Source organism: Dromiciops gliroides, chromosome 3 (genome assembly GCF_019393635.1).
Source record: "Dromiciops gliroides isolate mDroGli1 chromosome 3, mDroGli1.pri, whole genome shotgun sequence".
NCBI classification, from domain to species: Eukaryota; Metazoa; Chordata; class Mammalia; order Microbiotheria; family Microbiotheriidae; genus Dromiciops; species Dromiciops gliroides.
Window position 1 is genome coordinate 605,347,280 of NC_057863.1, and position 143,538 is coordinate 605,490,817.

The window sequence follows — 143,538 nt, forward strand, 5'->3', positions numbered from 1 at the left end:
TTTATTTTCCCCTAATTACCCCACTTAATTTCTTACACTGACCTGCACTATAACAAAACCATGCCAGGGAAAGTCGAGATGTAGAAGGGATAACTGTAAATCCTTTAACTGGCTAGTAATTGTATGGGGAACTCATGAGCTACAGTTTTGTGTTGGGGCTGACCCATAGAATGCCTCAAACCTGGGGCAGTGACTGAAGGCCTATGTGTGAAGAAACTCTGGTTTTTACCCCCAAGAGGCAGTTTTCTTTTTCTTTTTCTTCTTCTTCTTCTTCTTTTTTTTTGGTGAGGTCATTGGGATTGACTTGCCCAGGATCACACAGCTAGTAAGTGCCAAATGCCTGAGGCCAGATTTGAACTCAGGGTCTCCTGAATCCAGGGCCGGTGCTCTATCCACTGTACCACCTAGCTGTCCCCAAGAGGCAGTTTTCTTACTTTCTCTCCATTTTTAGTGTAAAGTCCCCTTGTTCATATTTAGAAGATTTCAGGCATGATGAGCAGGCAGATTTCAGAAAAACCTGGAAAGATTTACATGAACTGATGCTGAGTGATGTCAGCAGAACCAGGAGAACATTGTCCACAATAACAGCAACATTGTGCAATGATCAGCTGTGATAGATTTAGCTCTTCTCAGCAATACAATGATCAAAGATGATTCCAAAGGACTCATGATGGAAAATGTTCTCCAAATCCAGAAAAAGAACTGTGGAATCTGAATGCAGATCAAACCATACGATTTTCACTTTTTCTTTCTTAAAGTTTTTCCCTTTTGTTCTGATTCTTCTTTCACAACATGACTAATGTGGAAATATGTTTAACATTATTGTACATATACAATACGTACAAATTGGTTGCTGTCTTGGGTGGGGAGGGAGAAATATTTGCAACTTGAAATCTTATAAAAATGAATTTTGAAAATAATCTTGACATGTAACTGGAAAAAATTAAAATACTATTAAGATTGAAAGAAAAAAAGAGATTTCAGATAAATACATTTTTACCCATTCTCCTTAGGTGCACTCCATTCTCAACATTGGGTATACAGAGTTCAGCTCACGAAATTCCGCTGTCAAGCACGATGCACTTAGCCAGCCAGCTGCTTGCTTCTCAAACCAGCCTTTCACTTTTGAAGATTCTATCTTTAAGAGGAAGTAATGGTGAAAGCCTGGCTTGGGCCCAGGGGATTCCTTTTCTTGACCAGGACTTCACCATCCCTGCTAATACTTGCTGGATTCCTTCTGATTGTATCATCTGTCCCCACATGAATTATTAGTAAAGGTCTTCCAGCTTGACATTGTCTTGGGAGGCTTGCTGTCATGTCTGGATCCTGGAGGAAGTCAGCAGCCTTCATTATTGTTCGTATCAGATCCCAAGGGAGGAAGGAAAGACCTTTTCACCCTCCCTCTGTCTAGGGAGAAGCTAATCGTTTTAGTCCAAAGAGCAGTAGGGGGCTAGGAATTAGGGGACCTGGCTTCTGTTTCTGGCTCTGCTGGTAACTTGATAGATGACTCTGAGCAAGCTACTTTTTCTTTGGGTTTCATACTCATGTGATAAATGAAGATCTTAGGTTAGATTATCTCTTAAGGCTTCTCCCAGCTCTGACATTCTGTGTTCTAGGGCCCTCCCAGCTCTGACATTCTGTGTTCTAGGGCCCTCCCAGCTTTGGCATTCTGTGTTCTAGGGCTCTCTAAGCTCTGATATTCTGTGTTCTAAGGCCCCTTCCAGCTCTGACATTCTGTGTTCTAAGACCCCCTCCCAGTTCTGACATTCTGTGTTCTAGGGCCCTCCCAGATTTAGCATTCTGTGTTCTAGGGCTCTCTAAGCTCTGATGTTCTGTGTTCTAAGGCCCCTTCCAGCTCTGACATTCTGTGTTCTAAGACCCCCTCCCAACTCTGACTTTCTGTGTTCTAAGGGCCCTCCCAGCTCTGAAATCCTCTGTTTTAGCCCCCCCTTTCCCCCTCTCCCCTTACCCCCTCTCCCCTGGCTCTGACATACTATCTGTAGCCAGGGACATTTATGCCTTGCCATTTATCTCTTTGAATCCTTTTCCTTGGGGCCTGAGGAGATGATGCACAGAGAGAGTGATTGGCAGAGCAATTTCTGATGATCTTGGCACACAAAAAGAATCGTGTCTCCCTCTGGGAGAATGCTGCTGCTCTCTCTTGTGACAGAAGCTGGCAGACCAGGATTACAAGGGCAGTGGCTGTACTTGGCTTCTCTCCTCTTTGTCCTTCTGTCTCTGAGACTGTAGCAGTGAAGCCTGAGACAGACATAACAGAGGCACGTGCAGAGAGAGCAAGCAGGACCTCAGAGCACTCAGGTGGCTTGCTCAGACAGCATTAAAGCCATGATTAATACCACATAGTATCAATTGGGGCCTGGCACCCACAGTGCCCCCTGTGCATCTGCAGCATGGTGAGCTGGGGAAACACCTCCTTCCAGGGGCAGCTGAGTGGTACAGTGGACAGAGCCTGGGGCCTGGAGTCAGGAAGACCAGAGGGCAAATCTGGCCACAGACATCTATTAGCTGTGAGTCCTTGGGCAAGTCATTTCTCCTCTGTCTGCCTTAGTTTCCTCATCTGTAAAATGGGGATAATAATAGCACTTACCTCCTAAGGTTGTTGTGAGGGTCACATGATATATTTGTAAAGCACTGTGCACAATGCCTGGCACATAGTAGAGGCTATAAAAGTGATTCTTGGGGCAGCTAGGTGGCGCAATGGATAGGGCACCAGCCCTGGATTCAGGAGGACCTGAGTTCAAATCCGGCCCCAGACACTTGACACTTACTAGCAAGTCACTTAACCCTCACCATAATTGCCTCACCAAAAAAAAAAAAAAGTGATTCTTCCCTTTCTTCCCCATGTAATCTATGAGCCTACACAGGGGGAATGAATGCCCCTCTTTTGTCCCCTTCATTTCTATAAGCTGCTGGGGAAGTGCCCTCAGGAGTTTCCTCATTTGCCTCAAACAACCTGGAAGGATGTTGTGAAGGAGTGTATATATTTCTTTTGCATTTTAATATATGTCATTAAAAATCTGCATGATCACAACATACCAAGGGCCTGATTCTATGAGAGCTGTGAGAAATGATCTGTGAGAGGAGGATACTCCCAAGGAGTAACATGAGGCGAGAGCCAAGATAGCTGCCTGCCTGGGGGGCCCCTGAGACCTGATTCCCACACACCTACTCCAACAAAACCCTGAAGTTCATGCTGGATGGAACAAGGATCAAGAACCCCAATGAGAAACTACAGCAAGTGACAAGCTCTAGCCCACAACTACACAAAAAGTTATCCAGAAGCCCATGGGCAATAGGAAAAAGAGCCAGGGGACAGCTAGGTGGCACAGTGGATAAAACACCGGCCCTGGATTCAGGAGGCCCTGAGTTCAAATCCAACCTCAGACACTTGACATTACTAGCTGTGTGACCCTGGGCAAGTCACTTAATCCTCATTGCCCCACAAAAAAAAAAAATTAAATTAAATTAAAATAATACCAAAATAAAAGCCCTTGGAGGAAAGGAAAAGGAGCCAGTCTCCTTAGCAAGCCAGAAAAGTAGGAAGTATAGCCTTAAAAATGCTCAGGGTACAGAGCTAGCAAGAGTTGAAAGTTCCCTCAAGAATGGCCCAAGGAGAGGGGGCACTAGGTGGCACAGTGGATTAAGCACCAGCCCTGGGTTCAGGAGGACCTGAGTTCAAATTTGGGCCTCAGACACTTGACACTTACTGGCTGTGTGACCCTGGGCAAGTCACTTAACCCTCATTGCCCTACCAAAAAAAAAAATGGCCCAAGGTGGGAGCCTTTGAAGGCATTGAGCAGCCATATATCAAGCAGAACTGAGCTGATGGATAATTCATCAGTTCTTAGATGAGGTCAAGGCCCAGGGGCTCTGGGGTCCCTAACACACTGTGCTGAGATGCCAGAGAAAGCCTTAAGATCCAGCCCGCTAAACCTCAAAGATTAGAGGGGAAGGGAAGTAACTGAATGCCAGTCACACATGACTAAAAACAACTGAACAACAAACAACAAAACAGAATATAGAAGCAAGGCCAAATAATAGAATATGAACGTGAAGATAATACAATTCCCCCCTCCCAGTCCCCGGGAGACTCAGACAGGGACTAAGAAGAACCTATCACACACCCCCTCCCCCCCGACCCAAAGTACAAGGAACAGACTCTGGCACAAAGTCCCATTTCAGGCTTAAACTACATGATGAAGCAGTCATCCTCAAAACAATTTGGGACTGGTTAGAAAATGGAGGTTGATCAGTGGAATATGAATAGTTTTTAAAGGAAGAAACTTCAGCTATCAACAGCCATGTTTTAAAAAATGTTCTAAATCACTAAAAATTAGGGAAATGCAAATTAAAGCAAGTTTGAGGTTCTATGACACACCCATCATATAGGCGAAGATGATAAAGAAGGAAAATGATGACAGTTGGAAGGGCTATATGAAAAGAGGCCCACTAATACACTGTTGATGGAACTATTTATTGGCCCAGCCATTCTGGAAAGCAATTTGGAACTATATCCCCCCAAACTCACTAAACTGTACATACCTTTTGATATAACAATACCATTATTATTCCTTCCTTCCTTTTCCCCTCTTTCCTTCTTTCCTTCTTTCTTTCTTTCTTTCTTTTCTTCCTTCATGCCTTTCTCTCCTCTTCCTTTTTTCTTTTTTTTACAGTTCTATTGTTGGGGGATGGGGGAGAGGAGAAAATGAGAGAGATAATAAATGCTTATTAGTTGGGAAAAAATAATCGATGGAAACAAACAAATTCCAAAGTCCCAATTCAGAATCTAAAGCTGAAGACATGGATCTTGAATGGAATAGAAGACTTTCAAGAATACCTGATGAAAAGACTATAGCTAAATAAGGATTATGAAACATAAACATGTTTTCAGAGAAACCTAGAAAGGCAAATTTATCTGAGCAATTGGAAGAAGCTATATGATAATGATGTGGTAACATTTTTTTTTTTGCAGGACAATGAGGGTTAAGTGACTTGCCCAGGGTCACACAGCTAGTGTCAAGTATCTGAGGCCAGATCTGAACTCTGGTCCTCCTGAATCCAGGGCCGGTGCTTTATCCACTGTGCCACCTAGCTGCCCACTCGTGCTAACATTTTAATAAGGGGAGAAGAAATATGTCCCTTCAGAACCTTAATGCCTTTAAATGTTATTGAGGAAGTTAAAAAAAACAGAGGACCTAGGGGTGACCTTGTTTCTGTTCTGAGGGTTTGAGAAGGAGAAAGAGAAGAGAGGGGAGAGGGAGGTATACACTAGTGTAGAAAAGAGGAAGAAGGGGTAGAGCATACTACTTCTCATAAATGGGGTGTGTCAGAAGAATTGTTTGTCCTTCATTCTTTTTTTTTTTTTTTGCGTGGGACTATGGGGGTTAAATGACTTGTCCAGGGTCACACAGCTAGTACATGTCAAGTGTCTGAGGCCAGATTTGAACTCAGGTACTCCTGACTCCAAGGCTGGTGCTTTATCTACTTCACCACCTAGCTGCCCCTTGTCCTTCATTCTTGAAGAGGACCATGACATCGGGATGATGTCATGACTTGCAGTGAATTTGATTTAAGTGAGGGAGAACTGTGCAAGGTCACTAGCCTCACTCTCTCCTCCAGAGCCATCTGGGTCCAGTAGCAAGATATACGTCAGGATGACTGGAAATGGCTTTGGATGTTTGAGGCAATTGGATTTAAGTGACTTGCCCAAGGTCACACAGCTAGTAAGTGACTGAGATGTGAGAAGAATACTCAAACATGGAGGAAGGGGTGAGGGGTATGGCATCAGATTAACCTCACTCTTAACTGGACTGGAGAGTTGAACACACACACTGTTTAGTAGAGAAATAATGAAACAACAGAGAAACAAACTCTTGAGGGGTGGGGTTAAGAGGGAGGATAATTCTGGAAAGGGAATTAAAATCTATGGGGGTGCCTTAGATTGCCTCTTAGACAGGGAATGGCTGAAAAAATTGTGGTCTATGAATATAATGAAATAGTATTGTGACATAAGAAATGATGAGATGATCACAGAGAATCTTAGATTGTATGAATTGACAGATGGAAGCAGAACCAGCAGAAAAATTTATCCAAGGGCAATAATGTGATAGAGACAAAAAACAGCTTAGACAAACTTAAGAACACTGATCAAAACAATGGCCATTCCTGTTACTGAAACAGCTAGGTGGCACAACTAGGATAGAGTGCTGGACTTTGTTTGGGTCAGGAACACCTGAGTTCCAGTCTGGTCTCAGATACTCACTGGCTGTGTGACCCTGGGGAAGTCACTTCAAAACAAAACGAAACAAACACAAACCCCCTCTATCTGCCTCAGTTTCCCCATTCCCGGGTTGTGAGGATGAAATTAGATAACCTTTGTAACTCTGCAAAGCTTAAATTGCCATATGAATGCTAGCTATTATTATTATTATGGCTCTGGAGGATAGATGATATAACATGTTACTTACCTCTTGAGAATGAGGTAATGAGCATAAGCAGTAGAGACTTACATTTTTTAACATGATGCTGTGTGGATTTTTAAAAACTTGATTACGTTTACTTGTTATAAGATATTTCTCCCCCACCCCCACCCTTTCTTTCTTCTTAATTAAAGAGGAGGGTTGGTGAGAAAGGGGTTAGTAATAGTAATGAGAGAGAAAGAGAGAGAGAGAGAGAGAGAGAGAGAGAGAGAGAGAGAGAGAGAGAGAGAGAGAGACATTGAGAGAGACATTGAAAACATTGCACTCAGGGTAGCTAGTTGGCACAGTGGATAGAGCACTGGCCCTGGAGTCAGGAGGACCTGAGTTCAAATCCAGCCTCAGACACTTGACACTTACTGGCTGTGTGACCCTGGGCAAGTCACTTAACCCCAATTGCCTCACCAAAAACCCCCAAAAAACAAAAAATGAAAAAATTGCATTCACAGCACAAAAGGGATCTATGGTCTCTATATTATGAAAAACCTCAGCAAACAGTGACATTAGCTTCAGGAAAGGAAGACTTCCTAACAATTGATGGTAGAAGTTCAAAGTGGAACCCCTTTTGGACGTAATGGGTTCTCCATGACTGGAGATGTTTGAGTGGAAGCTGGGTGACCTCTTGTGGGAAGGGCAGGAGAGGGGATTCTAGGCATAGGCTAGAGTAGATCAAAGCTTCTTAAACTGTGGGTTAAGACCCCATATGGGATCAAGTAACTGAATGTGGGGTCGTGAAAAGTTTGGCAACAGTAGAAGGTTATGTATAGCTGTGCCATGTACCTATGTACCCAAGGTCTCATCAAAATTTCTCAGGTGATAAGAAACCCTGGATTAGCTGACCTCTACATTCATCCCAACTCTGAGGTTCTCAGAGTCTCTAAAGGGATCCTGGCTGGTCAGAGTCTACTGAATTATGCTTTTGTTGCTTCCAGCCTCATAGCAAAGGACTACATCCGTTCTAGCTTTCTGGGCTGGTCATTTTGGAGCTAATCCTAATTTTGTCAAGGGCAGGAGACCTCTCCTCTCATCGAGTTAGCAGACTTTTCCTGATGGGATGGAATAGGAAACTGGACCCCTGACAAGAGGAGGTACCAGAGCCAAATTGGAGCACCCTCATTCAGTACCCCTACTTGGGCACTGATTTGAGGATAGGTGCTAATGGGCAGCTTTGTTGCCCACTACCCAGTTCCATTTCACAGCTTCAGATAAGACTGAGGAGATCAGCTGCAGGGGAGTGGCATTTTGGCTAGGGAAGCTCTGGATGGTATATTGAGAAGAGAGAAGTTCAGAAGTCAGCAGCCACAGCAGCAGCAGTGATGTGGCTCAGATCTCAGGCCCAGAGCATGGTCCAACTTCTAGCATTTAACAAAGTCCGCAGAGGAATAACCAAGGCAGGAATCCCAGACCAAAGGGAAGCCTACAATTTTGCCATTCTGAATCAACATAGCTTTCTAGTTAGATGATAGTGCCAAAGTATAGCAATTTACTCTTTTTGTTTGTTTGTTTGTTTTGTGGGACAATGAGGGTTAAGTGACTTGCCCAGGGTCACACAGTTAGTAAGTGTCAAGTGTCTGAGGCTAGATTTGAACTCAGGTCCTCCTGAATCCAGGGCTGGTGCTTTATCCACTGCACCACCTAGCTGCCCCCTAGCAATTTACTCTTTTTTTTTTTTTTTTAGTGAGGCAATTGGGGTTAAGTGACTTGCCCAGGGTCACACAGCTAGTAAGTGTTAAGTGTCTGAGGCTGGATTTGAACTCAGGTCCTCCTGAATCCAGGGCTGCCCGCAATTTACTCTTGTGCAGACCCAAACCCAGGTCAAGAACTTGCTGAGCTCAGACCAGGGAGGAAGCAATCAGACTTTTCCCTGAATTAGTCCCTTTGGGAGCACTGAAAGCTTATAGGTCCCCAACCTGTCCCTGAGATCCTGGAATGACATAACACCCAATAGCTCAAGAAAGCAGCAACAGGACCAGCCCCAGACCTTTTCTCCAGAAGTACTATAGAGCTCAGACCCAATAATAAATCAAAAGTCAGGAAGGAAGATAGAAGAAAGGGAAAACAACAAAAAATGAGCTATTGTGGTGGCAGGGATGTTCAAGACAGAAGAGAATGATTCCAAAACATCTATAAGCATTGCCTCAGAGAAAAATGCAGCTTGGGGCACAAACTCAACTAGAATTCCCAGAAGAGATGAAGCATGAGTTTATAAAAAGACTTAAAAATGTTTTTACAAATGGAATGACAGTGTGTGAAGAAAAAAAATTGGAAAAGCAAGGGCAATGGATTAAAGAATGGGGAAGGGAATTAACAGCTTGGCACAAGAGATACAAAACTTAGGTCAAGCATCAAATTCCCTGAAAATTCAAAGGAACCAAATAGAAGCTAATAACTCCTCGGTGTGACAAAAAATATTAAAACAAAGTCAAAAGACTGAAAAAATAGAAGAAAATATAAGGTATTTAATTAAACAACTGAACTTGAAATTCTTTTGAGTAGGAAAAAATGTAAGACTCATTGGATTATCTGAATTCCAGGACTGAAAAAAGAACCTAGATATCATATCTCAAAAAATCTTAAAAGAAACCTACCCAGGACTCATAGGACCACCGAGCAAAGTGGAAATAGAAAAAAACTTACTGGTCACCTTCTGAAGGAAACCCCAAAATGAAAACCCCCAGAAATATCAGCCAAAATCCAGAGCTACCGCATCAAAGAAAAAAATACCATAAGCAGTCAGAAAGAAAGAATTCAAATAGTGAGGACTCAGAGGCAGGATCACACATGATTAAGCAATTACCAATATAAAGGAGCAGAGAACTTGGAATATGCTATTCCAGAAGGCAAAGGCTATGGGATGCCAGCCAAAAATAACTTAACCAGCAAAACCTACTATAATGATCAGGAGAAGAAATGGACCTTTAATGAAAGAGAGGACTTCTAGGTATTCCCGATGATGAAAAGACCATAGCTTCAGAGAAACTTTGAAGTTCAAATACAGGAGGGAAGAGAAACATAAAAAGGTAAACATGAATAAACAATGATAAGGAGCTAAAAACAAACATTCAAATATAGGGAAATGAAGCACACATCCCCTCTGATGCTTACCAGCATCAGCACTTATAGAGGGTGTCTAGTTAGACAGGGCCTCCTAGTATTCTTGTTATATTGTGACAATCTTAAGAATGAAAGGAAAGGGGGAAGAGGAAAACACTGGGGGTGAGAATTATCTCAAAGAATCAGGTTGTGTCAGTACCTCCATCCAAAAAAGGAAGAGGAGGTAGAAGGACTTGCTGACACTTGAACTTCACTTTCATCTAAATTGTTCAAAAGAAGGAAGAACGCGCACATACACACACACACACACACACACACACGCACACAGAACTAAGTACAGGAATACATTTCACTCAACAGGGAAATAGGAGGGAAGGGAGAGAAGCAGGGAAGGAAAATTCGAGGGAGGATTTATTAAGGGAGAGATTAGTTGATCAGTCAATAAATATTTATTAGGTGCCTATGTGCCAGGCGCTGTGCTAAATGCTGGAGATCCAAAAAGAGGCAAAAGCGAATCTCTGCCCTCAAGGGGCTTACAACCTAACGAGGGAGACAACAAACTGATATGCACAAAGCTTATATATCTATCTATATCTATATCTATATCTATATCTATATCTATATCTATATCTATATCTATATCTATATCTATATCTATATCTATATCTATATCTATATCTATATCTATATCTATATCTATATCTATACCTATACCTATACCTATACCTATACCTATACCTATACCTATACCTATACCTATACCTATACCTATACCTATACCTATACCTATACCTATACCTATACCTATACCTATACCTATACCTATATCTATATCTATACCTATACCTATACCTATACCTATACCTATATCTATATCTATATCTATATCTATATCTATATCTATATCTATATCTATATCTATATCTATATCTATATCTATATCTATATCTATATCTATCTATATATGTATATCTGAGATAAATAGGAAATAATTAACAGAGGAAAGGCACTAGAATTAAGAAAGGTTAAGAAAGGCTTCTTATAGAAGACTGGATTTTAGTTGGGATTTGAAGGAAACCAGGGAAGTCAGGAGGTGGGGATGAGGAGGGAGAGCCAGAGAAAATACCTAGAACCAGGAGATGGGGTGTTTTGTTCATGGACCGACATGGAGGCCAGTGCCGCTGGATCAGAGAGTATGCAGCAGGGAATAATAAGGTTTAAGAAGACTGGAAAATAGTGGCAGGGGGGTTAAGTTACGTAGGTATTTGAATGCCAAACAGAGGATTTTGTATTTGTTGCTGTAGCCAATAGGAAGCCACTGGAATTTGTTGAGTAGGGGGTGGGGGTAACATGGTCGAGCATACCTGAGCTTTAGGAGAATTACTTTAGTGGCTGAACGGAGGATGGATTGAGTGGGGAAAGACTTGAGGCAGGCAGACCCACCAGCAGGTTATTGCAATAGTCCAGACATGAGGTGATGAAAGCTCGCCCCAGAGCAGTATCATAGGAGAGAAGGGGTGATACTTGAATGATGGTGGAAAGGTGAAATTGACAGTCCTTGGCAACAGCTCGGTTATGGGGGGTAAGAGATGGTGAAGAGGATGGTGTTCTCCTCTACAGTAATAGGGAAGGTAGTAGTAGGAAGGGAGGGCTTAGGGGTAAGATTTTGGATAAGGTTCCATTTTGGACATATTGATTTTATGATTCTCCTAAACATTCAGTATGGAATGTCTGAAAAGGAGCTGGAGATGTGAGATTGGAAGTCAGCACAGAGTCAGGATGGTAGATTTGAAAATCATAAGCACAGAGATAATTAAATGCATGGGAGCCGATGAGATCACCAAGTGAAGCAATATAAAAGGAAGGGAAGAGGGCCCAGGACAAAAGCCTGTGGGAAATTCCATGGTTAGCGGGTGTGACCCCGATGAAGGTCCGGCAAAGAAGACCAAGAAGCAGTCTGAGAGGCAGGAGGAGAACCAGGAGAGAGTGGTGTCCTAAAAACCTAGAGGCAAGAGAGTATCAAGGAGGAGAAGGTGATTGGCAGTGTCAAAGACTGCAGAAGTGTCAATAAGCATGAAAACTGAGAAAAAACCACTGGATTTGGCAATTAAAAGATCATTGATAACTCTGGAGTTACCAATGAATAGTATGGAATAGTTGGAATCCTTTTGGTGGAATGTTGAGATCAGAAGCCAGATTATAAGGGGTCAGGTGAGAGGAGAGGCATGTATTGTGAATGGCCTCAGCAAAACAAATTCTAAGGATGTATGAAAATGTTTACACCTTTTTGTGAGGTGGTAAACAATGGAAATCTGAGGGGATTCCCATAAATTGGAGAATGAACGAAGAAGTCATGGTATACAAAAATGATGGAATACTATTGTGCCGAACTCATGATCATAATAAGCAACCAAGATTATAGAGGACTAATGATGAATCATGCCACCCACCTCCTGAAAGAGAGGTGAAGGACTCAGATGCAGAAACAAATTTTTTTTCCAGGGCAATGAGGGTTAAGGGACTTGCCCAGGGTCACACGGCTAGTAAGTGTCAAGTGTCTGGGGCTGGATTTGAACTCAGGTCCTCCTGAATCCAGGGCCGGTGCTTTATCCACTGTGCCACCTAGCTGCCCCCTACAAATAATTTTTAGGACATGGCCAATGTGGAATTTTCTTTTGGTTGGTATTTGTAATGGATTTTGTTTTTCTTGTCTTCTCAAATGGGGACGGGGTAGAAGGGTGAGAAGGTGGATCTTGGCTGATTAAAACAAAAGATATTTTTTAAAATAGAAAACTTGGAGTTTTGATCAACCCAATGACCAACTACAATGCCTTATGATGAAACATGCTACCTACCTCCAGATATAAATACCAGATATAAGTATATAACTACTTCTGAATAAATGACTTAGAATCCAGGATGAAACATTTATTTAAACACAGCCAATGGGGGGGGGGGGCAGCTAGGTGGCACAGTGGGTAAAGCACTGGCCCTGGATTCAGGAGGACCTGAGTTCAGATCCGGCCTCAGACACATGACACACTTACTAGCTACGTGACCCTGGGCAAGTCACTTAACCCTCATTGCCTCAGAAAAAACCAAAACAAATGAACACAGCCAATGGGGGGAAAATGTGTTTTGCTTGTCACTCTCTCTCTTTCTCTCTATGTGTGTGTGTTTGTAACAGGGATTTTATTTTATTTTTTGCTTTGTTTTGCTTGCTTTCACAATAGGGGGCAGGCATAGGGAAGGCGGGAGAGAAGGCTGATTTTTTGTTTGAAAATAAAAATTTAATTAAATAATAAATTGTAATCCTAATTCTTTTCAAGTACGGAAATGCATTTCCTTTTATTGGAGAGAGAAGGGATTCCAGAACATGGCATGTACTTTTAGATGTGGTTGGCATGTTGGCTGGTTTTACTTACCTTTTGTTGTTGTTGTTATAAGGGAAAGTTGACTGGGATGGAGTTTCTGGGAGTGAATATAACTACAAACAAGTATGATATAAAAACAAAAGGTATTAATAAAACTTTAAAAAGAAAAGGGATGGAGGCACTTTAAACACTTTACAAAAATTATGGGATGAAAGCCAGACTTGGCAACTGATTGGATGTGAAGATTTTGCCCTTCACAGAAGGGAGCAAGAATCAAAAAATGTTTCAAAGGTTAAGAGCCTGGGTGAGTGAGAGGATGGCGGTGCCCACAACAGAAATAGAGAAATTGCAGGAAAAGGATGACTTCAATTCTGGACAAGTTGGTTGTGAGGTGTGATTGTCCTGGCTATGGTCTGAAGCTGGGAAATTAGCATAGAGCCAGGGAAAACACCCTCAGTAGAGGGATGACTTGTCCCATGCAATTTCTCTGTCTGTCTTAGCCCTTCCCCCTTCTCCTATCCAGCACCCCATCTCTCTTCTGGAATCTGCTGGGACATTTTCCAAAACAAATTTCTATCTGTACTCAACCTCTATGTCTCATCTCAACTTGTAACAGCAGGGGATCATGCCTGGAGGGTGATTCTCATGTGTCCATTGATTCTGTTATGGTCTTAGTCATCTTACCCAAGGCCCAACCCATCCTGCTCTCCCTGGCACATGTCTTTGCCCTTTTGGAGATCCAGTTCAATCAATCATTTGGTCATTTTCCTCTCAATGCATCCAGTGAGAGATCATGTAGTAAGGCCAAAGGCCTTCAGGCTTTCTGTCTCTCTCCAACGTCATATGGCACCTGAGACATGGGACTTAGTCTTTGACCTTTTAATTCACTTTCCCACCCCCATTCCAAGTGAAGAGAGTGAAGTCTTCAACTTCAGTTGGAAGAGCAAACCATAAGACTTTGGGAGGTGGAATCCAGCAAATGCTGCATTTATGCCCTACGGAGTAAGGCACATGCTTTAGGAATGACCCTAGCCCAGAGGAAGGAACCACCCAGCATTCATGCTCCATCTAGATATGAGCCTGGTGAAATGAATTCTTTGTAGGAACTGAACTAAGTTCTAAGCTTTCTTCTCCTGAGACCAAGGTAGCATAGGAGAGACATATGGTGAGCATAGGAAAACATGTACTCTAGAGGCAATGGGGTGAAAACTCGTACATTTGTTTTTGTTTAAGTTTTGGTTTTTTTTTTTGCAGAGCAATGAGGGTTAAGTGACTTGCCCAAGGTCACACAGCTAGTAAGTAAGTGTCAAGTGTCTGTGGCTGGATTTGAACTCAGGTCCTTCTGAATCCAGGGTCAGTGCTTTATCCACTGTGCCACCTAGCTGCCCCCCATTTGTTTTTACTATATATTGGATATAAATATGCCCTTGTAAAAATTACCTGATATTAAGTGGTTAGATGGAAATGGGATGCTGGTCAATGGTCCCTAACAATGTAGGAGATGGGATGGGAGGAAGGGAACACAACCAGTGGGAGCTCAGGTTAATGGCATTAAAGAAGCAACACCAAAGAGCCTCTCAGCACTGTCCTTTGGAGTCCTAAGGGAAGATGTAGCGAGCTTGATTCTGGTGGAGAAAGCCAGAGCATACAAACTATGTGAAGATGGCATCACAGTATAGTGAAAAGAAACCACCTGGTGCAATGGGAGAAAGTGTTGGATGTGAGATCAAAAGATCTGAGTCAAATCCTAGCTTTGACAATCAATAGCTCTGGGTATCTGGATAAATCATTCACTTCTCTGGGCATAATTTTTCTTATCTATAAGATGGAGATAATAACCACTTAACTACCTACCTCATACACTGATGTAAATCTAAAGGGGAAGGGCATGTCCCTTGCTTTGGGATGAGGGTGGGGGAAACTATATCATTCAGAAGTCTGTGCTTTTGGGGCGGCTAGGTGGTGCAGTGGATAAAGCACCGGCCCTGGATTCAGGAGTACCTGAGTTCAAATCCGGCCTCAGACACTTGACACTTACTAGCTGTGTGACCCTGGGCAAGTCACTTAACCCCCATTGCCCTGCAAAAAAAAAAAAAGATTAAAAAAAAAAAAGAAGTCTGTGCTTTGGTGCTCAGCAACTTTTAGCATCCCTAATCTGAAAGGACAAGAATCATACAGGTGAATGGAGCTGGAGTGAGAGGAAGAAGAAAAATTGAAAGCTTTCCCCTTGTTTGTATTTAGACTATCCTGGTGGGAATATTATTAAAAGGAAGGAACAAAGTTCTACATAGTCTTTTGTGGTTCCCAAGCCAAGAAGCCACTCCTGCACAATGACGCTTTAGATTTGTCCAAGTGGCATATCTCTAACAACCTTTCTGTCCCTCAGTTTGCAGTACTGTGAGTGCTGAGAAGCCAGCATGGGGAATAGAGATGAGAGAGAAATATTAATCCAGTGGAGCTGCTAGTCGTTGCCAAATTTAATAAGCCAGTACATAAATGAAATTGCCTGTGCCCCTCTCCCATTGTGCTGAAGATAAAAGATGAAGAGTAGACTCTCAGCCTCCATCCCCTGACAGCTTAGGAAGTGAGTTTTAGGAAGTAGGTGATAGCTTTTGCTACTTGATTTGACTCCTGCCTTCTATTTTTCAATAAATGTCCTTTGTTTTAATTTGACAGCATGAGATTTATTCTGGCTTGGTTAGAGAGAATCAATGGAAATAGGGACTTGTGAGGTGAGTCTTGAGATAGACAATTAAGACTTGAGTACCATAGGTTTGGGAGGAGACAACAGGAGGTCATGTTGGGGAGCAGCCAGGGAAAAGTGCTATGAAAACTGTTAAGTACTATAAATATGTGAGCTATTATTTTCTAAAATTTTTGGTAGTATTTTATTTTATTTTTCAATTACATGTAAAGATTGTTTTCAACTTTCTTTTTTTTTTTAAGATTTTGAGTTCCAAATTTTTCTCCCTCCCTCCTTTTTCCCCCCTCCCCAAGACAGCAATCAGATATATGTTTATGTGTATGTTTTATATATATATATATATATATATATACACACACACACACAATCATGTTTTACATATTTCCTTATTAGTCATGTTGCATTTCCTATCATGTCTTTTGGAATTGCCCTGGATCCTTGTATTGCTGAGAAGAGCTGTCTTTCACAGTTGATCATCACACAATGTTGTTGTTACTGTGTACAGTGTTCTCCTGGTTCTGCTCACTTCACTCAGCATAAGTTCCTGTAAGTCTTTCCAGGTTTTTCTGAAATCTGCCTGCTTATCACTTATTACAGCTCAATAGTATTCCATCACATTCATATACTGCAACTTGTTCAGCCATTCCCCAATTGATGGGCATTCCCTCAATTTCCAATTCTTTGCCATCACAAAGAATGGTGCTAGGGCAGCTAGGTGGCGAAGTGGATAGAGCAGAGGCCCTGGCTTCAGGAGGACCTGAATTTAAATCCAGCCTCAGACACTTGACACTTAACTAGCTGTGTGACCTTGGGCAAATCACTTAACCCCAATTGCCTCACCCCAAAACCCAAACAAAACTAAACAAAGAATGGTGCTAGAAATGTTTTTGTACACTTGGGTCCTTTTCCCTTTTTTATGATGTCTTTGGGATATAGACCTAATAGTGGTAGGGGTATACACAATTTTTTAGCCCTTCGGGCAGAGTTCCAAACTGCTTTCCAGAATGGTTGGATCAGTTATGTGAGCTATTACCATTCTTGGAATTCTTCTTTTCTGACCACAACCTCCTTACCTGCTGTCCTTCCTGTGTTCTTTGAACTCAAACTCTCTGACCTCTTCTGGAGCCTTGCTCCATCACGTTCTTATCTTCCACTATCTCCTGCATGTTGGCCACTCCCTTTCCACCAGCTCCTTCCTTTCTGCCTTTGACACTTCAATGGATCTGTGATTTTGTTTGATGTGTGTCTCCTTCACAATGGTGCATACCACAACTTATCAGGGCCTTGTTACCCTAAGCAGTTCTTGTCCATGTTCTCCTATAAATTCTTCACTGCAACCCCCAAGGTCTCTTTCTGTCCCTTAAAATAATAGCAACTCCCTTTGTCTTCATTATTACCTTAAGCTGGTTTTCTCTCTCACTTTGTGTGTCTCTGTCTCTCTGTCTCTCTGTCTGTCTCTCTCTGCCTCTTTCTGTGTCTGTCTCTTTGTTTCTCTCTGCCTCTTTCTGTGTCTGTCTCTTTGTCCCTCTGTGTTTGTGCCCATCTTTCTGTCTGTCTCTCTTTCCTTCTGTTCCTTCCAAACTTTGATACGATCACTCTACTACCTTGTCATCCTTGTTAACCTTTTACTGTTTGCCTTCAGCTTCATCCTCCCTCCCAAATCTTTCTGCAGCTTTCAACAGTATTAACCACCCCCATCCTTCTGGAAATTCTTTTTCTTTGATTTTTGTACCATACAATTCTGCTGATTTTCTTCTATTCTCTTTGACTCCCGACCCTGAGAAATAAAGGCATTCTTCAAGAATCCGTCTTCAGTCCATTTCTTTCTGCACCACTTTCTTGGCAATCTCATCCACTCCCACAGTTTCAACCATTGTCTCTACATGAATGGACTCCGGAGCTAGATCTCTAGCGCTGATCTTTCTTCTGAGCTCCAGAATCATCTGTTGTCTGGACATCTCTACTTCATTGTCCTGACATTCCTAATCAACATGGCCAAAGATGAACTCAGCTTCTTTCCTTTGAATCCAGTTTCCCCTCCTGACTTCTCCATTTCTTTTGATGTCACCATCCTCTCAGTTGCCAGACCCAAAATCTTGGAGACATTCTTGGCTCTTCTCTCTCCTTCTCACCCACCACATTCAATCAGTTGCCAAATCCTGCTAATTTTTCCATCATGATGTCTTTTGCATCTGACTCCTCTTCTCTCCCCACTGTCACTGCTAAGCAGCTTAATTGAAATCTTATTGTCTCTAATAGCTCTCCCAAATTCATTCCCTTGCCTATAGTCTCTCCCTGTCCAATCCATTTTGCATGAGGTACTAAAGACATTTTACTAAAATACGGCTCTGATCATGACATTCCCTGTTTTCAAGCCCTCAATGACTCCCAATTAATTATGGGATAGAAAGGGAACTAAGCTACTTCCAGAACTGAGTCACAAGATGGAGTCACTGTGGTTTGCTCAAGTCCCAAAATTAACCATTGGCTGTCCTGATCCCCTCTATTCCCTCAGTTCCCCTTTTTCATTGATCAGAATTATGTCAGGTTATAGATTCCACTACTTAGAGGGCTCACAATGGGATGAGAAGACATATAAAGTACTTTATAAATTTTAAAGTATTAAATAAATGCTAGCTATTATTATGATTATAATTTCTTACTCAGAGCTTTCTTCCCAACAATGCTGGGAAGTACAGGTTTGTTGGTTTCTTCCCATTTTACTGATTAGGAAAGTGTGATACAAATAGGGTTCCAAAGTCACACAGCTATAAGTGCCAGAGGTGGGGCATGAATCCAGGTCTCCTAACTCCAAGTCTAGTGATTTTCACTCAAAAGAAATGGGGGAGGGGCAGCTAGGTGGTGCGGTGGATAAAGCACTGGCCCTGGATTCAGGAGGAACCGAGTTCAAATTGGGCCTCAGACACTTGACACTTACTAGCTGTGTGACCTTGGGCAAGTCACTTAACCCTCATTGCTCCACCCCACCCCCAAATGGGAGATACGAAGATTTAGAGAATCCACCCCTAATGTTCACATGGACTATTTGTGTCCCACCTGTGGTTGAGCATTCCAAGGTCCCATTGGTCTGATAAGCTATCAGATTCTAACATAGAGATGTCATTTTGGTCCTCTTTGAGAATGAAGGACAACAACTAGCCAACCAACCAACCAATGTAAGATCATAGGATTCAGTTGTGGATAAGAATTCAGAAACCATCTAGTTCAACTCCATCATTTTAATGATGAAGAAAACAATACAGGAAAGTGAAATGGTTCATCCAAGATTGCATGGGTAGTAATGGAGCTGAAATTTGTACCTATGTTCTCTATCTCTAGATTTAGGTCTTTTTCTGGAGCTATCACTAGGAGTTCTGGTGCCCAGGGCAAGCTAAGACAACCCATGCCACCAACTTACTATTTTTTTAATCATAAAAGTATTTTATTATTTTCCAGTTATATGTAAAGATAGTTTTCAACATTTGTTTTCACAAGAAAATTTTTCTCCCTCCCTCCCTTCCCTCCCCCCAAGACAGCAAACAATCTGATATAGGTTATATATGTACAATCACATTAAACGTATTTCTGCATTAGTCATGTTGTGAAAGAAGAATCAGAATAAAAGGGAAAAACCTCAAAAAAAAAAAAACCCCAAAGTGGAAACAGTATGGTTCATTTTGCATTCAGAATCCACTGTTCTTTTTTCTGTGTGTGGAGAACATTTTCCATCATGAGTTCTTTGGAGTTGTCTTGGATCATTGTATTGCTGAGAAGAATTAAGTCTATCCCAGTTGATCATCACACAGTGTTTTCCTGGTTCTGCTCACTTCACTCAGCATCAGTCCACTTAAGTCTTTCCTGGTTTTTCTGAAATCTACTTGCCCATCATTTCTTATAGCACAATAGTATTTTATTACATTCATATACCATAACTTGTTCAGCCATTCCCCAATCGATGGGCATTCCCTTGATTTCTAATTCTTTGCTGCTATAAATATTTTTGTACATGTGAGTCCTTTTCCCATTTTTGTGATTTCTTTGGGATGTAGACATAATAGTGGTATTGCTGGGTTAAAGGTTATGGACAGTTTTATAGCCCTTTGGGTATAGTTCCAAATCGCTTTCCAGAATGGTTGGATCAGCTCACAACTCCCCCAACAATGCATTAGTGTTCCAGTTTTTCCACAGTTTCTCTAACATTTATTATTTTCCTTTTTTGTAATATTAGCCAATCTGATAGGTGTGAGGTGGTACCTCAGAGTTCTTTTAATTTTCATTTCTCTTATCAATCACCAACTCAATATTTTAAGATAAATTCAGTTGAGAAGTAAGGGAAAGACTGCCCCATGGTGAGACTTCCCCTTGGGGTTGGGAGTGAGGGGGAGACCAAGCTCCTATGACACTGAAGTCAATTATGCTGAGTGGGTTGTTCAAAAGGCAAAACTGGACCAGGGAGGAGCCAACTTAGGGTATGACTTCAGTAGTGGGGAGGGAGGAAGTGGCCATCTGTTAGTTTTTCATTTTAGCTAATTATTCTTGTTAACTAGATGCTAAGATCAGTTGCTGCTAAAGGAACATAAGTGATATCAGTGCCTTCTATATTTCATTGCCTTGGGTTAAAGTCCTGGTCATATTATTCTTTTGCAGCTCTGATTCTTTCCACTACATTATGATACCATCAACAATACCAGGCTAGCTAAATTAGTGCTGCCAGGTTTTGTTGGAGGTAAAGATCAGAATGGGGCTGGGGTGGTCTGGAAAGGCTTCTCCTAAGTGGCACTTGAATTGGTGATGGCCACCTATAATTCCTGCTGCTGGGAGGGCTGAGGATGGCAGATTGCTTGAACTTGGATGGGCCATGCCAATGGGGAGCCTGAACTAAGTTTGGCATCAGTGTGGTGAGCCAATGTGTTGCCTGGAACAATTAGCCAAGATCAGAAACCAAGCAAGTTAAAGCTCCCTGTGGTGGTGTTGGGCCTATGAGTGGCCATTGAACTTCTGGCCTGCAGAGGGCCAGCCTTTAAAAAAAAGAAAGAGGCACTTGAGCTAGGCCTTGAAGGATGGTTAAGACTTAGATGATTGGAGAGAAGGTGGGAAGGCATTCCAAAAAAGGAAGGCCCATTGATAGGGGGATCATTTGCACATTGGAGCCTGTGACATGTTACTCCACTGATCACCAGGGTTGACTTTGAAGATCTTGCTGAAAGGTACCCACTCCCCTGGGAAGTCTTCTCTGGTCACACAGAAAATTGTATGAAAATTTTCTTAGGTCATTTTGTTTGGAACTCTCCCTTTCCCTCATCATTTCAACAGATGTGCTCTATCCAGCTGTCCTTCTGAGCAATCTGGCTGCCTGTCCAGATCCTACCTTCTGGTCTTCTCTCCACCTGAATATGCACCCTCCAGATGGAAACTGTAGAAATTTTGGCCCCAAGTTCTAGGACAGTCAATCCACTCAGCTTTGGAACTTCTGCCCTGTGACTGAGCTGTCTTGATTGCTGAAGGAGCCAGTATGGATTCACCCAGTCAACTATACTTAATCTGCCCCCATAGCAGGTCCAACTTCAAATCGCACCTCACCACCTTCCCTGCCACTGTATGGAGTGTGGTACTTCTCCTTGCTCCCCTCTTTCCCTCCCTCCCTCCTTCCTTTCTTCCTGGCTGTGGGAAATAGGAGACCAAATAAGAGCAATTTTCTATCTCCCATTGCCAAAGACAGTCCGGTGTAGTGGATAGAGTACCTGGATTCAAATCTTATCTTGGACACTTTCTAGCTGTGTTACCCTGGGCAGGTCACTTAACATTTCTAGCCTCGTTTCCTCATCTGTAAATAGGGACAAGAATAGTGCCTATCTGAAAAAAACATATATAAAGTACTTTGCAAACCTGAGAGTGCTATATAAATGTCAGCTGTTATTATCCACTCACAGGCACAGAAATTCCCTTTATTATGTCACGGACTCACAGGATCTCAGGGTGGAAAGGCCATCCCCAGTGACCATGTAGTCCAGCCTTTACTTGAACAGGAATCCCCACTGTCAGAGAGGCCTTCAAGCCCCTACTTGAAGATCTCTTTATGGCTTAAAAACGGCTTTCTTCACATCAACCCTACAGGGTTAGCAGCTAACTCTCTGGCAGGTAGGCGGTACAGTGGATGGAGCACCTTGACTGAGGAGAAGATCTGAGTTCAAATCCCACTTCAGACACTTAAGCTGTGTGATCCTAAGCAAATCACTTCATCTCTTCCTCAGTTTCCCCAATTATAAAATGGGCATCATAACAGCTCCTACCTGCTTTCCAGGGTTCCTGTGAGAATCAAATGAGATAATATAGTAGGTGCTATATAAATGCTTGTTTCCTTCTTTACCACCACACTTCAGCTGCCTTCTTAGCTTGGAAAATCACTGGGGTGAGTTCCTCCCTGGAATTTACATTTGAGGAACCATCCATGCCAACCCCAGGCTCACTTCAAACCCCACCCTGCCCAAGCACGGCTTTTCCCCCTCCACCCCCTTCCCTTTTTAGCTCTCTTTTGTTCTTGTCTTTTCCCCATTAGAATAAATTTTCCTTGAGGGCAGTAACTATGTTTCTGCTTGTATTTATTTTCTTAGTACTTTGCCCAGTGCCTGGCACATTTGTTGTTGTTTAGACCCCATTTGGGGTTTTCTTGACAGAGATATTGGAGCAGCTGGCCATTTCCTTCTCCAGCTCGTTTTACAGATGAGGAAACTGAGGCAAACAGGGTGAAGGGACTTGCCCAGGGTGACCCAGCTGGGAAGTGTCTGAGGCCGGCTTTGAGGCCTGGCACACGGGATTCAATTAACCAAGGCTCATTGACTTGAGTCATATGGTACAAGTATCCTCCTCATTTTGTGGGAATTGAAGTCCCAGAGAAAGGAAAGGACTTAGTAGGATTGTTGATGTCGAGCTCAGAAGAACCTTAGGGGCTGTCTAGTTGTTTCATAGATGAGGAAACCAAGGCTGATAGCGATTAGTGACGTGCCCAGGGTCACAGGGCTGGCAAGCATCTTGGGCAGAGTTAAAGCTTCTGACTCCAAATCCGGTGCTCTAACCACTGTACCTTCTGGCTGTCTCTAGGAAATGAGGATTTAGTGAGACTATGTGATTTGACCCAATTCACCCAGCTAGCAAGTAGCAGAGCCAGAATTGGAGCCAAGGGCAATGTTCTCTTGGCTGCCTCGTGGCATGGCTGTTCCTGGTATAGACTTTCCCCCTTGCCCACACATATAGTGGGCACATCGGTGTTTTTGCCAGGTGTGGCTAACCCTGGTGGTGCCTCCTGGCCTTCCTTTCATTGCACTGTTATCATAACCTTCTCAGCATCTCCTGGCATTTCCTGGTCCCAGTGCCTCAGGGATGGGAGGGCTGCCACAAAGGTTGGGGTTTGGTTCCTTCCCTGGATGGTACCCAAAGGATGGAGGAGGAGGGGTCAAAACAGGGAATACCCTTAGGAGATCAGCTTAAGGTACCAGGCAAGATGATCTGGAACCTGAGAAAGAATGGTAGTTTTTCCTGTTGTTCCCCTTATCCCAGCTCCCAGAAAATTCTTCCCTGGGATCTCCTGCTCCACTGCTTCTTGCTCTGGATCCTGAACATGGGCCCCCTCATCAGTTACTGCCACCTCCTACCCATGGACGACTCATAGATTTCATAGACATAAGCACAGTGGATTTGGGATTCTTTTTTTTTTTTTTGCCAGGAAATGGGGGTTAAGTGACTTGCCCAAGGTCACACAGCTAGTAAGTGTCAAGTGTCTGAGGCTGGATTTGAACTCAGGTTCTCCTGAATCCAGGGCTGGTGCTTTATCCACTGTGCCCCTAGCCATCCCAGCACAGTGGATTTGGAATTGGAAGACCTGAGTTTGAATCCCAGCTTTGACATTTATTAGGTGGGAAACTGTATACACATAATTACCCTTCTTTGGCCTCAATTTCCTCATCTGTAAAATGAAGAGGTCAAACCTGATGGTCTCTAGTTGGTTTTAGATCATCACTGAGGGACTCTGTATTTCCTACCAGCTGTGTCCTTGGACTAGACTCTACAATTCACTATCCTGCCTTTGAGACTGCATCAGCTTTGGTACTTACACATAGTAGGTGCTTAATAAATACTTGTTGATTGATTCAGTGCCAAAACCCCACCCCTCAGTCACCCAGGCTCTTTGTGCCAGCCTTGATTCTGCTACTTCACTCAATCTCACATATCTACTCACTTGCCAAATCTTCTCAAGATTGTTCTCTACCACTCAATCGCTTCCCACCTGGACTGTTGTGATAATCTCCTAATTGGTCTTCCTGATACCAATGTCTGTCTACTCCAATTCATCCTCCACTCAGCTGCCAAGATGATTTTCTTAAAGTATCCCATGTCTGACATTCAGTGGCTCCCTAGTCCCTCCAGGATCAAATCTTCTGTTTGGCATTTAAACACTTTATGTCCCCAGACCTTCCGATTTTACCAGTTTTCTCACATTATACTCCCATCATAATGGCCTGCCTGCTTGCTGCTCCTTATCTATGACTCTCTATCCCATGGCTTTGTACTCACTGATTATCTGCATGCCTGGGATGCTCTCTCTCCTCCCCTCTGCCTCTTATCTACTCTGGTTTCCTTTAGGATTCAGCTTCAATTCTATCTTCTGCCCAAGAAAGTGCCTTTGCCTCTGAGAATACCTTCCACATAACTCCATAGATATAGATAGATAGATAGATAGATAGATAGATAGATAGATAGATAGATAGATAGATAGATAGATAGACTCTCCATATAGATGTATCTCTTGCTTGTCTCCCGATATAGATATAGATGATATCAATATAGATAGATACTATCTCTATATAGCTACATTTCTTGTCTCCCCCATTAGACTGTGAGTTCCCTGAGGGCAGGCAGGGATTGTTTTTGCCTTTCTTTGTGTTATAGGCCCCGGGAGTATCTCAGAAGTTTTCTGGGGGTGAATCAAAGAACCTTCTCCTTGAGAAACTAAACCAAAGGACAGACACACCTAAAGAGATAAACAGCACAGGATCAGGACTGAGTTAGCTCCAAGACCACCACCCTTCATTCCAGTCTCCTTCACCCCTCTGGGAGATAAGATTAGGTATGGTTGCTGCCTTTGTGGAGTGAGAGGGATCCGGAGCTGCCCCTCACCCAACTTCCTCCAGCCACCACCAGTGGGGGATGGTCCTCTCCCAATAAGGGAATTTTCCAGTCAGATGATCGCCCCTTTGCTTGAGGAGAAAGGTATCTCAGAGAGCCATGCCTCTGGGCCATGCCTTCTCCCCAAGAATCCAAGGACTTTTCTCTTGGTTTCCTTTCTCTAGCGCCTAAATAAACTATTATTTTTATTCTAATTGGATTTGTGTGCAAGAGAGTGTCATTCTTTAAAGAGGAATTCCTAAGAACTCCTACCTCAAACCCCCATCAATTTCGCCATAACATTTGTATTCCTAGTGTTTAGCACAGTGCGGGTATGTAGTAAGTGCTCAATAAATGCATGGAGACAGCCAGGCCAGTAACCCCTACTTCCTTGCCCTTGACCCTTCGGGGATTCTCCCTACCCCTTCCATCTAATTTCCCGGGCGTTTCCCTGGAGAAACTGAGGCACAGAGCAGTATAGATGAGCTCTAGGGTTAGCATGTCTTGGTCCTGTTGTCCTGAGTCCAGACTTACACTGGAACCGCCAAGAGCAAGCTTGGTCAGGTGGGGTGGCTGCCCCGTGCACACCTCCCCCGAAGCGCCGCTAAGAGGCGCTGTAGCGCAGTGGGCTCTGTTCGTGTTTCTCTAGCCCGCTGCGCCGGCAGCTCTGTGGTACGTATAAAAGGCGGTGCCGGGTTGACGGTGGGCTCAGTTCGCTGCTGCCGGAGCCAGATCCTATAAACTACGGGGGATCAGCAGGTGCTGTAGGGCCGGGGGCGCCGAGCTGGGGCCACGAAGCTGGCTACCGGCTGCCGCGGGCTCTCTCGGCCTTCCGGAGCCGCCCCCAGCGGCCAGAGCCCCTTCCCCGCCCCGGGCCGCCCCCGCACCCCGCCCTTTCTCGGGGAACCTCACCCCGGCACGCCCGGCCACCGGCCTTTTCCCCGTCCCCGGTGCTGCCTTCCCGTGCCCGGAGTCCCGGCCTCCTCCCTTTCTTAGCCGCGGAGTCCCAGCCTCTTCTCCCCTTCCCCAACTGCGGGGTCCCAGCCTCCTCTCCCTCTCTCCAGTTACTAGGTCCCAACCTCCCCTCCCTTCCTTCCCCCAGCTGCGGGGGTCCAGCCTCTTCTCCTCCGTCCCCTTCCCCAAGCTGCATCCTCTAGTCTTCTCTGCCTCCTTCCCCAGCTGTGGGGTGCCAGCCTCCCTCTCCTCTGTCCATCTCCCCAATCTCCCTTCTCCCTCCTACCAATCTGGGCTACCTCCTCCTTCCCAGCTGGCCTCCTGACTTCCCTTCCCTTCTCCCTCCCTCCCTCCCTCCCTCCTTACCAGCTTCCTTCTGCTCTTCCCGCCAGTCTCCTCCTCAGTCGAGGGGAGACCTAGCTCCCTCTTCTTGCCCACAGCTGGGAATCCCAGCCCTCCCCCTTCATCCCTCTCCTCTCCTCAGCCCTGGGATTCCCAGACTGCTCAGCTTTCTTTTCCTTTCCTCCCTCATATGGAAATCCTGGTCTCCTCTCCCCTGCTCCCCCCCCTAGTCTGAGCACATCCTTTCCCACCTGACCCTATAACTCTCTTCCCTCTAGGAAGAGTAGTTCCTTATTCTTTTAAAACATGAGCTTTTCTTAGTAATTCTTGTTTTATTTTGTCTTTATTTCACTGCTCCCCACCCCCGAAAGAGTTTATTTCCTTTCTTTGGGCTGTTTGATTTTCATCCCTTCCCCTAGACTCATTGCTGCCTATGTCCCAGACTTTGCTTTTCCCTTGTTGAGGTTGGAGGGAGCCTCCCCTCAAAGAGCAGCCCAAGAAGATGCCAGGGCCTGGCTTCTGTGGTCTCTCCCCACTCCGGGTATTCCCCTCCGTGTTTGTGGTGGCTGCCTTGCTGGGCCTGCTTCCAGTCCTCAGGAGCCATGGGCTGCAGAATACAGTGACACCAAAGGTCTCCACCATGGGCTTGTACATAGGCCCTGGGGACGGGGATGTCACCTCGGCTCCACCAGAGGTCAGCCACGAAGTCCATCCTATGACCAACTATTCGGGGAACTTTCATGGGAAGCCACGCAAGGCTTTCCCTGTTCTGGGCATCGACTATGATCATGTGCAGACCCCCTTCGAGATCTCCCTCTGGATCCTGTTAGCCTGCCTTATGAAGCTGGGTATGTTGTGTGACTCCTGTCTGGGCTGGGCGGTGGGGATTGGGGGATGGATGTACTGTGTGACAGAATCACCTCAGTGGGTTGGGGAGAGCTCTCCACTCCCCCTTGCCAGGGGTTTTTGAGGCCAACTATCAGAGACCCATAGTCCAAATTCTTTCAGCAGGGTTGTTTTCTCCAGAGTCTCTGACATTACTAGGGAGTCCAGGATCTCTTGACAGTACTGGGAAAATGTTGCCTTTCTTCCCTGCATGGGCAGGCCTAAGGGACAGATTTGGTTGTGCCTTCTGTGTGTGTGTGTTAAGGCTAATGAAGAGGGAGCTTTCACTGGGGTCCACATTGCCAGGCAGTTATTTGGTGGTAAAGAATGTTTGCTTTTTTGAGTCTTTGTTTTTGTTTTTATTTGCTGTGGACATCTTCCATTTTGTTCCCATATCAGTGATCTGTGGAACTGAGGCCTGGGGTGGGTGGTAGATCTTTTCTGGCTTGCTTGAGACCCCAGTGGACTCCATGTTTAGGTGGGCGCAGATTCTTCCTAGGAGTTTATTTGCCCCTTCTCGGTAATCCTCTGCCCACTTTGGGAACTCTGAGATATCTCAGCTGCTGGGACTTTAGGAATTCAAAGGTTCATTCAGTAATGCAGATGTTTCTGTGGCCCTGATCCATTTCCAAAGCTCTAGCAGTCAGCTTTGCATCCTGGCCAGTTTGGGAAGAGACTGAAGTTGATTTGTGTGTCTGTAATGCTGTCCTCTGTTCAGCTTTTGGGGCTGGGTAGACCTTGGGAATCTCTGAGCTGGACCTGTGCTTGGGGAGGAGCCTGTCTGATCTTGGCTGGATGCCAGATGGGTCCCAACTGTGTATTTGGCTGTTTCTTAAAGCCCAGCCTTGCCTGGCCATGGTACTGGCTTGGGAGCTGCCGGAGCAGGAGGGATGGGTGAAGGTCTTTGGTGCTATGTGCGAATGGGGCATCCTGGTTTGAGAAGTGATTGTGTTGACTCGGGGGAGGGTTGGCGGCTGAAAAGTGGCTTCTCCCTGGAGAGCCCCAGGTGGACCGAGTCGGTGTCACACGGGTGATTGATGGACCAGCCTGTCTGGACCCTGCGATGCCCAGCAGTCCCAGTAACCTGACTGGTTTTGTGTCGGGGAAGCCTTTTAAGCTGGTTTGGCCCCTGGCCAGCTGTGGGAGTTGGGTGACCTGGGTGTTCCAGTAGCTCAGTGGGGAACCTTACAACCTTCCCAAGGACATGCAGGAGTGATGTCAGAATGTTAGGTTTTGGAAAGGAAGTGCTGTCCTCTCTGATTCACTGTATGGCTTATTTGGGATAGGGATGTGATGCAACCAGGCAAGGTGGGCAGAGGTCATCTTGCATGGGGCCCTGGTTCCAGCTTACCCTTCTGGTGCCCTGACTGCAGGCAGCAGGACCTCCTTACCAGGCTGTAGTCTGGAGGCAGACAGCATCCTCTTCTGGTCCGGACCATCCTGTGACCTTGGCAGGATGTCGCTTCTCTCTGCCCCAGCCTTACCTTCTGTAAAATGGGAATGGTTCTCAAGGTGGGGACCACGCCCGTTGTCTTCTAAACCAGTTTGGTGCCTGAGGTGAAAGGTGAGGTGATGCCACTGACCCACACTGGCTGAGTGACCCTGAACAAGTCCTTGACCTTTCCATTTTTTCAGCATCTCACTTAAGACTAAGGTATCCAGCAGTTGTCTGGCATTTTCTCACCAGGACTTCTAAGTGTCAATGGAATCCCAAGGCTGGACCAACAAAAAATGATCATGGCAGCATGATATGGAGAGGAAGACTAAATGAAGACCAGCTGCCTTCCAGTAGCTTCCATTTGGCACTATGTAAATGTCATTTCAGAAGGAGGAAAGGATAAGCAGCTAAGGCCTCCCTTTGGAATTGTGGTGTGTGGGTCCACACTTGAGGGGAACCAGGGCTTCCAAGAGGCCTACACTAGGAGGAAGCACATTGCATTGCAGTAAAGGGCAGCTGGTACAAAGGAATGGAGGTGGGCATTAAGGTGCTGGCTTTAGGGCACCTTGATGTGGCTATGATGTGTCAACCTTTTTGAGTTCATGAAAAGAGACTTCAGCCACATTTAAGTAAATATAAGTAAAAAAAGCCCCACCCCCTCCTCCCACTGATAAATCTGGGCAGGGCCCGTGTGTGTGTGTGTGTGTGTGTGTGTGTGTGTGTGTGTATTTTGGGGGTGGGGGTGCTAAGCACTCACTACCACTCCTGCAGGTGGAACTGATTGAAAAATAGCCTAGGGGCAGCTAGGTGGTGCAGTGGATAGAGCACTGGCCCTGGATTCAGGAGGACCTGAGTTCAAATCTGGCCTCAGTCATTTAACACTTACTAGCTGTGTGACCCTAGGCAAGTCACTTAACCCCAATTGCCTCACTAAAAAAATAAAATTAAATTAAAAAAAAAAAAATAGCCTAGGATGTGAGTCGGCCTTCGGCTCTCAGGCCATCTGCAGTAGTTCCTCCAGGCTTAGTTTCTAATACCACTGAATCTCAAAGTTAGAAGGATCCCCATGCTGTTGTTCAGTAGTGTCTGACTTTTTGTGACCTCATTTGGGGGTTTTCTTGGCAAAGATACTGGAGGGATTTGCCATTTCCTTCTCTAGGTCATTTTACACATGAGGAAACTGAGGCAAACAGGGTGAAGTGACTTGCCCAGGGTTACCCAGTTGGGAAGTGTCTGAGGCTGGATTTGAACTCAAGAAGATGAGTCTTCCTGTCTCCAGGCCTGGCACTCTCTCCACTGTGCCACCTTGATGCCGCTTGGTCCTCATATTCCAACCTATACCTGTCCAGGAATGAATTCCCTTCATAGCATTCCAGATGAATGGTCAGCCAGCCCCTGGTTGGAGAACCTCCCAGGAGGGACTGGGTGCTAACCTCTAAGGTGGCCCATTCTGCTTGGACATCCTTCTAATTGTAGGAAGTTACTCCCTCTCTGCTACTTTAACCCTTCCTCGTAGATCTGCCCTCTGATTCTTGCAGACCATTTTTCAAATGCTTAATGAATGCTGTCATATCCCACTAAGTCTTCTCTGGTGTAAATGTGCCCAGTCCCACCCTAAGAGGGTGACAGCTTCCCTAGCAGACCAGTCTGCAGTGAGGAGGGGAGTCCCTGGGATGCTGGAGACTCCTCCCACAGGCTTGTAGTGCACCGTTGCCAACCACACTGAAAAGGTCCCCTGGGGCCTAGCATCACTGAGGTGTGTGATTTAGGGTTGGAAGGGGACTCTAGACTCCCCAACCCTCTGAATTCTACAGAGGCAGCACCTGGGCCCCAGAGGGAAGTGAGGTGCCCAGGGGCACGCAGGCTCAGAGATGAGACCAGAACCGAGCTGGTGTTTTTATGCTGTCATAAGTGGGGAGATGAGTAGCCTATAGATTTAGGGGACCCTCCTGAGATTGTAGCATATGAGAGAGCTCTCCATTTCTACCTTCCCTTGCTTCCTGTTTGAAACACTTATATATTCACAGATAGTCACAGATAGTCCCCCCTAACCCATGACAGCTGAAGTGTTACTTAGGATTTTAAAGCTCTCAGGGGCGGGGGGATGTCAAGGCATCTGATCTGGGTGGGTATAGTTTATGGACTTTGTCCCTTTCTGTGGAGCTGATTTCAGGCTGGCTCTCTGGGGAGCTCATAAGCCAGAGGTGAGGTGAGGTGCCCCTGGGGCTGCTAAGGCTGGCTCCCCTAACCCTACGAGTGGATACCCAGGAGACCTAGCGGGCTATTTTGGGGCCTCGCCTTTTCTCTCGCCTCCCTAACGTAGGCAGGAACTGTGCCCTGAGCCCTGATTCTGTCATCTGAGGCAGCTGTTTCCCTGGCAAGGCCCCCTTCCTTTAAGAATAGAAAGTGCTGTGTGTGATGCTCCTTTTTATTCCAAAGCTTCAAATCAGCAAACCACACCTTGGGTGGTTATTGTAGGAGGAGGTGGTTGGAATCATCCGATGTTAGAAGTGAAAGGGATCCTAGAACAGAGGATGGCAGAGCTGGAAGGGGCTCCAGAACAGAGCCCAGGATCAGATGCAGGATGGACCTCACCTGGGTGTTAGTGCACACTTCAAATGTGACATCTAGAAGGGACCTTAGAGGGGCAGCTAGGTGGTGCAGTGGATAAAGCACTGGCCCTGGATTCAGGAGGCCCTGAGTTCAAATCCAGCCTCAGACACTTGACACTTGCCAACTGTGTGACCCTGGGTAAGTCACTTAACCCTCATTGCCCCACAAAAAAATTAAAAAAACAAATAGGAGGGACCTTAGAAGCCATCTAATCCAAGCCCCTCGTTTTCTGTAGCTTCCTGGATGGAGAAAAAAGGGCTCTCGAGTTCTTTCCCAGATATACTGTTGACTCACTATGTGGAACTGAAAAAGTTATCTCCCTTCTGTCAGCCTTATTTTCTCTATCCAAGAAGGAAGGAAAGGGAGGAAACGGGTATTCATTAAGCCCTTGCTACATGCCAGTCATTGTGCTAAGTGCCTTACAAATTTTATCTCATTTGGTCTTTGCAAAGCCCCTGGGAGGTAGGTGCTATTATTGTCTCCATTTTACTGTTGAGGAAACTGAGGCAAACAGGTTAAGTGACTTGGCCAGGATCATACAGTTAGTAAGTATCTGAGGCTGGGTTTGAACTCAGGTCTTCCTGACTTCATCCACTGTGCCACCTAGTTGCCTGTAGAGATAGGAATATCTGCCTTGTCCTTTGGAGGTCGCAGGTTACATACATGAAAATTGTGTAGAGTTCAGAGACCTCAGATGCGTGGGCAGAGCTGTTCCTCTCTCTGGTACTGGCTTCCACTTGTATAAAAGGATGGGATTGGGCATGTTGGTCTCCAAGGTCTCTTCCAACTGACATTCAAAGATTCTGTAGACCTGAGAGAAACTAGACTTGGGGTAAGTAGTTTATTAAGCCTCAGAAATATAGTTTGCAGTATTAGTATTGAACTTTAGGCCCGTGCAGTTCCCCTTGTCCCTTGGTCGGCCCTGGGCATGCAGCCTTTGCTCGGGGATCTTGCTGGCTGGTTGAAAATATGCTCCTGGAAGTCCCGGATTGATATATTAGCCAGTACTGTTGAGCAGTGAGAGACTTGGAGGCACTGGATCTAGTGAAGGCAGTTGGCTGTGAATGAATTGGGGAACTCTAAGAATAGATTATAATTGTTGGCATGTCCGAGCTGGTGGGGGCCTCCAGAGAGAGGATGTTGGAGGTGGAGTGGCCCTTAGAGCAAAGAATGGCAAGAGTAGGCAGGGACCTTAGTGTCCAAAAGTGTCCAAAGTGGACGGGGTCTTAGAAGGCAAAATATCTGGACTGGAATAGGCCTTAGAGCAGGAAACGGCTGATGGACAGGGCCTCAGTATTGAGAATTTCAGGGTCAGAAGGGGGCTTGGAATAGGGGATGTTGGAGTGGGAAGGCACTGTAGAACAGCTAGGCGTGTTAGATTTTGGGAAGGCCCTTGAAAGTAGTCCATTGGTACAAATAGACCTTGTTAGACCAAATGATGTCAGAGCTGGGAGGGCCCTTAGAACACTGTAGCAGGTCAGAACTGGAAGAACCCTATAGAGATTACCTAGCCATGATAGATCCCCTGGCCATGTCAGCGAATGAGTGACAGAGCCAGAACAGAACCCGTCTCCCAGCTGGCAGCCCATTTTTCTTCCTCATACCTGAGGGCGAACAGCTTGGGTTTATCATCCATGACACTCTCGGGTTCGAAGCCTAATGGATAATGAAGCTACTCTGCTTATTCCCTGACCAGTGCTCCAAAGCTTCCATTGTACCTTGCATTCTGCAAACCTCCCTCCCTTCCTCCCTATATGTTGGGGGTTTGTCTTTTGGTCTTTTTGAGGTTCATTTGCACATCACCTCATTGCATTTGTAGAACAGTCCCTTGAGGACTGTCCAGGTTCATAGTATCGTTCTACTGGTATAGAAACTGAGGGCTAGATGCTGTCTCTACTCGACTTGCCTCAAGTCCTGCAGACCCTGGGCAAGCACCCTGGTCTCTCACTGTGATTATCAGATGCCCCCCTCTGAAGTCCTGGAAACAGACTTTTTTTTTGTACCCCCGAATTGTTGCCTCTCCCTATTGGAAGAACACATGCTTCTCAGTCAGGCTGTGGAGGGGTGTGGGGCTCGGCAGGGTGACAGAGGAGAAGGGGTGTAGGCTGATTTAGAACTAAGATGAAGATCTGTAATTGGCAGGGGAGACAGGGGTGGAGGAAGATATTTAAAAGCTTGGCAAGGCAGCTAGGTGGCGCAGTGGATGAAGCATCAGCCCTGGATTTAGGAGGACCTGAGTTCAAATCTAGCCTCAGACACTTGCCACTTGCTAGCTGTGTGACCCTGGGCAAGTCACTTAACCCTTATTGCCCCACAAAAACAACAACAAAAAACAACAAAAGCTTGGCAATGGAGCCAGGAACCCCCTCTCTCTCTCCTTACCTTTGCTGTCTATCCAAAGACCCAGCTCCAAATGTTCACCTTACAGGAAGCCTTCCCTGACCAACCTTGGGGAGAGTGTATGTGTGTGTGTGTGTATGTGTGGGGGTGGGTTCTGTCTCTTTTTGTCTCTTAGAACAGCTGGGAGGAACCTCAGAGGCCATTGATCTAAACCTTCATTTTATATGAAAGGAAGCTGAGGCTCAGAGAACCTAAATGACTTGCCCAGGCCCACTCAGCTAATTAAGTTTCTGAGATAGGATTTGAACCCAGGTCCTCCTGATTCCCAAGTCCATTGCTCTTTCCACACTACACTACCCTGCCTTCTTCCTTTTTTTTTTTTTTTTGGTGGGGCAATGGGGGTTAAGTGACTTGCCCAGGGTCACACAGCTGGTAAGTGTCAAGTGTCTGAAGCTGGATTTGAACTCAGGTCCTCCTGAATCCAGGGCTGATGCTTTATCTACTGCGCCACCTAGCTGCTCCCCCTGCCTTCTTTAAAGATGAGAAAACCTGGGTGATTGGCCTACTGTTGCAAAGGAAGGAAGGAAGGAAGGACTAGAGCCCGGATTCGCACTGGGATCTGATTCCAAATCTAGTGCTCTTTCTGCCCTTATTATGCTTTCTCGGAGCAGCTAGGTGGCACAATGGATAAAGTTTGGGCCCTGGATTCAGGAGGACCTGAATTCAAATCCGGCTTCAGACACTTGATACTTTTACTGGCTGTGTGACCCTGGGCAAGTCACTTAACCTTCATTGCTCTGCCAAAAAAAAAAAAAAAAAGATCTCTGAATGATGCTTTGTAATGTACCTGAGAAACACACTGTTAAGGCTATTATACTTTCTCACATTTCTTCTTCCATTGTACTGTATGCAGCTTTTCCCTGGTCTGTGTCCTCCCTCTCCTAATAAATTGTATGTTGCTGGAGTCCAGGGAGCATGCATTATGCAGGACTTACTACCTGACCTGCCAAAGTCACTTCTGAGCCTCAATTATCTTATCTGTAAAATGGGGATAATGGCTGCCTCACCTACCTCACAAAGATCTAATAACAGATGGAAAAGTCCTCTGGAGACTATAAAGGGCTTTATGAGTGGAAGGTGGTGGTATCATTTTTCTCTCCGGAAATCCATGCAGGGGGCTTTGTGCAAGACTCTGCATGGAGGTGGTCATTAAGCACTTGCTTGATTGGTGGTGGCCTGTTGGCTCCTCACTGCACCAGCTGTGGGGAATTATAGGTGGATAGGATGGCAGGTCGTTTATAGTTCTTAAAAAAGGCAGTGCTAAAATGTAGACATGTTAAACCTGGGTGGAACCCAGGAACCTAGAATTCTCAAAACTGGAAGGGGTTTTGAGGCAGAAAATATTAGAACTGAGAGGAACCCTAGAACATAGACTCTGTGGGGTGGAAGGAATCTTAGAGATGCTTGTGTTCAACCTCCCTCATGAGAAATGAAGCAACTTGCCCAATGTTACACAGCTGACAAGTAGAAGAACTCAGACTTGAACCCTGACCTTGTGGCTGTAAGTCTAGTACTCTTTCCACTATTCCAGACCAGGAAGATTTGGACTGGCTGAGCATGGTACCCCTCTCCAGAGGAATTCCAAGTGGGCCGACCTAGGAGAGCCTAAGGACAGTTTCAGGTTTTGTCTGCTTTGTGTCAGTCCCTAGGATGGCAGCACTAGACTCCCCAGCAGCTGGTCCCTGTTCCGAAATGGTGACTCCCCCTGTCCCACCTAGCTCCCTGCCAAGGCCATTTCTGAGAACTCTGAGTCAAAGTTTGGACCTCCAAAGAAGGGGGATAAAAACAATTCAGTACCAAAGACACAAACATGAAAAACACAAACCTGACTTTCATAACTTAAAGAAACTATGAGCCAATATCAATGTTCAATACCTATGCACTAAATGATATAAATCTACATTTAAAGAGGAAAAAGGAACTTAATAATATGGGACTTCAACGTTCCTCTCTCAGAGTTGAATATGTTTAACAAATAAGTAAACAAAAATAAACTGAACTGTTGGAAAACTTGGGCCAAAAAGATTCATGGCGTCTTCTGAATGAGACCACTAAAGAGTATACATGTTGGGAGCAGCTAGGTGGCACAGTGGATACAGCACTGGCCCTGGATTTAGGAAGACCTGAGTTCAAATCTGACCTCAGACACTTGACACTTACTAGCTCTGTGACCCTGGGCAAGTCACTTAACCCTCACTGACCCACCAAAAACAAACAAACAAAAATCTGACCTCAGACACTTGACACTTAACAAGCTGTGTGACCCTGGGCAAGTCACTTAATCCTCTTTGCCCCACCAAAAAAGAAAAAAAGAATATACATGTTTCTCAAAGCACCACGTGGCACTTTTACAAAAATAGACCACATGTTAGAGCCCAGAGAAATTGCAAATAGGTTTATCAAACACATCCTTTTTAGGCCACAAAACAATATAAAAAATAATCAATACTGAGAGTAGCAGCAAAGGACACAGACCCCAAAGGAAGCTGGCTAATGAAATCCTGCTCAACAAGTGTGTCAAAGAAGAAATTTTTAAAAAGCTGTAACTATGTGAAGGATGATAACAACGCTGAGACAACATGCCAGCATTTCTGGGATACAGTGAAAGTGATCCTCAAAGGAGAAATTATGCCACATACATTATTAGCAAAATAGAAAAAGGGAGGATCCGTGCATTAAAAAACAACAACAACCAGCTAGCACACCTGAAAATAAGCACAACAGAGGAAATGATATAAATTAGAGAGATTGAGAAATTGGAAATCAAGAAGACTATAGAACTAAAATCAAAACCCTAGGCCCTCCAAGGACATTCCTTTGGCCTAGGGATAGTTGGGGATTCAGTAGTTGAAAAGTCACTACTGGCAGGAGAGCACCTTTATACAGTGGCCCATGTTATTGGCCTTTAGAAAAGGAAGTTTGGGGTTGGGTTACCTTCTTTTATCCTGGGGCTGGAGAACCCCCAGGATTCCCTGAGATTGGAAGCAGCTGGCACAGGTGAATTACTAGGACCAGAAAAACAATCTACCTTCCCCTGAGGGCAAGGAAGAAATACACTTGGGGCTTTCCAGGTGATGCCCTTGGTTTTAGAAGGTAGGAGTTTTTAGCTGTCTGCTTAAATCTTTGAGAGTGTGGTTATTACTATTGGGATTCTAGGGTGGGGAGGAGCTGTTTGGATAGATACCACTGCAATTTGTGATGTGGCCAAAGGCAAGTCTGAAGCCCTGTGCTGCTAGGCCTGGGCTGATTTTTGGTAGAAATGCCACTTCCTTTGTGAAAGGGGGTGGAAAGGGGTAGGAGGAAGGGGGATGTGTCTTCTCAGATAGATGGTGCTGGAGGAGATGGGGTAGTAGTAATGGAAGGGAACCTGTGGGGGAAGGGCCAACCCTGAATCAGAGCGCAGCCTGGCTAAGGTGGCTTAATTATTTCATTCTCTCTCTCCCCTCCTCCTTCATGATTTAGTCCATAAAAAGCACCTGTAATGAAGAGGGGAGGGAGGAAGGGGGAATAGTGGTTGAAGCCCTGTTGGGCCTGGGTCCCTCAGGCTGGGACTAAAGAATGAAAACACTTCCCTCCAGCTAATGCCAAGGAGCTCTTGGGTTAAGAAGAAGCTGGCTCTGTGCCACGACCTTGTTGTGTGACCTTAGACAAGTCATTCTCACTTTCTGGCTCTCCATTTCCTCCTTTGCACAATGAAAAGGCTGAACTAGATCATCTCTAAAGCCAGCTTCAGCTGTGACACCCTACATTTGAAGGCCTTTACCTAGCTCTGACATTGTCTTCTGAGGTTTCTCTTTTAGCTCTGACACTTTGTGTTGTAACATCTGTGTTAGAAAGTCACTTCCAGCTGTGACATTTCACAATTTTGTGTTCAAGTTTGGAGCTGGGAAGTTTTCTTTCTTTCTCTTTTTTAAAGGCTTTTGTATTTCAAAGCTTCCTTGGCTTTTGGCAGAAATTGAGATCGTTTTCTACATCCCAAAGGTGCCCTTCAGAAACGTAAGGCCCGAAGCTGCCACCCCAGGGGTGGCTTCATTTCAGAAGACAGAAATATCACCATAGGAAGTGAAGGTGGGCCTCTCGCTCCCCCTCCGGATGACTTCCTCCCATCCCAGCCATGGCCTGAAGCTGGCTGGGCATAGTGGAGCAAGCCTGGAGCCAGGGTTCTTACTGAGTCATCTCCCATTTGTGTCTCCCCGTGCAGTGCTCCTCCCTGCAAATGTCTGAGTCAGGCCTGTCTAAGCAAGGTTGTCTGCACAGGCTATGCTGGGCCAAACCACCTCTTTAGATGCTGATGAGCATCAAGCAATCCTTTCAGATAGCCCCAGATTAGGTTTAGCTATATTTTTAATGTTGTAGCTCTGATTTTAGCTGAGCTAACCCACCTGAGCGGCACCTGCAACTGTTGGCTTCCCCCTTCCCCTAGTCTAGCATCAAGTTGTTTGCTCTTATCCTTTAGACCTTGCCCAGCAAGTCATGAACTGGGTTTTTAAGGCAAAGACAGTTTCTGGGGTCCATCGGACCAGCCTGGGGCCTGAGTTATTTTAATACTTACTTCCTTGCTTGCTGGAATTGAGCGGGCTTGTTTCCCAAATTATAGCAGTAGTCTATTTCCTGGGAAATTGCTTCCTTCAGCAGGGTCAAGGGGAGAAACTATAATCAGCCACTGCCCAGGATTTGGGAGAAAAATAGCACCCTCCACTTTTTTTTTTTTTTGCAGGGCAATGAGGATTAAGTGACTTGCCCAGGGTCACACAGCTAGTAAGTGTCAAGTGTCTGAGGCTGGATTTGAACTCGGGTACTCCTGAATCCAAGGCCAGTGCTTTATCCACTGCACCACCTAACCGCCACCTTGTCTTTTTTTTTTTCCTCCACTTCTTTTACCATCAGTGCCACCCTACCTATTCCCTGACTGTCCCTTGGGGAATATGCAGATGAGAAGGGGAAGGTGATGTGCTAGCATGGTGATCTGTCTGTCCCTGACATCATTGGTGATAATGGGTAGAGACCACAGTGTTGCCCTGGCTTTGTTTGTTCAATTGTGTGTGCTTGTCAGGGGGTCACCTGGGTGGAGTGTGAAGGCTCAGGGAGATTGGTCAGTCAGCTTTTCTTCAAACCAGGGTCAAGAGGACACCTCTGGGGCAGCTAGGTGGCACAGTGTATAGAGCACTGACCCTAGAGTCAGAAGGACCTGAGTTCAAATCCAGCCTCAGATACTTGACACTTACTAGCTGTGTGACCCTGGGCAAGTCACTTAAGCCCAATTGCCTCACCAAAAAAAAAAAGTGGATACCTTGGTTGAAATCAGTCAGTGTTTGTTGACCACCTACTATGTGCTGTTCCATATGCCAGACACTAGAGAGGCAAAGGAATATAAGACCTGACTCCTTGCCCTCTAGGAAACCGTAAGTGGATTTGACCTCCAGAGTCCTTTCTGGTTTTCCCGGGCTGAGTTGGTTGAAGGCAGAAGAACATAGACATATGAAAGTGCAGTCTGTTAAGGACTACAAAAATTAAGTGCCCCTGGAAATTCAGAGGAGAGGCGGGGTTCATTCTGGGTTGTCCTAGTGAGGCTTCCTGGAAAAGATGGGCCTGGAGCTGAGCACTGAAGATGTTATCTTTAAAATTGAATGTTACATTAAAAACAAACAAACCTCAGTGTTGGATATTCATTCAAATAATTGACTATTTCAGTTAATTCTGATCCATCAAATATCACACCACCTTTTCATCCTCCCTGTCCCCACCAAATCCCTATCAAAATCCTTGGCCCATTCATTCTCATTCCCAAATTTCCCTGCTCAGGTTTTTGTGTGATTGTAGTGTGCCATTCTTCTGCTTCAACCTTTTTTTGCTTTGCATTGTTTCCTAAAAGGTCTTTCCACATTTGCTTTCATCATACTTGTTCCCCATAATTGCTGTATAGTATTTCATTACATGAGTGTAGCACAGTCTGTCTAGCCATTCTCCTTGCTGTTGAACATTTAGGTCGTTTCCAGTTTTTTCAGTTATATATCATGTTGTCCTGAAAAGAATCTTCAAGCAGATCAGCCTTTTAGACTTGAAATAAACAGAGAGCTAGAGGAGAGGGTAGCCCTGGCCTCTCTTGTTTTTGTTTTTGTTTTTTGTTTTTGTGAGGCAGTTGGGGTTAAGTGACTTGCCGGATTTGAACTCAGTTACTCCTGATTCCAGGGCCAGTGTTCTATCCACTGCACCACCTAGCTGCCTCCTTGCTATCTCTTAATCCAGATACTCTGTCTCTAAACTCCAGGCATTTTCCCTCTCTGTCCCTTATGCCTGAAACACTTCTCCTTGCTCACATCCACCTCCTGGCTTCCCCAACTTCCTTCAAGTCCCAGATAAAATCCCACTTTGTACCAGAAGCCTTTCCCAACCCCTCCTCACTCTGCCGCCTTCCCTCTATGGATTATTTCTTATTTATCCTTTATGTCACTTGTTTGTGCAGATTTATTTGCATGTTGTCTCCTCCGTTAGACTTTGAGCTCCTCAAGGACAGGGACCATCTTTTGCCTTTCTTTATAACCCTAACACACAGTAGGCACTTAATGAATGCTTCTTGACTGACTGACTGACTGATTGACTGACTGACTGACCAAGGATATTCCAAGTATTCTGAGATGGGATGGGATGTGTTTTCTTGGAGGGAAGTATTGTCCCCATCTGTAACATGGGGGAAGGTGTACTTGCATGCTCTATGTTACAGAGATTTTATGAAGAAACTGATGTACAGAGAGATGTAGAAAATGTTCGCTGTTATTATCATCTGATTGGAGCAGAGGGTTAATACAGAAATGTAGTGAGGAGATGAATGTGGCACCAAGCAGTGGAGGGCCTTGAATGCTGAGAACCATTGGAAGTTTCTTAGCTCAGGAGGACTAATTACTCTGCCCAAAGCCGTGGCAGTCATTGGAGCAGCTCTGTGAGGCCCTGAGGTAGGAACTGGAGAGTTTTACAGAAAAGGTCCCTTCTGTTGTGACCTGAGGAAGAACAGAAGCTTCTTATAAACTTCCTTCTTTCTTCATCAATAAAAGTGTATGGAGTCATCATAAAGGCTGACATTTTTTAGCTCTTAAGATTATAAACAGTCCTGTGAGTTTGGTACGTCCAGTGGTATTATCCTGATTTTATAGATGAGCAAATAAAGCCAGGTGTAGGGAAGTTGCTGTTTGGCCAAAGTCACGAAGCTAATAAAGTTTTTGGAGTGGGGATTTGAACCCAGCTCTTCCTAATTCTAAGCCCATTGTGCTTTTGCTGGGCTCTGCTGCTTCTCTGTGAGCCCAGCATTGTGTCCTGTGTGGGATATGGAAAAAACAGGAGACACACATTGCTTATGACGCCACATCTTCTTTAGGGAGATGCGACGGATCCATGAAACAACTAGGGAATAGTTACAGTACAGCAGAGAAATGTCTCTGGAGGCCTGTGTGCAGAGAACCAGCCACAGATACATGACCCGGTTATAGGGGCAGAGATTTGTAGCTGGAAAGGGACCTACATCCCCCTGCAGGTTAAGCAGTTTGCCCAAGGTCATAGGTCATAGTAGTAGTAAGTTAGTATTGGGACCAGGTCCTTGGCTCCAGAGCCAGTGGTTCTTCCACTCTAGCAAGAGGCAGCATCAGGTAAGCACCAAAGTCCTGGGTTCTAGTCTTATCTGTGCCACTACTTCTTTTGTGAAATCTTGGGCAGTCATTTCCCTTCTTGGGTCCTCATTTCCCCCCCCTACCTGAGGTTTGGGCCAGATAATTCCCAAGGTACTGTCTCAGGATCAGCCCTGAGAGTGTCTGAGGCTGTGGCGATTGCTGAAATGACGACTCATCGGGGCTAGTGCCTCTCTTGCCCTGCTGTTCTCCCATCCTGCAGCACTTGGCCAGACACTGCTGATGTGAAGTGAGCTGTGGCCCCCTCTCTTTGCTCAGTGGGCTGGGCCTGAGAATGCACATCCTTGTTTGGCCTGCCTTCTCCCTCTGTCCGTCAAAACAAGGAACCGGAGCTTCCCCCGAGAGCTGTTGAAAAGGGGCCCTAATGGAATTCAACTCTTCTTTTTTTTTTTTCTTCCCCTTTTTAAATGTTTTATTGATGCTCTTTTCTTTTCTTACATCATGGTTTCTTTCCAGTTACTCCTTCCCTTGGAACAGATCAGTACAATCTTGCAAACCAGATCAGCACATTGGCCGGCTTGTTGTCAGGCCTTGGAAGTCCCACTTGGCCGCAGTGTTGATCATGGTTCTGGTCTTTCAGTGTTATTTTCCTTTTCATCATCATGACTGTTGTGCAAATGGTTTTCCAGGATTTCATTGGTTCACTTTAGTTCATAGCAGCCTTCACCAGTGTCCCAGAATCCTTCAACAGTGTCATTTCTTGTGGCCTGGCAACATTCTGTTATATCCCTTGTACCACAGTTTGTTGGCCCCTCCCTGATCAGCCGACCTCTGGCTTTCCTTCCACTTCTTTGCTGCTGCAGATACTTGTGCATATGTGGGGCCTTTCCCTCTGTGCCTGGTGCTGATGCCACCATCAGGCCCTTCTCCAGTGGTCAATGCCATTTACCCTTAGGACTTGATGCTCAACACCATACAGATTGATGTATATATTGGGAGGGCTAAGGGGAGGTGAGATTCTAGCTCAGACAACTTTAGTTTCAAATGATTCCCAGCATGTGTAATGGGAACAGCACCGGACCTGGAGCTCAGCCCACTCAATGAGGAAAACCCTCTGTGCCTGCATAGAATGGAATAAGCACTTATGTAGTGCCTACTGTGTGCCAGGCACTGTGCTTTACAGCTATCTCATTTGATCCCCACAACAGCCTTGGGAGGCAGGTGCTGTTTTTAACCTTATTTTACAGTTGAGGAAATGGAGGCAAATGAAGTTTGGTGACTTGTCTGGTGTCTCACAACTAGTAAGTGTCTGAGGCTAGATTTGATCTTCAGTCTTTCTGACTCTAGGCCTAAAGTCCTTTAAAAATATGTATATGTATGTATGTCTGTGTATATGTGTGTATGTATGTATATGTATATTTACTTATTTTGTTAAATATTCCCCAATTGCATGTATAAAATTTTTCAAGAATCTTTTTGTAGATTTTAGTGTTCCAAATTCTCTACCCCCTCTCCACTGTCCTTGAGAAGGCAAGCAATTTAATATGGATTATACACATGAAGTCAAGCAAAATATTTCAATATTAGCCATGTTGCAAAAGAAAACACACAAAAAATAAAACAATAAAAGTAAAGAATTTTTTTAAAAGTCTGCTTTAATCTGCATTGAGAGTTCATCAGTTCTGTCTCTGAAGGTAGAGAGCATCTTTCATCATGGGTCCTTTGGACTTATTTTGTTTGGATCACTGTCTTGAACGCAGTAGCTAAATCTTTCATAGTTGATTATCCTTATAATATTGCTATTATTTTGTACAGTGTTCTTCTGGTTCTGCTCACTTCACTTTACATGAGTTCATATAAATCTACCCAGATTTTCATGAAACCATCTTCCTCGTCATTTCCTATAGCATAATAGTATTCCATCGTAATCATATATTATAACTTGTCCAATCATTCCCCAATTGATGGTCATCCCCATAATTTCCAATTCTTTGTCACCACAAAAGAGCTATAAATATTTTTATACGTATGTCATTTTTCCTTTTCTTTGATCTTTTTGTGCTACAGACCTAGTAGTTGTATTGCTGGGTCAAAGGGTGTGCACAGTTTTATAGCCCTTTGGGCATAGTTCCAAATTGTTCTCCAGAATGGTTGGACTAGTTCACAACACCAACAGTGCACTAGCATTCCAATTTTTCTACCTCCCCTCCAGCATTTGTCATTTTTCTTTTCTGTCATGTTGACCAATGTAAAAGGTGTGAGGTGGTATCCCAGAGTTGTTTCAGTTTGCATTTCTCTAATTGGCAGTGATTTTAAAGCTTTTTTTCATGTGACTGTAGATAATTTAAATTTCTTCTTCTGAAAACTGCCTGTTTATAGACTTTGACCATTTGTCAACTGGGTAATGGCTCTTATGTTGACAAATTTGGCTCAATTCCCCATCTATTTGAGAAATGAAGCCCTTGTCAGGAAAACTTGCTGTAAATTTTTTTCCATTTCCTGTTTTCCTTCTAATTTTGGCTGCATTTGTTTATTTGTGGAAAGTCTTTTAATTTCATTTAATCAGAATTCTCTATTGTACTCTCCACTATTTTTTCTGTCTCTTGTTTGATCATGAACTCTTCTCTTATCCATAGATCTGACAGGAACATTTTCCCTTGCTCCTCTAATTTATCCATGAGTTACTTTATATCCAAATCATATGGTATACAGTGTTAGATGTTGGTCTGTACCTTGTTTCTGCCAAACTGCTTTCTAGTTTTCCCAGCAATTTTTTTTCCCCAAATGTTGAGTTCTTACCCCTAAAGCTTGGATCATTGCATTTATCAAACACTAAATTGCTGTAGTCATTTACCACTATGTATTGTGAACCTAATCTCTTCCACTTATTCTCCACTTTATTTCCAAGCCAGTACTAGATTGTTCTGATGATTACTGCTTTGTAACTAGGTCTCCTTCCTTAACATTTTTTTTTTACTGATTCCTTCGATATTCTTGACCTTGAATTTCATCATTTTTTTCTAGCTCTGTAAAATAATTCTCTGGTGGTTTGATGGTATGGCACTAAACAAGTAAATTAACTTAGCTAAAATTGTCATTTTTCTTATATTGGCTGGGCCTACTCATGAACAATTAGTGTTTCTCCAGTCTGTCTAGATTTTTGTGAAAAGTGTTTTGTAATTGTGTTCATATAATACTCTGGTTTGTCATGGCAGTAGACTCTCAGGTATTTTATATTGTCTACAGTGATTTTAAATGGGATTTCTCTATCTCTTCCTGATGGGCTTTGTTGGTAGTATATAGAAATGCTAATGATTTATGTGGGTTTATTTTATATCCTGCAACTTTGCTGAAGTTGTTCATTGTTTCAACTAGTTTTTTAGTTGATTATCTAGGGTTATCTAGGGGCAGCTAGATGGCACAGTGTATAGAACACAGGGCTTGGAATCAGGAACATGTATCATCATAAGTTCAAATCTGGCTTCAGTCAGTTACTTAGCAGTGTGAGCCTGCACAAGTCATTTCACCCTCTTTAGTTCAGTTTCCTCATCTGTAAAATGAGCTGGAGAAGGAAATGGCAAACCACTCCAGTATCTCTGCCAAGAAAACCCTAAATGGGGTCATGAAGAGTCAGACACGACTGAAATAACCAAACAACTAGGGTTCTCTAAGTATATCTCTAAATATATATATATGCGAAGAGTGATAGTTTTGTTTTCTCATTGACTATTTTCATTCCTCCAATTCCTTTTTCTTATTTTATTACTATAGCTAGCATTTATAGTACAATATTGAATAATAGTAGTGATAATGAACATCCTTGCTTCACTCCTGATCTTACTTCAAAGGCTTCAAGTTTATTCCCTTTACAAATATTGCTTGCTCTTGGTTTTGGATAGATACTACTTGCCATTTTAAGAAATGCTTCACTGATACCTATGCTTTCTACTGGTTTTGTTTTTGTTTTTGTTTTGTTTTGTTTTTTTAGTGAGGCAATTGGGTTTAAGTGACTTGCCCAAGGTCACACAGCTAGTAAGTGTTAAGTGTCTGAGGCTGGATTTGAACTCAGGTACTCCTGACTCCAGGGCTGGTGCTTTATCCACTGCGCCACCTAGCTGCCCCCTCTACTGTTTTTAATAGGAATGTATGCAGTATTTTGTTAAAAGTTTTTTCTGCAGTAATATAATCATGATTTTTGTTTTTTTGTTATTGATGTGATTGATTATGCTGATATTCCTCATATTGAACCAGCTCTGCATTTCTGGTATAAACCCCACCTGGTCACAGTGTTTGATCTTTGTGATAATATTGCTGTAATCTCCTTGTTAGTATTTTATTTAAGATTTTTGCATAGATATTCATTAAGGAAATTGGTCTAGAGTTTTCTTTCTTTGTTTTTGTTCTCCCTGGTTTAGGTATCACAACTATCTTGGTGTCATAAAAGGAATTTAGTAGGACTCCTCCTTTACCTATTTTTTTTTCAAGTAGTTTATATAGTATTGGGATTAATTGTTCCTTAAATGTTTGGCAAAATTCACTTGTAAATCCATCTAATCTGGGGAATTTTTCTTTAAAAATTTTTTTAAATTTTCAAAATTTAAAACAAATACAAAATGAGAAAAGGGGAAAAAAAGTTGCATGTACACAGCAGAACATAGGAAATGATCAATTAGAAAAAATAAATTTCCATTTCAAGAAAACCTATATGATAAATACTACACACGGTTTTCAAATCTTCCTAACTTTTCTTTGCTTCCTTGTTGGTTTTCTTTTGTTGTCTGCTGTGTACTTTTTACTTGATTATTTCCCCCCTTCCTGCCCCCCACCCTAAAGAAGACTGCAATTAAGCATGGACACACACACACACACACACACACACACACACACACACACATATACACACATACATAGATAGCTATATACATGTACATATATACTCATATACATGTATGTAAGACCATATTATGCTTATTTCCACTTATCATCTGTTTCTCTGAAGGTCAAAAGTCCAAGTTTTTTCATTTCTTTCTAAATCAACTAGCTTATCATCACAGTAATATTCCAACCCAGTCACATCCTATTTGAGAGATTGTCCATTAAGGTTTTTCCCCAATTTTCTGTCTTCCTTCTATTCTTGACTATTTTTTATACAATAAAAATTTAATTCAAAATAATTGAAAGTAGGCATTTTACACTCATCTTCATTGGTGGGCATTCACCCTTTTCTTTTTCATCCAATTAGCTACTGGTTTATCTTTTTTCTTGTTATTTCATAAAACCAACTTCTAGTTTTATTTATTAGTTCAGTGGTTTTTTAATTTTCATTTTTTATCAGTCTCTCTAATTTTCAGGGTTTCTATTTTGAGGTTTAACTAGGGGTTTTAATTTTTTTCTTTTTCTGTTTTTTTTTTTTTAGTTGTGTGCCCAATTCATTGATCTGTTCTTTCTCTCTTTTATAGCTGTATGCATTTAGAGATATAAAATTTCCCCTAAGTACTGCTTTGGCTGCATCCCGCAAATACTAGAATGTTGTCTCATTGTTGTCATTCTCTTTAATGAAATTATTGTTTCTATGGTATATTCTTTGATCCACTCATGCTTTAGGATTAGATTGTTTAGTTTCCAACTAACTTTTAATCTATGCTTCCACAACTCTTTATTAAATGTAATTTTTATTGCATTATGATCTGAAAAGGGTGAGTTTAATGTTTCTGCTTTTCTGCATTTGGTTATGAGGTTTTTATGCCTTAATACATGGTCAGTTTTTGTGAAGGTGCCATGTAGAGCTGAGAGCCATGTAGTTTTCTACATTGTTTTCTCCAGAGGTCTATCATATCTAACTTTTCTAAGCTTCTATTCATCTCCTTAACTTTTGTCTTATTTATTTTTAGCAAGATGTAGTTTTCCTGCTTATCCCTTTTAATTAGGAAACTTCATCTGAAAAGTAGAAAAATAGATTTTACTCTAGCCCATTATTTTAACTCTGTGTGTGTCTCTCTGTTTCAAGTACATCTCTTGTAAACAGCACATTGTTGAATTAGGAAAACTACATCTTGCTAAAATGCATAGACAATGAAGTAATAGCAATATTAAACATATATGCACCAAATGGCATAGCATCCAAAATCTTAAAGGAAAAGTTAAATAAATTACAGAATGAAATAGACAGTGAAACTATACTAGTGAGGGACCTTAACTTTCTCCTCTGAGAGCTAGATAAATCTAATCCATTCTGCTATCCACTTCCATTTTACAGGTGAGTTCATTCCATTCATATTCACAGTTATGATTACTAACAGTGCATTTCCCTATTTTCTTCTATTTGTCCTTCTCTCTCCTTTTATCCTGTGCCTCCTCTAAAGTTAGTTTTGCTTTTGACCACCATGTTTTATTCATTTTCCCTTTTATCCTCACCCCCTCTACTCTCTTTTATCCCTTTCCATTCCTTCTTCCCTGTTGGGTAAGATAAAATTCTATTACATATTGAGTCTGTATATATGTATTTTCCCTCCTTGAATCAATTTAGAAGTGAGATTCAATTGTTGCCCATCCCTGCCAATTTTCTCTTCTACTGTAAAACTTCTTCCTTACATACCTCTTTTATGTGAAATAATTTTTCCCACTTTTTCCCTCCTCCCTTATCCCAGGGCATCCCTGTTTCTCACCTATCTATTTTTTTACATTATCCCAAGGTAATCCATTCACTCCTGTACCCTCTTTCTATATAGAATCCTTCTGCCTTAATAAAGATGAAAGTTCTTAGAAGACACATGTATCATTTTCCCATATAGAGTGGTAAACAGTTTAACCTTATTCTGTTTACCTTTTATGCTTCTCATATTTGAAAGTTAGATTTTCTATTCACCTCTGGTCATTTTCTTCAGGAATGCTTGAATGATTACATTTTGCTGGTTATGTTATTCTTGGCTATAATCCCAGCTCTTTTGCCTTCTGCAATATCATATTCCAAGCTCTCCACTTCTTTCATGTGGTAACTGCTAAGTCTTGTGTGACTGTGGTTCTACAGTATTTCAGTGGTTTCTTTCTGCAGGCTTAGAGCTCTTTATCTGCTTTGCTACATAGAAAATAATGGTTATGGGAACTTCATTTTTATTGAACCACAGAATTTCAAAGCTGGGAAGGCCTACTTAGAACACAGAATGTCAGAGCTGGGAGAGTTGTTGAATTGTTTCATTCATGTTCAACTCTTCATTTGCGGTTTTCTTGGCAAAAGTACTGGAGTAGTTTGCCCTTTCCTTCTCTAGCTCATTTTACAGATGAAGAATTGAAGAAAACAGGGTTAAGTGACTTGCTCAGGGTCAAAAAGCTAGTGTCAAATTGCCAGATTTGAACTCAGGAAGATGGGTTTTCCTGACTCAAGGTCCAGTGTTTTATCCACTGAACCATCTAGCTGCCACCTAGCTGGGAGATACCTTAGAACATAGAATGTTAAAGCTGAAAGAATTTTTAGAACATAGAATATTATAGTTAAAAGGGCCTTAAACTGTGGGAAAATTGGAACATTAATGCATTGTTGGTGGAGCTGTGAACTGATCCAACCATTCTGGAGAGCAATTTGGAATTATGCCCAAAGGGCTATAAAGCTGTGCATACCCTTTGACCCAGCAATACCACTTTTGGGTGTTTTTCCCAAAGAGATCATAAAAAATGGAAAAGGACCCACATGTACAAAAATATTTATAGCTGCTCTTTTTGTGGTGGGAAGGAATTGGAAATTGAGGGGATGCCCATCAATTGGGGAATGGCTGAACAAGTTGTGGCATATGCATGTAATGGAATTCTATTGTGCTGTAAGAAACAATGAACAGGAGGAGTTCAGAGAAACCTGGAAGGACTTGCATGAACTGATGATGAGTGAGATGAGCAGAACCAGGAGAACATTATACACAGTATCATCAACATTATGTGTTGATCAACTGTGATAGACTAGATTCTTCTCACCAATCCAATGGTACAAGAAAGTTCCAGAGGACTCATGATGGAAAAGGCTCTCCAAATCCAGGAAAAAAAAAAAGGAACTGTGGAATATGGATGCTGATTGGACCATACTATTTCTTTTGTTTTTCTTTTTTGAGGTTTTTCCTTTTTGCTCTGATTCTTCTCTTATAACATGACTAATGCAGAAATGTGTTTAATGTTATTTTACACACACACACACACACACACACACACACACACACACACACATATATATATATATATATATATATATATATGTATATATATGTATATAAAACCTATATCAGATTACCTGCTATCTAGGGGTGGGGGGAGGGAGGGCGAAAAATTTGAAATTGGAAATCTTATCTAAACAAATGTTGAAAGCTAAAATAAATTTAAAAAAATTTTAAGGGCCTTAAAAACAGTGTCAGAGGTAGAAGGGGCCTTCAAACATAGAATGTCAGAGCTGGGAGAGCCCTTAGAACACAAGTGTCAGAACTGAAAGGGGCCTTAAAAATATCTATTCCAGTCTTCTTATACAGAGGAGGAATCTGAGTCCTAAAGAAATGATTGGACCAGGCCCACCCTGCTACCTAGCACCAAACTGGGACTAGACCCCCTCCACCCCATCTTCTGACTTCACATTTGTAGTGCTCTTTATGCATTGGCCCATTTCTTTAATCCATTTAGGGCTTCTCTTGTCTTGGGAGCCTAGTTGCAAAACTATAGTCTTTTTTTTTTTTTAGATTCTTTTTGTTTGTTTGTTTGTTTTTTTGGCGGGGCAATTGGGGTTAAGTGACTTGCCCAGGGTCACACAGCTAGTAAGTGTTAAGTGTCTGAGGCCATATTTGAACTAAGGTACTCCTGAATCCAGGGCCGGTGCTCTATCCACTGCACCACCTAGCTGCCCCAGCTGTAGTCTTTATTGTTTATATCAAAGCTTCTTAAACTGTGGGTCATAACCCTGTATGGGGTCACATAACTGGATGTGGGTATGAAAAATTTGGCAGTAAATGTTTGATTTGTATACCTATTTTATATACCTGTATACCTGGGGTCATGTAAAAATGTCTTGAGTGAAAAGGAGTCGCCAGTAGAAAAAAGTTTTAAGAAGCCCTGGCCTATATTTAAATAGCACTTTCTTCTGTAAAGCCTAAAATTCTAGCTGTGACCCCAGTGTGGAGGAGAAACTGGCTAAGATTTACTGATCAATTCAGCAAGAGTTTAGACTTTTAAGTATTCTTTTTTTTTTTTTTTTCGGTGAGGCAGTTGGGCTTAAGTGACTTGCCCAGGGTCACACAGCTAGTAAGTGTCAAGTGTCTGAGGCTGGATTTGAACTCAGGTCCTCCTGACTCCAGGGCTGGTGCTCTATCCACTGCGCCACCTAGCTGCCCCCTCTTCACTAACTTCTAATACACTTTACAGTTTGTGGCAGGGATGTTGACCCTTCCCATTGGGCTTTCATGCCTGAGGTACAACATCTGCTGGAACTTTTGCAAACTTCCTGTTGCCCTACTGGGTTGCCTGTGAGCCCCTCCCTAGAAGGAAATCTAGGGAATTTTCAGGGTGGACCTTTCCAGAGGGTTGTCAGGTTGACCACCCACTGACTCCCAGTAGGACCTTTCAGACCTCAGCCTCTGAATTTCTGGGGCTTTAAAGCACTTTTGAAAACAAATGTTGAATCAGATACTGAGTTTTTACAGCATCTTTTATCCTCTGAGAGGGTGTGTGTGTGTGTGTGTGTGTGTGTGTGTGTGTGTACTTGCTTGCGTGCGTATGTCCCGGGACCAACTTTGCAGGAATTTGGGTCCCTCACTGGGATAGGCTTCCTGCCAGCGTGAAGAGGCGCCATTACCTTGAGTGAGCACAGTCATAACTGGGTGGACCCTTTACTCAAGTTACATGCAGCTTTTTGTTATTTTAGGAGATAGATGGGCGTACCTCACTGTGCTCTAGGTATCTTGAAGCCATCTTCCTTATTTTGTCGGACGAAAGTTGCTACCCTGATGCCAGGGCCCAGGAGGGCCAGGCTATGCCAGCTTGGCACCTGGCCTCTGGGCATGGAAGAGCATTCTACCAGGCAGTTCTGAGCTGATGCAGTGCCCTCCTGGTGGCTTGTGTCACCATCTGGGAACACCCTGGATTTCTATTTTGGACATATTTCTGTTGCTCCCATACCCATCGGCAGTGTGCTGGGGGTTTACAGTTGCTCACATCGTCTAACCCTTTCCTGTTTTCAAAGTGTATTCCTAATACATCTCTCTGTATGTGATGTTAAGCCTTAAACTCTTATCCTCATTTAACAGAGGAGGAAACAGCCCTAGAGACGTGAGTCGCTTTGATAGCTAGTGAGTATTGGAGCTGGGACTAGAACCTAGGTCTCAGTGTTTCCAAGTTTGGTTCTCTTTCCACAGTACCTTGCGTGACTGTTCCTATTTTACAAATTATCCATCGATGTCTCTCTGCTTTGCCCTGATGTGAAGGTGACCCTGCCTTCTTGAGGTTGTGTCCATAGAATATAAGCTCTGGCAGGGCCTGCTGATAGACTGTTCAGGGGACCAGCCAACATCTTGGGAGACCCAGTCAAGGGCTTGGTCGGCAAAAGAAGTTTTTGTTGCCCCGGGGGTGGGATGATAGGATGGGGCAGGTAAGGAAGATATACAACCACAACAGCTCATGAAGGTCAGCCCATATATTAGTAATCTCTACCACTGGGTGAGAATCTTGCTTTGAGAATTCACATCTTTTAAAGAAATTGAAATATTTGACAAATGAGGAAACTAAGGCTCAGCATTTCTATGACAACACTGAATAAGAGGAAGGGTTGAGACTCAGAACCAGATCTTCTGACTCTGTGTCCATCATTCTTTCCACCATATGGTGCTTCCAGCAATCATCCTTCACATCAGTTTATGGGTAGTCAGGTTTGAAGAAATTCACAGGGAGGGAAGAAGGGGGGACCATGGTTTGTGGTTCCTGGACACTGGGCAGAGGGAGTGGACAGGGCTTTGGGGCTGAGTCACCTGAGCACTAGGGCCTCCTGTAAGAATGGAGAAGGAACAGGGAGAAAGCTGTCTCTGAACAGTCAGCTTCTAACACCATTACCCACAATGCTTGGCTCTGCCCACAGATTGCCTGTGGCCCTTGGGAAATCATGAGGCCTGTCCTGGAAATCCTTGGGTTCTGGTGCTTCCAGCTCCACCATGTGCCCATCCATTACAGGACCCAGACTTAGCTCCAGGGTACTTCCTCCTGTACTCCTCAGTTGGATACAGTGCTCCGATAGAAAAAGTGCTCCATAAATGTCATAGTCGAATCGAATCTTAGAGCTAAAGGGAACACAAACGAACCCTCTGACACACTTGGGGGATTATCTTCAATTCTGGGCACCATGTTTAGGACCCACCTTGATAAGCTAGAGAGTAGCCAGAGGGGGATACCCCTAGCAGAGAAAGGGCAGAGGGGGCCATCTGGGGTTCATGGAAGAATGGAAAGACTTGGGGACATGATCACATCTTTGAGTGAAGGCTTCCAGTAGAAAAAGAATTGCCTTGTTCTGCAGAGCCCAAGAGCAGAACTAGGAGCTTTGGGTGGAAGTCTTATTAAAGCAGATTTAAATTTGATTTAAGGGAAAAACCCCTGCCCCAAACTCAGCCATGAGAAGGGGAATGGGCTGTGCTAGCATTTAATGGCTTCCTCCTCACGAAGACCAGGCTTGCTGAGTGTGCTACTGAGAGGCTTCTGGGTCAGGTGTCCGTTGGACTCAGTGCCTTTGGAGATCCTTCCCAGTCCTTAGTTCTGCGTGTGTGTCTGCACACATGTGCATGTATATGCTTCTCTGTAGTTTTGTTTTGACATGAGATGTTTTCCAATAAGCATCCAAGCTAATCCTTTTTTACAAAGTACATTCCTGAGAAAGATTATTTCTTATTTATGGAAAGGGGCGGTGGGTCCTTGAACTCTGGCAATAAGGTACTGACATTGACTTCAGTATTGGAGGTCTTTCTGTTGCCTGTCTCTGTGACTTTATTTACCTCATCTCCCTTACTGTGTACTGTTGTCTCTGCCCTACATCCCTGGGTCATCCTTTGGTTCAGCCTCATTTACAAAGAAAGGAATTGAGTCCCAAGAGGGGCTATGAAAAACACTTTACAAATATTATCTTGTTTGAGCCTCACAACAACCCTGGGAGGGAGGTGCTTTTTTCAATCCCGTTTACAGGTGAGGAAATTGCGGCTGAGAGAGATTTAGGGACCTGCTCAGAATCACACAGCTAGTAAGTGTCTGAGGAAGGATTTGAACTCGGGTTTTGCTGACACCAGGATGAAGTCCAGCACTCCCTCCAGTGTGCCACTTAGCTTAGTGCCATCTGCTAATAGGGACATAGAGATATGGAACAACATAATTCCTCACCTTGTGGAACTAACCATCTAGTAAGAAAGTGATACAAAAACAAAGAATGAAACAATTCTTAGTGTAACTTGTTTCTTTACCACTTTGTGGATGATCCTCCAGCGTTACTGTGGCCAAAAATTTCATCATTTTGTAGCCAGCCTGGGAAGATGCCTCTCCAAACGCTGCTAGGTGGGGCCTTGGCAACAGACATGGCCCATCCTGAGGCCACCCTGAGCCCTTCTGGCCTAATAAGACATATGGGTGATTCTGAGAACCCACAGTCAATGGGTTCTCCAATTAGAATATCACCAGGCATTTATATGTGTGAGGAAGACAAAAATAAAAACCATCCCAGCCTCAAAGGAGCTTGCATTGGGCGTTGAGAGAGACACAGCTTGTCTACACCATGATGGAGGAGCATTCAGATACCTTGAATGCCCAGTGATGACACCTTGCCAGGTTGGCTGAAGGGCAATGGCTTTTTTGCCCATATCTCTTGAAGACCATTTTATAATCATTCATAGTTTAGAGAGTGATCCCACTGAGGAAATTATAGATATTTCAAGTATTAGTGTGCAGTATGCCAATAACTCTTGAGAAGGGAATACAGGTGATTTCGAGGTTGAAGTATGAAGAAGGTTATTACTGACTTGGGATAGGGGCAATCTGAGAAGGCTTCCTGGAAGAGGCAGAGATTCAGTCATTTACACTGGTGAGTAGAAGCATGAATAATCCCCAAACTTCTGACCTTTGACTTTAGGAATATGGCCACAGGCAGAAGGAAAAGAGGCCTGTTCAGGCATTATCTTCCCTCCTTCATTACCTTGGTTCAACTGCTTGTCCAGACAAGATAGTTTGAAGACAGCTGGAAGTCATTAGACATTTCTGAACAAAGGAATAATACAAGGAAAGCCTTACTGTATGTTAATAGCACACCTCTGTGTGGCCCCGAGGTGTGGATTATAACTACTTCAGCAAGGGCACAGCATATGCCTATAAAGATATGTACAGCATAAATATAAATGCAATTGATTCAAGGTTGTTTGGGAGAGCACTAACAGTTGGGGGAATCCGGAAAGGCTTTACGTAGAAGCTGGTCCTTGAGCTGTTTCTTTTTTTTAATTTTTAATTTTTGTGGGGCAATGAGGGTTAAGTGACTGGCCCAAGGTCACACAGCTAGTGTCAAGTGTCTGAGGCTGGATTTGAACTCAGGTCCTCCCGAATCCAAGACCAGTGCTTTATCCACTGAGCCACCTAGGTTCCCCCCCAACCCCCAAGCTGTTTCTTTAAGGAAGAGAGGGACTTTAGGACCTGAGGTCAGAAGGGAGGCCTTTGCAGGGAAATTTGGAAGCAGGAATGTGGTGAATACAGTTTACCTACATTTCAGCAAAGCTTTTCATGAAATCTCACCTGCTTTATTGTAGACAAGACAAACGTGGGCTTTTTTGTTGTGCCCAACTCTTTGTGACCCTGTGGACCTTCCTGTTTTCTTGGCAAAGACATTGGAGTGGTTTGCTATTGTCTTCTCCAGTGTGTTACCATTTTGCAGATGAGGAACTAAGGCAAATAGGGGTTAAGTGACTTGCCCAGGGTCACACCACTAAGTAAGTATCTGAGGACAGATTTTTTTAACTCCTGTCAATAGTGCACTGTCGCAGCCAAAAAAGCCAATGGAATATCAGGCTGCATTACAAGATGGAAAGTGTCCAAAGGGAAGGGGAAGGTGCTAGCATTTTGGACCCTGCCCCTAGTTGGTTATATCTGTCGTGTTGTGTTCCAGGATGGGCATCATGAACTGGAGAGCAGCTAGAAGGGGAGGGGCCTCCTGAGCATGCTTCCCATTAGAGGAACCAGGGACATGTAGCCTCGAGGAAGACAAACTTGGGGCATGGCCATCTTCAGGTATCTGAACAACTATCCATGTTCTGCTAGGCCATAATGGGGCAAAAGTAGGAACTGGGTATAAGCAGCAAAAGGGAAGGCCCGGACCCTTTGGAAGGAAGAATGTTTTAACAGTCATAGCTGTCATAAAATGGAACCTCCTGCCCTAAGCAGGGTGGGGGCGGGGTTCTCTATTGCTGGCAGAGGCTGGATGACTGTTCTTGAGGGGATCTTTAGTCAGGGAGAGTGGAACATCAGCCCTTAATTAGTCAAATGAATACAGGTCACTGTAGGAGGGGGCTCCTAGCCCACCTCTGTCTGTCCAGAATGGGCACCGATCCCTTGTTGATTGAAGGCACCTCTCCGGTACTAGCATTGTTGCATCATGGGATAGTAAAGAGGAGCCTTGGGCTGGGAATCTACTGTCCTGGTGCGTGTTTTGGTGCTGCCATTAAACTTGCCAAGAGAACTTGAGCAAGTCCTTATCAGTGTACTCCAGTGAAGAGAGATCTCTGAATCCCGACCTTGCTACTTAACTGTGTGGCTTTTAGAAATCATTTACAGGGCAGCTAGGTGGCGTAGTGGATAGAGCCCTGGCCCTGGATTCAGGAAGACCTGAGTTCAAATCCTGCCTCAGACACTTGACATTTACTAGCTGTGTGACCCTGGGCAAGTCACTTAACCCCAATTGCCTCACCCCCCCCCCCCAAAAAAAGAAATCATTTACCTGTCTGGGCCTTAGTTTCCTCATCTGAAATGTCTGTCTGTGGTTCCTGGGGGGTCTTAAGTACACAGCTGAGGCTACCTCCACCTTGTTGGGGAATCCTTCCTCACCTCCCTGTTAAGTGTCCATCTCATTCCCCATCTCTCCCCCCAAAGGAGGAAGAGAGAATGTGTTGGAGACTTGGCTTGATCTGACCTGGAGAGGGATATGTGAAATGATGGCTAACCTCCTCCAGCAGAGAGACTACCTAAGGCCTCTCCAGGCAGCTCTGGACCATTTAACCAGCCAGAAGATCTTAGGAAGCCACAAGGAGGCTGGAATGAGGCAGTCAGTCATGACCTGTGTTTGGGGAAGAGCCAGAGAAGAAGAGGGGGTCCACTCAGCCTAGATGCCAGAGCCACAGAGCCTTGGATCTGCCAGTACATAAGACAGATCCAGGACCCCCAGGGAATCAGGGGCTGCTGTCCTTAGCCAGAGCAGGACACCAAGCCAGGTCCAAGGCCTGGGAGATAGATCCTCGGGGAAGGGAGGCTTGCTTTCCACCACTACTTTGGTGCCCCTCCAAGCGAACAGTCAGTCATCAGATGGGTCATGTGGGGGGTGTGGCAGGGAGGCCTGGGCATTGCCACATGAACCCTTGTGCTACTGGCCTGAAAGAGAAAAGTCAGGCAGAGAATCCTCAGGAAGGGACCCTTCACAACCTAGGCCAGCCCCTTCTTTTTACAAGCTGGAGAACTGAGGCCTAGAAAGATGAAATGACTCTACCTGAGGCCACAGTTAGTGGTTAATAATTCAGATTCACACAGCCTCTGACCTTTCCCAAACTCCCCCTTCACAGCCTTATCAGGAAGATATATGAGCATCCCCACTTTTTCATTTTTAGAAATACATTTTTATTGATATCTTTTTTCCATCACCTACATTTCCTAGTGTCTCCCTCCCTCTCCCAGAGAAGCATCTTTTATAAGAAATCATTTTTTAAAAGGCAAAGAAGCCAGTTCAGCAAGATTCACTAGGACACCACAAAGATCTGGCGTTAACTTGGTGTTCCTTGCCCATGTCACCCGTATCTGGGAAAAAGGGCTAAGGGAGGGGCAGTGCCTTCACTTCTTCTGTGAATTCCAAGCATGCTCATAACAATTCCACAGCATTCCATGTGGATTTTTCTGTCAATTTTTTCATTTGATTATTGTAGTCAAACCTAAATTGCTGTAGTCATTTACCACTATGTATGTATATGGTAGTCTCTGTGCATATGTTTTCCTGGTTTTGCTTCATTTTGTATGTTCCCCGGCTTATCTCTATTTTTTTTTATAGCTGAGGAAACTGAGGCTCTGGGAAATGAACAGGGTCTTTGCAGACCTCAAAGTCTTGTAGAAATGTGAACTGTTTAGCTGTGTGACCCTGGGCAAGTCACTTAACCCTCATTGCCCTGAAAAAAGAAAAGAAAAGAAATGTGAACTGTTATTTTCAGCCTCAGTTTCTAATTGTTGTGGGGATAAACCAGAGATAAAATGTGTCTGAGGTTCTTTTGCAAACTTTAGAGTTACCTCATTTGGTCCTAAAACAACCCTGTAAGGCTGATGTTGTTACTATCCCTATTTTACAGATGAGGAAACTGAGGTTCAGAGAGGTTGAGTGGCTTGCCAGTGGTCCCACAGATAGTAAGTGTCTGAGGTTAGATTTTGAATCCAGCCCTCGATCCACTGAGGACAGTGGAATACACCGATAGGAAGCGTCTGAGGTGGGATTTGAACCCAGTTGATAGCATCAGAGTTGGAAGAGATCTGGCAGATAATCAGCCCTGGCCCCTTTGTTTTTCAGATAAATAGACTGATGCCTCCATGGAAGTAACTGACCTAAGACCTAAGATCGCAGAGCAGAGGCCTAAACCCGGGTTCTTTGACTTAAAATCCAATGTTCCTTCTTTTATTCTGTGGTGCTCTGGGCTCAAAACTGGAATTAGAAGCCAGGTTTCCTATCTCAGTCCCCTTCTTTTTGAGGAGTGTGTGTGTGTGTGTGTGTGTGTGTGTGCGTGCATGCGTGTGTATGTGAGTGCACTTTGTCAACCATCACCATGTTAGGCAATGTAACAAGGCTCTGAGACTGTCCATTCTCCATCAGATGTGAATGATTCTCTCTCTCTTCCCCCGTCCCTCCCATCTATCCAAGCCAAAACATTTGCTAGTCTCTTCCCCCAGGATTACTCTTGCTTCCTGAGAAACTGAGCCGATTGGAAAGTACTGGGAATATGTTGGGTCAGGAGAAGGCTTGTTAGTGAATGACGTAGAATTGCTGCTGACTTCCCCTTTCCCCCTCGTTGCAATGGCAGATGGGATTACTCCTTGAGTTTCAGGGGTTGGGATTTGAGGTAGCATAGAGCAGGGAGGCACTAGAGACCAGAGAGCAAGACTGGCCTTTGGGGCCAGGGATATGGGGCTGATTATCCCTGAAACCCGGAAAGCAGCATCTGGATAGACAGACCTCTGCTTGTTGGAGAGAAGAGTGGAACCACTCATGTCTGAGCTCCCATAGAAATGGAAGGGACCCAAGGCTTCAACAACATCTAGTTTTATCTCCCCCACCCCTTTATTTCACTGAGGAAACTGAAGCCCAGTGACTTGTCCAAGTTTACATGCTCATTTGGGGCTCCATCCTGGTCATTGGGCATTCCCAGCCTTAGGACTCTTGGCTTTCTGTGCCCTCGGTCCAGCAGCACCCCAGCCTGACTCCTCTTGGGGTTCAAAAAGGCGATGGAATGTAAGGAAAAACTTCCTGAGATTGAGTAAGGAAAAACTTCCTGAGATTGAGATGTCAGTGGCTGCAATGGGCTGCCTGGGGAGGTGGTGGGCTCCTCCTCCTTTTCCAGGGGTGGGTTAGACCAAGTGCTCAGTGAGGTTGCTCCCAAGCCAACTTTGTCACTTCATATCTAAGGGACTTTGGTCAAAAACTTTCCCTCTCAGGACCTTAGGACCAAATGCTCCCTGACATCCCTTCTAGCTCCAACTCCTGTGATTACCTGAAAGTGCTTTATGAGCCATCGTGCATGGCAGAAATGTGAGCTGTTCTTTGTCTGCTGCCCCCTTGGTCCTCAGGAGAGAACTGTATACCTTCTGCCATCCCGGAGCACCCCCACTGCCTTTGGAGTCGGCTGCCCTGCTCTTCCCAGGATGAGTGGTGAATGCCAGACTTAGGCAAGCATCTTTGGCCTCAGGCCCAAGGAAGCAGGAGCCCTGGCTGGTAGTGAGCTGGGCTGATGCTTAGCCTGAGTCAACCTTGTCTCCCCAGCAGGAGTGAGGCTCAGAGATAAGGTGGGGGCTGTGATGTGGGCCCCAGCTTCCAGCCCCTTGCCCTAATCTCTGCCCTTAGCTGGAGCCTAGCCAGCCTCAGGACTCTATGGTCCGGAGCCTGCTGAGCTAGCCCCTTTGCCTTTTTTTGTTTGTTTTCTTTTTGTGAGGCAATAAGGGTTAAGTGATTTGCCCAGGGTCACACAGCTAGTAAGTGTCAAGTGTCTGATGTCGGATTTGAACTCAGGACCTCCTGAATCCAGGACCAGTGCTCTATCCACTGCACCATCTAACTACCCCACCCCTTGCCCTTTAAACAGCTGGTTTGTATTTTGTTTTTAAATACAACTTTTTCTTTTCACTTCTACATTCTCTCTCTTTCTCCCTCTCCGGTTCCCCAAAAAACAAGACAAACCAAACCTGTTTCAGTCACATAGAGTAAAATACAGATTCCTGCACTGGCCAGCCTCAGAAATGCCCCAGCCTGCACTGAGCCCACGTGCTGGCTGTCAGGAAGTAGGCAGCGTGTTTCATCGTGGGTCTTCTGGCATCATGGCTGGCCATCACATCGATCAGAGTTCCTGACTTTAAACAGACATTTTTTACTGAGCCCCTTCAGGCTCTGCAGAGAATTAGGCTGTTGGCTTCACTTAGTCAAGTGGTCTGACCGCAGCAGCCCATGATGAGGCCATTTAAGAGTTCGTGGCTTCCCGCCCCTGAGCCTTGGAGCCCAGCCTGCCACTCAGGCTGGTTCATGGCTGGTTCTCAGGGAACCATTCTCCTGCAAGTGCTGTCGACACTCAGTCTGGCTAGGTTTGAACCAGGCTTTCTCAGCCTTCACCTCGGGGTCCTTAGAATCAGGCATCTTACTCTTCTAGGAAGCAAGACCCAGTAGCCAGAACATGGATTTGGAGTCAGGAAATCCGGGTTTAGATCCTGGCTGGGCTATTACTTAGCTGTGCGATCTTGTCTAAGGCCCTTCTGTGGGCCTCAATTTCCTCATGTGCCTATTGGAGTTGGATGAGATTTCTGAGGTACCTTCCAGCTCTTAAAATTCCATCAAACTTGTTGTTTCCTACCAGGGGTAGATAGTTGGCTGTTAATAATCAGAAAAATACATTTTTACCTTGGCCCCATCTCTTGTAAGCCTTTCCAGTTACTTTACTTTTCAAAGGAGAAAGTGCTGTTTGGGAATGAGCCTTCTTCCATGGGGGCTCTGTTCTCTCCTGGCTGCCTCCCAGCTCCCGCCCCCACCCTTAGAATAGTCCCCAGCGTCCCCCTGACACAGGGGAGCCACTACTTGGTGGACCATTGGAGGTAGATGGGCCTTAGAGAGGTCATCTGTCTAGTCCAGTCTCTTCATTTTACAAACAATGGAGACCAAGGCCCAGAAAGAATTGCCAGCATTAGTCAGAGGGCCAGGTCTCCTGTGGGTCTGCCATGAGGACGAATGGTGGTTATACCCAGTCCCTTGGTCTACTGGCAGGAGGCTTGGAGGGAGACTAGAACTCCCACGAAATCAGACAACCTGGGTTCAAGTGCAGCACTGAGACGTGTTACTTGTGTGACCGTGGGCCAAGGCACTTTTCTCTGAGTCTCAGTTTCCCCACCTGTAAAATGAAAAGGCTTGGGGGCAGCCGGGTGGCGCAATGGGTAGAGCACTGGCCCTGGAGTCAGGAGGACCTGAGTCCAAATCCAGCCTCAGACACTTGACACTTACTAGCTGTGTGACCCTGGGCAAGTCACTTAACCCCCATTGCCCCGCAAAAAAAAAAAAAGAAAAGAAAGAAAAGGAAAAAAAATGAAAAGGCTTGGTTCCTACGGTCCCTTCCAGCCCTCAGTCTTTGGGTGCTGGGCTCAGGGTGGGGTAAAGGCTAATCTTGTTCTTCCCCACGATGGATTCCTTGGCTGACTGGCTTGATAAGATCCATGCTCTTCTGGCCAGCTTCAGCTTCCTGGGAACACCTGACCCCCTTCTCCAGGAGTAGCACAGGCCTCCCATTCATTGTTTAGTCATCTAAGCACTACCAGGTACGATGGAGAAGCTCCCTGGGGCTCCCTTTCAGAATTGCCCCTGATTAAAAAAAAGAAACACCACCAAAAACCAGATTCTGATAATGGAGGGAGGCAAGGGAGTGTCAAGTTGGCCTAGGGCGGAGGGGCAAGGCCTGGCTCCAGCCCTGAGCTGAGATAGGAGTGGCTCAGGGGCAGTGACTGGCACAGTTGATTAAAGCAGGCTGGAGCATTGAACTTGGAGGTCAGACTCTTCCCCTGTGCTGCTGCTGAGCCATGAAGCCCACCTCCCTCACAGGGAGGCTCAGGGGCAGAGGTGCATGTTTAAGGCCAAATCCTGACTCCTGGGGTCCTTGGGCAAACCATCCTGCCCCTTTGGGCCTCAGCTTCCTTGTCTGTCAAATGAGGACAGTGCTCATGGGCTGGTGAGGAAAATGGTCCAAGTGTGGTAGAAAGGCGAGCAGCTGTTAGTATGAAGCAGGTAGGCCTTGTGAAACACAAGGTCCCAGATTATCTGGAGCCCTCTTCCATGTCCCTCCTCCACCACCAGCAGCACGGCCCTCCTGGCCCGCTTCACTTCCTACCCCAAGGGGAGCATGTGCAACCCACCAGTTGTGCCCCGGGCTGGCTCTTACTACAAACAAAGAGCCTGCTAGGCCACGCCGGAAGTTCAGACTGGACAAAGGCCCTCTTATCTCCTTCCTGACTGCTGGGGTTGGCCAGCCCCATGGAGGCCGGGAAGCCCCCAACTGCTCTCAGGGTCGGGCAGCGACACTCTGAGGTCTCTCTGGGAAACCTCTCTGGCCATCTCCTAGAATCTTGTCCTTCAGATATTCTTTGTTGTACCAGAGACCTTAGGATGGAGAATGGCCAAGCTTGGAGGGACCTTAGAACTCAGAATGTCTGGTAAATAAATGTTTGACTGAATTAAAGCTAGCCCAATCTCCTTGTTATGCAGGAGAGGATACCGAGGCTCAGCATGGGAGATGACCTTTGCCTGATTATCCAATTAGTTAGTGACCAACTGGGGACTAGAATCCAGGCCCTTGGCCTCCTGGTCCACTAGTCTTTCCATTAGAATAGAGACTTTCCTTTAATCCATCAGCAGCTCAGTCCAAATTCCAGAGGTACAGATGCCCAAGACTTTCATGCTGGGGGACTGAGTTTGTACCAATCTTGGCACCCCCTTCCTTCATTTCTCCAGGAAGCCCACAGCGCTTTGCCAGGACACCCCGAGTTCTCCATCCCTCCAAAGTCACTATTGGGGAGCACCTGGGAACAGCCCCACAAGGAAGATAAGCCCTAGCAATGGATCCTGTCAGTAACATTCATAGTCTCTGGGTCTCTTTAGTGCCCCAGCCGGCTGGCAATAATTGTCTCTGTCACCGTCCTGGTCCCTGTGTGGTGGTGTTGACAGAGAAGGCGCAGGGTGTCCTGCTCTTGTCCCTACAGAAAGGAACAAAGGGTCCGGTTCTTGACCCAATCTTGCCTCTGCCCTCTCCTGCTCTTCCCCCTTCCCTCCCCCATTCCCTTTCCCTCCAGCTGGAGGCCTTCTGCCCCACCAAATTATGCCTTCTCTGCTCTTTGCCATCCCGTCCTGTCCCATCCCATCCCCAGAGCTGGAGACTGCAGCAGGCTGGCTCCCTGGGGCTCCTCTCTGCAGTGTCCTTCTAAAGGGCGGGCCTGCTGAGCATGCTCAGCTCTCCTGTGTGCTTCCAGTCTGGAGGGCAGGGAATACGTTGGTCTAGGATGTGGCAGAGAGGAAGACTGGGGCCTCTGAGGTCCCCTACCCTTTTGGCCTTCCTTCCTTCCTTCCTTCCTTCCTTCCTTTACTGCTTGGCCGCAGACTGAGGAAAAGTGTCAGACTCAATCTGCTGTCCTTTATTAGGTCTTCTTTCCCCCAGAAGCACTATCCCCCAGAGCCTGCTTAGGAAATCACTTTATCAGCAAGCATTTATTAAATGCCTGCTATATTCCCGGAACTGTGCTAAGCCCCAAGTGAAACCAGCCCTGCCCTCAAGGAGTTTATGTTCTAATGAGGCAGACTTGTCCATCTCTAAATATATCTAAAAGATAGGCAAATGAAGCAAGGGAGTGTGGGGAGGGAGGGAGGGCACTAGCAACCCAGGTGCTAGAAAGTGGCACTGGAGGCTTGGAAAGCTTGGAAATGAGGGACTCCCAAGAGTCAGAGGGGAGCATGGAGAGCATGTGGGTCAGCCTATGCAAAGGCTGGGAAAGAAGATGGTGCCTGGGGTGGGGGTGGGGGGTTCAGTAGTGAGTGACTAGGCTAAGGAGACTGGCCCAGAGAGTATAGGGAGAGGAGTAAGAACACTGGGAAAGCTGGAAGGGGCTTGAAATACCCAGTAGAAGATTCTTCTTTGATCCTAGAGATGATCGGGAACCACTGGAGTTTGAATGGGAAGGAAGGATAGGACATGATTGGACTTGCATTTTAGGAAAATCCCTTTGCTGGCCGGGTATGGACGAGGGGAGAGAGAGCTGAATCAGGGAGACCAGCTAGGTGGCTATCAAATAGTCCGGTGAGAGGTGATATGGGCCCTGAGCAGGGTGGGGGCTGTGGGAGAGGAGAGAGATCGGAGAGACAGGTGACAAGATTCGGCAGCTAACTGGATCCATGGAGGGTGAAGGGGGGTGTTTACAGAGGGAGGGGCCAATTTTGAGGTTTGAGGCCAAAGTGATTTGAAGGCAGGTGATGGCCTGCACAGTAATAGGGATGTTCAGAAGGCCTCTGGGTTTAGGGAGAGAGATAATGACTTCTATTTTGGACCTGGTGAGTTTGAAATGTGCCCAGGACGTTCAGTTCAGGATGTGCAGGAGGCCTTTGGTGGTGTGGGACCAAGGCTCCGGAGAGATTGGCAATAGAAAGCGCTCTGACTTCCCCCTCCCAGCCAGCTCCTCTCTCTGTCTCAGATAACCATGATTATCCTGCAGCAGACAGAAACTTTGGTGAACAGAACAGGTCTGACCGCTTTCGCTGAGTTTGGAGTCAGACCCAGACTCACAAACCTCGGCTCCACCATTTATTGAACTGTGTGACCTTGGCCAAATCCCTTAACCTCTCTGAGGCTTGCCTTGGTCTGTCAAATGGGCTGACCCAGAAGGTCATTCCCAGCTTTAAATCTGTGATCACATAACCCCTGAACCCTCTATCTTCAGCCTGCTTGGGTAGGAGTGGGGGCTAAGTTGGGATGGGATCCTAAAAAGACCTGAGTTCTGGTACTGACTTTTTGTTCCTCTACTGAACAGCTTTCCATCCATTAAAACCCAATTTGTGGGGGCAGCTAGATGGCGCAGTGGTTAAAGCACTGGCCCTGGATTCAGGAGGACCTGGGTTCAAATCCAGCCTCAGACACTTGACACTTACTAGCTGTGTGCCCCTGGGCAAGTCACTTAACCCCCCATTGCCCCACAAACAAACAAACAAAACCCAATTTGTGCTCCTGGCCCCAGGCAGCCCTCTCTGAGCCCTTCTCAGGGTGACCCACAGCACCTTCTCTCTGGATCTCATTCTCTTCCCAGGGGTAGCTCAGAAAGGGAGGGTAGCATGTGAAGGCTTACCACTTCTCTCTGGGACTCAGTTTCTTCATCTGTAAAATAAAGGGCTTTTGGTGATATTTCCCAGCTTAGATTCCATGATCTTCATCCCGGACTGCTCACCATCATCTGTACATGCCCTTGACTGTCCTGTGTTCTGTTGCTTAAGTCATGAATGTCTCCATCACACTCTCTTGGCTCCTGTTGAATTTCTGCCCATCCTTTACTACCCAGCTCAAATGCCACTTCCTCCGGGAAACTTGCCTGTGACCTTGTCTTTCAGACAGACCTCACACAGCGCCTGACATCTCCTTAATACTTCAGGTATTGTGTGTTCTGGTTGTTTATCTTAGCCCTTCCTAGCCCGTAAAGCAGATACTTTGTCTTTTACCAAGCCTTGTATTTCTGGCCCAAGCACAGTGCTCTACCCAAAGTAGTTTGTCCTTTGTTCTCAAAGAAGACCATGACATCGGGAGGTGACGTCGCAACTTGCACTGAATTGGATTTAAAGTGAGGCAGGGCTGTGCAAGGTCACCAACCTCACTCTCCTCCAGAGCCATCTGGGTCCAGTGGCAAGATATACATCAGGACAACTGGAGATGGCCCTGATGTTTGAGGCAGTTGGGGTTAAGTGACTTGCCCAGGGTCACATAGCTAGTAAGTGAGTGAGACTTGAACTCAGGTTCTCTGGACTTCAGGGCCAGTGCTCTATTCACTGCACCACCTAGCTGCCTCCCTAGGGTTCAAAGGTTTGTGGAACTGAGGTGTTCTGTAGCAGCTGCATTTCCATGGCTCCTTTGGATTTGGGATTGGGGCCACATTCCTCCCTTCTGCATGGGCTCTCAACCTTACCCTGCTTCCTACCATCTACCGCAATGCCAGCTAACTTCATTCAGGAAGCAGCCTGCCCACTGAGCTCTTCTTCCCCAGGCCAAGAGCTGGGAATAGCAATGGAGCCATCCCAGGCCTAGCCCTCACACCAAAGAACAGCTTTACTGTCTGGGGCCTTAGTTCTGGGTTTTACCAACCAGTCGCCTTTTTCCTAGAAGCAAGCCCTTTAGGGGAGGGTTCTTAACCGGTTTGGTGTTATGGCCCTCTCTGGCAGGCAGTCTGGTGAGGCCTTCTCAGAGGAAGCATGGCCTTTTTTCTTTTTTTAAATTCATAATTGAAGGGAATGCTAAATTTTCCTTAGAGGTTAGTGTTAGTGAAGAAAGCAGTCAGTCTTTCCCCACTGAGTCCATGGAATACTTGAAATCCACCACAGAGCCCTGGTGGAGAGCCCCAGCTTTAGGCCTACAATCTATCCGCTCCCAGGCTCTGTGACCCCTGAATGGGGCCTGAGTGGAAGGAATGCTACATAGATTCATTTCGTGGAGAATTCTTTAAAAAAATAACAGCTTCAACTTAATTAAACCAAATAAAATGATCATTTCCATATACAAAGCAGAGCAGAAGCAAATTGTAATGAAATTATGAGCCTTTATTACATACTGCTTGTTTTCCATTTTAAGGACATTTAACGCATAACTTTCAAAACTTTGTCTGGCTTTCTGCGCATCTTTTTTAAAACGTTTCCGTGTCTTTTCTCCTCTTTTCCCTTCCTTTCCTTTTCTCTTTTCCATTCTTTTCAATTCTATTACTAGCCTCTTCTTCCTCACTGCCTTTCTCCTCATTCCTCAATTAAAAAGCAAAACAAAAAACCTTGAAAGAAACTACCATTTAACTTTTTTTTCCCATTAACAAATATCCCCAGGGCAGCTAGATGGCGCAGTGGATAAAGCACTGGCCCTGGATTCGGGAGGACCTGAGTTCAAATCTGGCTTCAGACACTTGATACTTACTAGCTGTGTGACCCTGGGCAAGTCACTTAACCCTCACTGCCCTGCAAAAAAACCCAAAAAGACAAACAAAAAACAAAATAACAAATAGCCCCGACCCCCCACCCCCATTGGGGGGAAAAAAGACAAATAAATTCCTGGTAAACGATATGCGTAGCCAAGCCAAGCAAACTCCTATTTTGGCCATGTCCAGAAAATGGGTGTCTCATCCTAACCTTGAAGCTGTAAGCAAATATCACCACTAGGCCCCTGAAATATAGCTGGTCACTGTGTTGGGCAAAGTTCTTATCTATGTTGTTCTCCTGGTTCTGCTAACTTCATTCTGTATCTGTTCATACAGGTCTCCTTGGGTTTCTCTGAAATTGCCCCTTTTGTCATTTCTTACAGTTCAATAATATTTTATTACTTTCATATACTATAATTCAATCATTTCCTAATCGATGGATACTGCAACCCCCCCCCCCCTTCATTTCTATTTCTTTGCTTTCTTTGGGGTTTAGGTCTAGCAGTGGGACTGCTAGGTCAGTTGGTATGCCTAGTTAGGTAACTTTTGGGGCGTAGTTCCAAACTGCTTTCCAGAATGCCTGGACCAATTCACAGCCCCACCAGCAGTGCATTAAGTGTGTCCATTTTCTGGCAGCCCCTCCAGCAGTTGCCATTTTCCTTTTCTGTCCTCTTTGCCAATATGATAGGTTTGAGGAGGAACCTCAGAGTTGTCCATAGCTGCATTTTTCTGGGTACTAGTGCTTTGGACCATTTATTTTTTATATGATCATTAATAGCTTGGATTTCTTCCTTTGAGAAGTGCACATGCCTGTCCATTATCCATTGTTTGTCTTTTGGGCAACAGCTCTTGTTCTTATGTATTTGAATTAGTTCTTTGTGTATCTTTGATATAAAACTTTTATCATCATGCCAGGGAGAGCTAGTGCCAGCTCTCTCTTGCCCTTGGCTCCTGCCATGATAACCGTGTCTGTCCTCTGCCCAAAGTGGAGTGACTCCTCATTCAGCTTGACTCCAGTAGGCAGAACCAGGACCAATGGGTGGAATTTGTAGGAAGCCAGATTTCAGCTCATATAAGAAAATTACTGACGTGTTATCCAACAGTCCAGCAGAGGCTGAATGACCACTTCTTGGTTGTCAGGGAGGGCCCTGCTCAAGTGGTAGTTAGATTAAGTCACTTGCAAGGTCCCTCTGAGCTCCTGAGAGCCTGTGGTTCCTTGTCAAGGCCAAAATGAGATGGAAGTTCATATCCTGGTTCTTTCTCTGAGCCTTGTGGCCTTAGGGAGTCACTGTCCTTCTCTGGGCCTTCATTTCTTGATGTTCAGGTTGAGGGGGAGCAAAGTGTGGAAAATGGGGGCTTTGAGTGAGGTTATTTCTTCTCTCTCTCTCTCTCTTTCTCTCTCTCTTTTTCCCCCTGAAGGGCAATGACGGTTAAGTGACTTGCCCAGGGTCACACAGCTAGTAAGTATCAAGTGTCTGAAACCGGATTTGAACTCAGGTCCTCCTAAATCCAGGGCTAGTGCTTTATGCACTGCTGCCCCCAAGTGAGATCATTTCCAAAGTCCCTTTTAGCCCTGACATTTTGTTATTACTGATCCTGGCATTCAAGGCCTCTAATCAAATGACCTGGCCAGTTTTCTCTTTTCATTCTTCCCCCACTCTTCAGTACGAAATTAAAATCAGACTCTAGGCTCAAGTCCAGGCTCTGACACTTAATTTACTGGAAAATGGGGGAGTTGATACTTGTACTTCCTTCCTTGATATGAATGTGAGTGGCCAGGACGCCCTGGAGGTCTTATCCTCTGAGGATGAGTAGGAGGAAGTTGGAGGTATTTTGCTTAGGCAAGAGGAACGCCGTCTTCAAGTATTTATTGGAAGGGCTGTTATATGGAAGAGTGAATAAACTTGCCCAGCTTGGTGCCAGAGGATGGCAAGTCAACCAGCATGTATGAAGCACTTACTATGTGTCAGATACTGTGCTAAGAGCTGGAAGTACAAACATGAGACGGTATTGCCCCCAAGGAGCTTCAATTCTAATGGGGAAGATAATGGAGCTGAAAGGGGGCAGGGTGGGGAGGGCCCCAGTGGGGGAGTCCTGGTAGGGGAGGCTCAGAGAGTCAGGGCAGAGCCTGCTGGAGAAGGGGATCTGGGAGAGTTGGGGATGGAATTGTAGGGAAGGTGGGGAGGGTAGATTGATACTAGGAAGTGCAAGAGACCGTTGGGAACCTGGGAGAGCCACACCCCAGAGGCCTTCAGGAGGGGACCACGTGATCACTGGTCTGGCTTGTGCTTGAGAGATTCCCCTTCCAGACTGGGCTGGACTAGAATTAAGGGCCCTCCCCTCCCCTGGGGTCCATGAACTGTTCTTACTCTTTTTATATCTCCATAACTTGGGTTTCTGCAGAAGTGGTTTCCTCTGTAACCCTGGGCACTTTATGCATTGAAAAGCATGATTCTGCATCCAGGTCCTATGGCACAGAAGCCCCTGCACCAGACAGATGGTTCTGGAAGTTGCTTGCAGCTTGGAGGTGTTTGTAGTTTTGCCTGCTGGGAGGCTGCCTCCCCCTGGCTCTGCTGCAGCTGGCCGGGGTCATGTTCTGCTTTGCCCCTTACCTGCAAGGCTATCCCCATGCCCTTTCAAATCCCTTCCTCTATTGTCTTTCCATCCAAATTTATGAAGCTAGGCCCTCTGAGTGCCAAGCCCAGCTTGGGCTCCCCCTCCTCCAGAAAGCCTCCTCAGACTACTTATGCCCGGTTCTCTCCTCTTAACCCCAGAAGCCCTGATTGGTAGTGTCTGGCATCCTTTACTCAATTGTTCTGTTCTTGATTGGTTTATGTGGGCTTGGATGCTAAGCACCCACTCTGGGCATGGAACAATGTGTTCAGCATTGGGGGAGATGTAAATCTGAGCTGGCATGAGCTCACCAAGAATAATAATAATCCCTTAAAGGATCAAGGACACCTGGCCAGGTCATAGATTTGGAGCTGAAAGAGAACTTAAAGTCCAACTCTCTGCCTCCAGAGACCCAGAGAAGTTAAGTGACTTGTGACTTGCCTCAAGGCCACTCAGCTGTTAGTCAGAACTTGACCTCAGGACCTGGGACTCCAAAGTCTTCTCACTCCTTCCATTGGACCTCTCCAGCACATGTCTGTGGGGAATCTTTACAGTTGGGTATAAGCTCCCCATCACACCCCCAGTCTAGCATACTCTGAGACCCATAGCAGGGTAACATTTTCGCCTTGTGAGGTCTTAGGGATAGATGATCTGACTGGGCTACTTGGCTCCCCATTCACAACCTTCCATTCCTGACCCCTACATTTTTGTACTTTTGGGTTCCCCTGTCCCTCTCATGCTCCCCCACCTCCCCTCTGCCTCTTGGAAACCCCCTTGAGTACTCAGCTTGATTCCCACCTTCTAAAGAGGCTATCCCGCTGACTCCCATTGGGTAGTGCTTCCCTGTCCTAAAATTATATCATGCCTATTTTGTGTATTTGTTGCATCCACCCCCAGAAGAATGTAAGCTCCTCAAAATCAGGGATGGTTTGGGTTTTTGGCTTTGTGCCCGCCTTGTGGAGAGCAGGTGCTAAATCTCTGCTTGTTGAATTGCACTGGAAAGAGTGGCTCTTTGTGTGGTGGCAAAAACCCAGAAACAGAGGGGATGGATGCCCATCATCTGGGGAAGGACGGAGCAAGTAATGGGACAGGAAGATGATGGGATGCTGTTGTGCTTCCGGCAGTGGTGAAGGGGGTGGGAAGACTTGTGTGAACTGATGCAGAGGGAAATGTGCAGAACCTGCAGAACCATTGATAGTGACAGCAATGTGGTAAAGACAAAGAGCTTTCAAAGACTTAGCGACTCTGATCTTGGTAGAGTTCCAGAGGACTCAAGATGAAACATGGTTCCCTCCTTGGGGGGGGGGGGGGACATGGACTCAGGTGCAGATTGAAACATATTTTCTTTTCCTTCTTTCTTTTTTTTGCACTTGACCAATGCAGGAATTTGTTTAGACTTATTTGTCATGGTTTTGTTTTTCTTGTCTTCTCAATTAGGGGGTAGGGGTGGTAGGAAAGAATTTGGAATGAAAAAAACCAAACATTGAATTTTTGAAATATATCTCATGGATATCCCCCACCCCAAATACATAAATTTGAATCCAGACTAGGTACTTAACCCTCCATTCCATTTTATAAAAGGATAGCAAGGGGGCAACTAGGTGGCGCAGTGGATTGAGCACGGGCCCTGGAGTCAGGAGGACCTGAGTTCAGCCTCAGACTCTTAATACTTACTGGCTGTGTGACCCTGGGCAAGTCACTTAACCCCAACTGCCTCACCCAAAAAAAAAAAAAAAGAAAGCAAGAAGGGGTGGGGAGTGGGAATGGAGAGTGCTTTGTCCAAGCAGGAGAGCTAGGATCTGAACCCAGGCCCTCTAACTCCAAATCTAGTGCCCTTGACATCATGCCATGCTTCCTCCCCTCCCTGATTGTGGATTTGATTTAGATTGGAAAAAATCACATTTATGAAGCACTTTCCAACTTAGGTGAGATGGTGTGGGTATTGTTCATATAAACCATCCCATTGGATCTTCAGCACAGTCACTTGAGAAGGGTAGTTAGGAAGTATTTCCTTTTTGTCCAGAATGTTTCTGTAACTGCCCAGGAAGTGTCAGGACCCCAACCCAGGGCTCCAGACTTATGTGCAGTCAGCTCCCATCCCTGGGCTAGGACCTCAGAGAGGTGGGCTTTCTCCTTTCCCATCATACACTTCTCTGAAACACTCCCCCTCCTTTCCCCTTCCTTCCTGCAGAGTAGCTTTGGGATCAGACGGCTGAAAAGGGGACACAGCTCCCCAGATCCCTGAAGGCTCATTGTTCTGCTAACTGCGGGGTCTCTCTCTTCTCTCCTTTTCTCCACCCCCCTCCAACCTCCCACCACTTCCTTCCCCCACACAGTAACAAAATAAGTTAGGCTGAACATGTTTTTCTGTTACCAAAGTACCCAAAATGATTTGAGAGCAATGAAGTTGGTCTCTCTCTCTCTCTCTCTCTCTTTCTCTCTCACACACACACTCACACTCACACTCACACACACACACACACACGCACACGCATGTGCACACTCACTGTTTCTTTCCGTTTCCCCCCAAGATTCTGTTCCCTCTCCCAATGAGGTTTAATACCTTTGTCATTTCCAGATGCGTGTTTCTGATTCAGCTTCCTTGCTCCCAACTCAGCCCCCCCATACTTTGGGGGAGCTGCTTTAGGCAAACTCCCCCTGGTCCCACATTTCAGGGGGCTAGGCTGTCTCCAGGTTTTTCTGAGTGTCCATAACTACCATGGCAGTCTCTCTGGCCTTCCCCATATACCTGTCTGAAGGTAGAAATGGTTAGCCTGGGCAGCTTGTGGACTGGCTGGGTTAGATAAGGCAAGAATTCTGAACTCAGAAACCCTTCCCCCATTCTCCCTGACCCTTAGCACAGAGGCCATGGGGATTGGCCCATTGGGGACCTCCTAGAAAATCATTCCAAGAGAGGGCTGGGCATCTATCCCTGTTACCTTTGCTAAGGTATGATTCTAATGAAAATTGTTGCCCCATGGACAGGAACCAGGGTGTGGCAAAAAAGCAACCAGCTCCCATCTTCCCTTTAGCACCCCAGACAAGAGTCTGAATCCATCCTTCCTTGTACTGGAAGGAAGCATCTCAAAGCACTTAATGGAATTGTCCTTGATGACCTTGAGGGAGACCTGGGATTCTGTTGGAGCCCAGCCTCACTGCCTTGTTGTGGGTCCTGAAGGCTGAAGGCCTGGGCAGAGAGGTGCTTAACCCGAGGGTGTTCTTTGGTCTTCTGCACTCAATTAGAAGAGGCCTAAAGCCCCAAGTGGCCCTGGCCAGCTTCCCCTCCTTCCCCCTCACCCCAAGCTGACTTCCCAGCTTTTGCCCGGGGAGGGGGAGGGGTAAGCGGGTACTGAATCTGCCAGCTCCTCTCCTGTAGGCCTCCCTGGGCCAGGGTCACTGTTTTAAAGGCCACATCCCTTGCCAGGTATTCTCCCTTCTCTCATTAACCATGTAAGCTGTTTCCTTTCCTGCTGAAGCCTGTTCCCAACATGAGTCATACATAGCATTAACCCTTCAAGGACTGAATGGCACAGATTGGGGCCCTTTTCTTCCTGGCAATTGGGGGAACAGAGGGTGGGGGAGGGTCTGCTGCTAGGTCAGAGGAATTCTAATAGAAAGGTCCGAGCCCCTCATTTTACCGGAGACCCCTCTAGCTAGTGTGTAGTAGAATTGGGATTCATAACCAGGGGTCCTGGGACCACCTTCTCTGCTCCAGGCCTTTAGGGGGAGGCGTGTTCTTGAGACCTGGACACAGGAAGGGGCTGGGAGGGGTGGCAGAGATTTGGGAAGGAGGACACTAGCTGAAGAACAGGAAGACCATTAAGCTGAGTTGGTAATCCCACCGGTGGAGGTGGGCTGGGGTGAGGCAGGCATCTTAAAGACATTGGAAGGAGGGGAAAGAATTAACCTGCTGTAGAAGGGTTATTGAAAAGAATGAAGGAAATTGTAGCTATTCCCTGTTGCTTGCAAGTTCTTATCCTGGTATTTAAGACCCCGAGGTGCTCTGGCCTACATTTTCTTGCTTACTTGCTTTTTGCAGGGCAGTGAGGGTTCAGTGACTTGCCCAGGGTCACAAAGCTAGCAAGTGTCAAGTGTCTGAGGCTGGATTTGAACTCAGGTCCTCCCGAATCCAGAGCTGATGCTTTCCACTGTGCCACCTAGCTGCTTCCCAGCCTACATTTTCAACCCTATTGCCCACTAACCCATTCCTCACAACCTGGTAAATTAGGAAGTGAGGATATGCCTCTTCCCATTTTATAGATTCAGTCAAGGGACTTGCCAAAGATGCCCCAGCTAGTATCAGAAATATCACAGACTGGATTTGAACCCAGGTCTCCTGACTCAAGGTGCTGCAATGCTCTGCTGTGCTCAGCATCCACCCCCTACCCCATTTCTGCATCTTTCACATTCTTCAAGGCCCACCTTGGGTCTTGGCTCCCATGAGCCTCCCTCCAAAACAACTCCTTTTGCAGTTACTAGATTCAGCAAACACCTGCTACTCCCAAGTCCTAGGAGAGAAAGGGGTGGGGGGTGGGGAGGAGGAGGAACTGAGGGAGGAGGGAAGGAGAGAGAAAGGGAGCGTACGTGCCCCCAAAAGGTAGAAACAACGTCCTCTACTTTGAAATCGGATGAAGCACAGCTTTTTTGAGCTGGGGGGATCAGGGAAGGAAGGGTTCAATTTCTGTAGGTAGGGAAAGGGGCAAGCAAAAGCATGGAGGAGAAGTCGTCTGATCCAGTGGCCCAGCTCATGGATGAGGAAACTGAGGCCCAGTGAGGCGAAACAACTTGGCTGTGGTCATGTAGCTAGGAGATAGTAGAGCCCGAATTCTTGCCCAGCTCCTCCGGAAGGGCCCAGGTACTACACCGCAGCCAGCCGGGCAAGCCCTGCGACTCTGTGTGGCTGGTGGGCCTGCCCCCCAGGAGCCTCCTAGGGGCCTGGTTCAGGGCATTGTCTTCTCTTTACCTCTCTTCTTTCCAGTCGATAGCCATCTCTATCCAATGACCATGCTGAGTGGCCCCTTATCCACTGGGCCCAACCCAATAACTGGTAAAATAGCCCTAAAGGCAACAGTTGAAGGAGAGTGAGAGATAAGGGCAGGGCAGAAAAACCTGCCTTGCCTGTTGGCCATTGGAGGCAGAAAGCCTGTACCTTATCTTGTGACCCATGGGTCCCAGCCCTCCCCCACTTCCCCCTTCCCCTCCTCTTCCTCCAGCCACTATCTCCTGGTTGGTTTTCTATTGGGGATGTGGTGGTAAGAGCTCAGATTTGGAGTTGGGGACCTTCTCAAGCTGGCCACTTCCTAGCTAGCCATGGGACTGTGGCCAAGTCCCCTCATCTCTTTGTCTTGTCTGTGAGGTAGGGCATGGGGGTAGATTGGATGGTCTCTGGTGCCCCTTTAGCTCTAATTCCTCACCTCCTATGTTCTGTGAACCCCCGGTCTGTTGGCCACATGCCAGGAGTTGTTCTCAAAATCCAAAGGTTGACTTGTATTGAGCGCCCTCAAACCCCTCAGCATTGTGAGATGGCAGGGCTGGCTGAGGAGGTGGGGATGCCAGGCTCGAAGCCCACCATGTTGGGTCAGGGGCCTTTCCATCTCTCCTGCTGCTGGGCCTGGGCTCTTGGATTGCTCCAGTCCCCTCCCAGGGCTCCTGCCTTTAGTTGGATCTCCTCCTAGCAGGTCAGGTCTAGGCTTTGGAAAAGGCTTATGGGGAAAAGAAGAAAATTATCAAACCTCTCTTACATGGGCAGGGGGGGGGTGCAGCTGGGTGGTGCAGTGGATAAAGCACTGGCCCTGGATTCAGGAGGACCTGAGTTCAAATCCGACTTCAGACACTTGATACTTACTAGCTGTGTGACCCTGGGCAAGTCACTTAACCCCAATTGCCTCACTTTAAAAAAACAACATCTCTTACATGGTACAAAATTGTGGTGTCACAAAGCACAATCACTTTATCCTAAGAGAACCTTGATTAGTGCTGCCTAAAATGGCCCCCCTTTCCCACCTTGGCTTGTGTCAGACCTGGTGACCACAGCTTGCCTCAGTCATTCCCTCCTTTCCCTAAATTCCCCAGCGGTCCAACTTCGATTCATTTAAATGCTGAAAGCAGATCCAGCACCTGCTATGGCCGGCCCTGGAGGAGATGCAGAGGGAAGGGGGAGACTTGGACTTGGGGGCCAGAAGACCACACATCCCAGATCTGCTCCTTGTGATAGGGTCCTTGGGCCTCGTCTCTTTATCTCTCAAATAAATTCTCTCCAGTCCGACTTCCAAAGCCATCGCTGCGTAATTTTCCTAACCCAGGACTGATGATGTTGCCTCCTGTTCCCCAAACTCCAGTGGCTCCTGCTTGCTTCTAGGATCTCCTCTTGATTCCTTTGACACTGAAAGTTCTTTGCATCCTGCCCTCTGTCCTGGCTGACCCCCCCCCACTCCGCCTGAAATGCACTTTCTTCCCCCCAACCCCCGCCTCCTGGCTTCGTCCAGGTCTCAGTTTCAGGGCCATCTCCTACATCAAGCCTTTCCAAGCGGGAGTGCTCTCACTCCCCTAACCACTGGCATTCGTCTCATCTGTGTTATGGGTATACATCTGTGTGTGCTGGACCATGAGCTCCCAGAGGACAGGGATCATTGAGCTTTCTTGGTCCTGGTCTCACTGTTGCTTAGCCAAGTGCCCAGAATGGAGCAAGAGCTCAAGAAACCAAATCTATGGTTCTAGCAGGGTGGGCTTCATCCGGCACTTCCCGGGTGAAGCTGCTCCTTCCTTCAGTCTCTGGGGCCATCCTTTCCAGCCCCAACATGCCCACCATAGCATTTCAATAGAGTGTGTTAAGGCTGCAAGAATTTCTTTGGTTTAGGGAATTCCTATGGTAAAGCTCCTTCTGCCAATGAAGGTCGTCCGCTTGCAGCCAGGGTCATGTAACGATTGGAATGACGCCACCTGCTGGAGACTTACTGTAGAAGAGTTCCGCCCATGAAGCGAAGGTCTTTGAGGGCAAGACCAGGAGTCTTTTCTTTGGCGTCAGGAAGTGACACGGGCTAGTGGGAGGAAGAAGGAAGAGACTGGCACTCGCTCTGACTCTCTGGCCTTTGGACTCTGGTGGAGAAGGGAGCTAGAAATGTGCTCTCACTTTAATAGATAGGAATCTAGGCCTTTCTCTTTACCAAATTCTTATTCTCCTTAATAAATGCTTAAAAGTCTAACTCTTGCTAAAGCTTATAATTTATTGGCGACCACTCATTAGATATTTTAGACAGTTTAGCTAGAATTTTAGCCCTTAACAGTCGCATGGGGTCAGTATATGTAAGCAATAGGACTTGAACTCGGGGCTTCCTGGAATCTCTGTCCACAACACCAGGCTACCTCTCAAGTCAGTGGCACCATAGCGCATAGAGCGCCAGGTATAGAGTTAGGAAGACACAGGTTCAAATGTGGCCTCAGATGCTTGCTAGTTGAGTGGCCCTGGGCAAGTCACTTCACCTGTTTGCATCAGTTTCCTCCTTCCACAGCCCAAAGAAGCACAGTTCCTGCCAGTCAGAGAGTAAGGGTTGCTTGTTTACACCAGCTCAGTTGCACAGCCAAAGAAGAGATTTCTCTTTGTTGACAAGACTTGTTGCCCTGTGAGAGAGAGCCATAATCTCTGACCAGTTAACCTTGTTCCATTACTGGTCCAGCCATGACTCTCTATAGGCACCGTACCTCCCAGATCCACAACTTTTGGGCAGGGTACGGTCCCTGCCATAGGCTGTTTCAGTGCCAGCTTCTCATTGGTGGGAACTGTTGAATGAAGGGGAAAAGGCAACCAGCGGTTACCCGGTTACTCATTCAACAAATATTGGAGTGCTAACTACACACAAAGAAAGCCCTGGGTAGGGTCAGGTTGGGTTGGGTGGGGTGGGGCAGGGCGGGGTGAGGAATGGGGAGAGAAGCAGCATGGTACTGTGGGAAGAATTCTGGGTCAGGAGTCAGAAGGCCCAGGTTCAAATCCTGGCCCTGCCATTTCTAACTGTGGGATTGGGGACAGAGCACTTAATCTCTCTGGGCCTCAGTTTCCTCCTCTGTCCAATCAGAGGGCTAGGCCTGCTGTAAATGTGTGATTGCATGTAAGGCACTGGACTTGGCCCTGGGTTTCATGGTTTTTCCATATGTAACATACCCTGCCTGTGAGATTGCATCTTATCTGGACTCTTTATCTTCCCCCACGCTTGGCTCTGAACTCTGCACACACGCTAAGTGCTTATTCATCATTTGTTGGAGATAAGCCATGGGTACATACATCTGTATCACACAGCAGAGCATGATCCGTGCCACAGGAAGTCCTCAAAGGGAGTGATTGATTACTTCCAGCCTGGGTAATCTGAGAAGGCTTCCCAGAGGAGGCAGCGGCGGCATCTGAACTGGGCCTTGAATCAATAGGATTTTTATGATGTCTAATAATAGGCAGCATGGAGAGGTCAAACACCAAGTGGCCAGAGGTGGCAGAACTGCTAGGCCAAAGCATTCTGGGATGTCCTAGGTTCATTTTGGCCCAGCGTGGCCCTGAGCTGCCCTGCTGGTTCTTCCCTTATCACCACCCCCACCTCCCATCCAGATACCTCTCTGTCTTCCACCCACATTCCTCCAGACAGCTTGCCTTGGTGCTGGGGCATTCAGGGAAGGAACTGAAGAAATGGAATGATTGTGTAGTGCAGAAATTCCTGGGGCCCAGCTGAGACGAAGTCCCAGAGTGAGCCGAAGCTGGGACTCCAGAACCCCACCAGCCCCTTCGTGAAGAGTCAGGGGGCCAGCCCAGGTCATGGGCATCCTGCTGGCCTGCAAACATCTGGGCACAGGATGGTGCTCTGCCTGAGCCACAGTCTCTCCCCCCCCCCCATACACTCCTGCCTGTGTCAGGGAGGAGGGATGGAAAACAGTAACCGAGCAGTGTCTGTTCCCCCTAGCAACAGAGGCAATGACGTGAGGGAGGTCCATGCTAGAGCGTCTTGCTTGTCTCAGCAGATGGAGACGGAAAGGAGATGTAAATAAACCCTCCTTGCTGAGTGGGAGCAGCCGCGGGGGCCAGGTTCTGGATAGTATTTTGGTGAAATCTGTTCATCGTGGCCAGTTAATTTTTTATGATCACACCATTGGGCAGAACAGGAGGGAAAACATCCTGCTGTTCCGTGGCCGAGGACCAAGCCTTTTGGTGGCCTTCGGAGGTAGAAATGAGCCGCCAGGGTGTTTAACCTGTGACCGAGCCGTGCTAAGTTTGACTTTGGCTTTTCTCCAGCTCCACCTCCCCTCCCCAGCCGCCACTCCATCACTACTGATGCCCAGTATCCTGAGTTTGGCCACACATCTGACCAGAGGTTGGAGGGTCCTCAAGGATCCAAGCATGGGCTATATAAGGGGCAGGCTCCTGGCTGAGCCCCTGAGGCCACGGCAGGCACTTTAGTGTGGTCCAAGCAATATGGCAGCCAGTCCCCCACCCCCACCCTGAGACTTTCAACTGGCAGAATATCAGGACCCTAGAAGACAGCCAGCAGAGCGGCCCTCATTGATGAGAAAGCCGAGTCTCCAAGAGAGGTTCACAGAGCGACTCAGTGATTGCTTCCAGCATTCAAACACAGGTCTTCTGACACCAAGGATGGCCGACCTCCTTTCTCAGCTCTCTGGAAAGTTAAGAGTTCAAGGGACCAGAAGATTTGGGGTGTTTGGGGACAGGACCTGTAAGAAGCCGGCACTCAGAGCACCTCCATTTCCAGGAAAGCATGCTGCTATGGCCTGTTCTCCCTTGCTGTTGTCAGTGGCAAGACAGATACCTTCACCCAAGGATGGTGGGACATAGCAGGAAATGTGCATGTGGGGCGTTTTTCCAGGGGAAAGCTGTGTGACCTTGGGAAAGTCACTTCTCTAGTCCTTGGCTTCCTTGTATGAAAAGTATGAGCTAACCGAACAGTTTGGAAGATGCCCTCCAGCTCTAAGTCCTACGATCCCTAAGCTAACACAGAATCACCTCCAATCCAAGCATAGATGACATTTTGACTGCATGCAATGCACTGGGGTCAGTTCTGGGGGTACCGAGATAAAATCAGTCCTTGCCTTCAAGGGGCAGATGTTCTGGATAGGAAAGGTCAGGAAGCAAGAGGAGAAGGCCTCAGATAGGGAGGGGTGCGAAGAGAAAGCATTCCAGGCACAAGGCGTGAGCCTGAGGGAAGACCAGAGAAGACAGGACAAGATGGAAACTAAGCAAGGTGTCTGGTCTGGGTGCAGCAACTGGATGGGGGAAGGAATGGGATGGGGTAGAGTGAGAGAGAGACAGAGAGAGAGAACTGGAAGGGGAGGCTCAATAATTCAGGGCATTAAAGAACATGATGATGAAGCCTCAAACCTCACCTCCCAGGAGAGAGAAGGTGGTGAGCAGTGGGTGCAGAGTGAGGCATATATTTTCAGTGATTTACTTCTTGTTTTTGCTTCTCTGTTACAAGGGGAGATTATGAGGGCAGGGGGAGTCATGGGAAAGTGAGTTACCTTTTTTTCTTTTTTTCTAAGCCCCATAAAGCATTTTAAAAGGAAAAAAAAAGGACAGATTTCATAGACTTTAGAGTGGGAAGGGATGTTTGTGGTCATCTTATGTAGATGAGGTAACAGGCCCAGATAAGTGAAGGGACCTGCCCCAAGGTCACACTTGGATTAGTGGCAGAGCCAAAAAATGACTCCACATTGTCCCTCTTCCATATACTTCACCCCTTCAGTGTCTGAGAGCTGATTGTTCGTGTTCTCTCTCTCTCCCCTTCTCCCTCCCTCTCTCTTCTTCTCTTTCCCTCCCTCTCCCCCTCCCCCTCTTTTTCTCCCTATCCCTCCCTCTCTCTCCCTCTCTCCTTTCCATTTCCCCCTCTCCCTCTTCTTCTTCTTCCTCTCCCTCTTCTTCTCCCTCTTCTTCTCTTTCTCCCTTTCCCTCTCCCTCCCTCCCTCTCTTTCCTCTCTTTCTCTTCATTTTCATATTCTTTTTCCCCAGCCCATGTTATACCTGTCCTTCAATAGATAGGAAGCATTAAGTACAGTGCCCACCTGGCACATAGTAGTCCCTACCCTAATAAATTCTCATTCCCTCCCCCACCCTCTGCTTCAGGGAGACCAGGGAGTTTGCATTTTCTCCCTTAGTCACCCCCCCACCCCCCAGCGCATGTCAGAGATGGGGACTTGTGGCAGTCAGACCTTGTACCCTCCTTCTGCAAAGGGCCCAGGGGCTCCCACGCTGGGGTAGGGGCCAGGGGCTTCCCGGAGTTTCCCTGGGAGGATGTCTGCCTCCCTTAGTCACTGTGCCTGCCCCACTGGGGACAGCCGTGGCAAAGGCTGGAGTTGGGTCCCAGAACCTGCAGCTCCGTCCTGGCTCTGTCACTTCCCACCTGTGTGACCTCAGGCAGGTCCCTTTACTGACACCATTGGGCCTTGATTTGTTCATCTGCAGTAAGAGCCAGCTTTTCTGTAAATGGCATGTCACAAATATTGGGCCCTCAACACAGCCCTGAGAAGTAGGTGTTGTCCCCATTTCACAGGTCTGTATAATAAGGACCTCTGTCCTTCCTTCTGTCTAGAAATCTCAGGTCTGAGCAATTCCTTCCTCCTGGTTTCCACATGGTCCAGGAATCCTGACCCCCCCCCCCATCTCCTCCCCAGAGCAGCGGGAAACAAAAGTGGTTCAGGGGCTGAAAGCAAGAATGCCTTTAATCACTCAGCAGGCATTTATTAAGTGCCTGCTGTATGTCTGGTACCATGCCAGAAAAAATCAGTGGCCTCCTCAGTCTCCAGAAATAAATGGAGGGGTTGGGGCGTGGGGGTGCGCAGGGAGCTATGAAGTATTAGGAAGACCTGGATCCCAAACCCAGGGGAGAGGCTTCCTAGCTGCGTGACCCTAGGCAGGGGACTTGGCTCTCTAGGCCTAGTTCCTCTTCCGGGAAATGGGGTGATTAGAACAACACCCCCTCTCTCGGTGAGGTTCAATTTAAGTCACATCAAGCACTTTGTAAACATGACCAGTGATTGTTCTTGCGCTAGATCTCAGCAGGACGAATCTGACAGGAAGTGGGGCGTAATGGGAAGGAGACCTGGCTTTGAGTCCTGTGGGCCAGGTGACCCAGAGCCAAGGGCTTCACTCCTTGGCACAATGAGGCTGATGCTACCTCCTTTGCCTCCCTGGTTCCTATCCCACAGGGCTCTTGGGAGGCCCAGTGGATGGCTTCCATGGGATGGACTACTGGGGATGTGGTAGAGGGGATCCCTGTTGGGGTACAACTGAAGTCCTAGCCAGCTCTGAGAGATCATGATTCTGGGAAGAACACCCACCCCGCCCTTTGCTCTTCCCTTGGTTCCTGAGGCCAACTTTGCCTTCCTGGCCCTTTGTGGTGGCTGGCTAGACTGAAAGCTCTGTTGTCCCTACAGCCTCCCGTCACATCTGTGGTAACTGGTGCTTGGGAAATAAATATCTGTTGACTGGAATGAACGAGAGAGGTTGTGAGTGAATGAAAGGAGGTAATAAATGGGAAAGTGTTTCATAAAGTCTGAATTGGTATGCAAAGGCACGTGAGGTATGGTGTGCTAGAAAGAGGGTAGGACTCACAGGCAAGAGACCCGGGCCCAAATCCTGGCTGGGTTACTTCCCTGGGCCTCAGTTTACTCATCTGTAAAAATGGAGAGTGGGAACTAAACATGAAGGTCCGTCCCAGCTAGAAATCCTGCGATTAAAACCATCAAAACTAGGAGCTCTTAAAGGATCATTTTCAAGCTTGGCTCCCAAGGAAGGATATGAGGAAGCACTTGTTCTGTTCTGCAAAGGTGTGGGCCAAGAGGTGTGGAACACGGCATAGAATGTCAGACCAGCTCTGCTGGACAGGGGTGTGTGTTTGGTGGTGGTTGTGTTGTTGTTGTTGTTGTTGTAGGGGATGCGTTTCTGAGAAGGAGAATGAGATCTATTTATTTGGAAACCAAGGTGATATTTGGGGAGAGATGGAGACTTTTTTTCCTTTAAATCCTCTGTTGCTGTGGACAGCATAGTCCCTGCCCCTCATGGCTATGACAGAGACTCGGGGTGGTACAGTGGAAGGCATGTTTGCCTTGGTGACAGAGGACCTGACTTCGAATTCTGATTCTACCCCTTACTACTACTACCTATGTGACCTTGGATAAGTCACACCTGTCCAGGCCTCAGAGTCTTCATCTGTATGATGAGGGGTTGGACTAGATGACCCTTAAGCTCCCTTTGGGTTCAGAGTCTGTGAATCAGTAATAAATACTCCGTGGAACTAGTCAGTGTTTCTTCAGCTTTTATTGCATCACCACCACCACCTCTGCCCCCAAAAAGAGAAGCTAGGGTGCTGGGAAGTCAGGCAGCTGGAAGGATTCCACTTCACAGCAAGAAGAATTTGGTCCAGACATTTCAAAGGACTTCCCAGTGACGGAAGCCAGAGAGACCTGGGAGGCCCGGCAGCAAAAGCAGCGGCTTTCCTCCTGGGCTCCTTAGGAGGCAGGGGAGTGGATGCCTTGACCCTGAAGGTCCCTCCCTACTTGGAAGCTGATACTTGGTGATGGGATTCCGTGCTTATGGGGAGATGGGGAAGAGAGGGAGTCTTCCTCTGCTCCAGACACCCACGGGGGAACACAGGTGCTGGAGGGCTGAGAGGGTGACAGAGGGAAGTGGGCTGCTCCCGTGACCTTTGACCATAAGGGACAGGGATACAGCTCTTGGCCTCCTCAGTGGAAAATGACTCATCAGCTAAACTGACCCAAGCAAATGACAGTGTCGGGCCACGTGGCCTGGCTGCCCAGATCTCTTTAGGGGACGCACCAGAAAACTGTGTTCTCTTCCTCCACACTCCCTTTTGTTCTCTAGTCCTGAGCAGTTTCCAGGCACAAGTTTTCCCAGGAGGCCTCCCTGTGTCCTGTGTTTTTTCTCCCAGCCAGCTGTGCCTTTGGTTCATAGTGGTTAAGACCTGGCTTCAGAGGCTGCCTCAGCCACTTCCTAGCTCTTTGACTCTGGGCAACCTCTGCCTCAGTTTCCTCATCTGTGAAGTGAGGGGGTTGGGCTTGATCTCCTATCTGTGCTTGACCTGGGACTGTAGCCAGGCCATTTAGTCTCAGTTTCCCTGACGGTCTGTCTGTCTCCTAGTCCTCTCCTTTGGGGAAGGAGGGCCTCATCCAGGTTGCATTTCCCCAGTGCCTGGCCCAGTGTCCTGCACCTGGTGAGCTCAGAATCCCTTTCCGATCTCTTCTATAGGGTCTCCAGGGGCACAGAAAGGTTAAGATGAACCTGTGTTTCTTCTGTCCAGTGCTGCCTCCTATTCGGCTGTGACCTTGAGCAAGTCACTTAACCTGTTGAGTGTCTTTTCTCCTCAGTCATGTGGGAATCAAATCATCAGATTCAGAATTGAAAGTGGCCTCAGAGGCCACACAGCCCAAACCCCTCACTTTGTAGAAGAGGAAACCAGGGCCTAGAGAGGAAAAGACTTTCCCAAGGTGGCAGCAGAGTGATGGTTCGAATCCAGCTCCTCTGCCTCCCTGCTCTGATGGGAAGCAGCTGTTCTCTCCACTCCCTTGTTGTGCTCTCTCATCTGGGGACACTTTGCCCTTCACTTCCTACCCCAAGAGGCCATTGTGGGCAGAGACATGAGGTTCTCTTGTTTTTTTCCTGCAGGTTTCCACGTGATCCCCACCATCTCCAGCATCGTCCCCGAGAGCTGCCTGCTGATCGTGGTGGGGCTGCTGGTGGGAGGTCTGATTAAAGGAGTCGGGGAGAGCCCACCAGTCCTAGAGTCGGATATCTTTTTCCTCTTCCTGCTGCCCCCCATCATCCTGGACGCTGGCTACTTCCTGCCGCTGCGCCAGTTCACTGAGAACCTCGGCACCATTCTGATATTTGCCGTGGTGGGCACGCTGTGGAACGCCTTCTTCCTCGGTGGACTCATGTACGCCGTGTGCTTGGTCGGGGGCCCCCAGATCAATGAGATTGGCCTCCTGAACAACCTGCTGTTTGGCAGCATCATCTCAGCTGTGGACCCCGTGGCGGTGCTGGCCGTGTTTGAGGAGATCCACATCAATGAGCTGCTCCACATCCTCGTGTTTGGGGAGTCCCTGCTCAATGATGCCGTCACTGTCGTAAGTGTGGGGATGGGACAGGGCTGGGGGGAGGGGAGGCCCTCAAGCCAATTCCCATTCAGACCCACCACTGTACACAGGGCAAGGCCCAGAGAGACGTGAGGCACAGACTGATCTGAAGCACTTTATGGTCAAATGGGGAAGGACAAGCCCAGAGGAAGTTGGTACCCAAGGGCAGGAGGAAATAATGTGCCAAGGAGAGATCTTTACTGGGGGCTGGGAGAGTTAGGGATGGTTTCCTGGAGAAGGAGGAGCCACGCTGAGTCTCGAAGGAAATCGAGAAAAAGAAATTTGGTTGTGGCCATGGGGGAACATAAGAGCAGTCAGGCGGGAGAGGGCAGGATGAGAAGCACCAATGGGGAATAATCCAGTGTGGCCTCAGCATCCCACGCATGCAGGAGGGAAGGCTTCCCAGGGCCCAGGAGCCTCCAGACAGGAGAGGGCTTTGCTGCTACATCAGCAGAAGCTTACACTGTGACTTGGACAGTGGAGTCACAGATTCAAGAGGGAATAAACTGGAGGCCAGAATCTGGTTAGTGGGCCCTCACAGCCTGAGCTAGGAGGGGCGGAAGCAGAAGGAGGCAGAACAGCTCGCATTTGGAAGCTGATTGGTGTACAGGGCCATGCCTCCTCCTGTGCCCTGTGGGCCACAGTGTTTCAGTCCTTTCAGAGACCCTGAAGCTGCCAGAGATAGCTAAGGCACTGGAATACGAGGCCCAGACCCCCCAAAGATCTCAGCAGGCCACAACCCTTGGCCAAATCCAGTGGGCCCGAGACGAGGGCAGCGATGAGTCCTATCTCGTCTTCTGCCCTGGTCCGACTGCTGTTGCCCTGGGTGGGCGCTGCTTTCTGGGGAGGAGACCCCCAGAAGCTGGCATGAGCTCCAGGAGAGAGCAACTGCCGAGGAAACACGTTGTAAGCAGGAGAGTCAAAGGAATTAGGGGTAGTTGATGCCCCCCCCTAAAAAAGAGAGAGATTTCATGGAAATATGATTTCCAAATATTTTCAAATATTTGAAAGGCTGCCAGGTAAGGGCACACGTTCTGCTGGGCCCTCGGTGACAGAAGGAGGATGAATAAGGAAGCTTACGCAGTGTTTGCCTCAGCTGTCCAAGAGGGCATGGGCTTCTCTTTGAGGTAGTGAATTCTCCATCTTTAACAGTGTTCAAATGGAAACTGTTCAGGCTCTTGTTAGGGATGTTGAGGAGAGAGATACCGAGGGCAGGGAGATGCTTTCTGGTTTTCCAGCTGGAAGGCTATGAGGCTCTCTCCAGGAAGAAAGGAGACATGTCCCTGGCCCTTCTCTCCCCTTCTCACCAGGAAGGCCCGCAGTGTGTGGCCGGCCACAGCCTGCACTTCACCTTGCTCAGTGCTCCAGACTAACAGTAGAGAGGCCTTGGCCTTAGCACATCCAGGCTGCTCTAGGGAGGAGCCCCTGCACAGAGATGTCAGCTAGGGCCACAGACCCCTCGGGTCTCTGAGCAGACCTGCATCACGGAGGCCCAAGGTTCAACCATAGTTTAGTCCCAGTGAGAGGGGAAGACCTTCCCCTGGGGACAGACACAGAAGTGAGAGAGCTGCATAGGAAGAAAGAAGCCCAGGGCTGGGTAGACTTTGGTAAGGGGCAACAGGGACCCTTAGAGCTCACTCCTCTCCTCCTTCCCCCCAAAGCCACTGGGGCCGTGGCCTGGAGGAGCACAAACACACAGCCAAACAAGGATTTATTTGGCACAGAAATTGTAGCTTCCAGGCAGAGCCCTGCCCAGTTTAGGGGAAAAAAACCCCCACCCTGCTAATTTCCCTATATTAGTCAGGAGTTGGGAGATCTGGCTTCCCATCCTGCTCAGCCTTTGATTGGTTATGTGACCTTTAGCAAGTCACGTGACCTCATTAAGCTTCTATGTCTTCATCTGTCAAATGAGTGTCAGCAGCGCTATGATGGAGAACTGCCCCCCACCCACCCCGGACCATTGGTGTCACAGGGCCTGAGCCTTTGTCACTTTTTAGTTATGCATCATTAGGGTCGCCTCCTCCTCTCTGGGCCTCAGTTTCCTCATCTGTAAAATGAAGTTAGACTAAAAGCAGGATGCTGCTGTGACTCTTGCCCCTTTCACTAGACATCCTTTTTTTTCCCAGCCTCTGTGCTCTAGAGATGCACTGCAGTTGGGCCTGAGGGATGCTGATGGTGGGGAGGGAGCCCTTGGGGAGAGTCTGGGAGGTGGAGGTAGGGCATGAGCTCTTAGAAACAGAGGTCCTCCTTGTGCATGGAGGAGAGCCTGAGCTCCACTAACACGAGTCACCACCATACTTGTTCTTTAAAAGTGATCGAGGGTGGGGCAGCTAGATGGCGCAGTGGATAAAGCACCGGCCCTGGATTCAGGAGTACCTGAGTTCAAATCCGGCCTCAGACACTTAACACTTACTAGCTGTGTGACCCTGGGCAAGTCACTTAACCCCAATTGCCTCACCAAAAAAAAAAAGAAAAAGAAAAAAAAGTGATCGAGGGCAGCTAGATGGCGCAGTGGATAGAGCACCGGCCCTGGATTCAGGAGGACCTGAGTTCAAAGCCAGCCTCAGACACTTAACACTTACTAGCTGTGTGACCCTGGGCAAGTCACTTAACCCCAATTGCCTCACCAAAAAAAAGTGATCGAGCCTTTGATGTGTTGCTGCTCCACCCGTCACAATGCTCCGAGCCCCAGAAGTTCGTTCCCAGAACTGCTGGCCAGCCAGTAGCAGAAGGATTTGGATCCCCATTCTAAGCAACCTGGCCCTAACCAAATGACAAGAAATATTCTCTATACAGGGAAAGACACCAGTTAATTCAAAAGCCAGGGTGCTCTTAGGTCGTACTGTTAACTAGAGCCACAAAACAAGCAACTGAGGTGGTCCCAGCATTCCCCTTTTTTATTTTATTTATTTGTTTTTGTTTTTGCGGGCCAGTGAAGATTGAGTGACTTGCCCAGGGTCACAAAGCTAGTAAATTGTTAAGTGTCTAAGGCTTGATCCTCCTGAATCCAGGGTTGGTGCTTTATCTACTGCACCATCTAGCTGCCCCCATTTCCCCTTTTTAAATAGTGCCATCAGGGACAGACTTAGTTTATTGGACTGTTTGGTAAGTTCCTTAAAGTGTGTGTGTGTGTGTGTGTGTGTGTGCATGTGCTGTGTATGTGTGTGTGTGTTTTAAAGGAGATGAGATTAGGTGGGATGATCTCCAACTTCCCTCCCAAGTCTTGTAATGGGCTTGGCCTCCCCCTGCCCCTGGAGCTCCCAGGATCCTATCGTGAGGACTGGGTAGAATGAGGCGGGTGAAATCCCTTCGGATCATGCTGGGTCCAGAGGGTCACAGGACTAATCTGGAAGAGACCTTAGAGGCCGTCTAGTACAGCCACTTTATAGATGAGGAGCCTTGCAGCTTCAACAGGGGAAATGACCTATCCAAGGACTTGCAGTTGGTTAACTAGTGGGGCCTCTGTTTGAGGGCCTCTAACTTCATCTCTTTAGCCTGCCCCACCCTGCCTTAGAATTATGAAGTACTGAGCAGATGGCAGGTGAAGGAGTGGTCTCTGTTATTGCCAGTGATGATTTTTTTCAGCTGGTGGCTCAGCTGCTAGAGCAGAGTCTGGAGTCAGGAAGACCTGAGTTCAAATGTGACCTCAGGCGCTTTCTAGCTGTATGACCCTAGGCTCAGTAAAACAGGGATGATAGCATCTCCTTCCCAAGGTTGTTGTGAGGATAAAATGAGAAAATAATTATAAAGTGCTTAGCACAGTACCTGGCACATAGTAGGTTCTATCGAAATATTTATTCCCTTACTAGGAACAGGAGCCTATTCTAGAAGCCATCTGGAAAGACAATCTCAGAATGTCAGAGCTAGAAGGGTCCCTGGAACATAGAATGTTAAAGTAAATGAGATGGCTAATCTAGATCACTCCAGAGACCCACTGCAGTTCTAAATCTGTGGAATGTGAGAACTGCAAGAGAGCTTAGAAAATTAAATTGTTAGTACTGTGAGGGAGCTTAGAACAGAGAAGGTCAGAGCTGGGAGGGAGGAGGGGGCGGACCTTAGAACAGAGAATGTCAGAGCTAGAAATGAAACCTTTGAGCCAACTCCCTCATTTTCCAGAGGAACATCCAGAAACCCAGAAGGAGGAAGTGATTTGTCCAAGGTGGTCGGACTAGTTAGTGGCAGAGACAAGGCTGGCCCCCAGCTCGGTGGCCCGGGCTATCCCCTTTCCTAGCAGAGCGGGCACACCTGCCCCCCTGCTGAGCTTTCTTTCCTGGCCTCCCCAGGTGCTGTACCATCTCTTTGAAGAGTTTGCCGGCATTGACAAAGTGACCCTCACCGACATCATCCTGGGCTTCCTTAGCTTCTTCGTGGTCTCGCTGGGGGGGGTGTTTGTGGGTGTGGTCTACGGCATCATCGCGGCCTTCACCTCCCGCTTCACGTCCCACATCCGTGTCATCGAGCCGCTCTTCGTCTTCCTTTACAGCTACATGGCCTACCTGTCTGCTGAACTCTTTCACCTGTCTGGCATCATGGCGTGAGTCCCTGGGCCCGGGGCTCCTTCTCACCTGCTTTGGGGGGACACTGCCCACTGCTTAGCACATTGGTCATGAACCTGATATGGCCAAGTAAGAGCCCTGCTGGCCACAGCCCCTGGTGGCCACAGGTAAATGTGCAGCAATGCCTAGGGGGACGGGGCCACCCACACTTTAGGTGGTTGAAGGGAGAGGGAGATGGCTGCCTTCCCCTGACCCTTCAGGGTGGGCTAAAGAAGGGGCACTTTGGTCAGTGAGGAGCACAGTGCGAGCAGATAGCCTGGGAGCCAGAGTTGGGGGGGCCCCCTCAATTTATAGATCAAGAAACCAAGACCCAGGAGGGTAAGTTACTTGGCTAAGGTCACACAGGTGGTGAGTAGCAGAACCTCTGACTTCACATCTACCACTGAACGACCAGGATACGTGGAGGAAGGCTTGGAGGGAGGAGATGGTCATATGGTGTGAGCAGAAATCTTCTTAGTTGGTGCTGGAGATGGAGTTAGATCGGTTCCATTCAGCAGGCATTTATTAGTCACCCATGGTGCACCCAGCCCCGTGCAAGGCACCAAGAATACAGGCAGAATGGTCCTGAGCTCCGGAGAGAGTGGTGTACCACGGCACTCGTCTACGTAGTAATAGCAATAATAGAAATAGGCGGCGTTTCTATGGTTAAGATTGGCAAAGCATCTTGTATCTCCTTTGATCCTCCCAGCCGCCCCAGGAGGCGTTCTGCAGATCAGGAAGCCGAGGCTACCCAGCTGCTGTGAGGCAGAATTGGAAGGTAGATCCTCCTGCCTCCCAGTCCAGTACTCTGCTGAAAGTAAATAGAGTATATACAACAGAGGAGGAGGAGCATCCTGGCAAGCAGAGGGGGGCAAGAGGACCTTGTAGGCCCTCTTGTAGGGGAGGGGGCGTCTGCCTTGATGCAGAGGTGAGCAAGAGGGGCCGTTCCAGGGACCGGGACCCCATGTGGGCCTCCCAAGGTCTGGAGGTGGCGGCAGTCCTGCAGGTAGGACCGGAGTGGCAGAGGGGAGCCATTTTATGAAGGGCTTTTAGTGCCAGACTGACACATCGTATTTTATCCCAGAGCCATTGGAGGAGCATGAGGTGGGGGTGTGGGGCATGGCCTGATCTCTGAGAAGCGAGGAGAGCCTGCCCTCGAAAGACTTAAGTCAGAGGAACCAGGTTCAGATCCTGCCTCTGTGATTTACTCATCTGTGTGACCTTGGCTAAGTCCCTTTCTTTTCTCTGTACTTTCATTCTCTCCTCTGCCAAGTAAAGAGCTCAGCCTTGATGATCCCTAAAGGTCTGTCCCGCATAAATCTGTGATCCCGAGTTTCCCAGGTGGTGGCTATATGAGCCAAGAGAAGGGGCGAGGTGCAAGAAAATTCGACATGTGAAAGTATTGGTGACTGACAGATCCAAGATGAAGGGAGGGAGCAGGAATCATGGCCAGCTCTGAGCTTGCCAAGCTGGGTGACCTGAGAGAAAGAAGGATCCTCTCGGGAGGAGACCGTAGAGTTTAGATGGCATTTTGCTGGTGGCTATAGGAAGCAGGAGAAGATGGTCCTGCCCTCAGGGGGCTTGAGGCCTGGGGGAGGCACCTGAGCCCCCCGCCCAGGGGAGAGGGATGCTGCCAGCCCTAGAAAAGGTGTGCTCGCTTACCTGATCCCCGTGGGAGAGGACTCTGAGGGCCAGGGGGCCACCAGCAGGAACAGCCAAGTGGCTTCATCCAAGAAGGCCTCTCTGGGGTAGGGGGTGGAGGGGCCCGAGCTCCTGCCTCCCATTCTGTTCTCGAAGCAGGCCTGGGAGGTAGCTGTACAGAATGGAAACTTCTTGAGAGCAAGAACAGCTCTTAGGACAGTACGTGGCATGTGACAAGTGCTGGAGTCAGATTGGGTCTGAGCAGAATTGGGAGGAGAGTAGAAAGGATGGGCTGGTGATGGGCTCTGCCCCAGCCACCCCTCCCTCCTCCCTGTCTCCCCCTGGGAATGCCGGCTGTGGTTCCCACTGGCCCTCTGTCCTCTCAGGCTCATCGCCTCGGGGGTCATGATGCGGCCCTACGTGGAGGCCAACATTTCCCACAAGTCCCACACCACCATCAAATACTTCCTGAAGATGTGGAGCAGCATCAGCGAGACCCTCATCTTCATCTTCTTGGGCGTCTCCACCGTGGCCGGCTCCCACCACTGGAACTGGACCTTCGTCATCAGCACACTGCTCTTCTGCCTCATTGCCCGTGTGCTGGGTGAGCGTGGGGGCCTGGACGAAGAAGCTGACTTAGGTTGGGAGAAAGCCTTTAGTTCCTCATGCTAGGATCCAGGAGGTCAGTGCCTTTTGCCAGGCTCAGTCTTAGGGAAGAGAGCCCCTGACGCGACCACTGAGCCCTAGACCCTTGCTTGGGGTGAGGATGTGTTGGGAAGAATCACAAGGTACAATCCCTGCCCTGGAGTGTACAATCTCTGGGAAGAGAGGACACGCACACACTTTGACGCAAACATTTTTTTGTTTGTTTGTTTTGGTTTTGGTTTTTTCAGGGCAATGAGGGTTAAGTGACTTGCCCAGGGTCACACAGATAGTAAGTGTCAAGTGTCTGAGGCTGGCTTTGAACTCAGGTCCTCCTGAATCCAGGGCCAGTGCTTTATCCACTGCGCCACCTAGCTGCCCCTTGACGCAAACATTTTAAACTAATCCAGTACAAACCAAATAAGATATTATAGCCCAAGAAAGCTCTGACCTGGGAATCAGGAGACCCAAGGTCTAAGGCCCTGGTACCTACCTCCTGGGGCCTTCAGCCTCGGGTTTTCCATCTGTAAAAGGAGGGGCTTTGATCAAATGATACCTCAAGAACCCTCCCAGCTCTGACATCCTGGGGTCTGAGGGTCTTCTCAGCTCTGACATTTTGTGATTCTCCGTACTCTCCATGACAGGCACTAAGGAGACCTGTAAAGGAGGGATTTGGATCGAAGGCTTTAGTCATGGAAGGGAGCAGTAGGGAGGAAAGGTACTTAGGCTGACACTTCAGGGAAGAGTGAAAGTCAGTATGCAGGTGGGAGGCGCACACCCCCTTGAGGAGCACGCAGGCACGTGCTACCGCTTACCTTCTCCCCCTCCTCCCCTCCCCCAGGTGTGCTGGGCCTCACGTGGTTCATTAATAAGTTCCGCATCGTGAAGCTGACCCCCAAGGACCAATTCATCATCGCCTATGGTGGCCTTCGCGGAGCCATTGCCTTCTCCCTGGGCTACCTCCTGGACGTGCAGCACTTCCCAATGAGGAACCTCTTCCTCACAGCCATCATCACCGTCATCTTCTTCACTGTCTTCGTGCAGGTTGCTGGGACTGGGGCTGGGGCTGACCGAGGAAGGGTGGGGGTGAGTGGGTGGCAAGGCCAGGCCCCTGGTATGTCTGCCCTCCTCTAGACCTTCGTCCTGCTTCAGACAGCATCAAAAGACTCGGCTTTGTGCAGTCTGCAGGGAGGCCATGCCCAGGACCTCGCCTCTGCTCCGAACTGTTCTCATGCTCACTGCACGTCTCCCTGGGCCTTAATGTCTCCATGTGTGAACCGGGGAGAATAATCTCTGCCCCTTCCCTTCTCACAGGTCCTTTGGGATGTCAGGGAACAGAGCAGTGGAGATTAGAGAGTGGCCCAGTAGAAAGATCCCCAGCCCTAAGTGTCACAAGACTGGCTCTTGTTAGCTGTTGTCCCTTCTCCCCAAGCTCATCATTGTCTTCTGAGAAATAGGGATAATTGGTCTTATGGTCTTGACCTGCCAGGCTTGTGGGAGGCTTTGTTGTGACTTGGGCCTGAGTCCTTTGGGCTAGGCACCGACAAGAACATCCCCAGGCTGCGGAGTTAGGCCGGAGTCTGTAGTAGAGCTGGTGGGCAGGCTTCAGAGGTTCAGGGAAGGGAGAAATCTCTTCAGTCTAAAGGGATCAAGGAGAGCTTCGAGGAGGAGGTGACACTTCGGTAAGGCCTTGAAGGATGGACAAGATTTCGACAAGTCAAAGTGAGGGAAGATCCTGAGCAAAGGCCTGGACCGATACAGCCCAGAGTCAGCCTGCTTTTGCTGCTGGAACCCACAGGGAGAGGGAGTGAGTGGAGTGCAGTGAGGCCGAGAAAGGGAGCTTCAGGGCCAGGCCTTCAGTGCCAGGAGGGGAAGCTCGAAAGGCAGCAGAAGTCTGGGGATTTGGAAGGAGGCCTGTGGCTCCCTCCGAGACTTGAGTGGCCCATGACAAGAATGAGAATGGGAATTAAGAAAATTACCCTCTGTCACTGATGCTTCCTGTAGAGCACCTTGTGTCCACAGGGTGCCATTGTTAATAACAATACCCGTGGGGAAAGAAGTGGCTCTGTAATCTTCTGCCTTCCTCCATCTTGGAAAGTGTTTTCTTTACTCACGAGCAATGGCCTTTTATGAGGACTTCCTCCGCTTAGCGGTTCACTTCCTCATCCCTGTTCCCGTGTATTGGCTAGGCTGATGGTGTTAATCCCCACTTTGCAGGTAAGGAAACAGACCCAGAGAGGGGAAGGTTTGCCCACACAGCCAGGCAGCGGCAGGGTCAGGATTTGAACACAGGGCCTTGACTCCCTCGGCTAACACTTCTGTAGACTGTTTTAATTGGTTTAAGTTCCTTATCCCCTCTGTCCTTCCCAAAGGCTGTCTGAGGCCAAAGAAAGAACAGGATTTTCTTTTTCTTGTGTTGGTCCATCCTTATGTGATAAAGGAGAGCGTACAACCTCCCTCAGCTATCTAGAGTTTGGGGCCCCTTCCCTCCCCAGGTAAATGTAGCCATTGTGGTGGCCACAGCAGGGCCCCACGGACAGGATGTGGCCCTAATGGTTTTCCACAGAGAGATTTAGGGCTTACTAGGAGCCGCCCTGCACAGTGGGTTTGGCCCTGCTCTTGCTGGGGGAGGTGGGGGGGACTCCTTGGAGGCCTGGTCCCCCAGGTGATCCTCCTCTGTTCTCTGGCCTCCAGGGCATGACAATCCGGCCTTTGGTGGACCTGCTGGCTGTGAAGAAGAAGCAGGAGAGCAAGCGATCCATCAATGAGGAGATCCACACGCAGGTGGGGGCGGGTTCCGGGCTCAGCCCAGGGAGAGAAGGAAGGAAACGTTTTCCGACAATCAGAGGGAGCCCAAAGGAGGAAGGCTCACCCTTCTCTGGGAGGCCTCGGATAAAGGCCAGAGGCTGGAGGACCCGGTGGGGGGGGGGGGGCGGACAGGCGGAATTCCCTCCCACCGACTGGTTGGACCAGGTGACGGGGGCCCCTGCAGATCTTAAATTATCTCATGAGTTGGAGCCTGGAAAAGCCTGCCCACTGAGGTCACCCAGCCAGCCTGTGTGGGCAGCAGCTTAGGAAGGCAGCCCCAAGAGGGGAAGGAGGCCATACCTGCAGGGAAGGGGTCTGTGCTCTCACCTGAGGCTCCCCCTACTGAGGGCCCTGGATATGTGCTCTAAACAGAATTTGGAATCCCCTGGACCCAGGCTATTGGGCTGGGCTGGGCTGTGCAGCGTGGGGCTCTGCTGCCACCTCTCGTCCATTTTCAGAACTGCTGTACTCATCCATTCACACTGAGCCCAGAGCAGGCAAAGGATGTCCGGGCCTCTGGGAGGGAGACTTGGCGGGTGGTGGGGACAGCCTCTTCAGAGAGGCTCTGCCCTTATGCTCTTGATTGAATTGTAGTTCCTGGATCACCTTCTGACGGGCATTGAGGACATCTGTGGTCATTATGGCCACCACCACTGGAAGGACAAGTAAGTAGAGGGAGGCTGAGGTGGGGAGTGGAGCCCAACCTCCCTCCTCCCCCTCCCCAGGCCCCAAGGTTCTGGACGGCCAGGGTGGGGCAGGGTCAGCGGGTACGTGGGCCTCCAGTGCCTGCAGAGGGTCTGTTCTCCTCTCCCTAGACTTAATCGGTTTAATAAGAAGTACGTGAAGAAGTGTCTGATCGCTGGGGAGCGCTCCAACGAACCCCAGCTCATCGCCTTCTACCACAAGATGGAGATGAAGCAGGCCATCGAGCTTGTGGAGAGTGGGGGCGTGGGCAAGATCCCTCCTGCTGTCTCCACCGTCTCCATGCAGTGAGTGTGGCTCCCCATGGCTGCCCCGGGGGGGTGGGCCCGCTAGGCCCGGGTGATCCCATCTGGCCCAGTCTCTGTGGTGCCCATTGCAGGCCTCTGGCTCTGAATGCTGCAGGGCCTGGGGAGGAAGAAAGGAACCAGGGAAGGAACAGGAACGTTTATTAGAGGGCCTTAGACCTGCTGGGTCAGCACTTGGCCTAAGTAGTTCAAGCGGGAGGAGGGCTGGCTGCAGAGGTTGGAGCACACCTCCTAAGCAGGAGTCATTTCCTGAGCGCCCAAGCCACCCCAGACTCCCCCAGAGATGGAGGCCTTCACTCACCAACCAGTCTGACCAGCCTTGGCTCTCCCGCTGTCTCCAGAAACATTCATCCCAAGTCCCTGCCTGCTGAGCGCATCCTGCCAGCGCTGTCCAAGGATAAGGAGGAGGAGATTAGGAAGATTCTGCGCAACAACCTCCAGAAGACCCGACAACGGGTAAGCGTCAGGCCCTGCCCAAGCGGGCCTCCCTCCTCAGCCCTAAGCCGGGGCCTCCTCCCTCTGCCTCCCTCAGCCACCTTGTTCTCTTTCCTCTGTGCGTTCTCCTCACCCCCCCCCCCACCATACTAGAATTTCCCTAGGCCCCCCTCTTTCCTCTCTTGGATCTTCCCTCTCTTCTCCCCCTTCCCACTCTGTCAGCCCCCCCCAATATTGCAACATCTTCTTTCTGCGCACTTCCCTCCCCACCCCAATACCAGCGCCTACCTCTGCCCCCCACTAACCGTCCCTGGTCCCGCTGCAGTTGAAATCCTACAACAGACACACACTGGTGGCTGACCCTTTTGAGGAAGCCTGGAACCAGATGCTGCTGAGGAGACAGAAGGTTCGACAACTGGAACAAAAGGTACATGGGGAGGGTCTGAGCAGCCATCCTGGGCAGGGCCCAGAGCGGCCCAACCCCAGCCCCAGGGCTCTCTGGGCCCCAGCTCTCCCCTCTGGTGGGGGGGAGGGTTGGGGCAGGTGATTCCACGGGCTGCCCCCCCCCCCCCCGCGCCCACCCCCAGCAATGTCTGAGATGAAAAGGACCTTAGAGGCCATGAAGTTCAACCCTTTCTTTGTGCAGGAAATTGAGTCTCAGAAAAAGAAAGAAGATTCCAGGGTGATAAAAGGAGCAAGTGGCAGAGGCAGGACTAGAGTCAGGCATTCTGGGCCTCAGCACAAGTCTCACGCTGTGGCACCGAGCTCCCAGAGCCCCCTGAAGACCCCACCCAAGCCTAGCCTCTATCTTTCTCTCCCTTCCTCAGATAAATAACTACCTGACAGTGCCAGCCCACAAACTGGACTCTCCTACCATGTCCCGAGCTCGAATTGGCTCAGGTACAGTGCCCAGGATGGGGGGGGGGGGGACGGGCCGGACAGGGGCCCCTGTGCTAGTGGGGGAGCACCCTGGTCTACTGCTCAGCGAGGGCCACGTCAGCTCCACTCAGGTGCAGCAAGTGTCTCAGAGAGTTGGTGTTCCCACCCCCCCAAGGACTGGCAAGCTCTGCCTCTCTCCTTTCCTTGTTGTGGTATGGGAATGGGTGAGGAAACAGGCAGATGGCTTTCTTCCACTACCAACTGTTTAAAAGGAAGAGCCCAGGCTGGGGGTGAGAGAGAAAGAACTGGAGGGGAGGGGAGAGGGAGGGGGATGTGGGGAGGGAGAGGGATGAAAAGACAGAGAGGAGAGGGGGAGGAAGAGAGTGGGAGGAAAACAGGAAAAATGTGTGTGTGTGTGCGCGCACGCGCGTGCATGTGCATATGTACGCACCTGTGGGTACCTGTGTTTCTAAGCTCCAGGTGCTTTCCGGGGGTCTTCATCTTGCCTCCGTGGTACGGGTGGCTGAGGGTGTCCAGAGACAATAGGATTGAGAGACTTGAGTTGGCAGGTCCAGTCCTCTGGCCTCCTGGGCCCATGTCCCAAGCCCTGAGGGAGGCCCCTAGGATGAGGAGGGGGTCCAGAAGCAACTAGCTGGAAGGAGATGGCCTTCCTGACCATCCGCCCCGAGTCCTCCCCTCCCCCAGAGCCCTGTCCTGCTGCTGTATTGGGCACAGAGATCCATCCGCATGCCCAGAGTGAGAGGAGACCCAGCACATGCCTTTATGAGGCAGTCCCCAGTGATGGGGAAGACAATCCTCAGGCCCTTAGGTGCGGGTGGACAGAGAGAAGGGAATATGTGTGTGTGTGTGTGTGTGTGTGTGTGTCTGTGTGTGTCTGTGTGTGTGTGTGTGTGTGTGTGTGTGTGGTGATGGGTGTTCTGGGAGGACAGACTGGCAGTGGCCTGTCTCCTCCCCTCCTCCTCCTGACCCTTCCCATCGACCCACAGATCCCCTAGCCTATGAGCCAAAGCCTGATTCAGAGAACCTCCCTATCATCACCATTGACCCTGCCTCACCCCAGTCCCCTGAGTCTGTGGACCTGGTAAATGAAGAACTGAAGGGCAAAGACGTGGTGCTGGAGGAGGGGGAGGAGGAGGATGAACACGGTCTCATGATGCACCCCAAGGAGCCCTCGTCCCCGGGCACAGACGACGTCTTCACCCCTGAGCCAGGGGATAGCCCGAGCAGCCAGCGCATGCTCCGCTGCCTCAGCGATCCCGGGCCGCGCCCAGAGCCCGGCGAGGGCGAGCCCTTCATTCCCAAGGGCCAGTAACGCCAGGGCCAGGGGCCATTGGGGACCAATGGGAGCCTCTCCCCTTCCTTACAGCATGGCAGCTGGGCTCCAGCACGGCTTCCCATACCCGCTGGGCAGTGCCCATCTCTCCTCCCAGCACCAGCCCTCAGAAGAAGGCACCATGGGTACCACCGCAAAGCTTTACTCCCACCTCCTGCGGTGCCCTGGCCCTCCTGAGGACATCCCTCCTTGGGGCTGGACAAGTGGTTGGCATAGTAACCTCTCCCTCTACATTTTCTGTCCTCTTCAAACCCCGGGTTTTCAGAACTCTGGGGTCCTGCCCGGTGGGCCAGAGCTTGGGGCTCTCCCCACGGCCACCACTGATGGCCCAGCCCCTAGTTCCAATAGGCTTTTGTTCTCCTCAAACCCTATCAATGTCTGTAACCAAAGAAGCCTCCCCTCCCTGTCAGGTGCTCCCTGCCCCGCTGGCCACCTTGATCCTGCTCTGGCTGGGGAGCGGGGAAATCTAGAAGCAATGCAGCTGCTTGCCCTTGCCTGCCCCCAGCCCCTGTTTCAATTCATCCAGCATCTGGTAAGGGTCTACTCCGTGCAAGGACCTGTGGGCAGCAGGGGACCTACAGAGGAGAAAGCATACTCTCCTTGCCTTCCAAGTGCTTATAGCTGTCTCACAAGCTGGAACAAGACTGGGAGAAGCGAGAGTGGCCCGAGAGGAGGGGATATGGGGAGGTCAATCCCAGAAGCCTTCTTTGGGGCCAAGCAGGGGGGAACTGAAGCTTCTGAAATTAGGCTGGCGTGAATGGCCCCTCTTTCCCAGAATGCTGAGTTCTCAGCCATGGGCCCCACCCTGAGCCCCACAGCCCTCAGGGGCTCTGCTTTATAAAGGGAAATGCTGATACCCCCAATAGCATCCTGGTCCTATTGCCTCAGGATCTCTGGGACTAAGCCAGTGGCCCCCAAGGCAGTTTGCCCAGGGAACCTCCCTCCCAGAGATCTTTGTGTTTGTTCTGTGCCTCCTCCCCTGTCGTCAGTCTCTGAGTCCCCCTTCCTGGGGCCTGCCTTCCCTGCAGGTTGTGTCAGCCTATCCCTAGGCTTCCCCTGCACCTCCATGAGGGAGGCTTGGGAGTATGTGGCCTCCAGATGACCTCCCCTCACTAGGGTCCATAGCAGTGGGTGCCTCCAGGCCCTGCTGCCCTCCACACACACAACCCTGCCAATAGCCATTGCCTCTCCCGGCTCTGCTTTGTATCCTAGTGTCTGATCCTGGAGGTGATCAGGACACTGGGGGCTGCTCACTAGCCCCAAGGAAGCCATGTTGCGAGGCCCCCTTCTGACACCTCCCCCCCAGATTGTGCAATATTCTGTGTCCCCCTCTACACACTCCCCACCCCTGGGCCTGACCGCCCCTCACCACCACCACCACCCCTTGCCTGGGCTAACACACTGTCCCTGGCAGAAATATCTAAGCAATGAGGAGGCTGACTGGGCATAAGGCTGTGGTCGCCACCTCTCCCCACCTCCATCTCCCTGTGTATAAAATGAAACAAATCTTTTTCATATTCTAATAAATCAATGTGACTTTTTCATCTGTTTGGGGTTATGCCTGGGGAATGGGGCTGAAATAAGAAGTGTGGCTGTGGGCCTGGGTGCCCCCAAAGAGCATAGCAGATGAAGTAAGCGGGGAGCACAGTCAGGGGGCCGTCACTCCACCTCAGTACTGACTGGACCCTGGGTCCAGTGATGGGTGTGATGCAGTGTGATGTGATGTCCACCAGGGGGCAGTGGAGCCACGAGTTTCCCCCAGGCACCTAATGGGAAGTGACTAGTAAAGCAGGAGGAAGGGGGGAACTATCCCTTGTCCTGCCTCTTCTAGGCAGTCACAGGCTCTCCTTTGAGTTCTCCATCTTAAATTAGACAGCTGTAAATAACAGTAACTGACACGTAAGTAGAGCTTCACAGTTTGCAAAGCACTTTACCAATCTTCTGATGTTCACACCCCTGGGAGGTGGGCACTGTCACCCCCACTTTACAGATGAAGAAATCGAGGTATAGGTTTACTGACCTGCCCAAGGCCACGCTGCTAGTGTCCGAGGCTGTATTTGAACTCGTTTGGGCGCTGCTGACTCCAGGTCTAGTATTCTAGCTGCTACACAATGTTGTGTCTTGGAGACAAGGTGCTGCTATGAGCCCTGGGTAGTGGGCAGGGGGGACAGTTCTAGGGCTGGGGTACTCATTTCTCCCCACCATGGATCACCAGAACTTGGAGATAAAAGACTTGGGAGAAGAGCACTGGCCATTAGGGTCCAGGTTGTGGTAAGAAGGATTGTAGGTCTGAGCACTCTGGCTCTCTTGTCCCCAGTTAGCTGAGTAGGGCTATGAGAGGGCACATGAATTGATCGAGAGACAGGCCCTAGCATCATAAGCCTGTAATAAGTACTTCCTGTGCAAGTGATTCTCGGATCAATTTCTGCAGCCCCGACTTCTGGCTTCCAGTCTTGTATCACCAACTACTTCTTGGACATCTCTAAATAGATGTGCCATGGGAATCTCAAACTTGATATGCCCAAAACAGAATTCAGGACCACAAGCTGGTATCCTCAACTCTTGACTAGTTGCCTAATGCTCTTTCTGCCTTCCTAACATCTCTCCTACACTCCCCCTTCTCTGAAACTCCCACCACTCTGGTGCAGACCCTCATCTCATGTCTGGACCACTACACGGCCAACCTGCCTCAAGTCTCTTCCCACTCCATCCTGTCTATCCTCCACTTCCCTACCAAAGTGATTTTCCTAAATCCTGGGTCACTCCCTTCCTCAGTGGCCTTCAGTGGTTCCCTATTACTTCCAGGATCAAATAAAATCTTTTGTTTGGCTTTTAAAGCGCTTCCCAACATGGCCCCTTCTCCTCTCCAGTCTTCATTAGTCTTCATTCCCCTCCATGTACTCTAAGGATCCAGTTATACAGCCTTCCTGCTTTTCTACCCTTAGTAACAATCATTTCCCAGCATCAGCCTTTTCAGTAGCTCCTCCCCTCCAGCTCCTGACTTTTCTCAAGGCTCATCTCAAGTCCCACCTTCTGCCTCTTCCCGTAGCTCATGCCTTTCTGAGACTACATCCCATTTATCTTGTAAATGTTTTCTATGTACATAGTCATTTGCGTGTTGCCTCCCCTGTTCAAAGGTGTGCCCCTTGAAGGCAGGGACTGGTTTCCCTTCTTTTCTTTGTATACCCAGGGTTTAGCACAATGTAGATGGTCAATACATTCCTGTTGACTTACTAACAAGGCCGCAGCTCCCAGGAAATCATGGGGCTGGCCGCCTGACTGTTGGCCACTGCTATTCAGGTGTCTTGGCAACACCAAGATAACATCTATCTTTACTCCTCCCAGAGCAGATGGGCTTGGGCATTACAGGAGGGGGTCAGAGGCCCAGAAAGGGATAATGACTTGGCCCAGAGAGAACATGGAGCAGTCTATGAAACCAGAAATTTTTTGAGATCCAACTATTCCCATGCCAGGGTTATTTGTGGAGGGAGTTTCCAACATTAATTGGATTACATAACCCAGCAGGGGATGGGGAATAAGAAGAGTTTCAGACTCTCTCACAGACACATGAAGTATAACATGACTGCCAGACAAGGGAATTGTCCAGACCAGGCACGTAGATAGCACTGAGCTGACGTTGGTTCCCAGGGGCATTGAAACTCTGCTAAGTACTTTGAGATCATCAGAGGAAGAGAGCTAAGAAAGATTAATTATTCTCCACCTGGTAGCCACCTCCTGGAGCTGCCTGGATGGAGGCTACCATGAGTAGTCTTGCCCCTGGCTCTTGGCATTCAGTCATAGGCTCATTGTCAGCAGGTCAGTCAATAAGCATTTATTAAGTGCTTACTAGGGGCAACTAGTTGATGAAGTGGATAGAGTGCTGAGCCTGGAGTCAGAAAGACTCATCTCCATGATTTCACATCTGGTCTCAGACACTTATTTACTAGCTGTGTGACCCTTGGCAAGTCATTTCACCTTGTTTGCCTCAGTTTCCTCAGCTGCAAAAGGAGCTAGAGAAGGAAATGGCAAAACCACTCCAGTATCTTTGCCAAGAAAATCCCAAAGTGGGTCATGAAGAGTCAGGCACGACTGACGTGAATGAACAAGAACAAAGTGCCAAAGTGCTTACTATGCTAAATCTCTGGAATTGTAGATTTAGTGCTGGAAGGGATCTCAAAGGTCATTTGATCCAATCTCTCCTCTTTTCTTTTTTTTTGGTGAGGTGATCAGAGTTAAGTGACTTGCCCAGGGTCACACAGCTGGTAAGTGTCTGAAGCCAGAATTGAACTCTGCCTGACTCCAGGACCAGCTCTCTATTCACTGCCCCACCTAGCTGCCCCACCAATCTCTTCATCTTATAGATGACAAAACTGAACTGAGACCTGAGGTCCTAAGGAACCTCAGAGACCAAGGTCACACCAGTAGGCAGCATCTGAACCCAGAGCCCCTTGAATCCAAAGCTCAGATTGTTTCTAGTTCAGGTGCTCATCACCTCACCTGAACAATTGTCTTCTAATGAGTCTCCTGTCCTTTACACATTTACCAAATTGGTATGTCACCTATATGCCACACTCACAATTATCCAAGGGTTCCCTATAGCCTCCAGGGAAAAAAATACCAGTTTCTCAATCTGGACTTCAAAGCCTTCTATGATCTGGCTCCCATCCTCTCACTTTCCATTCTAGTCTAGCTAGCCCAGTATGCAGCATTCCATCTCATCTCCATGTCTTTGCACAAGGAGTCCCTCATGTCTTCTCCAGCTCTGCCTGGTCCAATTCCTAGCTTCCTCCAAAGAAAGTTCAGGCGCCACACCCAAAAGAGCATCTTCTTCCCATAGAACAGGCATGATGGTAGGTACAAGCTAGACCAGACTGCACCTGTTCTCCTGAGTTCTCCCTGGGAATCAATAAGAATGGGATGGGATTGGGGTGGGGTGTGTGAGTGAGGTACCCATTGAGGGCAGCCATGACTTGGTTCTTCCAGAGAGATTCCCTATGATGTTAGGAAGTACCATGAACAGTCTGGGTTGGCATGGCAGGCCTGGAGTGTGCTCATGGATACAATGGACCTTGTTGGGTGTGGGTAGAACCACTAGGCTGACCCTTTGGGGCAGAGGTAGACCCAAACAACACCAGAAATTCTATTCAATTTTACAAATAATTATGGCAAACCCCAAGTCATGGGCAGCTAGGTGGTACAGTGGATAAAGCACTGGCCCTGGATTCAGGAGGACCTGAGTTCAAATCCGGCCTCAGACACTTAACACTTACTAGCTGTGTGACCCTGGGCAAGTCACTTAACCCTCATTGCCCTACAAAAAAACAAATTTAAAAACCCCAATTCAACTGCCTGACTGGCAGGGGACCCTTGTCTAATTGGACCCAAGAGAGCCATTGCTGCCTAACCCCTCACGCCACACCCCTAATCTATGCCTGCCTGATTCCTTGGTGCTAACCTGCATTTCACTTGCCCAGACCCTACCGGGTGAGGTCCCAAGGAACAACTTCTCCACCTCTGTTCATTAGGGAATAATAATGACTGATGTGTGTATAGTGCCTTAAGATTACCAAAATGTTTTACAAATTTCATCTCATTTGATAATACAAATGAAGCAAATGGGGGCTCAGTGGGAAGGACAAAGAGAAGGTAGGTGTCTGAGATGGGATTTGAACTCAGGAAGATGAGTCTTCCTGACTCCAGGCCTGGCACTCTATGTACCATGTGCCCACTAGCTGACCTGTGATAGCTCTGTGAAGGGGGTGGACACCCAGTAAAGGGAATAGTAAATCCCTTACCTACATTGAGTTTCCATTTCTATATCGATTCCACAAACAACCAAACTAAGTCCCTGTACCTTCAGTCTGCCCCCATCTTCTCAATGAGACTCATTGCTTTATTCAGTCCCTACATCCTCACTGAGCCCCGCCCCTCCATCCCATTCTACTCCCAGACACCCCACCTGCCAATGCTAAAGGAGGAATTGGACTTCTGAGAGCGTCGTAGAGACATAGGGAGGAAGGGGAGGCTCAGTGAGGAGAATGAGACCCAGTTAGAGGAATGAGATGTAGAGATGGAATATGGGTGCATTGGTAGTGGCGATAGGGGGTATGGAAGGAGGGGAAGTGGGGATTACTAAAGATAAGGGCTCAGTGTAGTCACAGGGAATCAGTAAGTAAATGGGAGCTCAGTAAAATGATGGGGTTAAAGAGATGGATACTCCATGAGCAAAGATATGGTAATCCAATATGGCAACAGAGGCCCAGTGAACTTGGGCTCATCCATGAGCTCAGTGAGAAGAATGCAAACTGACCCTGCGAGAGAGAAGACTCTGAGAGCCCAAGAATCTCAGGAAGTAGAATGAGGGATCAATTGGGAAAATAGGTGGGGGTCGGTGTTGGAGAGCCAGGGTTTGAGTCAGAATTGGAGCTTATTGAGGAGATAGTGGGAAGAGCACTTGGAGGGTGGGTTCAATCTGAGTTCTGCTACTTACTACCATTAGGTAGCTAGGTGGCACTGTGGATAGAGTGTTGCACCTGGAGTCAGGAAGACCCAAATTCAAATCTGACCTCAGGTACTTCCTAGCTGTGTGACCCTGGGTGAGTCACTTCACCCTGTTTGCCTCAGTTTCCTTATCTGTAAAATGAGCTGGAGAAGGATGTGGCAAACCACTCTGGTATCTATCTCTGCTAAGAAAATCCCAAACAGGGTCACAAAGAGTCAGACATGACTGAAACAACTTAATGGTAATACTTCCTACCCATGTGAACCTGGGTAAGTTATTCCTCCCTCTATGGGCCTCAATTTCCCCATTTGTAAAACAATTTCTTATGTCCCTGAACTCCTGTTGAATTCCTTGAGACAAGAGATTGTTTCCTGTTTTAAAATTTCATTTTGTTTTTCAAATAACATTTACTTTCTCTCCCTCCTACCCCACTTCCCCATCTAAAAGAAAAAAATGAAAAAGCTTCATAACAGCTTTGCCTTTTGTATCACCCAATGCCTACCATACAGAATGTGCTTCATAAATTCTGGCTGATTAGTGTTTTTGTTTTGGGGGTTTTTTGAGGGGGGAGTTAGGGGGGTTTTGTGGGGCCAATGAAGGTTAAGTGACTTGCCCAGGGTCACACAGCTAGTAAGTGTCAAGTGTCTGAGGCTGGATTTGAACTCAAGTTCTCCTGAATCCAGGACCCATGCTTTATCCACTGCACCACCTAGCTGCCCTGTGCCCATTCATTTTGATTTGGGCAATCACTTACCTTCTCGAGGCCTCAATTTCCTCCTTTGGGGAAAAAAAAAAAGTAGGGGTGGGTCAGAATGGATTTTCACCAAGCTCCTTTCCCAGTCCAATCCTATTAGTTGGGATCCTAAGTGGATGGGACCCTGTGAGGGATTAGAATTGGAGAGTAATGCAGGCTCTTTTTTTACTGAAAGTGTTGCCGTGTGTTTGGGGGGGGGGGGCCCTCAGTGAGACCGTGGGGCTTCAGTAAAGGGACAGGGCTTAATTGGTGAATAGGAATCAAGTGAGGTGAATTAAGGTTTAATGAGGGGATTGGGGCTCATTGAGGGGAGCTGGGGATGAGCAAAAGATGGGAGCTCAATCAGGGCCTGAGCGACAGCTGAGGGAGAAGAGAAGAGACAGGGGACGGGGTGGGGGGATGGATGCTCAGAGGGGATGCTGGTTTCACTCAGGAGAGATGCCCAGCGAGTGAGACCATGGGGGCTCATTGTGGGAATGGGAGCTGAATCAGGCCTGAGGGGGGAAGAGTTGGAGACTTAATGAGGGGATTGGGACTCAAGCAGGAGATGGGGTCTCAGAGAGAAGATGAGGGAGAGGGTGAGATGTGTGAGGGAGACATCAGTGGGGTGGGTAGGAGCAAAGTAGAGGGGGTGAGGAAGCTGATTTTTTTTCTCCCATTTTTTCCTCTTTTCCCCAAAACAATAGGGAGCTGAGGTATATGAGGAAATTCCCTCAATCAATCTGCAGTTGCTCTACAAATGACAGTGTTGGAGAGATGGCTGGGGCCACAAAGGTCATCAGCAGTAGTGGTCATCCAGGCAGTAGGTGTCAGAGGCAGGATTTGAACCCTCCCCCACCCATTGTGACTCTAAGGTGAGTGTTATCCACTATCCCAGGATGCTTCCACCTGGGGATACAAAGTCTTACAAAATAGCACAGACGCTGACCTCAAGAAATTTAGAGGAAATGAGGACTTAGGTGGGGGGGGAATTGGCTCAATAAATAGGACAGGCAGCCTAGCATGGGGGGAGGAAACTGACTTCAGAGACAAAGACCTGGGTTCAAGTCCCAATTCAGACATATACCAGCTGATCCCTGGATAAGTCAGTCTCTCTATCTCAGAGTCCCAGGCCACCACTCTTTAAAACTAGACAGTAAGGGGGGCAGCTAGGTGGCACAGTGGATAAAGTACCAGCCCTGGAGTCAGGAGTACCTGAGTTCAAATCCGACCTCAGACATTTAACACTTACTAGCTGTGTGACCCTGGGCAAGTCACTTAACCCCAATTGCCTCACTTATTAAAAAAAAAAAAAGACTAGACAGTAAATTACAGAGCAGGTGGCAATCTGAATTGACAGAGGGAGTCCTTCACTGGGAAATCTCATTACCAATGAAATCCTGTTGTCTTGACTGCTCACATGACTTGAATGAGACAGGAATCACCAATTCTATTCCTTCCAATAAAGGCATGGGGGCTTACCATTTGCTCTACTTCTGTGCCCTCTGGATCCCTGGCACTGACATCTGATGTACAGCATGATCTAACCTAAGTCCCTTGCCATCTACCCTGCTGCTGCTGCTGCTGATCACTTAGGACTTTGCAGCCTTGTGATTTGATCCACAGCAGAACTTCTTTTGTTGTTGTTGTTGTTGTTGTTGTTGTTTTTTGTTTTTTAGTGAGGCAATTGGGGTTAAGTGCTTGCCCAGGGTCACACAGCTAGTAAGTGTTAAGTGTCTGAGGCCAGATTTGAACTCAGGTACTCCTGACTCCAGGGCCAGTGCTCTATCCACTACGCCATCTAGCTGCCCCTCAGAACTTTCTTTTATGGGTCATTTCTTCCTAATGTGTTGATTTTTCTATTTGTATTTCCAGCACTTAACACAGGGCTTGGCACATAGTAAATGCTGCCTTAATAAATACTGTCTCATTCAGGAATGCTTAGTGTAGGGTGTAAAAAAAATATTAACTTAACAATAACTAATCTGGAAAATTTATAGAACTGTACTTATATGAAAAATTATTTCTATAAGAAAAATTATAAGTTTAGAAAAATTATAATTGGGCCATAAGTCCTGCCACAGCTGCCATTCAAATGTGGAAATATTTTAACTGACTAGGCCTAATTTTGGGGGAACTAATCTAGGGGCCTAATCTTATTGGGGGCCTAATCTGGGGACTTTTGACTGGCTGGCTATCTGACTGCTATTAACTTAGTATGGACCATTTAAAAATTTCTCCACACTGCTCCCAAATTGATAAGCAAAAGATTAAGAAGCCTCTTAACTAAATAATCAAAGCACAGTTTATTTATGAGATACAATTTAAACATAAAAATACAGGGAAATAAAATGTACAACCTGACTGCTTTCCAGGACATCTCTTTCCACCCACCGGGCCTGGAATTTTTAGCCTCCTGCGTACCAACGGACCTTCTTCTAGAGTTCCCCTCAATGAAAAGACCCTCTGCTCCCTACTCTTTCTCTGGAGTCCTTCTCTTCTCCTAATCTTCAGGTCTTGCCCAACCTCCATAAGTCTACCTCCCTCAGCATCTCTCCTTTCTCTATCCTCCAGAGTCCCTCCTGTTCTCTTAATCTTCCAGCCTCTTTGCATCCTCCTTGTCCTCCGGTGTCCCCCCTTCACTGTCTCGCTCCGCTGTGTATATGTTCCTTCTCTCCCCTCAAACCTCTGGCACTCTGCACCCCTGCACAAACCAAGCTAATCCACTGGCTGCACTAGGGCTATGCCCAGTGGGGCTCGAGGGGCCCATGCCCCCTGCTGCGTGCCTGGGACCTCCACAGGGGCTATGCTAGGGCCTGGTAGGACAAGCCTGGGATCTCTGGGGCAGCTCCCCTCAGGGTGTAGGGAGCTGGGGCTTCTCCCCCCCCCTCCCCCCGTGGGCTTTTTTGGCTCAGCTGAAGTGGAGGGGGAGGGGCACCAGCCCCTCACACAGAAAAAACCTCTGAGAGCCTAAGGCTTTTTAATCTCAGCCCAAAGGCAGGGTCCCCAAATCAAAATAAATTTCCACAAGGAGATGGAAGCTTATTTGGAACATAAAGGGCCAGCAGGGGCCTGGGAGTTCAGGAAGTAAGGAGAAACTCAATGGAGGGTTAATGAAGGGCTTTGGACCAAGTGAAGGCTAATAGAGGGAAACGGGGTAAGGGCAGTTAGGTGGCAAAGTGGATAGAGTACTGGGTGTGGAGTCAGGAAAACAGCCTCAGGAGTTCAAATCTGGCCTCAAACACTTGCTAGCTGGGTGACCCTGGGCAAATCACTCAACCCTGTTTGCCTCAGTTTCCTCATCTGTAAAATGAACTGCATGACCCAGCAATACCACTATATTAGGTTTGTTTCCCAAGATGATTAAGGAAAAAGGAAAAGAACCTGTAAGTTCTAAAATATTTATAGCAGCTCTCTTTGTGATGGTAAAGAACTGGAAATTGGGGGGATGCCCATCAACTGGGGAATAGCTAAACAAATTGTGGTATGTGTTCATGATGGAATGTTACTCTGCTATAAGAATCGATGACCTCAGTGGTTTTAGAAAAGCATGGAGAGACCTCCACAAAATAATGAAGAGTGAAATGAGCAGAACCAAGAGAACACTGTATACAGTCACAGCAGTATTGTCATAAGAACAACTTTGAGCCACCAGGTCATCCTATTATAAATACCCAAATTAACTGCAAAGGTCCTATGAAGATGCTGGTTTTGCATCCAGAAAAAGAACTGCCACGTATGTGTGTATATGTGTGTGTGTACATATACATTGAGGTTTATGTTTAATGGTAGCCATCTGGAAGTTTGGTGGGGAAGGTGAAAAAAAAAGAAAGTTACATAATAAGTTGTATATTTGAAAGGAATAAGAAGTTGTATTTAATGGATCTGCCATTTCAGGTGCAATCCTCTGGTTTGGGGCTTTTTTTCTATTCCAGTTTGTTTTATTTCTTAAGTTCAGAATAAATATCAAAAAGAGGAAAAATACTAAAAAGAAAAAATGAGCTGGAGAAGAAAATGGCAAACCATTCCAGTATCTTTGCCAAGACTCTCAAAGAGCTGATACAACTTAAACAGCTCAATGAAAACCACAAAAAGATGGGAAGGAAAGGACAACACTGGGCTTGGGTGTGAATTATAACCTTACCTCTAAAGTCCCTTCTAGCTCTAAAGCCTATGATTTTTGTGATTATAAGAACCCAGTGATGAGGAACTTGTATGGGAGATTGGACTCCAGTGATGGCCCAGGAACTCGGGAAGTATTGGGGGGATTCGTATGGGAATGGGGACTCAGCCTAGGAGTTAGGAACTTAATAAAATGGCTGCCTGAGAAAATGGGTGACTGTGAGAGGAATAAGAAGCACTGGGAGGGGGTTGGATTGGGGGCTCAGGAAGGGATCTCCTTCACTGAGTCCCCAACCCCCCCTCACTGAAGTTCTCATTCCTCTCCCTGAATCACCCATTTCCTTGAGGAGAAGAATCCTCCATGTCTACACTGTAGCCAAGTCTCCTGTTCCCACCAATGAGCATCTTGCTTTACAAGAATTCTTATCTCCTCACTGAGTCCCTAATAGGGAGAGGAGGATCCCATGTACAGTATTAAGGCTCAGTGACATGATGGGAGCAAACTGGGGGAGGGAGGGAAAGATTCAATGAATAGGATGATCTGGATTCAAATCTTTCTTCTGAGTGACTCCCTAGTAGCTTGGATAAATCCCGTGACCTTTATAAAATGTGGGTGTAGGGGCAGCTAGGTGGCACAGTGGATAAAGCACTGGCCCTGGAGTCAGGAGGACCTGAGTTCAAATCCAGCCCCAGACACTTGACACTTATTAGCTGTGTGATCATGGACACACAGCCCCCCCCCCAAATAATGTGGGTATTGTATTTGATGTCCTACACATTGGGAAAATCCCTTAGCCTCACTGCCTCAGTTTCTTCATCTGTACAATAAGGACAGCTGGCATTTACATGGTGCTTCAAGGTTTACAAAATGCTTTACAAATTTTGTCTTTACAACAGCCCCGGGAAGCAAGTGTTATTATCATTCCCATTTTACATATGAGGAAACTAAGGTAGACAGAGGTGAAGTGACTTGCCCAGGGTCCAACAAGCTAGGTCACATTTGAACTCAAGTCTTCCTGACTCCAGGCCTGGTAAGTAATCTACCCACTGAGCAACCTACCTGCCTCTGTAAAGTGAGATTTGACTAATTGGCTTCTGAAGTCCCTTCTACTCCCTTAAGATCTATGATCTTGGGCAGCTAGGTGGCACAATGAATAAAGCACTGGTCCTGGATTCAGGAGGACCTGAGTTCAAATCCAGCCTCAGACACTTGACACTTTCTAGCTATGTGACCTTGAGCAAGTCACTTATCTCTCATTGCCCTGCAAAATAATAATAATAATAAGTGATCTTAAGCAATTAATGGGTATGAGATTATAAAGTAAAAGGAATGGGGGGCAGCTAAGTGGCGCAGTGGATAGAGCACTCGCCCTGGAGTCAGGAGTACCTGAGTTCAAATCCAGCCTCAGACACTTAACACTTACTAGCTGTGTGACCCTGGGCAAGTCACTTAACCCCAATTGACTCACACACAAAAAAAAGTAAAAGGAATGGGAAAGAAGTGTATTTAATGGGCCTTTAGTAAGTAGAATAAGGGAATCAGTGAGGGGGACTGGGGAGTCAGATACCTAGGGTTGGTACATGAGGCTGAATGAGCCTTCTTACTGTTAAAGCTAAAATTCTAGCTAGTTTGTCTAAAATATCTAATGAGTGGTCGCCAATAAATTATAAGCTTTAGCAAGAGTTAGGCTTTTAAGCATTTATTAAGGAGAATAAGAATTTGGTAAAGAGAGAGAGAAAGGCCTACATTCATCTATCTATTAAAGGGAGAGCGCATTTCTAGCTCCACTCTCTGCCAGAGTCCACAGGAAAGAGCATGAATCAGAGCCCCAGGCTCCCCCTTCTTCCTCCCACAAGCAAACATCACTTCCTGACGCCAAAAAAAAGATTCATGGTCTTGCCCTCAGAGACCTTCACCTCATGGCAGAGCTTTTCTACAGTAAGTCTCCAGCAGGTGGCGTCATTCCAATCGTTACTGTCCCCACTTTGTTTCTTCAAGAAACGGGGTGTTTCCTTGATGAAACAGTCAAAAATAACAGAATATAATATCCTATGCTAACTAACAATATGTTAATAACAATATAGAAAAGGGAGAGAGGAAAGTTTTGTCCAGAGGGGCAATTTTTTGTCCTCATGAACCAGTGCTTTGATATTGGTCTTGCAAAGGGAGGGCTTCTGCAGAGAGTACATGTTACAGATGGGGTATATAATAACAGAAAGAAAAACAAAAACAAAAAAAACTGTTCATTTAAAGTCTCTGAAATTCTTTTCTCAGATGTCCTCTGGGTGTAGTCATGGAATGGAAGTCTTTTTAGGGGTTGATGTGTGGATGCTGGTAATCAGACAGGAAAATTTCCTACAAAAATGAGCTTAACACAGCTTTAAAAATAGCTTTGTCAATAATCAAATCAAACAATGAAAGTTCTCAAAAACATGTCTAAGGGAATTCAGAATCTTAGTTGTTACACATGAAACATATAATAAAACAAAAATTGAAACATTCTTTAAAATTAATATTATTATAGTCCCCCCCCTTATGGAGGGTAAAGACAATTGCTGTGATATTAATTTCTAAAAATAATTTTTATCTTCATTTCATCACTTTTTGCATCACCTGCCTAATTATCCTCATGCCATTATGAGAAATTTAAAAATCTAATATAATTGGTAACAGGTGTCAAGGCCAAATTCAACACAGTATTTATCATGACACCTGAGATAATTATGGGGGTTACCATAAAAGAACAGAGAAATGATGGGATATGAGCATTCCCACACTTGAGCAATATATACTGCCCATGCAGTATGCCAGGCTTAAAATAGGTGGATGGAATATATGTCCATGCCATCGAACATATTGGAGGAAACTGAGTCAGACTTAATCAGATGCATGGGATTGAGATGTCCATGGCATGAGGCATATGAGGGGGCATAGAAGCCAGGTGAAGAACGAGATGGGTGGGATCAAAACTTCCAGCCATCTGTACAGTATTGTGGGGGAAAAGAAAAAAGAAATATTAAACAAAGAGAATTCAGCCTCAACATTTGTCAAAAGGCGTTCCCTTGGCCATACCTTGATTTCATGCATGTCTCCCCTCATGTGACAGTTCAGTGTCTGCTCTTGCATGTATTCCTCTTGTGATTGGATGGCATCTGATAACTCAGAATAAAGGCAATTAATGTCTTAAATGATAAGTTCCCATAATCCAAGTCTCATATGGATTTAAAAATTGAGGATAATAAATGATCATAAAAAATGTGAATACATCTTGACTCAGAATATAATATATAATTATGCAACAATTTCAAATAATACCCCCTTTTTTTTGCTAAGTATACAATTACTTTTGTGAAAAATTGAAACATATTTAAATACAAGTTAAAGCACAACACAATCTGAAAGAAAACTTTTACAAATGTTCCCCTCTTTTTTTTTTTTAAATAGGCTTATCAAAAATAATACTTCTAGAATCAATTTACACTTGCCATGGCAACCAATTTGCCAGGGAAATGATCTATAGAGTTTGATCAAATAATCAGTTGAGAGAAAAAAATAACAAAAACAAACAACTCAGAATATGGGAGCACAATACTCCTAGAATTAACCTTGTATTATGAAATCAAAACCATCTTGCATTGTTTCTAAATTAGATAGATGAATGAATAGAAGAAAATACACATGGAGCAATAAAAGACAATGAAATTCAAACTAGGGAAATCTAAATGAATATGAACTTAATGTTAATAAGAGTATTATAAAACATAAACTTGATCACATGACTATAAAAAGCTTTTACAAATATTCTTTTTTTTTGTTTTTTGTTTTGTTTTGTTTTGTTTTTTAGTGAGGCAATTGGGGTTAAGTAACTTGCCCAGGGTCACACAGCTAGTAAATGTTAAGTGTCTGAGGCCAGACTTGAACTCAGGTACTCCTGACTCCAGGGCCGGTGCTCTATCCACTGCACCATCTAGCTGCCCCTATTCTCTTTTTTTTTAAAGCTAAGTATAAAACACAATCTCAAAAGCATGAAAATCTCTGAAAATAAACCCATACCATTAATTTCAAAATGTAGATGTAATAGTAAAGAAATCCTATGTAACCTCTGAACTAGTACTATTACTCTGAGTGAATTTAGAACACTTTTGATTCCGATATCTAAAATCCCCAATACTCATATCAATACCTTGCTGCTTCTACATTTCTGTAAAATATGTACCCTTCCATGGCAAAAGAAGCGGAGTCTTGAACTATGATGATGATTGTCATTTTTATTCAGCTTAACTTTGTCTTCTTTAACTCCTCTATATTGTCTGTCGGTCCTTTCATAATACAAATGCTCAACATATTCTCCAAAAGGAGAGTCATTTATTCTAAAAGACTCAAACTCAGTTCTATGGTTAATCATATAAGAAGCAGATTCTTGTCTGTGTCTGAGATGATTCCTACAGTGAGCTTCTAGCTGATCTGTTAAGGCCCTAAAGAGGCAAATGCAAAATTAGAGCAACAATTAGTGTTAGAACTTGGAAAAGCTGCAGGAATCACAGGTTTCTCTGAAAAAGCATGGTTGGGAGAGAGGGGGTATTTATATTCCCTTGTGTGAGCACCTTACTGGCTCTTCTAACAAAAATAAAAATAGAAAATCCACAAAAACAAAGCATTAACATGATCTTATCTCCCATTTGTCTGGTTAAACAGACTAAACTCAAAAATAGAGTAATTAGGGAGTTTAAAAGGTCCATTTGAAAATTTAAAGGTACTTAGCAGTTTAAAGGGACAGGGTAAGGGGGAGGCTAGGTGGCTCAGTGGATAAAGCACCAGCCCTGGATTCAGGAGTTCCTGAGTTCAAATCTGGCCTCAGACACTTGACACTTACTGGCTGTGTGACCCTGGGCAAGTCACTTAACCACCATTGCCCCCCCCCCAATACACACATACACACAAAAAACAAACAAAAATAAAGGGACAGGGTAGGGGAAATTTCTTACCTAACCAGAAGATCAGAAAATGGAGGTTTCAGCTTTCCTCTTCATGGTCAGCCATTTGTTAAAGCTAAAATTCTAGCTAGTCTGTCTAAAATATCTAATGATATTTTAATGAGTGGTCGCCAATAAATTATAAGCTTTAGCAAGAGTTAGGCTTTTAAGCATTTATTAAGGAGAATAAGAATTTGGTAAAGAGAGAGGGAAAGGCCTATATTCATCTATCTATTAAAGGGAGAGCACATTTCTAGCTCCACTCTCTGCCAGAATCCACAGGAAAGAGCGTGAATCAAAGTGCCAGCCTCCCCCTTCTTCCTCCTATAAGCAAGTGTCACTTCATGACACCAAAGAAAAGACTCATGGTCTTGCCCTCAGAGACCTTCACCTCATGGCGGAGCTTTTCTACAGTAAGTCTCCAGCAGGTGGCGTCATTCCAATCGTTACATCACCTAGGCCCCCTATACCTCCCACCCTCCCTACTCCAGAGCTCCAGAACTATCTCCCTCCTTTGCACTTCCCCCCACCTCCCATCTCCCCAGGACTCATTCCAAAGGGATCCCAGCCTGAGGAGAACACTCCTCCCTGGATACTGGTGTTAGGGTGTAAGTGTCCTCCAAACAACAGGAAGGACGTCCTGGATGGATGGGGCCTCAGCCCAGGGGCAGTGGGACCAGACAGGAAAACCTTCCAAATGTGGCTCCATGAAGCAAAGGCCTTTCTAACCTTTGTTTATAAGTTTTTAGAGCAGGAAAAATCACTGTCCAACATGAAGGCAAAGCTTCACAGAGATAGGAGGATAGATGGAATGGTTACCAGGAGCCCCTTGATTCTCCTAGTGTTCAGGGGAGTCGTGAAAAAAGGCCTGATTCTGCCACCTTGGACAGCTCACATCATCAGCACCTAGGTACTTGTGAATGAATAAATGAGTGAGTGAGTGAGTGAGTGAGTGAATGAATATGAAGGAGTTTCTCAACTCCCTTCCTGCAGAAAGATTCTATGATTCCCCAGCTGTGAGCCTCTGCTCTTCTCATGAGGTAAATTAGTCCTGATTAGTTCCAAAGAAGAGAAGCAAACCTCATTATTCCCTATAAGGTCATAGCTAAGGGATGGAGGTAGGAGCAGCAGAGGAGTGAACAGGGTAACTGTGAGGAAGCATCCAGAGGACTTGGAATCAGAAAGACCTGGGATTGAATCCTGCCTCTGAAGTTTAGTAGTGATGCAACCCTGAAGCATTTCTCTAAGCCTCAGTTTTCTCCTCCATGAAATGGGGATGATGGTGCCGATGGGTAACTTAGTGCCCTTTAAAGCTGGAGATAAATGTTAGTTATCTGAGGAGAGGCAGTGTGACACAGTGGATAGAGGGCCAGCCTAGACTGGAAGAACTTGGTTGGGTTTGTGTCTTGCCTCCGACACAGGGCTGTGTGACCCTAGGCAAATCACAACCTCCCAGTGCTCTAGGCAACTGTCTGAGACTGGAAGTTTCAGAGAAGGTGCCAATCTGCCTTGGTAAAGGGGATTGCCTCACCTGGGAGTTCCCCAAGTCAATGAAATTACAGGTCCAGTCCCAATAACGATGATAAAAATGGAAGGAGGCATGATAGATCCTAGATATGGAGCCAGATGGGAGCCATGCAGACCCTTCATTTTATAGATTGAGAAACTGAGACTCAGACAGACTCAGAAGATCACTGATATAAAGGGACCTCAGAAGCCATCTAGTTCAACTCCCTTGTTTTACAGAAAAGGAAACTGAGGCTCAGAGGGATGAAGTGTCTTGCCCAAGGTCACACAGGTAGAAACCGTCAGAGGTGAGATGCTAACACAAGTCATCCCATTCCAAATCCCCATTTCCACTGAGCTGCCTTGCCTGCCCAGGTAGTAGAAGGGGTTAAAGCGATCATTTTCATCATGGCTCTATCATTTTATTACTTTCATGATTATAGTTTTAAACTTTTCTTTTGAGGCTCAGCCCCAGCCCTGCTTCTCCAGAAGGCCATTCTCAAGCCCCTCCAGTCTCTCATGCTAATCAGTAGTGATGGAGCAGCTAGGTGGCACAGTGGATAGAGCACTGGCCCTGGAGTCAGGAGGACCTGAGTTCAAATCCGGCCTCAGACACTTGACATTAACTAGCTGTGTGACCCTGGGCAAGTAATTTAACCCTCATTGCCCCACCAAAAAAACAAAACAAAACAAAAAGCAAACCAAAAAAAAATCAGTAGTGAGGCTGGGTCATGAATGCATACAACATTCTGTCCTAGTAGTCCCCCACCTCTCCACCAGGAAGAAGGAGGGAGGTTTCATCTTCTGCACTTGGGGGCTATCATTGTTTTTTTTTAATTACTCAAACATTATTCTCCTTTTAATAATCTTTCCACTTGCATGGTTGTCATCAGTGTGTAGATTGTTCATCTCACTGTAGTAGTACATACCAACCATCCCATTTTTCTCTGAATTCTTCCTAGTCATTTCTAATTGCCCTGAAACATTCCATCACATTCATCCACCCCAGTTTTGTGGCCATCCCTCAGTCACTGGATACCCTCTTTGTTTGTGGGCATGGGGACAATACCATCTACCTCAGAGAACACATTCACTGTTCAACAGTTATTAGTCACCAACTATATGCAATATCCCATGGGAAGAAGTTGGCAAGATAAGCCAGGAGGTTATTTGCAACAGCAAACTCCTTGGGCATATGCCCAATAGGGAGGTCACTCAAAGTTCAAAGTGCAAGGACTGCTTAAACATTTTTCTTGCTAGATTCCAAACCACGCTCTAGAAGGGGCCCTCGAACCTGGATATGAGGAGATTCTCAAGTGCTTTAAGCTCCCAGCCCAAGGCAGGCCTAGGTGGCCCGCCTCCCGTCAGCCAGGTAGGACCAAGGCCTTTATTAATTGTTACGGCATCCTAGTTACCATCACACCAGCATCAGCTGGTGTAATGATGGAGCTGAGCTGGCACATGCCCCTCCCTCCCCTGGGAAGGACAGCCTTAAGACAGGTGTAGACAATAGGTCCTTCAACATGTGCTAGGATAGAGCCATAATGAGAGTCCAGGCAGGCCAATACCCAGACCAGCCCTGCTGGCTACTGGAATTGGCTCAATAAAAGTAAATGGGCCTTCTTTACCCAGCTAATCACTGGGGCCATAACACTGGGAAGAAGGACCAAGGCAGTCACCCTGGGCAACCCTGCCCTTCAGAGAGCATGGGCGGTGGGAATTCCTGCCAATACATGGGAAATACTCTATATGATAACTGGAGCAGCTTAAAGACAACTTGTCTCCCCGCTGGGGTGGAGGAGCTCACAGATGTTAGAATCTCTAGCATCAGGTCAGAAGGTGAGGTTGGGACACCCATCCCTTGCACCCAGTTCTCCATCCCAGCCAAGTCCCTGTAACTGACAGGGCTCAGGGACTGGGCCAGTGCCAAGGGCCTAGGGCTAAGGCCAGAGTTAGGGTATGATGGAAGGGGTAATTAGATCCTTGGTGCACCTTCTCCCAGACCGAGCCCTTACCCAGGCCACACGAGCCGTGACCTTCATCACACACTGAGTTCTCATCAATGATGTGGCACCAAGAATGGAGAGACTGAGCCATAACCACAACCCCAGAAGGGGCCCTAATCCTGGCCAATGCACTGAGCTGTAACCGCCAGCCCCTGACTGTGCCCCCTGCCCTAGACCAAGGCTTATTATATTTTTTCTACTCTTGACCCCTTTTTGCCCATGAAATTTGTACACGACCCTGGGTATATAGAATATATATGGGCATATATATGGACATATAGAATAGGTATACATCACCTTTTACTGTTCCCAGATTTTTGTCAACCTCCACATTCAGTTACAGGACCCCATGTGGAGTTGAAACCCACAGTTTAAGAAGCTAGGCCCTACACAATAATCCCCCAATAATGAGAACCCAGCATCACAGTCATGACATGACAGAAACATGGCGTCCTTTCCCCAAAAGGGGGAAGGGTGGTAGTGAGTTCCCCATCACATCAGATGGATGAGGTGCAGTCTGAAACCCTTCTGATTCACATGGGCCTGCCCTTGGTCACTAGGGTAGTCAAGTGAAAGAACAGGTAGCCCAGCCCCCTATAGGTATCTTTCCCCTTCCTCCAAACACAAGCATGGCAAGGAATCACACGTGTCCTCTGTCCCTAACCTGGAAATGATGGTGATGAGAAAGGCTAGGGGCAGTTAGGTGGCACAGTGGATAGAGCACCGGCCCTGGAGGCAGGAGTACCTGAGTTCAAATCTGGCCTCAGACACTTAACACTTACTAGCTATGTGACCCTGGGCACTTAACCCCAATTGCCTCACCCAAAAAAAAAAAAAAAAAAGGGAGAGAAAGGCTAGCCTGATGTTGAGATTTCTTTTTTTTTTTTAACTTAAGAGATAATTATACGGGGCAAGTTGGATTTGGGGGGAAGAGCATCCCCCAACCCCCTATCTGTTGGGGGATAATCTCTTTTTCTTCATTTTGCCTTTGAGCCGGAACCCCAGCACTTCCTGAGTTCCAGAGGCAGGACAAAGGACCAAGAATAGCTCACTTTATAATTAACATGCATTTTCTCATTTGAGCCTCCTAACATCTGCGCCCCCCCCCCCAATCATTTTTATTATCCCCATTTTACAGGTGAGAAAAATGAGAGTGAGAGAGGGTAGGGGACTTGTCCAGGGTCACACAGCTAATAATTGTCAGAGATAGGATTTGAATTTTGAGCTTCCTGATTCTACCTCCTGCCCTTGTCTGCTCTGCTTTGCTGCTTCCCCACCTCCCAACATGGCCAGGCAACAAACACGAATTATGCACCTACTATATGCTGGACAATGTGCTAAGCACTGGGAATACAAAGAAAAGCAAAAACAGCCCCTGCCCCAGGGAGCTTACAATCTAATGTGAGTGGAAGTCACTAGCAATGGGGGAGGGGAACCCTCCTGCACAAGGCCACTCCAACATGGAGACAATGATACAGAGCTAAAGGGCAGGAATGCCCCAGGGATATCCTGAGACCTGTCCCCTCCCCTCTACCTTCTTCCCCTACAGATGAGGGCTGGTCACATTCTTCTTGTCCTTTGTTCTCCAAGAGGACCATGACATTAAGGTGGTGTCATGACTTGCAGTGATTTGGATTTCAATGAAGCAGGGCTGTGCAAAGTCACCAACCTCACTCACTCCTCCAGAGCCATCTGGGTCCAGTGGCAAGATATACATCAGGAAGACTGGAGATTGCCCAGGATGTTTGAGGCAATTGGGGTTAAGTGACTTGCCCAGGGTCACACAGCTAGTAAGTGTCTGGGGGTGAGATTTGAACTCAGATCCTCCTGACTCCAGGGCCAGTGTTCTATTCACTGTGCCACCTACCTGCCCTGATCACATTCTACATCAGAGGGACAGGGCTGCAAGCCAAGAGATCAAGGTTTCTAATCCTAGACTTGTCACAAACTGACATGTGACTGTAAGCAAGTAACTTCAAGTCTCTTACGTCTTGGTTTTTATGATCTGTAAAATCCTGCCTCAGACACTATTTATCTCAAAGCTTCTTAAACTGTGGGTCGATACCCCCATATGGGGTCATGTAATTGAATGTGGGGGTTGTAAACAATTTGGCAATAATAAAAGATTATGTATACCTATTTTATATACCTATATACCCGGGGTTGAATAAAAATTTCTCAGGCAAAAAGGGGTTGTGAGTGAAAAAAGTTTAAGAAGCCCTGAGTTAGGGGGCAGCTGGGGGCACAGTGGATAAAGCACCGGCCCTGGATTCAGGAGAATCTGAGTTCAAATCTGGCCTCAGACACTTGACACTTACTAGCTGTGTGACCCTGGCCAAGACACTTAGCCCTCACTGCCCCACAAAAAAAAAAAAGAAGCCCTGAGTTATGTGACCCTGGGCAAGGCACTTCATACTTCTGTCTGCCTCAGTTTCCCCAACTATATAATGGGGGTAATAATAGCACTTGTCTCTTAGGGCTATTGTGAGGACAAAATGTTTAAAATGCTTAAATTAACACAGTGACTGGCACACAGTAGGCACTTAATAAATTTTTGTTTCCCCTTTCCCCCAGTGTTCTAAAGCTCTTCCCAGCTCTGCCATCCTGTGTTCTAAGGGCCCTCCCAGTTCTGACATGGTGTGTTCTAAGGGCCCTCCCAGCTCTGACATGGTGTGTTCTAAGGGCCCTCCCAGCTCTGACATTCTATGTTCTAAGGACCCTCCCAGTTCTGACATGGTGTGTTCTTAGGGCACTCCTGGTTCTGATATCCTGTGTTCTAAGGGCCTTCCCAGCTCTGACATGGTGTGTTCTAAGGGCCCTCCTGGTTCTGATATCCCGTGTTCTAAGGGACTTTTCAGCTCTGACATTCTGTGTTCTAAGGGCCCTGCCAGCCCTCATGTTCTAAGTCCTGAGGTTTCTTTTAACATTCTATCATTCCATAATTGGTCAATCTCTTTTGCTTAACTCAAAAGTTTTTTTAGGGTAGAGGGCTTGTCCTGCTCTTCTCTCTCTCCACCACAGTCTAGAACACAGGGATGTGCATATAAAAAGTGACTGACAGACTTGAGTGGGATGAACAAGGGAAGAAAGAATCCGGAATGGGTCCATTGCTCAAGGTCAGTGAGGACAGGCTACACTGACAGGGCCATCCTTGCCCAAGGGTGCAGAGCAGGGAAAGAGTCTTCCTACCCCAGACTGGCTTCCTCCTCAAAAAGTCACTGACCTGGAGAGTTTCTATCTGTCCCTCTGTCTATCTTCCCTCCCTGCCCTAGAGCCCATTCTTAAGGAAACTGGCTCCTCCCGTGGGAACTGCTGCGGTGGCCGAGAATGGGCAGGGCCTTATGGGAGCATCTGCCTGGGGAGGTTCCAGGAATGAGGCCAGGACAGGAGGGCGGGCTCCTGGGCCTGGGACTCCCACAGAGCTGCTCCAGGCATTCGCCCATGGCCCTCAAGGAGCCCAGACACCAGGCCAGGCCCAAAGCTTAGAGGCCTGCAAGACAGACCTCTGGCAAGGCAGTTGACCAGCAGGGGCATGGCTCCCATGACGCTCCGGCCTAAAGAACCCAAGCTCTCAAAGAGTTGGGCCAGAAGTGCAAGGATCTCTGCCTCTCCCTGCAAATAGGGTTGAGGGGATTGGTTTCTCACACCCATCCCACCTTACCCAAGTGGGAACCCTCCTCATCACCTCACACTTGGATTATTGCAAAAGTCTCCTAACCAGTCCCCCAGACATGCATCTCTCTCCAGTCCAACCTTGCACAGGCTCTGTGGGCGTCTATCCATTCCCCAGCTCTCATGATGACAGTCCTCTGCTCAAAGTCCTTCACTGGCTCCCTAGCAGCCAGCCACAGGATCACTTCTGACTTCTTGGGTCTGCTTTTCAAGGCTCTCTCCAATCTGGCCCCAAATAACCTTTACTGTTGATTTCTGGCTACTGCCCAACTTCGGCCAAGCAGGGATTGATTGGTCAATGTTTTTGCTCACCATTTCCTCTCTGCCTCTTCTTGAGTCTCTTCTTAGGATCCTACCTATACTTCAAGCCTTCCCTGCTCCAGTGTCCCATGACTTCCAGGAAGTCTTTCCTGACCTCTTGGGCTAGAAGCAATCTCTCTGCCTCCCTGATCTCAAAGCACATGTCCTTTATCAAAACCTGCCTTGTGTTCCAGGGATTTATACAGCTGTCTTATCTCACACCCTGCTAGGTCCTTCAGGGTAGAGGCTAAACATTCATTTCTGTCTTTCCCCTCCAGCACAAAGACCAGGGCCTTGAACCTAGTGGGTGCCTGCTGAACAAAAGGATTTGGAATGAATGGAACTGTAGTGAGCTGGGGTGAAGAAGCAATCATTTGTTTGTTTTTTTAAAGGGCAATGAGGGTTAAGTGACTTGCCCAGGGTCACACAGCTAGTAAGTGTCAAGTATCTGAGGCTGGACTTGAACTCAGGTCCTCCTGAATCCAGGGCCAGCACTTTATCCACTGTGCCACCTAGCTACCCCCAGAAGCAATCATTTTTATTCAGTAGTGTCCAACTTCTCCTGACCCCATTTGGGGTTTTCTTGGCAGAGATACCAGAGTGGTTTGCCATCTCCTCCTCCAGCTCATTTTACAGAGAAGGAAACTGAGGCAAACAAGGTGAAGGGACTTGCCCAGGGTCTTACAGCTAGGAAGTATCTGAGACCAGATTTGAAGTCTGGAAGATGAGTCTTCCTGACTCTAGGCCCAGTGTTCTATCCACTGTGCCATTTAGCTGTCTTCTGTGTTCTAAAGACCCTCCGGTTTGAGGAAGATATTGCTTTTTCAGGCTGCTGAGAGGTGCCATGGTGTATAGAGCACTGGGCCTGGAGTCAGGATGACTCATCTTCCTGAGTTCAAATCTGGCCTCAGACACTTCCCAGCTGTGTGACCCTGGGCAAGTCACTTCACCCCTTTTTCTAGTTTTTCTCATCTGTCAAATGATCTGGAGAAGAAAATGGCAAACCACTCCAATATCTGCCAAGAAAAACCCAAATGGGGTCAAGAGAAGTCAGAAATGACTCAACAACAACAATAGAACACAGAATGTTCCGTGAAAGACCTTTGACAGAAAGCTTGCTCCTAGGGAAAGATTCTGGACTCTGTGCTCTTGTATTCTGTGTGGAGTTTCTATATCATGCAAGGTTTGAAATGAAAGGCTAACAGGAATCATTGGGACAGAAGTAGGTGAGATATAGGTGTTTTCCTGGCTTAGATAGCTTCTCAGAGGAAGAGACAGGAAAAGAAAGAATCCGGAAGAAACAACAACTTGTTGAGATCTTTTTGAAGCTGGTGAGTTAGACATGGAGCAGCTGGATAAGAGACCCAATGATGGGTTGGAAAGGTGATGATAGGATGCTATTGTGCTGTAAGAAATGATGATGGGGGGCAGCTAGATGGTGCAGTGGATAGAGCACCAGCCCTGGAGTCAGGAGTACCTGAGTTCAAATCTGGCCTCAGACACTTAACACTTACTAGCTGTGTGGCCCTGGGCAAGTCATTTAACCTCAATTGCCTCACTAAAAAAAAAAAAAGAAAAGAAAGAAAAAAAAAGAAATTATGATGGGGGTGGTTTCAGAGAAATCTAGGAAGATTTAGATGAACTGATGTAGAGCAAAATGAGCCAAACCAGGAGAACAATTTGTACAATGACAATAACATTGTAAAAATAAACAACTAGAAAAGATTTAAGAATTCTGACAAAGGGGGCAGCACTGCAGGGATAAAGCACCGACCCTGAATTCAGGAGGACCTGAGTTCAAATCCAACTTCAGACACTTGACACTTATTAGCTGTGTGACCCTGGGCAAGTCACTTAACCCTCATTGCCCCGCAAAACAAAACAAAACAAAACAAGAACTCTGATAAAGGTTATGACCAACCACTGTTCCTGAGATGATGAAACATCATGTCATCTCCTGAGAGAGGACTAATGGACTCAGGGTGTAGACTCGAACGAATATTTTTTGAAGGTGACCAATGTGGGAATTTGTTTTGCTTGACTATGCATATTTGTCACAAGAGTTTTTCTTTCTTTTTCAATAAGAGACAGGGGAGGAGGTAGCTTTTTGTTCATTGAAAAAAAATTAATTTTAAAAAAGATCAGATAAGAGATCATGTAGATAAGATAGCATGTACAGACGAACTCTAGCATCCTGCCTAGATTCCAAAGGTTTCTGGATCCTTCCCCCCAGAGGCACAAGCATCTGAGGTGAACAGTATTCCCTTCCGTCTCAGGCAAAAAAGGGAAGGGAGCTGATGAGGCAATATCTCTTCCAGCCCCATCAGTACGTGATTAAACTGACTTTGTTTTTTCTCCCAATGTACTAGAGACACAGAGGGGATGGAAGGAGGAATTGACTCACAATCTCCCTCGAAGGCATGGGAGGTGCCTATCCAGGTAGAAGTGCCAAAAACATTTGCTGTTTCATCTAATTCCTTGTTATTATTCCTTGCTATAACCCGTCTTTCCTCTCAGAGATGCGTCATGGAAAGGCAGGAGGACAGAAAGTTGGAGAGCCCAGGTCATTCTGAGAGCCAAGAGTCCTGTTGGCCAGGTACCACAGCCAAAGGGGAGCTAGACTCCATCTTGCCCAACCATTCAGGTTGCAGAATGCTGGTGGGTCTTTATTCCTTAAGGAGTAGACCTGAGTGAAGGACACTGTACTGAGAAGGGGTGAGGAGGCACCATTGCAAGGACCAGCTATGACTGACAGCTAAAAGACTAGGTCTGGGCAGAGACGACCCACAATCATGCCTCAGGCATGTTGCCTGTGTCATGCCCATGGGTAGAAGTCACATTTCCTACTGGGAGCTTGGAGTGTGGAAACTATTCCATATTCCCTATTTGGTTTTTTCTGACCTATCCTTCCCATTACCCCTACAAGGCTGTGAGGAGGGTGATGCAGTAGGCAAGGAGGAGGAAGGGGATTCAAGAATTGATCCTTTCCCCATCCCCAAGACTGCAGCCTACAATCAATGGGAGCCTATTTCTTTAAATGTTTCTGTTTCTAAGTTCATATCGAACCAAGTTGCTATTGTTCAACTCTTCCCAAACCCTTTTGGGGTTTTCTTGGCAAAGATACTGGACTGGTTTGCCATTTCCTTCTCCAGTTCATTTTACAGATGGGGAAACTGAGGCAAATAAGGTGAAGTGACTTGCTAAGGGTCACACAGCTAGTAAGTACCTGAGGCCATGCTTATTTAATATGGTCTGTATCCAAGTTCTGGTGTGTGAGTCTTCAGAGTGCAAAAGAGGGATTCAACTCTGAGACATTTTTTCCTTAGCTTAAAGGGGGAGGGGGGGGGTGCGCAGCTGAGTCAATGAGAGAGTATGTGTTTGCATTTTCTATTTAAAATAAATTTTTTTTTTTTTTGGTGAGGCAATTGGGGTTAAGTGACTTGCCTAGGGTCACACAGCTAGTAAGTCTTAAGTGTCTGAGGCGGGATTTGAACTCAGGTCCTCCTGACTCCAAGGCCTGTGCTCTGTCCACTGCGCCACCTAGCTGCCCCTATTCTTAACCACATCATACCTTCTAGATAGCTTTTTGGAATCCAGTGTGAAAACAGCTAGTAGGGAAATGGGAGGGAGGAAACAAGCATTTATTAAGCACCTACCATGTGCCAAGCACTGCATGAAGCACCTTACAAATATGGTCTCATTTGATCCTCACCACCCTGGCAAGTAGGTGCTATTATTATCCCCATCATTCCTTGGTTGAGGAAATGGAGGTAGACAAAGTTGGCCCAGGGTCACATAGCTAGGAAGTGTAGGAGCCTGGATTTGAACTCGAGTCTTCCTGACTCCAGACACAGCCCTTTAATCCCCTGTACCTGTGTAAGGGAACGGTTGGTACAAATTTTACCTGAAGGCAACATTTTTGGCATTTCACAAGGAAGCAGCTGCAGCTTCTTGCTTTTGTCTCTGAAGTTAGAAAGCTTCTGACATGTAACCAACCATCCTTAGTGGATCCCTGAGCTAACCAAGGCCCAAACGAGGACCTCCCGGTCCTTTACAGATGACCCCCCCCCACCTCTACCCTCTATTACCCATAGGGGTTTGAGGGGCCGATGCAGAATCCCTTCTTGGGAGTCCACTGGCTCCTCCTGCCAAAGCGGTATAAGAAGCACCTCCTATTGGCCGACCTGCATGGACCCAGGAATCTCCCAGCCTTCCAAAGGTAGGAGCTTACTGCTAGCCCTGGAAACCTCCGCTTCTCAGGATGGCTGTTCACGACTTAGGTAGAAGAAAATGCAAAACACAAGAAGTAGCCAGCCAGGGGCTTGGTATCCAGGGTCAGGTTCATCCAGACAAGCGCATATGGAATCAGAGATGTAGGAGAGTATTACAGAATAGGCAGAGAGATCCTCTCCTTCACCTGCTGAGAGTCCAAAGAACAATGGATCCCCAAACAGGCAGTGGCCAAAAGAGAGGGAGGCATTAGTTTTACTTTCTTAAAATAAGTTTGTAAGGATTTGTGGGGTTTTTTTGTTGTTGTTATTGTTATTCAGTTGTTTTTCAATTGTGTCTGAGCCCATTTGGGGTTTTCTTGGCAAAGATACTGGAGCAGTTTGCCATTTCCTTCTCCAGCTCATTTTACAGACAAGGACTAAGGCAAACAGGGTTAAGTGACTTGCCCAGGGTCACACAGCTAGAAAGTGTCTAAGGCCAGATTTGTGGAGTCTTTCTGACTCCAAGCCTGGCATACTACCTACTGTATCTCCTAGCTGCCCCAACAGCTTTTTTCTTATGTCACTGTAGTTATCCCAAAATATCCCTCTCCCCCCCCTTCCCAGAGAGTAATCCCATATGACAAATGGGGGGGGGGGTCGGAAATCAGCACAATTGATCAACGCATTGAAAAAGTCTGAAAACATGTGCAATCTTTGGACCTCCCATCTCCACAAAGGAGTGAGTGGGGGGGTGTCTTCTCATATATCTTCATTCAAGTCATACTTGCCCTTTATAATTTTGTTAGTCCACTTTTAATTTTTGGTGTATGGTTGTTCTTTCCATTTACACTGTTGTAGTTACCACACATAATTGTTTTCTTGGTTCTGCGTAATTTGCTCAGGGCAGAACTTTTGTATTGCTCTTATAGCCAACTGGAGGGAGCAGCTTTTCCTGACTTAGTTGCCATTCTAAACACAACCCTCTCCACCCCCAACCCCAGACACAAAAGGTTCACCAAGGAGCCCTAGATCATCTAAGATGGTTAATGGGGAAAGAAGATCATGTGGCTCACTGGAAGAGGCCAAAGCACATGCACAGCTCTATAGGAAGTGCCCCAGTCCAGCAGATTAGGGGACTATGATCCATTGTTATTCTATTTCATCCATTGCTTGCACTTTGAATTCAAGTAGATGTCATCTGTCCTAATTCAATCAAGTGGAACATCATATGGGGGCTCATGGGGTATAGCCTTGAATGGGTACTGACCCAAAGAGCACCTGGAATTTGAGTATACCTTTCAGGGAGGCAGATTGAGGTAGACCCAAGATACCTTTGAAACAGAATTAAATTCAATACTACAACATTTATTAAGCACCTACTATATACAATAACATCTTGTGCTAGGTGCTGGGGATATAAAGAGAAAAATTAAACACTTCCTTTAAGATACTTTGATTCTATTGATCTGGGATACCATGTATCCACAAGAATAATGCAATGTAAGTAGTAAAGGGGCAGGAGAGCAAACTACTCCAGAAAAGGTGAAGAGGGAAAGCCCTTGTTCCTGCTCTGAGGCTTGAAAATAAAAGGCGGGGGGGGGGGGCATCTAGGTGGTGCAGTGGATAAAGCACCAGCCTTGGATTCAGGAGGATCTGAGTTCAAATCTGACCTCAGACACTTGACACTTACTAGCTGTGTGACCCTGGACAAGTCACTTAACCCTCATTGAACGCCCCCCCCCCCAAAAAAAGGAGAAGGAACCTGAAAGGTGGACATGAGGACAGAATGTGCACCTTGCTTAATTAGAATCTAATTCACAGACTCGCTCTTTCCCTCCCTGGCCCAAGCTAGGGAGGTGAGCTACAGCCAGCTATCATGTATTCCCTGGCTACCAGAGGAGGCTCTGAAGTCATCACCCACATAGTCCAAGTCCCCAGTTCTGAAGGTGCTGGTTCATAGCCCTTGGCCACAATGGTATGTTTTCTGCACGAGGGGATCAAATAAGATAATATTTGTAAAGCACTTAGCATGGTACCTGGCACACAGTAGGTGCTTAATAAATGCATGTTCCTCTATGCCCAAAGGGCTATGGGACTGTGCATACTCTTTGACCTAATAATACCACTACCAGGTCTATATCCCAAAGAGATCATAAAAAAAAAGGGAAAAGGACCCACATGTACAAAAATATTTATAGCAGCTCTCTTTGTGGTGGCAAAGAATTGGAAATAGAGGGAATGCCCATCAATTGGAGAATGGCTGAACAAATTGTGGTATATGAATGTAATGGAATACTATTGTGCTGTAAGAAATGAGCAGGCAGATTTCAGAAAAACCTGGGAAGACCTAAGTGGACTGATGCTGAGTGAAGTGAGCAGAACCAGAACACTGTACACAGTAACAGCAACATTGTTCAATGATCAGTTGTGATAGACTTAGCTCTTCTCAGCAATATGATCCAAGACAATTCCAAAGAACTCATGATGGAAAATACTCTCCACATCCAGAAAAAGAACTGTGGAATCTGGATGCAGATTAAACTATACAGTTTCGACTTTTTTTGTTGTTGTTTTTCTTTTTTGAGGTTTTTCCCTTTTGCTCGGATTCTTCTCTCACAACATGACTAATTCAGAAATATGTTTAACGTGATTATACATATATAACCTATATCAGATTGCTTTCTGTCTTGGGGAAGGGGAAGGGAGGGAGAAAAATTTGGAACTAGAAATCTTGTAAAAACAAATGTTGAAAACTATCTTTACGTGTAACTCAAAAATAATAAAATATTTTTATGATTTAAAAAAAACAAATGCATGTTCCCTTCTCTTTCCCTTTTCAAGATCTCTCCTCACCCTTTCCCAAGTTTCCAGAAGATCTCTCCTAAAAGATCTCTCCCAGGACTCCTTAAGGAAAGTCAGAGCTAAAGTATGGGAAAGAAAGAAGAAGGAAAAAGGGAAATAAAGAGAAAAAGAAAGAGAGAGGGGAAGGAAGGAAAGGAAGAAAAGATAGAAAGAAAAGAGAAAGAACAAAAGGTAAAAAGGAAGGAAGAGAGAAAGAACAAAGAGAAAAAAAAGGAAGGGAGGGAGGGAGGGAGGGATGAAGAAAGGCAAGCTTGTCCATGGGAGCAGAGAAACTCCCCATTGATCCATTATGCACTCTACGCTCCAGCCAAACTGCCCTATTTCACAGGATCATGCATTTAGAGCTGGAGGGACCACAGAGTTTTCTGAGTTTCCCAACCTTCTCATTTTACAGATGTGGAAACTGAAGCACAGACAGTTCCATTATTTGCCCACAGTCACAGAGTTAGTAAGTGTCTGAGGCAGGATTTAAACTGGAATCTTCTTGATTCCAAGTACAACACCTACTCTTTTTGGGGGTGGAGGGGGTGCAACGAGGATTAAGTGACTTGCACAGGGTCACACAGCTAGTAAGTGTCAAGTGTCTGAGGCCAGATTTGAACTCAGGTCTTCCTGAATCCAGGGCCAGTGCTTTATCCACTGCACCACCTAGCTGCCCCATGTGAATTTCAGTCCTGGGAAAGTTGTTGTTTGTCCCTCATGCTCAAAGAGGACCCAAGCAATATCACTATGTCATGGCAACGTACAGTGTGTCTGGCTGTGACTAATCAGACCAATATGAGCTTGGAAGGCTCTATCACAGGTTGGGCACTAATAGACCATTTGGAAGGGAGAAGTCTCTCAATTTGCACATCTCCCCCCCCCCCCTTTCTTTTGAGCTACCACAATCCTGCTTTGTTCGTGGAGCAAAGTGCCTTCTCTGATGAAGATGGTCCCCTACTAGTGTCTCCCATGTCTCCCAATGGATTCCAAGGTTCTTCAGAGAGACCTTGAGAGTGTCCTTGTATGGCTTCTTCTGACCTCTGTGGGAGTGCTTGCCTTGTGTGAATTCTCTGTTATTTTGTTTTGTTTTGTTTTGTTTTTTGTTGTTTTAGTGAGGCAATTGGGGTTAAGTGACTTGCCCAGGGTCACACAGCTAGTAAGTGTTAAGTGTCTGAGGTCAGATTTGAACTCAGGTACTCCTGACTCCAGGGCTGGTGCTCTATCCACTGTGCCACCTAGCTGCCCCTGTGAATTCTCCATTAAATGGTCTTTTAGGCAAATATGCATTTGACTCAAGCAATTTGGGGTGGGAATGGAGGGGGGAAGAGAAGTTGGAACACAAAGTTTTTTAAAAAATTGATGTTAAAATTTTGTTTTTACATATATTTTGGAAAATAAAATTCTATTCATTAAATATATATATATATATATATACATTTGACATTTGAACAAGAAGCCAGTCCATCAGAGGTTCGCTCTCTACAGTAGAGTTTGAATGCTTGGCAATTTAGTTTGAGAAAGGACCTCAGTGTCTGGGTACCTTATCTTGCCAGGCAATCTTAGAATCTTCCAAAGACAATTCAGATGGAAGCAATTCAGTTTCCTGGCATAGCGCTGTCCAGCTTTCACAGGCATACAACAATGAGGTCAGCACAATGGCTTTGTAGACCCTCAGTTTGGTAGGCAAACTAATAATACCTCTTCTCTCCCACACTTTCCCTCTGAGTCTCCCAAACACTGAACTAGCTCTGGCAATGTGTGCTTTGACCTCATCATAAGAAGGTAGGTAGTGGGTGAGAGAAATGATTATTTCTCTCTCGTATTTAATAACTAATTATTGAAATAGGACCAAGGTTTTTTCCCATTTTCTACTTTCTCAATCCGAAATCCACCCCTATAGGTAACTCAGGCAGCCTTTGTCACGCAGGGCAGATAATAAGAGGAAGAACTCTTATCTGTTCAAAAGATAAAGTTAAGTAAATTGATGGATTCTGGACCATTGTGTTTTGTTTTGGTTTTGGTTTTGGTTTTGTGGGGCAATGGGGGTTAAATGACTTGCCCAGGGTCACACAGCTAGTTAAGTGTCAAATGTCTGAGGCCGGATTTGAACTCAGGTACTCCTGAATCCAGGGCCGGTGCTTTATCCACTGGGCCACCTAGCTGCCCCCTGGCCCATTGTGTTTTACTCAGGTCTGAGAAAATACGGATTCTCCCTCATCAGAGAGGTGATATAAATATAGATAATTTTCTTGGACTAAAACTGAAAGATCAAGGATGGAGCAGGGCACCACCATCCTCTCATTCCCCCAGACTCACACCCTCTTCACTAATTGCCAAGTCCTATTGTTTCTACCTTCATAACATCTCTCCTACACTCCCCCTCCTCCCCTCCTCTGATGCTGCCCCCCCCCCCCACGAACTCATCACCTCATCACCTGGACCATCTCAATGGCTGCCTCAAGCCCCTCCCCCTCTAATCAGCCAAAGAGCAAGTTTGACCTCCTCCAACAAACTCCAGTGGCTCCCTATCGTCTCCATGATCAAAAATAAATCCTCTGTTTGGCTTTTAAAGTCTTTTATAAACCGGCTTCTCCTTCCTTTCCAGTATTATTCCTTATAAATTAACTCTCCCCTCCCTGAACTGCCTCCTCATAATCTACCATCCAATGACCACAGCCCCCTTGCCCTTCTTCCCACTGCATACTCCTATCTCCTGACTCCAGGCATTTTTTTTGGGTGGGGCAACGAGGCTTAAGTGACTTGCCCAGGGTCACACAGCTAGTAAGTGTCAAGTGTCTGAGGCTGGATTTGAACTCAGGTCCTCTTGAATCCAGAGCTGGTGTTTTATCCACTGTGCCACCTAGCTGCCCCTGACTCCAGGAATTTTTACTTGCTGTTCTCCATGCCTGAAACTCTCTCCTTCATCTCTGCCTCCTGACTTCCCTGACTTCCTTCAAGTCCCTGCGAAAAATCTCACCTTTAGCCAGAAGCCTGTTCTTTGCTGTTGTTTGGTCATTTCAGTCTTGTCTGACTCTTCATTGACCTCACTTGGAGTTTTCTTGGCAAATACATTAGCATGGTTTGCCATTTCCTTCTTCAGTTCATTTTACAGATGATGAAACTGAGGCAAAAAGGGTGAAGTGACTTGCCCAGGGTTACACAGCTAAGAAGTGCTTGAGGCCAGATTTGAAGTCAGGTCTTCCTGCCTCCAGTTGGCACTCTACCCACTACATCAACAAGCTGCTCTGGATCCTTCTTAATGTTAATGCCTTCTCTCTATTGCTTATCTCCAATTTATCCTGTTTTTATCTTATTTCTACATCATTGTTTCCATTGTTTCCTCATTAGACTATTGCATGTCTACATCATTGTGTTCCTCATTAGACTATGAGTTCCTTGAGAGCAGGGACCATCACTTATGGTTCCTTGTATCCCTGGGGCTTGGCACAGTGCCCAGCACATAGTAGGTGTTTAATAGAGGCTTATTGACTGAGTTGAAATGACATGCTGAAGGTCACAGCTAGTTAATAAGTAGCCCACCTAGCACAAAATCACAATTTTTTCCACTGCAAACTGGGTACTGTTTCCCCTGCAATCCCCTCTCTTCAATGAGCTGGGTATAGGAACTCATTCAAAATCAATTAGAACAGAATTGGGGGACAGCTAGGTGGCACAGTGGATAAAGCATGGGTTCTGGATTCAGGAGGACCTAATTCAAATCCGACCTCAGACATTTGACATTTACTAGCTGTGTGACTTTGGGCAAGTGACTTAACCCTCATTGCCCTGCCAAAAAAAAAAAAAGAAGAAGAAGAATCAGAATCAGGAGGGAAAATGATGAAATATTCCATCTCCAAACCCACAGAATGTTTTGATTATCCAGAATTTGAGCCACTATTCCCCTTCTCTCTTTAGTTTAGGAAATCAAAAGCCTCCTGCAGTTAATGATCATTAATAACCCGACTCTGTCCTTACACTCTCTTCTCAGTCTCCCCTCTTCACTGCCATTTCCACAGCGTGCTGACACCTGAGATTCAGACAAACAATGAAACAATTAGCTTTGGAAACGGGAACATAAACACAAGTATTCAAGGATTCAAGGATTCTGAGTTTGCTAATTGCTCTTCCCTGCCCAGATAGAAGTAAGGAAAGAGAAGAAAGGAAGATCAATCTTTTGGTTTTCATTGACCTCTAAAACTGTTTTATGACCGAGAGTCAACACCCTCCTTGGGCACCTTGTAGGGGGTGGGGTTGGGGGTAATGGCCCTGTACTCTGCCAGTCAGGAAAACAGGGTCCCTGGCCCCAGTCTAGCAGTGACAATACTATACCCTGCATTTCAGTGTCATTTTGTTGTTCATTCCATTAATAGGGCCCCCTCATTTGAAAAAGATAGGTCAGGGGGCGGCTAGGTGGAGCAGTGGATAAAGCACTGGCCCTGGATTCAGGAGTACCTGAGTTCAAATCTGACCTCAGACACTTGACATTTACTAGCTGTGTGACCCTGGGCAAGTCACTTAACCCCCATTGCCCCGCAAAAAAAAAAAAAAGAAGAAAAAAAGAAGAAAAAGATAGGGCAAGGGGGCAGCTAGGTGGCGCAGTGGATAGAGCACCGGCCCTGGATTCAGGAGGACCTGAGTTCAAATCCAGCCTCAGAAACTTAATACTTACTAGCTGTGTGACCCTGGTCAAGTCACTTAACCCCAATTGCCTCACTAAAAGAAAAAAAAGAAAAAGATAGGCCAATCATCATTACCTCCATTTCACATTTTATTATCCCCCTAAGGCTCTAGGGGTAGTATGGTGTAGTAGCAGTGGGCCAGAAGAGCTGGGTTCCAATCCCACGGTGGACTAGTTGTGTCATCCTGAGCAAATCACTAAACCAACATGTCACTGTCACAGAATCACAGATTTCAAGATGGAAAGGACTTTGCAAGTCATCAGATCACAGTATGAGAGAGCTGGAGCTGGAAGAGACTTCAGGGACCAAACCACACCCCCCTCCCCATTTTGTAGTTGAGGAAACTGAGGCTCAGAGAGGTTAGGTGATTTACCCAAGGTCTTCCCAGCAGTACATGGTAAAGTCAGAATGCCTCAGGCATTTCTTAGAGCCTACTAACTAGGACTAAAACAGGTTCTAATCTGCCTCAATCTGCTGACCTGCCTAGGTAAATTGGGCTCAGAAACCTGAAATTCCCCTGCATAGATCGAAATTATTTTACAGATATAATTACGTATTATTCCTAGATTAACATACAAATGGAAAACGTGGCACTCAAAGATGGCAAGTGACTTGCCCAATGTCCACAGCTAAAAAGGAAGAGGAGCTGGAACTCAAAGCCAGGCCTCCCAACTTCCAGTTCAGGGCTCATTCCACTACAAAGGACAAATTCAAAATAGAACATGACAGGGTCCCAGTGGACTCTAAGTCAAGAGACCTGAGTCACCGAGTCTCCTGCTACCAGATCAGTCTGCAAACCAGCCTCCCCAGAGCCCAGCTAAGCTAGGGTGGGTGGGCTTTGAGTCCCATGCCCTATCTGGCCAATTTCTAATAGACTACCCTGCAGCTTTAACCAGCTGCCTTTCCATTTTTGAGGATTGTAATCAAACTAGTATTACCACTGCCTCGGGAAAAGGAGACCTGGCTGACTGTGCTATGGTTGTGCTCAACATTTTTGTGACTCTTGCTCAGCTTCCTTCCCTAGCCAGCATTTGGCTATGGGGTAGTCTCTGTGCAAACTACCCCATCAGGTGTTAAGCCCCTTGAGGGCAAGGACTGACTCCTTTTACATTTGTTTTCTTTTTTGGCAATTGTTGTTGTTGGGTTTTGGGGGGGGGGCAATGAGGGTTAAGTGACTTGCCCAGGGTCACATAGCTAGTTAGTGTCAAGTGTCTGAGGCTGGATTTGAACTCAGGTCCTCCTGAATCCAGGACCCAGGCTTTATCCACTGCACCAACTAGCTGCCCCAAGTTCCTTTTACATTTGTATCCCACATAGTAAGTACTTAATATATTCCTTCCTTCCTCCTTCCCTCTCGTCCTTCTTTTTTTCCTTCTCTTCTCCCTTCCTTTCCTTTCCCTCTCCTTTCCTCTCCTCTTTCCCCTCCCCCTTCCTCCCTCTCTTCCTTCCTTCCTTCTTTCCCTAACTCATATTGCACAAGAGAGGCAACATAGGACATTGGAAATAGCAGTGGCTCTGAAATCAGAAGACATGAGTTCAAATCCCTCCTCCTGTATGATCTTTGGCAAGTCATTTCTCTGGGCCTCATTTTCCTTATCTGTAAAATAAGGGGGTGAGGCTAGATGATCTCTGAGGTCCCATTTAGCTCTGGATCTATGAGCCTGAGATCCTCTATGTGAGGAAATGGGGAATGGTCTCCTCTCAATAAGGATATAACAGTCACCATTCAAATGATACTCCTCTGGACCTGTTTGAGGACAAAGGTCTGTCCCCCTCCTTCCCCTCCAGCAAACAGATCACATGGTTCAAAGAGCCCTGAGCTGGTCTCAATAAAGTTCTCTTCTGGGCTGTGTCCATATAAGGGAAAATTGAAGAAATGTCCCTATATCACCTCCCCATTGGCTAAGAACCCAAACAATAATTATAGAAATTAGGGTTAAGAATACTGTGTTACTGGGGCAGCTAGGTGGCACAGTGGATAGACCACCAGCCCTGAAGTCAGGAGGACCTGAGTTCAAATCTGGCTTCAGACACTTGACACTTACTAGCTGGGCAATTCACTTAACCCCAATTGCCTCACCCCACCCCCACCCCCTCCAAAAAAAATACTGTGTTCTGGTTAGCTAGTTTTTACATGTAGAGTGTAACCCTTGAGTTAGATCAGTAATGAAAAAGGGGAGGGTCCATTTGCTTTAGGGACTACGGGTTAAAACAGGGCCTGTGAGCCCCCATTCTTTGTGCCCACCAGCTGCACACTGGGTGAGCATTCTCATGAGAATTACAATAAATTACCACCGATGAGTTCCAGAGAATTATTGAGCAGGAGTCATTTCCCTCTCACTCTTATCACTTGCCACCTCTTTATCTTGGCAATGAGGAACTTGGATTAGATCATCTCTAAGGTCCTTCCAAACAGTAAATCTGAGAAGTTTGGCAGGAGAGTGTAGAGGACATTTGGTAAATCAGTAGATCATCCTGGTGAAATATTCCAAAAGTTGTAGTGTTAATGAAAGTATTTGTGGATTGGAGACAGAATGATAAGAGAGATGGACAGAGAAAAGAGAAGGAGGAGGAAGAGGAAGGATGGAGGAGGAGGAGGAAAAAGGAGGAAGAAGAAGAGGGCGGAGCAGGAGGAGGAAAAGGAGGGGAGGAGGGAAGGGCAGGGGGAGGGGGAGGAGGATGTCTAAAAAGGGTGAATGAGACAAATGAATTCGTTCCTACTGACCAAAACCAAACAAATGAAGTCTGGCTATGCAATTCTTTCCAAAATGAAATGGAAAGATGCCATAATTGATCTTCATAAGATCAAGAAACTACAAACTGATTTCCACCGAATGCAGTTCTGATGTTGGGTCATACCCTTGGTGAAGCATATCCCCTTCTTACTGAGGCTTTGATTCCATTTATAACAACTTCTCTCTGAATCAAGATTCGCAGTCCTTTTCTCAATCAAATCCAAAGCAAGAAACAATTGGGAGGCTGACCTACACAGAAGATAAAACTGGACTGACAAGAAAGAGTTTCGGGGCAGCTAGGTGGCGCAGTGGATAAAGCACTGACCCTGGATTCAGGAGTACCTGAGTTCAAATCCAGCCTCAGACACTTGACACTTACTAGCTGTGTGATCCTGGGCAAGTCACTTAATCCCCATTGCCCCGTAAAAAAAAAGTTTCATGAATTTGACTGTGTTCTCACCCACACATATACATACACATACATAGATACATACATGTTATACATCATATATAACAATATATGTGAGTATGTATGTATTTATGTATATAGTGAAAAAATTATTATTAATAATGGATTTCTTGGGACCCAAAGGAGACTCAGAGGAGAAAGATCAGTCCCTTCTTCCCCACCCTCTCCAGAAAGTCCATTTCTTGAGGAACTTTAGCAAATCTAGTCAGGGACAAATGCAAGGGAACAAAAGAAATGGAGATAGACTCTTTTATCTAGCTCAGTGAAAGACCACACTTATCTAATGGATGTTGCCTTAAGGAACTTGAGAAGGGTCTTTAACATACTTCTCCCAGATATCATCTGTACTGTTCATTTTCATTTAGACCACCCTGAAGTAATTGAATGATGTTAGCCAATGAGCTTTGATCAATGTATAATGACCAAAGGAGGATAAAACTCTTGGCCTAGCCAGGTTCACTCTTGGCTCTCTTGGTGCTCTCATCGCTAACATTTGACTCTCTCTCTGGAGGAGCTCTTGGCTTGACCCTCCCTCTTAAGACAGCATAGGTCTAAGGGCCTGAGACCATGAGAAGTTAGGGAGATGCACAATCAATCCTTTACTGATATATTATTATAATAAAGTAATAATATGGGGGCAGCTAGGTGGTGCAGTGGATAAAGCACCCAGCCCTGGATTCAGGAGGACCTGAGTTCAAATCTGATTTCAGACACTTGACATTTAGTTGTATGACTCTGGGCAAAGTCACTTAACCCTCACTGCTCTGCAAAAAACTAAAAAAACTAAAAATAAAGTAATAATATGCTTACCTTACTGCCAAAACTGGTGCAATAGCAATTAAATTATAAAAAACACAGTAGTGACCATAATTTTATTATTTTTTTCTTGACCTTCATTTATTCAGCTTTAGAAAATTAATGCTCCACAGAGCTGTATACATGTATATAGGGATGCTTGTAGGTTAATAGAGTAGGACCTTAAGTCAGATACCTCCTACAGTCAAGCGTTCTTGGGCCTGTCATGAATGGTATGACTCCAACAGCAGCAAGAACCAGGCAGAACAGTAAAAATTTACAAATGAAATATATTTTTTAAAAAAGTTTAGAAAGAGGGACAGCTAGGTGGTACAGTGGATAAAGCACTGGCCCTGGATTCAGGGGGACCTGAGTTCAAAGCCGAATTCTAACACTTGACACTGACTAGCTGTATGACCCTGGCAAGTCACTTAACCCTCATTGCCTTGCCTGCCCCGCCCCCAAAAAGACTCATCTTCCTGAGTTCAAATCTGACCTCAGACACTTCCTAGCTGTGTGACCCTGGGTAAGTCACTTCATCTTGTTTGCCTCAGTTTCCTCATCTGTAAAATGACCCAGAGAAGGCAATGGCAAATCACTACCCTAAATCGGGTCCCAAAGAATTGGACACAACTGAAACAAAAACAAAAACAACAATTAACACCAAAAATGTTTTTGTGTATGGAATAAAGTTTTCTTTATGAAAAATGAAACTCTTTATTGGCATCCTTATGTGCATATGCATGACAAATGAATGTTAGAAGTCTGATCATCTAGCATTTCTTAAGCACCTACCAAGTGCTAAGCACCAGGGCTACAAAGAGAGACAAAAAGACACATTCCCATGGAGGAAACAACCTGTAAAGGATGAGGTACAAACAAGATATAGGGTAAGTGGAAGGTAACATCTGAGGGAAGGCACTAAGATTAAGGAGGGTGGGGAAGGCTTCTTGCTGAGGAAGGTGGGATTTTAGCAGAGGTTTGAAGGAAGTTGAGGAAAACAGGAAATGCAGATGAAGAGGAGGAAAATTCCAGATGTGGGGGACAGCCAGGGGAAATGCATAGAGAGGTTAAGTATCTCGTTTGAGGAATCAAAAGGATCCCAGTACCACAAATCATAATATACGTGTTGGAGATAAGGGGTAAAAAGACTGGAAAGGCAGGAAGGGGCCAGGATAGGAAAGGCTTAGAAAGCAAAACAGAGGATTTTATATTTAATGCTGGAGGTAACAGGGAGCCACTAGAGTCTATCGAGCAGGGCAGTGACATGATCAGACCTTCATTTTATTTCCTTTCATATTGAACGGCAGGGGGTAAATGAACATTTGTTGAAAACCAGGGTGTAAAGGATAGGAAAAGGCTTGGAATCCCTGATATAAGCCCTAAAATCCATGATGTCTTTTGGCTGAAACAACACTCCATGATTCTCTCAACAAATTCTATAGATCTAATTGTAGATTTAGTCATTATAATCAATTTAGTAATTGTAATCTAAATTGTGGGCAGCTGGGTGGTTGCAGTGAACAGAGCATTGGGCTTCATCTTCACGAGTTCGAATCCAGCCTCAGACACTTGCTCGCTGTGTGACCCTGGACAAGTCACTTAACACCTGTTAGCCTCAGTTTCTTCATCTGTAAAATGAGCTAGAGAAGGAAATGGCAAACCACTGCAGTATCTTTGCCAAGAAAATCCCAAAAGTGGTCATGAAGAATTAGACACAAATGAAAACAACTAAACAACAACAAATTGTAGATTTAGAATAAGCATTGATATAGCACCTTCTAAGTGCCAGGAACTGTTCTAAGCACTTTACAAATATTATTTCATGTGATCCTCACAACCCTGAGAGGTAGGTGTTATTATTGTCCCCATTTTATAGGTGAGGAAACTGAGGCAAAAAGAGGTTAAGTGACTTACTTGCCTAGGGTCTGTCTCACAGCTAGACAGCTGTGATAGTATCTGAAGCTAGATTCGAACTCATGTCTTCCCAACTCCAGTCCCCATAGCTCTATCCACCAAGCTTCCTCCAAGCCTCTGTTGCTAGAAGGAACCTTAAACTGTCATCTGGTCTAACCCTCTCATTTTATATACAAGGAAACTGAGAATGGAAAGAGAAAATGATTTGCCTGAAATCACACAGCTAAAAAATAGGGTTGCTAATGCCTTCTGACCACAGCAGCAGTTCTCCAAGGGAGGTGTGTGGAACCTGGGGGGTGGGGGGTGGGGGGTCTGGAGACCCTTTCAGGAGTCTGAAAAGCCAAGTTTTGTCAGAATAATAAGACATTTGCCTATTCAAATATTCCTCCCCTTTCTGACTTATCTGTACAAGGCTGATTTTCTTCATAGACTTCAATCAAAACAACATAATGCAAATAACTGAATGCAGAAGTAGATGTTGATGTTTAACATAATTGTAATGTATAACCTATATCAAATTGCTTGCTGGCTTGGGGGGGGAAATATTTGGAACTCAAAAAATTTTTTTACATGTAATTAGGGGAAAATTTTTTAAAAACATTACATTAAATGTAAAAAAACCAAAATGAGATTTGTACATGAACTGTAAATCTGCATTAGAATAGTTCATCATTTTTTAAAAGCATAATAATTGAGTATTTTTAAAAAGATTTTTGTTTTCAACTCTTCATGACACCATTTGGGGTTTTCTGGGCAAAGATCCTAGAGCAGTTTGCCATTTCTTTCTCCAGCTCATTTTACAGATGAGGAAACTGAGGCAAACAAGGTGAAGTGACTTGCCCAGGGTCACACAGCTAGTAAGAATCTGAGGCCAGATTTAATCTTCCTGACTCCAGGCCTAGGACTCTATCCACTGTGCTACCTAGCTGCCCTATTTGCCAAAGTAGATATGAGAATCAGAATATCTTCTAATACAAATATGTAAAATAATGCCAGCTTTTTCACTGTTTTTTTGTTTTAGAAAACAATTATTTTTCATTAAAAATATTATTTATAGGGAGCGGCTAGGTGGCGCAGTGGATAAAGCACTGGCCCTGGATTCAGGAGTACCTGAGTTCAAATCTGGCCTCAGACACTTACCAGCTGTGTGACCCTAGGCAAGTCACTTAACCCCCATTGCCCCGCGCAAAAATATATATATATATATATATTATTTATGTTAACACACAACGGATTTATTTTTAAATGAATAATTATTTTTAAATTGATCAGTGAAGGGGCAGCTAGGTGGCACAGTGGATAGAGCACTGGCCCTAGAGTCAGGAGTACCTGAGTTCAAATCTGACCTCAGACACATAACACTTAGTAGCTGTGTGACCCCGGGCAAGTCACTTAACCCCAATTGCCTCACTAAAAAAAAAATAAATAAATAAAAATTGATCAGTTTTAAGTTTTATTATGGTAAACATCCAAACATAGATATAACCTACATAAACAAAAGTTTTTGGGATCCTAAATAATTGGGGGAGGTGGGGCAATGAGGGTTAAGTGACTTGCCCAGGGTCACACAGCTAGTAAGTGTCAAGTGTCTGAAGCTGGATTTGAACTTAGGTCTTCCTGACCCAAGGACCAGTACTTTATCCACTGCACCACCTAGCTGCCCCTAAATAATTTTTAAGAGTATAAAGGAATCAGGGACAGCTAGGTGGTGCATGTATAGAGCATCATCCTGGAGTCAGGAGAACCTGAGTTCAAATCTAGAGTCAGACACTAGCTGTGTGACCCTGAGCAAGTCACTCAACCCTGAATGCTGAGGGAGAGGGAGGGGGAGAGGAAAGGGGAGAGGAGAAAGGAGAGGAGAGAGAGGGAGAGGGAGAGACAGAGAGAAAGAAATCTTATACAAAAAGGTTGAGATCTGTTGGACAAAAAGGAATCATGGAAAACTTCTGGGAGAAGGTGGCATTTGAGCTAGAGTTTGAGTCAGAGGTGGGTTCTGGGGAGCAGTAAATAAGGCTCCTCTCATTGTAAATGAGTGAGCCCTAGGCCATAAGATGTTCATCCTGACACATACAAGAGGTCTGTCCCCCTGAAAGCTCAAGGCTCCCAAAGGAATGGAAGAAAAGAGAGCCTCAGCCAGTACCCAACAGAGCCCACCCTCTATATCAGTTCCACCCACCTGTCCCCTCTCCAGTGTTAGGCTAATCCTAAAACCCCACCTTCCTATGGCTTCTGGCACTGAAAGCCCCACCATCGTGCAAAGCAGAGAACCAAAGAAAACCTAGAAGGGAGCAAAGAAAAGCCAGGAAGCTTTTAAAAGAATGTGCAGCATTTATTATATGGGTTTTCTTGAAATGGAAACTTATTGCTCTATATTGAATGCTCTCCTACGTTCTGCTGTGTACAGAAAATGTTTTCTTTTTTCATTTTGTATCGAAATTTTAAATGAATAAAACATTTACCAAATAAAGAAAAAAAATTCCTCCATCCCACCCCCATCCACCCCTTATCTGCCTAAAGCCTCCCTTTCCAGGCTAATTTCCCATTTCTTCCCTCATGCACATTTATGTTCCAGCCTATTATCTTACTTGCCATTTCTTTTACACAATGTTTTATCCCTCACCTCCATACCTTTGCCTAGGCTGTTTCCCCAAAGGATTATCTCTTTTTACCTCCCCTTCATGGAATCCCTAGCTCTCTTCAAGTACTAAGCACAGGGCACACAGTAGGTGCTTAATAAATGCTTATCGACTGACTCAGCTCACCTGCCACCTCCCCCCACCTCAGACCTTTCCAAATTTCCTCACTTGTCAGTACCTTCCCCTATGAAATTATTTTGGGGTGTGTGTGTGTATATACATATTGATTCTAGCCAGTAGATTGAAACCTCCTTGAGGACAGTAGCTTTCATTTTCAGCTTTTTATACTTTGTTGTTGTTGTTGTTGTTGAGGCAATTGGGGTTAAGTGACTTGCCCAGGGTCACACGGCTAGTAAGTGTTAAATGTCTGAGGTCGGATTTGAACTCAGGTCCTCCTGAATCCAGGGCCAGTGCTTTCTCCACTGTGCCACCTGGCTGCCCCTAAACTTTTTTTTTAATTATTAAAAAATTATCTTTGTGCTTCCACTGCCTAGGCAGTACCTGGAGGTTTCGGTTTGTTGGCTATTTTGTGAGTGGCTGGCCGGTGATTTTATTGGGTTGGTCTCCCAGGTGAGGAAGCTCCGAAAATGCAATTGCAAATCACTGGGTGTCCGGCCATTTAATATGGGTAAGTGGCCCAGAGCATTGACTTGCTCGAGGTCACTTGAGCCAGGGGCTGTCAGAGGCCCGACTTACAGGGAGGATGGCGTTGCCTCCCTCCTCCACCACCACCACCACCTTCCTCCTCCTCCACCCTGCCCTGAATCAAACGGAATTGAATTGAAAAACAAACTAAAGAACAGCAGCTGCCTTCAAGGAGTGGTATTTAGTCAGAGAATCTTTAGAGAAAAACAAGCCAAGGGGGGCTTCCCGGTGGGAAGGAGGAAGGTTGGAGGAGGCGAAGGTGGATGGAAATGAGATGCTTCGGTGGGACAAATTGGGGGAAGGACGAAGGGACTCAGGCTTTTCAAGAGTAAGTCTGGTGTCCAGAGTTAGCGGAGAGAGAGGGTGGGCAGTGTGTGGGGAGAAGGCGTCCTGCTTCCAGAAATGGCTTCACGTGTGGAAATCAAGGGCTCTCCAAGGTCCTAGGGTCACCCTGGGGAAAGAGGAGGCCTTTAGACTTTTGCCCTTATTTGAGCAGATAGCCTTCAAACCTGTAAGCAGAGAGGGCAGACGGGAATGACACGGGGAAGGGGAATCCCTAGATTGTTGTTGCTCCATAAATCGCTATTATCAGTTGATTCAAAAATTTGCTTTCCCAGTAACATTTCCAACTCTACTCTGAGCAAGCCAGTCCCTCTTTCCCTCTCCCTGGTTAGGGCCAATGTCTAGAGTATAGGATGGGAAACGGGGAGCGGGGAGGAAGGGGGGGAGAGGAAAGAGGAGAGAGAAGGAAAAAGGGAAAGAAAAGGGGAGAAGAGGTGAGAGTAGAGAGGAAAGGGGAGAAGCCAAAATTTAAAAAAATTTTTTTTAAAAACCCAAAAACCACCATTGTACATAATTCAGCCAGCCCCACAAAGTTTTGAGGGAGGAGATGGGGGGAGGGGCACGAGGTCGCCCTCATCTCGGATCTCAGCCTATTCTATAGAGAGCTCCAGACAGCTCAGTCACCGCTTTGGGAACACCACGGTGGCCAGGACTGGCCGGTTTCCTCACCCTTCACCCACTGGCTGCTATTGGCTCTCCTCAC

The 143,538-nt window shown here is 46.6% G+C and overlaps 1 protein-coding gene and 1 long non-coding RNA gene across 2 annotated transcripts in view; one reads left to right on the forward strand and one right to left on the reverse strand.

The window, feature by feature from the left end:
* Window positions 1-26,083: 26,083 nt before the first annotated feature.
* Window positions 26,084-99,288, forward strand: SLC9A1 (solute carrier family 9 member A1). The gene is made up of 12 exons (XM_043994769.1): window positions 26,084-26,932; window positions 83,977-84,437; window positions 88,730-88,980; window positions 91,009-91,226; window positions 92,106-92,308; window positions 93,959-94,048; window positions 94,667-94,737; window positions 94,888-95,061; window positions 95,421-95,535; window positions 95,840-95,941; window positions 96,342-96,414; window positions 97,401-99,288. The coding sequence occupies exons 1-12, from the start codon at window positions 26,587-26,589 to the stop codon at window positions 97,724-97,726; spliced, it is 2,430 nt and encodes an 809-aa protein (XP_043850704.1). The 5' UTR covers window positions 26,084-26,586; the 3' UTR covers window positions 97,727-99,288.
* Window positions 99,289-142,657: 43,369 nt separating this feature from the next.
* Window positions 142,658-143,538, reverse strand: part of LOC122745329 — a 1,380-nt gene continuing 499 nt past the window's right edge. Inside the window, exon 2 of the long non-coding RNA XR_006355454.1 lies at window positions 142,658-142,944. This is a non-coding gene — a long non-coding RNA (uncharacterized LOC122745329). The remainder of the gene's footprint in view (window positions 142,945-143,538) is intronic.

Excerpts from the sequence above, each read along its gene's own strand:
- SLC9A1 (XM_043994769.1), top strand. The coding sequence starts at position 26,587 with ATGCCAGGGCCTGGCTTCTGTGGTCTCTCCCCACTCCGGGTATTCCCC. Across the intron at positions 95,942-96,341 it reads TTCGACAACTGGAACAAAAG|ATAAATAACTACCTGACAGT; the intron begins GTACATGGGGAG and ends TCCCTTCCTCAG. Across the intron at positions 96,415-97,400 it reads CCGAGCTCGAATTGGCTCAG|ATCCCCTAGCCTATGAGCCA; the intron begins GTACAGTGCCCA and ends ATCGACCCACAG.